This window comes from Sapajus apella, unplaced genomic scaffold (assembly GCF_009761245.1).
Source record: "Sapajus apella isolate SASKATOON/1434 unplaced genomic scaffold, GSC_monkey_1.0 scaffold99, whole genome shotgun sequence".
In the NCBI taxonomy this organism is placed as follows: domain Eukaryota; kingdom Metazoa; phylum Chordata; class Mammalia; order Primates; family Cebidae; genus Sapajus; species Sapajus apella.
Genome location: NW_022437039.1, coordinates 7,433,534 through 7,543,845, shown reverse-complemented (window position 1 = coordinate 7,543,845; position 110,312 = coordinate 7,433,534). Strand labels below are relative to the sequence as shown.

At 39.7% G+C, this 110,312-nt stretch overlaps 1 protein-coding gene across 1 annotated transcript; it reads right to left on the bottom strand.

Moving 5' to 3' along the window:
• Window positions 1-16,848: 16,848 nt before the first annotated feature.
• ATF7IP2 (activating transcription factor 7 interacting protein 2) lies at window positions 16,849-96,380 on the bottom strand. Its single transcript, XM_032258088.1, has 11 exons — window positions 96,186-96,380; window positions 46,995-47,836; window positions 45,031-45,155; window positions 41,241-41,375; window positions 39,704-39,802; window positions 34,346-34,488; window positions 25,676-25,749; window positions 24,324-24,379; window positions 23,952-24,018; window positions 19,584-19,669; window positions 16,849-18,714 (listed from the first exon to the last, which is right to left on the bottom strand). Exons 2-11 carry the CDS (start codon window positions 47,824-47,826, stop codon window positions 18,301-18,303), a joined length of 2,031 nt encoding a protein of 676 aa, XP_032113979.1. The 5' UTR covers window positions 47,827-47,836; window positions 96,186-96,380; the 3' UTR covers window positions 16,849-18,300.
• Between the last annotated feature and the right edge of the window lie 13,932 nt (window positions 96,381-110,312).

Here is a 110,312-nt window from a genome sequence, read left to right as displayed (position 1 = left end):
TTCTTTTGCATTTGCTGAGGAGTGATTTACTCCCAATTACGTGGTCAGTTTTAGAGTAGGTGCGATGTGGTGCTGAGAAGAATGTATATTCTGTGGATTTGGGGTGGAGAGTTCTGTAAATGTCTATTAGGTTTGCTTGGTCCAGGTCTGAGTTCAAGTCCTGGATATCCTTGTTAATTTTCTGTCTGGTTGATCTGTCTAATATTGACAATGGGGTGTTAAAGTCTCCCACTATTATTGTGTGGGAGTCTAAGTCTCTTTGTAAGTCATTAAGAACTTGCCTTATGTATCTGGGTGCTCCCGTATTGGGTGCGTATATATTTAGGATCGTTAGCTCTTCTTGTTGCATTGATCCTTTTACGATTATGTAATGTCCCTCTTTGTCTCTTATGATCTTTGATGCTTTAAAGTCTAATTTATCAGAGATGAGAATTGCAACTCCTGCTTTTTTTTGCTCTCCATTTGCTTGGTAAATCTTCCTCCATCCCTTTACTTTGAGCCTTTGTGTATCCTTGCATGTGAGATGGGTTTCCTGGATACAGCACACCGATGGGTTTTGTCTTTTTATCCAATTTGTCAGTCTGTGTCTTTTGATTGGGGCATTTAGCCCATTTACATTTAGGGTTAATATTGTTATGTGTGAATTTGATACTGCCATTTTGGTGCTAGCTGGCTGTTTTGCCCATTAGTTGATGCAGATTCTTGATTGTGTTGATGCTCTTTACCATTTGGCATGTTTTTGGAGTGGCTGGTACTGGTTGTTCCTTTATATGTGTAGAGCCTCTTTCAGGAGCTCTTGTAAAGCAGGCATGGTGGTGATGAAATCTCTGAGTACCTGCATGTTCACAAAGGATTTTATTTTTCCTTCACTTATGAAGCTTAGTTTGGCTGGATAGGAGATTCTGAGTTGAAAGTTCTTTTTTTTAAGGATGTTGAATATTGGCCCCCACTCTCTTCTGGCTTGTAGGGTTTCTGCTGAGAGATCTGCTGTGAGTCTGATGTGCTTCCCTTTGTGTGTAACCCGACCTCTCTTTCTGGCTGCCCTTAGTATTTTCTCCCTCATTTCAACCCTGGCGAATCTGATGATTATGTGCCTTCGGGTTGCTCTTCTTGAGGAATATCTTTGTGGTGTTCTCTGTATTTCCTGGACTTGAATATTGGCCTGCCTTGCTAGGTTGGGGAAGTTTTCCTGGATAATATCCTGAAGAGTATTTTCCAGCTTGGATTCATTCTCTTTGTCGCATTCAGGTACATCTATCAAACGTAGATTAGGTCTTTTCACATAGTCCCACATTTCTTGGAGACTTTGTTCATTCCTTTTTACCCTTTTTTCTCAATTCTTGCCTTCCCGTTTTATTTCATTGAGTTGATCTTCGACCTCTGGTATCCTTTCTTCTGCTTGGTCAATTCAGCTGTTGAAACTTGTGCATGCCTCACGAAGTTCTCGTGTTGCATTTTTCAGCTCCATCAATTCACTTATATTCCTTTCTATTTTGTCCATTCTCATTAGCATTTCGTCAAATCTTTTTTCAAGGTTCTTAGTTTCTTTGCATTGGGTTAGAACATGTTCTTTTAGTTCGCAGAAGTTTCTTACTACTCACCTTCTGAAGTCTGATTCTGTCATTTCATCACACTCGTTCTCCATGCAGCCTTGTTCCCTTGCTGGTGAGGAGTTGTGATCCCTTTTAGGAGGAGAGGTGTTCTGGTTTCGGGTGTTTTCATCCTTTTTGCACTGGTTTCTTCCCATCTTTAAGGATTTATCCACCTGTCGACTTTGTAGTTGCTCGCTTTCAGATTGGGTCTCAAATCTTTCAGATTGACGTTCTGTTTGTTGATGATGAGGTTATTTCTGTTTCTTTGTTTTCCTTCTGACAGTCTGGCCCCTCTGCTGTAGGTCTGCTGAGGTACACTCCAGGCCCTGCTTGCCTGGGGTTCACCTGCAGCAGCTGCTGAACAGCAAGGGTTGTTACCAGTTTTCTTCTTCTGCTATCTTTGTTCCGGAAGGATACCCGCCTAGTGTCAATCTGATCTCTCTTTTATGAGGTGTCTTTTTGGATATATAGGGGTCAGGGAGCTGCTTGAGGAGATGGTCTCTTCTTTATAGGAGCTCAAATGGTGAGCTGCGAGCTCTGTTGGTGTTCATTCAGAGCTGCTAGGCAGGTACTTTTAGGTCTGCTGCAGCAGAACTCATAAACTGCTTTTTGTTCCCAGGTGCTCTGTCCCAGGGATTTAGGGCTTTATTTATGAGTTTCCGTTATGCTGCCGCCTTCTTTTTTTTTTTTTTTCCTTCAGACCTGCCCAGCCCAGCAAGGAGGCAGCCTAGTCACTGTCGGCCTATAGCAGCTTTGCTGAGCTGCTGTGGGCTCCGCCCCGCTGCCGAGTGAACTTCCCTGCAGTCCTGTTTATATGGGTGTAGTTAGAACTGCTTTGGTGATGGTGGCTCGCCTCTGTTGGGGCGGAGTCTCTGCTGTGGTGGGTTGCCTTGGCAACGGCGGGCTGCCTCAGCAATGGCGGGTTGCCTTGGCAACGGCGGGCTGCCTCGGCAACGGCGGCCCTCCCCCCACAGAGCTGGACCGTCCCGGGTTCAGCTGCGCTTGCTGTGAAACTCTCAATCCAGAGTTTCTGGTTGCTGTTCTTTTGTGGGGGTGGGCCCAGCCGAGCCTGATCGCCTGGCTCCCTGCCTCAGAGCCTTTTTTAAGTTGGTGTTCCAGTCGCCTGTTGAAGAGGCGCCGGGGTCTGTTTGTTTTCCCCTGCGGCCACTCACTGCGCTGGCTTAAACAGCGGCACTGAGGTTTGTGGTGCTTTTTTTTTTTTTTTTTTTTTTTTTTGCCCTGGAATTTTCTGTCCTGGTTTTCTGCTCAGTCCCCTTTTTGAACCGGCGTATGGGTGACTTCCCGTGGCTGCAATCACCAGCCAAAAGGGCACCTGGACTGGTGTATTTTGCACAGAGAACCGCTGCTCCGGGGCACCGACAAAGCAGCTGCACAGGGCAAAGCAGCGGTGCCAGCCAGCACAGCCGCGCTGGCCGAAACAGCTGCGCTGGCGACCGTGGAGCTCCTCCACCTGGGAATTTCCTAGTCTGTGGGCGATAAAAATGCGGCGTCCACTCACCCTCTGCGCTTTCACTGGGAGCTGCAATCCTGAGCTGTTCCTAAACGGCCATCTTGGATCGTCCCCCTGTATTTGTAATTTTCTATTGGGAATATGTTCACATACTGTGATTTTTTTTAAAAAGAGGCTAAGCATGGTAGCTGACACCTGTAGTTCCATAATTTTAGGAGTCTGAGGAGGGTGGATTGCTTGAGCTCGGGAGTGCAAGACCATCATGGCCAACATGGTGAAACCCCATCTCTACAAAAAATAGAAAAATTAGCTGGGTATGGTGGTGCACACCTGTAATTCCAGCTACGTGGGGGGCTGAGGTGAAAGGCTTGCTTGGACTTGGGAAGTTAAAGCTACAGTGAGCTGAGATCGTACCACTGCACTCCAGCCAGGGCAACAGAGTAAGATACCCTATCTCAAAAATAAATAAATAAAAGATATATGTTAAAACGCATGTGCTGAATAAGGAGACCCCCACAAACAAGCTTTGTGTTAGCAATATCACTGTTTATTCACCCAGGTGCAGGCAGGCTGAGTCCAAAAAGTGAGTCAGTGAAGGGCGGTGGGATAGAAGTTGGTTTTATAGGTTTGGGGTGGGCAGTGGGAAGTTACAGAAGTTACAGTTTAGGGCAGTTTTTTTGCAAGCTGGGAAGGAGTCGTAGGTTTGCAAGCTGGGAGGGGTTGTAGGGTGTAGAGTCACGAGGCTGACCAAGGTCCATTACAAATTCCAATGGCCTTATCAATTGTGGGAATTAGGAACAATAGAGAATGTCTTAAAGTTAAGTAGGCACTACAGGGGTTGATTATTTCTTCCTCTTTTCATGGTCTCCCAGTTACTTTAGATTTTCCAGGAACTCATTTGGAGTGTCCCTGCAGGTCACAGAGGTTAACATGGGGTCTTCAGTCGGCCTAAAAGACCTTACATTCCTGTCTTTTTTATATTACTAATGTAAACGAAAAAGAAATGGAGAGTGGAGGACAGTGGAATATTAGAAAGTCTAGCACAGAGGGGTGATGGGGTGATGTTTCTCAGGGCTTCTTCAAGTGGGATTGGGGGTGGCGCAGAAACTTAAAATGGGAAAGAATTTAGACTGCTGGGAGATCTCAGGGCAAGGGGGGATATTGTGGGGTTGTTAGAAGGAGGATTTCTTGTATTGACTGATTGGTTATTGCTCGTATGCGATTTGTAGGAATTGAGAGATTAATTGGAAAACACAGGGTCCAAATAAGAAAGAAACATAAGTATCAGAGGACTAAGGATTGGAAGAAGCCATGACTCCCAATTAGTGTCTCGCCAGCCCAGCGAGGTCCAGAATAACCATTTGCCTTACTAGTGAGCTTTTGGGGTGTGTCTTTTAATTTACTAATGGCATCATATATGAGGCCGGACTGGTTGACATAAAAACAACATTCTTCATTTAGGAATAGGCAAAGACCTCCTTTTTCAGCAGTCAGTAAATCTAGGCCTCTGGTTTTGAAGGACAACTGCAGCTAGGGAATTTACCTGAGCTTGAAGAAGGGATAGTGATTGAGGTAATTCTTCAATGCTAGCAGAGAAATCATTAGGCTACAGAAGGTGACGATTGAAGTAGTAAGGCCTGCTAGGCTTGTGCCGAGTGCAGCAATAATTCCTAAATCCACAAGTAAGGGGGTCAATGGAATGACCTGCTTGTGTTGTGTCGGGACCATAAGGGGAAGAGGGAGGCTTTTGTTTCCATTGGCAAAGTGAATTTTGGGAGTAAGGAAAACTAGGGTACAAGTGCCTGTCCAGTTAGTAGGAAGGCAGATGTAAGAATAAGAACCACAGAAGAAACAAAGTCCTTGGCCTAGACAGAACTGGAAGTGTAAACTGAAAAGGTGAGAAAGTGTTCTGGGAGAGCTGGGGTCTTGTACCCAGATGCCAAGGGAACCAGCAAGCGCTGTGGCTATTAAAGGTTGTGGCGGGATTTGGTAGGGTAACTGTGTGGGGAGAGCTGTTGTCTTCACGGTGTATGAGAAAGCATTTGGTATTTATAAGTAACCACTGACTTTCACTAACAAGATGGGGTATGAGCAGAGAATAGGAGTGAGATTAAGAGTGAGTATAAAAGAAAAGAGCTTTATTGGGGTGGAAGACCTGGAGAGTTCCCTGACATTGAAGATGATCTATCCACTGTGAGAGAGAATTAAGGGTGGCAGGCTGAGGGTAAAACCAAGAAATATCAGCTGTAATTTCCTGGAGGAAAAGTGTCCACAGGCAACTTAAACAAAAGCAGAGCATGTAAAAGTAAATGAGCATAGTGAATTTGAGCACAGTTGGACAGAAAATACTACTTTCTGAGGTGTGGCTTAAGTAGTAGGGCAACTGCATTAAATAGTGGTGTTAGGAAAAAGATGCCTAATACAAGTAAAAGGCATGTTAGGTTTATATAGGGTCACTCTTCCACTATGAGGATATGGGTGAGTTTATGAGACGTGGGGGAGGGCGCTTGCGATTTCTAGGAGGAGGCAGAGAAGTCAGGCTGCTTGTCAGATGGAGACAGCTTTATCCTGGAATGATGGACCCACTGGGGAGGGTCTTGTAGATGGACAGCAGTTGGGGTGCTATCGACGATCAGGAAGGGTCCTGTCTACCAAGGTTGCAGAGACCGAGGGGTTAGACTTTCAACTAGGACTGAACTTCCGACTAGGGTGTTTGCATATGGCCAAGAGTCTGGAATGAGTAAGAGGAAATTAGCAGCCTGGTAGATTTCATGTCTGGCCTGTTGAAGGACTGGAAGATAGTCACCAAGAGGACTAGTGACTGGAATAAGGTGAGGCCCAAGCAAAAGGTGTGGCCATATAGGAGTTTAAAGAGGCTATGGGACCTTGTGGGTTCTTTATGAGGGGCTTAAGTCCTGAGTCTTCTGCAGTGGGTAACTCTGGCCTTGGCTGGGAGGAGAGCGGCCTTAAGAAAGGTTTTCTTTTTTTTTCTTTACTTTTTTTTTTTTTTAATTGCATTTTAGGTTTTGGGTTATATGTGAAGAACATGCAAGATTGTTGCATAGGTATACACATGGCAGTGTGATTTGCTGCATTCCTCCCCATCATCTATATCTGGCATTTCTCCCCATGCTATCTTTCCCCAACTCCTAACTCCCCACTGTCCCTCCCTCATTTCCCCCCAACAGACCCCACTGTGTGGTGCTCCCCTCCCTGTGTCCATGTGTTCTCATTGTTCAACACCCGCCTATGAGTGAGAACATGCGGTGTTTGATTTTCTGCTCTTGTGTCAGTTTGCTGAGAATGCTGGTTTCCAGGTTCATCCATGTCCCTACAAAGGACACGAACTCATCGTTTTTTATGGCTGCATAATATTCCATGGTGTATATGTGCCACATTTTCCCTGTCCAGTCTATCATCGATGGGCATTTGGGTTGATTCCAGGTCTTTGCTATTGTAAACAGTGGTGCAGTGAACATTCGTATGCATATGTCCTTATAGTAGAAAGATTTATAATCCTTTGGATGTATACCCACTAATGGGAATGCTGGGTCAAATGGAATTTCTATTTCTAGGTCCTTAAGGAATCACCACACTGTCTTCCACAATGGTTGAACTAATTTGCACTCCCACCAACAGTGTAAAAGTGTCCCTATTTCTCCACATCCTCTCCAGCATCTGTTGTCTCTAGATTTTTTAAAGATGGCCATTCGAATTGGCGTGAGATGGCATCTCAATGTAGTTTTGATTTGCATTTCTCTGATGACCAGTGATGATGAGCATTTTTTCATATGTTTGTTGGCCTTATATGTCTTCTTTTGTAAAGTGTCTGTTTATATCCTTCTCCCACTTTTGAATGGGCTTGTTAGTTTTTTTCTTGTAAATCTGTTTTAGTTCTTTGTAAATTCTGGATACCAGCCCTTTGTCAGATGGGTAGACTGCAAACATTTTTTCCCATTCTGTTGGTTGCCGATTCACTCTAATGACTGTTTCTTTTGCCATGAAGAAGCTGTGGAGTGTGATTAGGTCCCATTTGTCTATTTTGGCTTTTGTTGTCAATGCTTTTCGCGTTTTGTTCATGAAGTCCTTGCCTACGTCTATGGCCTGAATGGTTTTGCCTAGAGTTTCTTCTAGGGTTTTTATGGTGTTAGGTCTTATGTTTAAGTCTTTAATCCATCTGGAGTTAATTTTAGTGTAAGGTGTCAGGAAGGAATCCAGTTTCTGCTTTCTGCACATGGTTAGCCAGTTTTCCCAACACCATTTATTATTTATTACTCAGGGAATCCTTTCCCCATTGATTGTTTTTGTCAGGTTTGTCAAAGATTGGATGGTTGTAGATATGTTGTGTTGCCTCCAAGGCCTCTGTTCTATTCCATTGTTCTATATCTCTGTTTTGGTATCAGTACCATGCTGTTTTGATTACTGTAACCTTGTAGTATCGTTTGAAGTCCAGTAGTGTGATGCCTCCCGCTTTGTTTTTTTGCTTAGAATTGACTTGGTTATGCGGGCTCTCTTTTGGTTCCATATGAAGTTTAAGGTGTTTTTTTCCAGTTCTGTGAAGAAGGTCATTGGTGGCTTGATAGGGATAGTGTTGAATGTGTAAATTACTTTGGGCAGTATGGCCATTTTCACAATATTGATTCTTCCTAACCATGAACATGGAATGTTTCTCCATCTGTTTGTGTTCTCTCTTATTTCACAGAGCAGTGGCTTGCAGCTCTCCTTGAAGAGGTCCTTTACGCTCCTTGTTAGTTGTATTCCTAGGTATTTTATTCTCTTTGTAGTAGTTGTGAATGGCAGTGCATTCTTGATTTGGCTCTCTTTAAGTCTGTTATTGGTGTATAGGAATGCTTGTGATTTTTGCACATTGATTTTGTATCCGGAGATTTTGCTGAAGTTGCTTATCAGTTTCAGGAGATTTTGGGGTGAGACAATGGGTCTTCTAGATATACAATCATGTCATCTGCAAATAGAGACAATTTGACTTCCTCCTTTCCTATTTGAATACCGTTTATTTCTTTTTCTTGCCTGATTGCTCTGGATAGAAGTTCCAGTACTCTATTGAATTGGAGTGGTGAGAGAGGGCATCCTTGTCTAGTGCCAGATTTCAAAGGGAATGCTTCCAGTTTTTGCCCATTCAGTATGATATTGGCTGTTGGTTTGTCGTAAATAGCTTTTATTATTTTGAGATACGTTCCGTCAATACCTAGTTTATTGAGGGTTTTTAACATAAAGCGCTGTTTAATTTTGTCAAAGGCCTTCTCTGCATCAATTGAGATAATCATGTGGTTTTTTTCTTTGGTTCTGTTTGTGTGGTGAATTACATTTATAGACTTGCGTATGTTGAACCAGCCTTGCATCCCCGGGAAGAAGCCTACTTGATCATGGTGGATAAGCTTTTTGATGTGCTGTTGCAATCGGCTTGCAAATATTTTATTGAAGATTTTTGCATCTATGTTCATCATGGATATTGGCCTGAAGTATTCTTTTCTTGCTGAGTCTCTGCCAGGTTTTGGTATCAGGATGATGTTGGTCTTATAAAATGATTTGGGAAGGATTCCCTCTTTTTTTATTGTTTGGAAAAGTTTCAGAAGGAATGGTACCAGCTCCTCTTTGTATGTCTGGTAGAATTTGGCTGTGAACCCGTCTGGACCTAGGCTTTTTTTGGGTGGTAAGCTCTTAATTGCTGCCTCAACTTCAGACCTTGTTATTGGTCTAATCAGCGTTTCAGCTTCTTCCTGGTTTAGGCTTGGGAGGACGCAAATTTCCAGGAATTTATCCATTTCTTCCAGGTTTCCTAGTTTATGTGCATAGAGTTGTTTGTAATAATCTCTGATGATGGTTTGAATTTCTGTGGAATCTGTGGTAATATCCCCTTTATCGCTTTTTATTGCATCTGTTTGATTATTCTCTTTTCCTTTTCATTAATATGGCTAGTGGTCTATTTTGTTGATCTTTTCGAAAAACCAGCTCCTGGATTTATTGATTTTTTTGAAGGGTTTTTTTGTGTCTCTATCTCCTTCAGTTCTGCTCTGATCTTAGCTATATCTTGTCTTCTGCTAGGTTTTGAGTTTTTTTGATCTTGCTCCTCTAGCTCTTTCAATTTTGATGATAGGGTGTCAATTTTCAATCTCTCCTTGCTTCTCATGTGGGCACTTATTGCTATATATTTTCCTCTAGAGACTGCTTTACATGTGTCCCAGAGATTCTGGTATGTTGTGTCTTCATTGTTGGTTTCGAAGGACATCTTTATTTCTGCCTTCATTTCATTGTTTATCCAGTCAACATTCAGGGGCCAGTTGTTCAATTTCCATGAAGCTATGTGGTTCTGAGTTAGTTTCTGCATTCTGAGTTCTAACCTGATTGCACTGTGGTCTGAGAGACTGTTTGTTATGATTTGCATTGTTTTGCATTTGCTCAGGAGTGATTTGCTTCCAGTTACGTGGTCAATTTTAGAGTAGGTGTGATGTAGTGCTGAGAAGAATGTATATTCTGTGGATTTGGGGTGGAGAATTCTGTAAATGTCTATTAGGTTTGCTTGGTCCAGGTCTGAGTTCTAGTCCTGGATATCCTTGTTAATTTTCTGTCTTGTTGATCTGCCTAATATTGACAATGGGGTGTTAAAGTCTCCCATTATAATTGTGTGGGAGTCTAAGTCTCTTTGTAAGTCATTAAGAACTTGCCTTATGTATCTGGGTGCTCCTGTATTGGGTGCGTATATATTTAGAATTGTTAGCTCTTCTTGTTGCATTGATCCTTTTACCATTATGTAATGTCCTTCTTTGTCTCTTTTGATCTTTGTTGCTTTAAAATCTATTTTATCAGAGATGAGAATTGCAACTCCTGCTTTTTTTTTGCTCTCCGTTTGCTTGGTAAATCTTCCTCCATCCTTTTATTTGAGCCTTTGTGTATCCTTGCACGTGAGATGGGTTTCCTGGAAACAGCACACCGATGGGTTTTGGCTTTTTTATCCAATTTGCCAGTCTGTGTCTTTTGATTGGGGCATTTAATCAATTTACATTTAGGGTTAATATTGTTATGTGTGAGTTTGATACTGCCATTTTGGTGCTAGCTGGCTGTTTTGCCCATTAGTTGATGCAGATTCTTGATTGTGTTGATGCTCTTTACCATTTGGTATGTTTTTGGAGTGGCTGGTACTGGTTGTTCCTTTATATGTGTAGAGCCTCTTTCAGGAGTTCTTGTAAAGCAGGCCTGGTGGTGATGAAATCTCTTGAGTACTTGCTTGTTCGCAAAGGATTTAATTTTTCCTTCATTTATGAAGCTTAGTTTGGCTGGATATGAGATTCTGGGTTGAAGGTTCTTTTCTTTAAGGATGTTGAATATTGGCCCCCACTCTCTTCTGGCTTGTAGGGTTTCTGCTGAGAGATCTGCTGTGAGTCTGATGGGCTTCCCTTTGTGGGTAACCTGACCTTTCTCTCTGGCTGCCCTTAGCATTTTCTCCCTCATTTCAATCCTGGCGAATCTGATGATTATGTGCCTTGGGGTTGCCCTTCTTGAGGAATATCTTTGTGGTGTTCTCTGTATTTCCTAGACTTGAATATTGGCCTGTCTTGCTAGGTTGGGGAAGTTTTCCTGGATAATATCCTGAAGAGTATTTTCCAGCTTGGATTCATTCTCTTTGTCACATTCAGGTACACTTATCAAATGTAGATTAGGTCTTTTCACATAGTCCCACATTTCTTGGAGACTGTTCATTCCTTTTTACCCTTTTTTCTCAATTCTTGCCTTCTCGTTTTATTTCATTGAGTTGATCTTCGACCTCTGGTATCCTTTCTTTTGCTTGGTCAATTTGGCTGTTGAAACTTGTGCATGCTTCGTGAAGTTCTCATGTTGTGTTTTTCAGCTCCATCAATTCACTTATATTCCTCTCTATGTTGTCCATTCTCATTAGCATTTCATCAAATCTTTTTTCAAAGTTCTTGGTTTCTTTGCATTTGGTTAGAACATGTTCTTTAAGTTCACAGAAGTTTCTTACTACCCACCTTCTGAAGTCTGATTCTGTCATTTCATCACACTCGTTCTCCATCCAGCCTTCTTCCCTTGCTGGTGAGGAGTTGTGATCCCTTGTAGGAGGAGAGGTGTGCTGGTTTCTTCCCATCTTTGTGGGTTTATCCACCTGTTGTCTTTGTCGTTGCTGACTTTCAGATTCGGTCTCTGAGTGAACTTCCAGTTTATGGATGATGAAGTCATTTCTGTTTCTTAGTTTTCCTTCTAACAGTCTGGCCCCTCTGCTGTAGGACTGCTCAGGTCCACTCCAGGCCCTGCTTGCCTGGGGATCACCTGCAGCAGCTGCAGAAGAGTAAATGTTGCTACCAGTTTCTTCTTCTGCTATCTTTGTCCCAGAAGGATACCCGCCAAATGTCAGTCTGATCTCTCCTTTATGAGGTGACTCTTTGGACATACGGGGGTCAGGGAGCTGCTTGAGGAGACAGTCTGTCCTTTATTGGAGGTCAAGTGCTGAGCTGTGAGCTCTGTTGTTCTTTCAGAGTTGCTGGGCAGGTAGGTTTGCAGTTTAGGTCTGCTGCAGCAGAACTCATAAACTCCTTTTTTTTTTTCTTCCCCCCAGGTGCTCTGTCCCAGGGAGTTAGGGCTTTATTTATGAGTTTCCGTTGTGCTGCTGCCTTTTTTTTTCTGGGCTGCCTTGCCCAGTGAGGAGGCAGCCTAGTCACTATCTGCTTGCAGAGGCTTTGCTGAGCTGCTGTGGGCCCTGCCCAGCTGCTGTGTGAATTTCCCTGCAGTCCTGTTTATATGGGTGTAATTAGAACTGCCTTGGTAATGGTGGCCCGTCTTTATAATGGCAGACTCTCTATTTAAGGGCAGGTTGCCTTGGCAACAGCGGGCTGCCTCAGTGATGGTGGACTACCTCCGTTATGGTGGAGTGTCTCGGTAATGACGACGCCCCTCCCCCGCAATGCTGGACTGTCCCGGGTTCAGCTGTGCTTGATGTGAAACTCTCTCCCAGAGCGTTTTCAATTACTGTTTCTTTTTTTTTTTTTTTTTTTTTGGTGGGGGGGGGGGGCCCCCCCAACACGCTTATCTCCTGCCCCCCGGGTTGGGGTGTGGTTTTTTTTTTTTTTTTTTTTTTTCAGTTAAGCGGTCAACTCTCTCCCAGGTGTTCCAGTCACCTGTTGAAAAGGCGCTGGGATCTGTGTGATTTCCCGTGCGGTGACCCACTGCATCAGCTGAAACAGCGGCGCTGAGATTCGTGGTGGCTTTTTAGCCAGGAATCTCCTGGCCTGGCTCCCTGTTTCGGTTCCTTTTTGAATCAGATGAATTGGCAATCTGCCTTCCCGGGTCTCCAATCGCCAGCTAAAAGGGCACCCGAACCAGTGTATTTTGTACGGAGAACCCCTGTGCCAGGGCGCCAGCAAAGCAGCCGTGCTGGCCAAAACATCTGCGCTGGCCAAAACAGCCGCGCTGGTGACCAGTGGGGCTCCTCTGACTGGGAATCTCCTGGTCTGTGGGCAATAAAAATCCGTCTGGAAATGCAGCATCCACTCACCCTCTGCGCTTTCACTGGAAGCTGCAATCCTGAGCTGTTCCTAGTCAGCCATTTTGGGTCCTCTCCCAGAAGTTGGTTTTATAGGTTTAGGGTAGGTAGTGGAAAGTTACAGAAGTTACAGTTTAGGGTGTTGTTTTGCAAGCTGGGAGGGGGTCATAGGGTCTGGAGTCACAGGGTTGACCAAGGTTGGTTACAAACTCCAATGGCCTTATCAATTGATGCAGGGTGGGGGTGGGGAGGAACACTAGAAGAATAGAAGAATGGCTCAGGTTAATTAGGCTCTGAAGGCATTGATCATTCTTCCTCTTTTCTTGGTCTTCCTGTTACTTCAGACTTTCTAATTCTGGGAGGCCATCCAGAGGTGTATGTGTGGGTCATGGGGGTCGCCATGGCGTCCATGGCACCGTCAGTCAGTCTAAAAGACCTTATAAACACAAATTTGTAAACTTTCTTAAAACACTATTTTTTTTTTGCAATTTTTTTTTTTTTAATTCATCAGCTTTCAACAGTATTAGTGTATTTTATGTGTGGCCCAGGATGATGATTCTTCTTCCTATGTGGCTCAGGGAAGCCAAAAGGTTGGACATCCCTGGTTTAAAGCAAGCAGGCACAGGTCGGGCTGTGACTGAGAGGTGGTCACTGCAGCATATCTGCACAGTGCATGCAGGGTGTGGGGTTCACTGGAGCAAGTCAGGCAGGTTGTATCTAGCTATCCTATGGGGAGGTTGTCCCCAGGATAAGGGCAGACGTCTGGATGGATCACACTGAGGAACTGGAAGGAGGTGGAGAATTGGAAATTGGAACTAAGCCCTACTTCTGGTATGGGAAAGTAACTTGTATTCAAAATGGAACCATAGAAATGCAAATTAAAACCACAATGAGATTCCACCTTACTTCTGTAAGAATGACCATAATTAGAGTCGAAAAACAATGGATACTGGGATGGATGTGGTGAAAGGAACATTTTTATACTGCTGGTGGTAATGTAAATTAGCTAATCTTCTCTGTATCATTCCAATTTTAGTCTATGTGTTGCCAAAGCGAGCACTGTTATTACTTTTAAGTGGGAGGTAAGCTATGAGGATGCAAAAACATAGGGAATGATAGAATGGGGTTTGTGGAATCGGGGTAGGGTGAGATTGGGAGGTGAGTGAGGGATAAAAGACTACATACTGGGTACAGTGTACACTGCTTGGGTAGCAGGTCTAATAAAATCTTACAATTCACCACTAAAGAATTGATCCATGTAACCAAAAACTACCCGTACCCCAAAAACTATTGAAATAAAAAAAGCTAATGGAACCATAAAATTATAAGAATTTACCACACTCATTTATTCTTTACAATGGCACTGTATGTATCTATTAGGATTGTTAGTTTTTTTTTTTTTTAAATTTTCTGAGACAGAGTTTCACTCATTGCCCAGGTTGGAGTGCAATGGTGTGATCTCGGCTCACTGCAACCTCTGCCTCTACAAGGTGGGTTCAAGTGATTCTCTTACCTCAGCCTCCCAAGTAGCTGAGATTACAGGCATGCGCCACCATGCCTGGCTAATTTTTGTATTTTTTTTTTCAGCGGAGATGAGGTTTCGCCATGTTGGCCAGGCTGGTCTTGAACCCCTGACCTCAGGGTTATCTGCCCACCCCAGCCTCTCAAAGTACTGGGATTATAGGCATGAGCCCTCACACTTGGCCTAGTCTTACTTCTTAATAGAAGAAGAACCAGTTAATTATGGAAAAAGAGGGAGAAGGAGGGAGGAAAGAGGAGGTAAAAAGAGAAGGGCAGAGAAGGGAAGGAAACCATTATAAATGCAGGCAGCCAGTACTGCCTACATTTTCCAAGTAGAGAAAAAGAAGGCTCAGAGGCATAACACGTGTTGCCCAAATCAGTCAGTAAGTGTTGCAACTGACTTTCAGAGCCAAGGGTTTATTTGTAAAGTCCATATTCTAGCACACACCAGTGAATGAGATATGCTGCTTTCCAACATAGGTTGGGAAGCTACTGCCCTCCTCAACTCCTCAGTAAGGATGCTCTTCCTGTGTCCTGGGAGTCCCCATTGTCTCAGGGAGGGAGACATCGAGGCTACAGAACATCTAGATCTCTCATGGAGCTAGAATTGTTCCCATGCGAGAGCTGGTGGAGAAGACCACACAAACTGTTCCCTCTGTGTCTGTTGTGGAGCCTGGCGTCACCATTGGTCAGCCAGGAGGCAGGCTGTTGGGGAGGAAGGTTGGATGTGGATGGGAGCAAGTACAAACTGGAACTTGGGCTACCAATCCCACCTTGAAGCCATGGGAATGATGGGCTGTGGGGAAAAACATGCAGCAAGCAGCACCTGTATGTGCCCTGTACTTGGACAGGCTGGAGGTGGCTCTGGTGGCAGCTGCAGGTCCCTCAACTAGCAGATCAGCAACAGGGCACACCAGCTGCCTTGTTCTGATGTCCTGCACTGCCCTTGAGAACCTAAGATATGTGATGTCATTTCACTTCTGCTCTCCAAATCTCAGGCAATGTCTCATGATCAATGCTAACTTTGAACCAGCCAGGGAAGGAAATCCTGGGGAGGGAGTTCTAGCTTAGCTACAAGGACACAGTCCAGAGCCACTACACTTACCTTGTGTATACCTCTCAGTAAAGATTAGAAATGCCAGGTTTGCTTCCCCAATTCACCTTGCAGCTTGGATATATGCCCTAGGATAAGCCAATCAGATGCTGAGACTTTAATCTGGAGCCACAAGGCAGCAAAGACTGAATTCTCACTGTTCTTTCAGTCTGGTTCCCAAAGTCAGCAGAGCATGGTGTACACAGCATGAATCAGAACCATGGAGCTGGCTTTAAATCCTGGCTTAAATTATTCCCTGGGCCTCTGTGACCTTGTGCAAGTGTCCTAAGCTCTCTGGACCTGTCTCTCCATTTTTAAAATGGGCATAAAATGTCTAACATGTCATTATGTAGAATGTGAATTGCATAAACTGCATCAGGTTTGAAATGTCATTGGGTTGCTGCAAAGCATTTTTTTCCGAGTCTCTAGGATTCCTGATGATTCCATGGGACCTTCCATAGTCTTTTCTCAATGTATTCAATTTTCACCCATCACTGATTCCATTACTTGATGAAGGTATAAGGGCTTCCCAGTGAAGTATAGGAAGCATTTTGTGGGGTGGGTCAGGGTGTGGGTTCTCAGTACTGTCTGTGCTTCTAGCAGGACTTTCTTGTCTTTAGGCTGGCTGGCTCCTTCCTGGTGTCACTGATGTTTTAACACTTAAGGATCTGGCTGGGCACGGTGGCTCACACCTAATACCAGCACTTTGGAAGGCCAACGAGGGTGGATCATGAGGTCAGGAGATAGAAAGCATCCTGGCCAACATGGTGAAACCTCATCTCTACTGAAATAAAAAAAATTAGCCAGGGGTGGTGGTGGGTACCTGTAGTTCTAACTACTTGGGAGGCTGAGGCAGGAGAATTGCTTGAATCGGGGAGGTGGAGGTTGCAATGAGCCGAGATTGTGCTACTGCACTCCAGCCTGGGGCAACAGAGGGAGATTCCATGTCAAAAAACAAAACAACAAAAACCCAGTTGAGGATTTGCCTATAATCCAAGCATTCTGGGAGGCTTAGGCAGAAGGATCCCTTGGGCTCAAGAGTTTGAGACCAGGATGGGCAATACAGTGAGACTTCGTCAATACTAAAATTCAAAAAAATTAGCCATGCATGGTGGTGCACGCCTGCAGTCCCAGGTACTTGAGGGGCTAAGGTAGGAGGATCACTTGAGCCCAAGAAGTGGAGGCTGCAGGGACACTGATGATGGTGCCACTGCACTCCGGCCTGGGAAACAGACCCAATCTGAAAAACAAATGAACAAACCCAACAGTTGATCTTGCCCCTACCTCTCCAAAAGGCAAAACAGTAATGCTTTCTGAGGTACCACCTCTAAGATATTTGCTGTCATCCTTTCTCCCTCATCCTGTGATCATAAAGGCTGATTTGCTAGAGACTTGAGCATATATCATCCTTCCATATGGCACACTGGTTGCAGATGTAGGTTCACTTGGTGATGGGTATCGAAATGTGGTTTATGGGCTGTGTCTCTGGACTTCACAGTGAGTGAATGTTTAGACCATGGCAATCACAGGGTGAAATCCTCACCCAGGGTGAGTTCCTTGCTTTGAGCTGGAAATGGGAGCTCACAAGGTAGTTCCTTTCAGGAATGATAATCTGGCTCTTTCAAGTTGCAATTTTCTTAAAAATAAAGACACAGGAGACTGCAAAAAAATAATAGCTTTATTACTTAAGATGTAAGCATTTACAAAATGCCAGGGAAAACTATTCCCTATTTTGAGCCTCTGAGGCCTGAACTTTCACCATGTACCATGAAAAAATGCCTCTTTTAAACTTTCAAACATTTGGGATTATTTTTTATTCTTATCATCCCAGATATTTTTTAAAGTTTGCCCCACTGGGCCCTGACTTAACAAATCTCTATTCAGTTAATTAGGCTGCTGATACTAGTAACAGCTCCACTTCCGTCTCTTCTCAGGAAGAGGTGGGCACAAGACACATTGATCTGAGCTCCTTAGTATTGTGTTCTGAAGACTGAGGGCTGCCAGGAAATGATCAAAGGGTAGTGTCTAGGAAATCAGCAAACTAAAGGCTCATATATCTAAGGTGGAAAATCCATTCTCAACTGAAACAGCAGGTTGGATAATAGTTTCATAAGATAGGTTTTGTGTACACAGCACACAATGTTTAACAAATTTTATTACGTGTAAATCTACAAACAGATTTAGGGAAAACCTCCAGGTTATTTCCCCAAATAACTGACATAGTGCAAAACAAAACAAAACAAAACAAAAAAGAGGAGAGGCACAAATGAATAGCCCACTTGCAACTGTATAGAATGGGAAGCCATTTCTTTTCACTAAATCTTTTAATTTTTGGCTGGTCACAGTGGCTAATGCCTGTAATCCCAACGCTTTGGGAAGCCGAGGCGGGTGGATCACCTGAGGTCAGGAGTTCGAGACCAGCCTGGCCAACAAGGTGAAACCCCATCTCTACTAAAAATACAAAAATTAACCAGGCATGGTGGCAGATGCCTGTACCAGCTACTTGGGAGGCTATGACACAGGACAACTGCTTGAGCCTGGGAGGCGGAGACTGCAGTGAGCCGAGGTAACACCACTGTACTCCAGCCTGGGCAATGGAGTGAGACTCCATCTTAAAAAAAAAAAAAAAAAAAAAAAAATTTAGTAATTTATTTTTACAAACAACACTTTTAGTAATTTATTTTTATCTTGGTAGAGGTGCACCCCAGGGATGATCTGGCCCTCAGCCAAGAGTTGATTTTTCCTGTAGCTACGCTGACCACAGGAGATCACTAAAAGTGGATTATTAATGGAGGAAACAATGGCTGCTTGTGTCCTAGTTCTTCTGATAGAAGCAGCAGTTCCACAGTCGCCAAAGGTATTGTTCACAACACACCACAGCAACATAGGCCCATGACAGCATGTGTTTTATAACTTATCCACTGGAAGGACATATTTAATACAAATCAGCAATTCATCAAATTACTGGCCACTTAACAACATATAGAAAAGGACTGTCCCAGTAGAAAGGGTTCACAATCTGAGCTGGCCTTTTACAATGGCAAATACTGTTACAGTAACATTGTAAACAAACAAATATGAAAAAAAAAGTATCATAATTACTGAAGACCTTTTAGGTAAGATTTTCAGAAAACCCAGGGATAGATTTTATGTCACAGAATGGTCCGTATCGTCCAAAAATGTCTTTTGACTGGACAGTAAAATAATATTTGTTGGAAGCTAAAAACTGAGATAAAGTACAGGCCATTGGGAGTGGTAAAGCTTTAATTTCTCCAATCTTCTTCCAAATCAACTTATTATTAGGGTTCTCATGACACAGGAAGAGGTGGTAGCTTTCTACAGGAGCACACTTGGGATTGATTTTGGTTATATTCCAAGTCAGGGCAATGCCATTGGGTCTAAAAACCCGTTTCACTTTGAGCTCAGGCTTCTGGGGAGGAAGTGTGTCTCGGATTTTGTCTACTAATTCAGGTAGTGGTGGTGGTGGTTCTGGGAGAGGTGGCAGGTGTTCAAAGAACTCAGGAACCTAAAAATACCATTGTAAGAAATTTTAGATTTTAAAGTGGTCAACTGCAGTTGTACGAATATGTATTTCCCATTCTTCATTTATCAAAATAATAAAAGGATATTTCAATAATATGTGAGGCTGAATCCAGTCCCTTAACCATAACCCTGTATTGGATTTAAGATCTGTGCACTCTGGAATATCACTAATCCAGAATGGGTTAGGTTCTAGACATGTGGGATACATCTTCCATCTCATTTCCAAATTGTGTTCTAAAACACTGTACTAATTTACATAAAAAGTGTCAGTGTGGCTAGGCACAGTGGCTCATGCCTGTAATCTCAGCACTTTGGGAGGCCAAGGTGGGTGGATCACCTGAGGTTAGGAGTTCAAGACCAGTCTGATCAACATGGCGAAACCCAGTCTCTACTAAAAATAAAAAAATTAGTTGAGTGTGGTGGTATGTGTCTGTAATCCCAGCTACTCGGAAGCTGAGGCATGGGAATTGCTTGAACACAGGAGATGAAGGTTACAGTGAGCCTTGATCACACCACCATACTCTAGCCTGAGCCACAGAGCGAGATTTGGTCTCCAAAAAAAAAAAAAAAAAACCAGTGTCAGTGTCTGAGAATATCCTTTTCTTCCCATCCTCATCAACAATGGCTACTGCTTCTTTTCCAGTTAGTTCAATAAAAAAAAGTATTTGTTTTAATTTCTGAAGCTTCTGTAAAACTCAACTAATTTTAATTGCGTAAATAAGTAGATTCACAACAGCACATTAAACTGTTTTCTAAGCTGAAATGTGACCCAAATGTTCCTTCAAGAGTAAAACAGGTACTTCCCACTCAATTTGTAATAAATATCCCTTACAGAGCACTTGGTATCAGTACCTGGGCTGCATTTTGTGCCACTGGGATTGTTTCTTTTGAGCTTAAAACAGCTTTCACAGGTGACTCCAGGGCAGATAGTGGACTTTCTGTGAACGATACAAGGTTTAAGAAGTAAATTTTATCTACGGTAATCAATTCCATAGCCTTTAAGCATAGAGTTTACATCTTTGGTGGTAATTAAATGTGAATTAAAATTATAAAACTGTGAATTATGAAGATGCACTTAATTAAAAGTTCAAGATACAGAGGTACCAAATAACATTTTTAAGCTGACAAAAATTTCCCTCTTGAGGTAAACACTTTAGTCATTATGCAACTGGGAACTAGGTACATTTACACATGGGACAGAGATCTCTGATCGATGATTAGAGGCAAATTTTCTTGTTAGGCCAACAAAGATGTCCACAAACAAAGAGCCATTTATAATCTATACCCAAGTTGTAGGAACTCAAATGAAAAATGATGTAGACTGGGGAAAAGAACAGGGGAAGGAGGAGAAACAGAAAGGAAAACAAAACAGATAGTGAGAAGTAAGGAGACAAAATGGAAAAATGGGGGTGGGTGGCAGGAAAAGAAGGTACCCGTAGGTAAAAGAATGGATTGAAGACACCTGGGGATGCTGGGCCTAGTGGCTCACACCTGTCATCCCAGAACTTTGGGACACTGAGGACGGTAGATGACTTAAGGTCACAAGTTCCAGATCAGCCTGGGCAACACAGTGAAACCCCTCTCTACTAAAAATACAAAATTAGCTGGGCATGGTGGCACATGCTTTTCCTCCTAGCTACTGGGGAGGCTGAGATAGGAGAATTGCTTAAACCTTAGAGGTGGAGGTTGAAGTGAGCCAAGATCATGCCACTGCACTCCAGCCTGGTAACAGAAGACAGGAAAAATAAAACAAACAAACAAACAAAAAACCCAACAACAAATAACAGTATTTCCAGTTCTAAATCACTGAGGAATCGCCAGACTGTCTTCTACAATGGGTGAACTAATTTACATTCCCACAAATAGTGTAAACACATTCCTATTTCTCCACAACCTTGCCAGCATCTGTTGTTTTGACTTTTTAATAATCAACATTCGGACTGATGTGAGATGGTACCTCATCGTGGTTTTGATTTGCATTAATCTGATCATCAGTGATGGGGAGCTTTTTTCCTGTTTTGTTAGCTGCACGTACGTTTTCTTTTGAGAAATGTCTGTTCATGTCTTTTGTCCACTTTTTAATGAGGTTTTTTTTCTAATGGTGTTTTTTTTTTTCTTGTAAATTTGTTTAAGTTCCTTATAGATTCTAGATTTTAGACCTTGGTCTGATGAACAGATTACAAAAATTTCCACCCATTCTGTATGTTGTCTGTTTGCTCTGATGATAGTTTCTTTTGCAGTACAGAAGCTCTTTAATTAGATACCATTTGTCAATTTTTGCTTTGTTGCAATTGCTTTTGGTGATTTAATCACAAAATTGCAATCTGACCCAGCAGTCTCATTACTGGATATATACCCAAAGGAATATAAATCATTATATTATAAAGACGCATGTATATGTTCACTGTAGCACTATTCACAATAGCAAAGACATGGAATCAACCCAAAGGCCTACTGATAATAGACTAGATAATGAAAATGTGGTACATATACACCACGGAATAGTATGCAGTCATAAAAAGGAACAGGTGGGAGGCTGAGGTGGGCAGATCATGAGGTCAGGAGATTGAGACCATCTGGCCAACATGGTGAAACCCAGCCTCTGCTATAAAATACAAAAAAAAAAAAAAAAAAAAAAAAAAATTTGCCAGCCATGGTGGTATGCACCTGTAGTCTCAGCTACTGTGGAGGCTGCGGCAGGGGAATCACTTGAACCGGGTGGGGATGAGGAGGTTGCACCACTGCACTCCAGCCTGGCGACAGCAAGACTCCCTCTTTAAAAAAAAAAAAAAGAGCCAGATCCTGTGCTTTGCAGAGACATGGATGGAGCTGGAAGCCATTATCCTCAGCAAAGTAATGCAGGAACAGAAAACTAAACACTACATGTTTTCACTTATATGTGGGAGCTGAAGAATGAGAACACATGGAAACAGGGAGAGGAACAACACACACTAGGCCTGTTGGGGCAAGGCAGAGGGTGGAGAGAACATCAGGAAAAATAGCTAATGCATGCTACGCTTAATACCTAGATGATGGGTTGATTGTTGCAGCAAACCACCATGGCATACATTTACCTATGTAACAAACCTGCACGTGTACCCCAGAACATAAAGTTTAAAACAAAAAAAAATGAAGAGAGTAAATACAGAGATGGTTAAGAAAACAGGGTTTATACTGGAAAGTATGAAAGTTGGGTAGCTAAAAATTCCAGAATTAAGCAGTAAAAGCCCTTTTAAGTCTATTTATATCCTGTGATAACTATTTAATATATTTTATACATCATTTTTCTTTTGATAAGGATGAATGAGATTCTGCATTGTTTACAAAACCTTCCTAGAAGTAATGACTTTATTATTTTAATCTGAAGATCTATTCAGCTGTTCTGTACTTGTTTAATTAATAAGAGACAGATTTGTAAAATTACAATCCACAGGTTAAGAACTAAAACAAATAACCTGCTTTAAATTTTTAGCCAACAGTTGAATATTTAAAATATCCTAAACAACTATAATTTCTTATAAATAAGATTCCTTCTTCCAAGGCAGTAAGTCAACAGGCCCGTGGCAAATTAAAACAGGCTACAAAAGAAACTCAACTTTATGATAATAAGGACTTTCATTCTAACCCAATTTTAATGTTTATTTCCTTTTTAAAGTACATGTCTTATAATCAAAGTTGAGTCTTGTATCTCCAGTGTCAATGCTTTTCAATGGAGTGTTTAGATCATTTACATTTATTATCATTGTGGCTGGGTTTAAGTTGATCATTTTGCCTTTTGTTCTCTGACTCGTTTGTTCTTTGTCTGCTTTTTTTGGCTTCTTAAAGTGTAATTTTTAAAATATGAAATCTATCATCACTATAGCTTTACTTCTATTTAAAATAAAAAACTGTTGTTGTAGGCATTACCATATGTATATTTATCATAGTCTAGTTTCAAATAACATCATACCACTCAAGAGCCTTATAACAGCATACTTTCATTCCTGTGACTATCTTTTCCACTACTGTTTCCATCTTCTGACTTCTACATAAATTCTACAATATAGTTGTATTCCTTTGTGTAGATCTACTTTCCATCTGGTATCTTTTACTATCACTTGAAGAACTTCCTTTATTTCTGATAGTAAAGGTCTGCTGACAACAAATTTTGTTGATTTCAAAAATTTTAATTTTGCTTTATTTATATTATTTTTGTAGAGATGGGGTTTTGCTATGTTGCCTAAAATGGTCTCAAACTCATGGCCTCAAGCCATCCTCCTGCCCTGACCTCCAAAAGCTGCTTTCATTTTTGAAAGACTTATTTTCTAGATAAAGAATTATAGGTTGACAGGTATTTTCCCCCAGTCTTTTAATGAAATTACTCAATTGTCCTTTGGCTTGCATTCTAGCCTAGAAATCTGTGAATTCTTTGTTCTTTTATCTACATTGTATTTTCATCTTTCTCCTTATCACTGGATTTCAGGAACTTGACTATGACATGTCTTGGTATGACTTCTTTCGTGTTTATCCTACGTGGAGTTTGTTAAATATCTTGGATACGTGGGTTTATATTTTTCATTAAATTTGAATGAGACCTTATAACTGATCTCAGCCCCATGATTGTATTTTACTTTTCTCCTTAAATCTCTGAAAGATGAGACACTGTTGTCACTCTCTCTCTCTCCATTTTCATGTTATACTCCAGTTTATGCTTCGCTATGTGTCCTCTCAGCTGCTATACTAAAAGGTACATACCAAAGGAAGAAAAGAAATTTGTAAAAGTCCCAAATAAGCCAGATCTTTCAATGAGTTTATGAATAAACAAACTGTGGTGCATCCACACCACAGGCTACTCTTGGCAATAAAGAGGAACACACTACTGATACACAACAATGAGGATGACCCTCAGCATTAAGCTGAATGAAAGAAGTCAATCTCAGAAGGACACATATTACATTATCAAATTCATAGAACATAATTACAGTACAGAACAGTCTGGTGGTTGCCAGGGCCTGGGCAGAAACAAGGTGTTGAGTACAAAGGGGTAGCACGAAGGAGCCTTGTAGCAACAGAACAATTCTGTACTTTGACGGCAGTTACATGAATCTGCACATGTGCTAAAACCGTATAAATATATTCATACTAACATATTAAAACAAATTTCATAAGTAGGCCCAGTGCACTGTGAGTTGTTACCCTTCCATCCTTTTTAAAAAAGAAAGATCTAAAAAATCCTTTTACCTGTATTGTAGTTGGAGAGGCCTTCTTTTGTCAAATCAATTACAGAATCAGGTTTCTTCTGTACAGCCTAAAAAATTGTTAATAAAAAATAAAACTTCGCCTCAATAGCTGAAAATGTTTTTAAAAATTTAAAAATGAAATTTTAAATTACCATTTAGAAACCAGATGGAACACTCTCTAAGACTCTTGTGGTTTAACTCTACTATTAAAAAGCTCTTATAAAATAGTATCATTACAAAATATGCTTATCATTAGCTGTCTCCTTTTCAATGTTGGACCAAAACTAAATCATCCACCATGTAGCAAATACTAAAGTTCTTTGAACCAGTATATTTAAATGAACAATATTCAGAGTCAGTATTTATTACCTACCATAACTTCAGCATTGGGAGAACTGCTGGAATGTCCTGATGTAATATTTCTGATATCTGAAGGAAATTAGACATTTGACAAATTTATTAAACAATAGTTACGGTCTTTGTGAAAGATGAATGCTAAAACAAAATAGGGATACTCATCAGCTGTTAATTATATAATCATAAAAAGTAACTCAATTGACTTTACCTATTCCAAAGATTGAAAATGGAATTTTTTTTTCCATTTATTTATTTTATTGCATTTTAGGTTTTGGGGTACTTAAGAAAATGTAGTTTTGGGTCAAATAATTTTTTCTTTCTGTAACTTTACACCTATATTGGTAACTGTCTTATTTTTTGTAATCTACCTGGAAATTTGCATGAGAAAATACACTTGGAAATACACATACTTTAAATTCACGGTATCTTTAGACTAAAACTGCCTGACATGGCTTTGAAGCACTCTTCCTGGAACCAATAGGAAGCCTCAGATAAATGGTTAACACCCTTTGTAACTCTCTGATTCACAATCTTAACAGCCCAGACTGTGGAGATAATTAAGTAGGTTTAAGTGGAAGCAAAGCTTTAAAATTAAGATGCAAATTCTCTAATATAGTAAAAAATGAAATGAAAATGGGAAATTTTGGATGAGAAATTATGAGCCAAACAAGATGGGCATTTTTGAGAGAGAGAGAGGTTATCATTGGGCATTTTTGAGAGAGAGAGAGAGAGAGAGGTTATCATTGGAAATCTAAGGGTAATTTTTCTTTTTTTTTTTTTTTTTTTTTTGAGATGGAGTCTCGCTCTGTCGCCTGGGCTGGAGTGCAGCGGCATGATCTCAGCTCACTGCAACCTCGACTTCCTGGGCTGAAGCAATTCTCCTGCCTCAGCCTCCTGAGTAGCTGGGATGACAGGCATGCACCACCACACCTGGCTAATTTTTGTATTCTTGGTAGAGACAGGGTTTCACCAGGTTGGCCAGGCTGGTCTCAAACTCCTGACCTCGTGATCTGCCTGCCTTGGCCTCCCAAAGTGCTGGGATTACAGGCATGAGCCACCATGCCCAGACTGACTAGACAAATTTTAAAAATGAAGTAGACTATAAGATAGTATATAAAAAATAAAAAGACAAAAAACAAACTATCACTACCATCAATAAAAGGCCAGGTCAAACGATTAAAAATAATGTACATAAAAGTTAAGTAGTTTTACAACTTACAACGTCATTAAACATGTAAAAGAAACAAAAGGCCATAAACTGATAAAACACAAGGTTAAAAGGAAATATTAACCATGACATAAATTAAGCAAACATTAATTTAAGGCCTTCTAACTTGATAATATCATATTCTAATCAGCTTAAGATACCTGTTTGATTTGATGTAATTGGAGTTGTCAAATTAGGACTTTCCACAGAAATCAACATAACATCATCATTGTTACTAAAATGATAAAAAGAAATTAAAAACAAAAACTAAACATGCATTATCAGGCTTAAACATGCAATTAGTGGTTAGATGTCCTCTAACTTAACATTTTATAATGTTTTAATTGAACAATCGTGGGGGCAAATAAAAATGGTAAAACCAAATGCCCCCCCAAAAAAAACCTCCAGTTATTACCAATTCAGTTATATGACCGAAAGGTCATGAAAATCCAATAACAGACCCATAAAATGTAGTAGGGATCTATTCACAATGATTCAAAAAATATGTATAATGTACAATGGACATAAATGTGTAAAACATACAAATATCACTTGAGCATATAAATTGGCCTTCATAAAAATGAAACATCATGTAACTGAGAGAAATCTATTGAAAACCATAAAGACACCTGGGCTCTTATAGTTAGAAAACTCTAACAAAGAAAATTATTTTAAAAAGAACTGCTACCACTCTTTATTGTATCTCTCCAATAGCAATATTTACCACAAATGTTTTTAATTGAGGCAATGATGATAAATGATGCTGATTATGGTTACAGAATATTCTAAGCCATTTTGACCCTGAATTTTTTTGTTTTTACAAGTTCAACTTTTTTGTTTTTTTGAGACGGAGTTTCACTCTTGTTGTCCAGGTTGAAGTGCAATGGGGTGATCTCAGCTCACTGCAACCTCTACCTCCCAGGTTCGAGAGATTCTCCTGCCTCACCCTCTCAAGTAGCTGGGATTACAGGCATATGCCACCACGCCTGGCTAATGTTTGTATTTTTGGTAGAGATGGGGTTTTCACCATGTTGGTCAGGATGGTCTCGACCTCCTGATCTCAGGGCATCTGCCCGCCTCAGCCTCCTAAACTGCTGGGATGACAGGCATGAGCTACTGCGCCCAGCTCAATTATAGCATTTTCTTGTACACGTCTTATACTTTTACTATTTGTATTTAGGTCTATGATCCATTTGAGTTAATTTTTGTTTATGGTATGAAGTAAGAGCTGAGGTTCACTTTTCCCTCTATTCCAGCAACTTTTGTGGAAAAGACCGTCTTTTCCTGATAAGCTACCTTGGTACCTTTGTTGTAACCAATGAACTACGTGTGCATTCTCTAGTGTGTCAATTAGTCAACATGCCTATCCCTGTGCCAAACCACTGTCTTAATACTACAGCTTTATAGTTAAGTCTTGAACAAGGAGAGTGTAGTCTTCTAACTTTGTTCTTTCCCAACACTGTTTTCGTCTTCTAGGTATTTGCATTTTCACATACATATATACATATATTTAAATTTTTTAAAAAGAGACAGACTCTTGCTCTGTCTCCCAGGCTGGAGTGCAGTGGTACAAATCTATTTTGCTGCAGCCTGGACCTCCTGGAGTCAAAGGATCCTCTCGCCTCAGCCTCCTAAGTAGCTGGGATGACAGGCATGTGTCACCAGTACTAATTAAAAAAAAAAAAAAAATTAAAATGTTTATGTTGGCCAGGCTGTGATCCTCTTGCCCTAGCCTCCCAAGGTGCTGGGATTATAAATGTAAACCATCATGCCTGGCCTAACTTTTTAATCAGTTTGTTGCTTTCTACAAAAAGGGATGAGACACTGACTGATATGCAATTTGCAGTGAGGTAACGTCTTAACAGTGAATTTTCTGGTTCATGAAAGTTGCATACCTCACCACTTATTTAGGTCTCCTTAAATTCTTCAGTAATACTTTGCAGTTTTAGGTTAGGTGGTTTTGGTTTATCCCTAAATATATTATGTTCCCTGATGTTATTGTAAATGGCATTTATTTTAAATTTCAAATTCCAATTGTTTCTTGCTTATGTGCATATATAATTTCTAAACTATATATATTCACATATACAGGATGTAGTGTTTCTATATAGTGTGTGTTGTGTGTATACACTATATAGAAACACAAAAATATTTTCTATTTGCCATATTTACAATGTCTGTTACTCTGTATTACTTTGTACAGAATCAAATTTCGATCTAATACTATTTTCCTTCTGTCTGAAAAATCTCCTTTGAAATTTCTTGTAGTGTAGGTCTGTTGATGATATATTCTCTCACCCTTTTTTGGCTTAAAAGTCTGTTTTTCCCCTACAATTTTGAAACATATTTTCACTGGGTATAGAATTCCGCATGGACTTTTTTTTTTTTTTTAACCTTTCAATACTATTTCAATACTATCTATTCAATACTATCTTTCAATACTATCTATTATCTTAAAATTTTAGAGATGTCTTATAGTTTGCACAGGTTACAGCAAGAAGTCTGTTGCCATTCTTACATTTTGTTCTTTTCTACTTGATGTGTCATTTGTCTAGCTACTTTTTAAACTTTTTTCTTCATCGCTGACTTTGAGCAATCTGATGATGTGGTTTTCTATGCTTTTATGTTTCTTCTGCTTGGGACTTGCTAACTTTTTTCATTTATGGGTTTAGAATTTGTATCAACTATGGAAAATTTTCAGACATTGTATCTTCAAGCATTTGGTCAGCCCTTGCCTTGGTGATACTCCAATAATATGTGTATTAACTATTTATACTGTTCCATAGGTCTCTGATGCTCTGTTCATTGTTTTTTCAGTCTTTTTCTTCTCCATGCTTTAGACTCAACATTTTCCATACCTATTTCACTGATACTTAAAAAGAAATCAATAACTACACTGTTATTAATTCTGCACACTCTTTTTCACTTTAGATATAATCTTTTTCATTTCTACATACTCAATTTGGGTCTTCTGTATTTTCCATTTCTCTCACATTCAGGCTTTCCTCAACTGTTGTCATTATTTCTAACTAAGAAACAAAGACAAATATTTAAATCTAAATTTTATTAAGAATATTTGCTTTTTGGCTGGGCACCATGGTTCACGCCTATAATCCCAGCACTTTAGGAGGTGGGTGGATCACCTGAGGTCAGGAGTTTGAGACTGGCCAGGATAGCATGGTGAAACCCTGTCTCTACTAAAAATACAAAAAATTAGCCAGGCGTGGTGAGAGCTCTACTTGGGAGGCTGAGGCAGAATTGCTTGAACTCGTGAGGCAGAGGGTGCAGTGAGCCAAGACTGCACAACTGCACTCCAGCCTAGGTGACAGAGCAAGACTCCATCTCAAAAAAAAAACCAGAAAGAATATTTGATTTTTTTATCCACTTTGCCTTCTAGTAATTTCTTTTGTATATATTTTTGTCTTGTAGTAATGGCAGTCATAAATTGGATCAAAGACTGATAGCTCTATTTTTTGTTGCTAATCCGTAAGAAAATTTTAAGTACTTAGGAGGTAAGCATTAATATCTGGGACCCACCAAGGTAAAGAAGCCCTGGCAGACAGTCCAAGCTTTCAGATGGGATCCATGGTAGGCTATGTCTTAGGGGCCAGAGTGAACTAGAGGTAGAAGGAGCCTTACCAAAATTACCACAAGCAGAGGATTAACCTTGTTTTATGGCAAGATATCACTTAGCACCTCAACAATTTTTCAGACTATGAAGCATGCCAAAAAAGACTGGCAGAAAAACAACAGAAACAGGTGCAAAGGTGATCCAAATACTGGAGTTAAAACAAGGGCATTAAAATAACTATGATTAATAATTTAATAAATACAAAAGATGGAGAAAACAGTTAAAACAGATGGGGCCTTCATCAGAAAAGCAGAATCTATATAAAAAAGACAACAATGAAATTAAGTACAGTCAGTTCATATAAGACACCATTAGGGAAACAAGAAGACTTTGGGTCAGGAAAGATATTTACAATAAATGTATCTGGTAAAAACACTTGAAAAAACAAAGCAAAGGTCTTTATAAAAGACGATATCCAAAGCAAATTTGCTTAATTTTCATTATTAGAAGGAAATAGAAATTAAAACCACAATGTAATGCTAAACACCAGCATGGCTAAAAAGAAAGAGATACTACCAGGAGTTAACAAGGATATGCAGTAACAAGAATCTCATGTACTCATAGTGGGAGTATAACTTGGTACAACGTTTTTGGTAAACTGATTGGTGGTATCTATTAGACCTCAAGATATGCATACCTTATGACCTAGCAATTCCACTTCTAGGCATATGTCCAACAGAAGTGTACATATGTACATTCACCAAAAGACACGTAAAACAATGTTCACAGCAGCACCATTTATATTTTCCCTAATCTGCAAACAATCTAAATGCCCATGGACTAAACAGTCAATAAAGCTAAGACCAAGCATTGTCTATAAAACAGCAGAAGCAGGACTGCATATTAGACTTCAATGAGTAAAGAATCCCTATCATGATCTTAGTATGACTTCTAAAGGAACACTGAAAACAGTGTAATTTAAAAAGGTAATGGGGAATGGAAAGAAAGATTAATCCAAAAGATGGCTAAAACAGAGAGACAGAGATACAGATGAGGAAAAGGACCATAAAACAGGACAAATAGAAAACTGGTAGTAAGATTGTAAAGATGAACCTTACATATCATTAAGATTACACTAAGCATAAATAACTTTTCTGATTAAAAGGTTATTTCCAGATTATATTAAAATAGATATTTTCCATTAAGTAATTAATTACCATGCTAGTGCCCATGTAGCCACTATTTAGGTAAGTAAAATGTACATTATCAGCACTTCAGAAACCCCTATGCTTCTATTCTATATCATGAACTTCCTCCCCATACATAGAGTATGTGGTACTAATCTCCTTGTTTTACTCTTTAGATTTACTATCCAGCTTAGAATTCCTGAAGCATGCACTTTCCGGTTATTTTTGAATTTAATTTAAATGGAATCATACTTTGCGGGAATAACCCGTACTATTGCATGTGAATGCAGTTCCTTCATTTTAATTAATGTACAATATTCCACTTTATAGATTTACTGTAATTTCTTTTTCAACTATAGAGGGATATTTTTTCCTTCCAGTTTTTGGCTGTTATGAAAACTGCTGCTAATAAACATTCCCATACATACATTCTATTGTATATCTACATGCAACAGATACACGTCTAACTAGGGTATATATCAAGAGATGGGACTGCCAGGTCAAAGGATATTCAAATCTTTGTTATTTCCAGATAATGCCAATTTTCTTTGAGTACTATACCAATTTGTATACCCAACAACATAATATTAAATAAATACAATTTCCTTTATTGCAAAACCTCACTGAAACCCAGTAGTCAGATTTTTAAATGTATTTTTTCCTTACCTCATATGAAATATCTCATTGTGGTTTTAATTTGCATTTCCCTGATTACTAATGAAGATGAACACCTTTTCATATGTTTATTGGCCATTTTAAACTCCTCTTTTGTGAAGTGGATGCACAAGTCTTTTGCCCATTTTTCTTTTGTATTATCTGGCTTTTACTCATTAATTTGTTGAAGTTCTTTATATATATTCTAGGTACTAGTACTCTACAGGTTATATGTGCTGCGAGTCGATTATCTTCTCCACCTCAGATGGCCTGTCTTCTCACTATCTTTATAGTGCCTTTTGAGAAATAATGTGGTAAAATTACTCTTTCTTTTACGGCAAGGGCATTTATGTCCTAAGAAATCTTTCCCTATCCAAGTTCATGAAGACATTCTATATCCTAAAAGCTTTATGATTTCCTTGAGGTATTTTTAGTTCCTTAATCCACATGAGATTAGTTTTTTTGTACTGCTTGACATAGGGGTCCAATTTCCTATTTCTGCCAACATAAAGGGCAAACAAGATGACAGTGTTGACTAAAAGTCAATTATTTCCCAAATGACCTGCCAAACATCTCCATCACATATCACATGTACATATATACATGGGTTTCTGGACTCTTTGTGACACTCATCTATTTGTCTAGTACGTGCCAATCTCATATTATGCTATTACTGTAGCTCTGTAATACCCTCTCTCTGATGGTAAATTCCTTCCATTTTGATTCTTTAATTATAGAGTATCTGGACCTCTGATCTCATTGGATTTACATACACATTTCAGAATCACAGGTTAAGTTCCATAAAATTACACACTGAGATACTGACTGAAACTGTACTCTATAAAATTAACTTGAACGAAGTGAAAACTTTTTTTTTTTCCTCCCCATACATAGCGTATGCAGTGGTGTGATACCAGCTCATTGCAATCTCGGCCTCAGCCTCCTGAGTAGCTGGGTTTACAGGAGCCCGCCGCCACGCCTGGCTCATGTTTGTATTTTTAGTAGAGACAGGATTTCATCATCTTGGCCAGGCTAATCTTGAACTCCTGATCTTGTGATCTACCTGCCTTGGCCTCCCCAAGTGCTGGGATGACAGGCATGAGCCACCACGCCAGGCTGAAAACATTTTGCTAATACTTCTTTGTTCACACCATAAACATAGTATATCACTTTTCAATTAAGTTTTCTTTAATGTCTAACATTTTATATTTTCTTCAGCTACTGCCTGTCTTGTTACGTATTCCTAGGTACCGTGTATGTTTTGGTGCTTCTGTAATGGTGTTAAGGGCTTTTCAAAAATTTTATTTCCTAATTGTTTCTATCTTGTTTTCTAAACAGGAATACAACTGATTTCTTAGATATCTGAATTCAGCAATCTTACATAACTCATTAATTTTAATAATTAATCTTTAGGTTTCATTGGATTTCATATATACACAGCTAGGACATCCAGTATGTTATATAAAATGGTGACAGCGGGCATTTTTCTTCAAGGAACACTTCCAATGTTTCACCATCAGATTTGTATTAGGGTTTTCGTGGATAATTTTTGTCAGATTTAAAAAGTTACCTCTTACTCTGATTTTGCCAGGAATTTGTTTTAATCATAAATGGGTATTTTGTCAAGTTCTGCATCTATTTTGAGTTGTGAGCTGATAATGATCTTTCTCCAGGTAAATCACATTGGTTGTTTTTTTTTTTTTGAGACAAAAGTGTTGCTCTGTTGCTCAGGCTGGGGTGCAGTGGTGTGATCTCAGCTTGCTGCAACCTCCGCCTCCCTAATTCAAGTGATTCTCCTGCCTCAGTCTCCCAAGCAGCTGGGATTACAGGCATGAGACACTATGACCAGCTAACTTTGTATTTTTAGTAGAGATGGGGTTTCTCCATGTTGGTCAGGCTGGTCTTGAACTCTTGACCTCATGTGATCTGCCTGCCTCAGCCTGCCAAAGTGCTAGAATTACAGGCCTGGGCCACTAGGCCAAGCCAATTTTTGTATTTTTTTTTTTTTTAGTAGAGATGGGGTTTCATCATCAGGCTGGTCTCCAACTGCTGACCTCAAATGATCCACCCACCTCAGCTTCCCAAAGTGCTGGGATTACAGGCATGAGCCACCTCACGCAGCCACATTAGTTGATTTTTAATTGTTTAACCAAGTTTCCGGCACTCTTAAGTCAAAGTCAACTTTTGTAGACTATTAAATTTGGTAGGACGCCTGCATCTATTTTGTGATTTAAAGCAGGCTGTAAATTTCCATTTCTGTAAAATGTTATGGAGTCTCATAAAATGAAGTGAAGGACGTTCCCACTTTTTCTATTCTTTGGAAGAGTTTGCTTAAAGCTGGTGTTATTCTGGCTGAAATGTTTTATGAGACTCAGCATTAAAGCCATCGGAATCATGTTACACATTTGTTACACCTATTCGCACATTCACCAAGGGCTGAGAGTGCTGCCTCAAACAGTTTTATAAATTGCAGGGTTCTTCCTTCAGAATAGAACATGAGATAGATTTGTTCATATAAAAGATACAAACCACTGCTAAACTGGACATATTTGTCTATAAAGTGCTATTTTAATGGTGTCTTTTTCACTTAAATCACTAGTGCTTTTCCTTTTTTGTTATTTCATGAGTTTCAGCACATGTATCAATAAGGGGTCACTATAAAGTGTTACTGAAATGTGGCTTTTGCCTTCTTCAACTAAATGCCTCCTTCAGAGCAGCTTCCTGACTTAAAACTAAAATGTGGGCCACCATATTACAGAATCTCCTGAAGGGTCATAACTGCATGTTAAATCCCCCAAAACAAAAATCTACTGTCAATGGTTTACATCTGTACTGCTTCTCCTTGGTTCTCCTTTGTCTTAGAGCCCCTTCTGTATGCAGAGTTACTTGTGGGAAAGAGTGGTGTTCTTCAAACAATGGCCATCATTTAACCTACTTATTTTGATGATAAGTTTACTTCTTTTTAAAATCTCAAGTATAGGTTCAGGAGCAGTGGCTCTTGCCTGTAATCCCAGCACTCTGGGAGGCTAAGGCAGGCAGATTGCTTGACCCAGGAGTTCCAGACCAGCCTGGGCAATGTGGCAAAACCTGGCCCCTACAAAAAATAAGTCCAGCGTGGTGATGCATGCCTCTAGTCCCAGCTACTTGGGAGGCTGAGATGGAAGATCACTTGAGCCCAGGATGTCAAGGCTGCAGTGACCCGTGATTGTAACACTGTACTCCAGCCTGAGCAAACAAGGTTAGACCCTACCTCAAAAAACCCCAAAACTGAAGTATAATTTAATATATAAAAGTCAAACTATAGGATACTTTAAGAGAAAATGTTAATAATAATATTATAAAGCTCTAAAACTGTGATGAAGAAAAAAATCATTATTGTAGACTTAGATAAATTTATGCATTTTTGTAGCAATACCTACCTTTCAGAAACAGATTCATTCTGATCTGGTGACAAATTAATTTTTTTACTTTCTTTTTCTGAAGGGTTAGAAGGCTTATCATTCACAGAAGACCTTTCAACTGACTCCAGATTATCCAAAATGATAGTCTCCGAATTTGCAACCTATTAAATGGGTAAGAAAAAAGCAGTTGAGGGGAAGTTTACCAATTGTATCCTTCCACCAAATTATTATTTTCAAAGTATTCTTGCATACATAGGGCAAAACATAAGTTAAATCACATGTATTGTGAAGGCTGATGACTATGATTGTGATTTGCCTGCCAAAATGAATTTTTAAAAACTTCAGGCAGGTTGTGGTGGCTCACGCCTGTAATCCCAGCACTTGGGAGGCTGAGGTGAGAGGATCACCTACAGTTGGGAGTTCAAGACCAGCCTGATCAACATGGAGAAACACAGTCTCTACTAAAAATACAAAATTAGCCAGGCATGGTAGCACATGCCTGTAATCCCAGCTACCTGGTAGGCTGAGGCAGGAGAATTGCTTGAATCCGGGAGGTAGAGGTTGCGGTGAGCTGAGATCGCACCATTGCACTCCAGCCTGGACAACAAGAGCGAAACTCCGTCTCAAAAAAAAAAAAAAAAAAAAAAAAAAAAAAAAAAAAAACTTTGAAGGAACCAAATAGATGGTACACATTAACTTCCTAGCCTGGATGGCAAGAAAGAAAAATGTTTAGGTACTTTTAGACAACACTTGATTCCTATTAGACTAAGTTTTAGGAACTAATAAACCCTATACTTAACAATAAAATTTTAATAAAGACTAGAAATAGATTGCTAACTTGCTCTTCCAGTTGAGTTTATGTAAAACTTGGTGCTGAAACATTTTGTATTCTGTTTTGGTCAAGAACTTACAGCATTTTGTATATATATAAATATATAAGTATACATCTATAAATATATATCTGTAAATATATGTATCTATAAAAATATATAAATTCAAAAGCATCATGTGACTGCCCAACTTAGAAACTTTTCTAAGGGACAGCATGAACAGAAATGGCTTTATGTAAAGACAGAATTTGGAAATGTTATTATCTTAAGAGAACAGATTTTATACATAGAAAGAGGTTTAAGTAACATAAGAAAGTAGTAGCAAAAAATATTTGGTATCCTTTCAGTTCCAGGTCAAGGTGGCATAGGCTCTTGCCTGCTCGTCTCCTCTAATTACAACATTGTTAAGAATATAAGTATCATAAAGCTCTAAGACTGTTGGGTACCATCAGTAATGAGAATTCATTAGTATCTTATCTTCCTCACCCCACCACCAGCTTTGAACATCAATCCAGGCCAGGACCATCCATAATGTTTCTTTGTTAAACCAAACTACTTCTTCCCTACTGATTCCAAATAATAAACATGAAACTGGAAATAATTTGACCACTAATCCTAACTCTGAAAGATGTAAAGCAAAAGGCAGACTGGCTGAGGAATTCATGACTGAGTAGCAGCATCACAGTGAGTATCCTTAAGTTTTCTTTTTACTCTCCATATATCTGCATTGGAAGCTGGGCACCCATCTGTTGCCACAAACCTGTAGCAGCAGTGGCAAACTCCCCAGTTTCATACTTGCAGAATCGGGGGCCTAATTTACCACAGCAGCAGTATCAGCTGTGTCCTATTTGACATTTGGGGCAATGGCAGGCCCAATCTGCTGCAGTGTTGCAACCATAGGCCAACTTTTCCTAAATTTCCCACTCAACAGGACTGGGGCGTGAGGTGACACCTGCAGAGACTAAATGGGAGACCCAGTGGAACCAGAAGAATGAAGCTAAGCAGTATGGCACAGTAAGAGCTCTGACAAGTAAACTGTCACTGAAACCTCAGCTTACAAGAAGAGGTGAGGAGCTACACACTAAACCTAAACAGGGAAACTTCCTGCTGAAAGAGAGTTGTATGCTTAGTGTCTTCAAGGAGCCCTCGATGTGACTGAATACTGAGACATCTGATCCTTCCAAGGCACTAGGAAAATGGTATGCAGCCAAAAATCTTGACTTTCTCTCCAGGTCATGCTCTTCTGATAGTGAGCCTCCTGAGTCTTCTGCATTCTAGACAGGCTGAAAATTTCCTGAATCTTCAAGTCCTTTCTGCTAAACAGTTTCTTCTTCAATTTTCCTTTTTTCCCACTTGTACAAGAAGAAACAGGCTAAACCTATAACACTTTGCTTAGAAACCTCGTAAGCCCCTGTAATCCCAGCTACTACAGAGGCTAAGGCACAAAAATTGATTGAACCCAGGAGGCCGATGTTGCAGTGAGCCGAGATTGTGCCACTGCACTCCAGCCTGGACAACAGAGTGAGACTTTGACTCCAAAAATTAAATATAATAGGGCCTGGCACAGTGGCTCACACCTGTAATCCCAACACTTTGATGGCCGAGGCAGGGACACCACGAGCTCAAGAGTTCCAGACCAGCCTGGGCAATATGGTGAAACCTCATCTCTTCCAAAAATACACAAATTAGCCAGGCGTGGTGGCACATGCCTATAATCCCAGCTACTCAGAAGGCTAAGGTAGGAGAATTGCTTGAACCAGTGAGGTGGAGGTTGCAGTGAACCAAGATTATGACACTGCATTTCATCCTGGGCAACAGAGCAAGACTCCGTAACAAAAAAACAAACCAACCAAAAAACCACACACACACAAAGAAAGAACCCAATCTCATAAGCCAAAGAAAAATCCAAATTCATCGTTTGTAAGTTCTGCTTTCCATGTAACTTTAGGACATAATGCAACTAAACTTCCTGCCACTATGTAACACAAATCCCCTTTCCTCCTATTTCTAAGGACATGTTCCTCACTTCCTTTTAAGGCCTCACCAACAATGCTTTTAATGTCTGTATTTCTACCAAAAGTTTGTTTATGAAGATGTAGGTATGAAGTCCATGGTAGGTGTTCTCCACTGTGCTCATTTCCTTTTAACCCCCAAGGGCAGTCTTTAACTTCCAAATTTCTATTAAGAGTCTGTTCAAGGCAATCTAGGCTTTTTTTTTTTTTTTTTTTTTTTTTTTTGGTGGAATTTTTCGCTTTTTCGCCCCGGCTGGAGTGCAGTGGCATGATCTTGACTCACTGCAAACTTTGCCTCCTGGGTTCAAGTGATTCACCTGCCTCAGCCTCCCACGTAGCTGGGACTACAGGCACATGCCACCACGCCCAGGTGATTTCCATATTTTTAGGAAAGGTGGGGTTTCACCATTCGGCTAGGCTAGTCTTGAACTCCTGACCTCCAGTGATCTGCCCACCTTGGCCTCCCAAAGTGCTGGGATTACAGGCGTGAGCCACCATGCCCAGTCAATCCAGGCTTTTTAGAAAGCATGTTCCTTGAAATCCTTCCATTCTCCACCTATTACCCTAAAGTCACTTTCACATTTTTAGGTATTGGTTACATCAGTACCCCATACTTCCTGATATCAAATTATCTATTACCACAAACTGCATGGCTTAAAACAACACAAACTTATTTTATCACGGTTTTGGAAGACTAAAAGTTTGCTATCAGTTTCACTACGCTAAAATCAAGGAACTGGGCTTCCTTCTGGAGGCTGCCTGCACTTCTGGACTTGAGCCTCTTCCTCTGTCTTCGGTGTACCTCATTCCAGCGTCCCATCTCCTCTTTCTACTTTTAACCTTCTTGCTACTTTTTTCTTAGAATCCTTGTGATTAAAATGAGCCCACCCAGATAATCCAGGATTAACTCCCCATCATATCAGCGTACTTAATTTAATAATACCTACGAAGACCCTTTCCACCATGTAAGGTAACATTCACAAATTCTGGGAATAAGGTTATGGATATCTTTTAGGGACCATTTTTTTTCCATCTACCACAGCTGCAGAAGGTCTAAACATCACTATCAACCATCTTGGCATAACTAACTGAAATATGACATTTACAGAACATTACAACCAACATTCTGTACGTGGAACATTTATCCAGTGAAATCATATTGTGTTATCCTACCTTGTGTTGGCCTTACCAACTCATTCTTAATTGAAGAAGCCAGACAAACTCCATCTTAGCTTCTTCACTTGTAGTTATTTTCCCACCATTAAGATATAGCTATAGTGTGTGGCTGGGGCAGGATAACACCAGGCACATCCAGCAATGCATTTGCTGATAAGATACCAAGTCAAGCAGTACCAGCAGACCCTTTTGCTAAGTACTCAGAGCCCCATATCTATAAGTTGTAAGTCTTTGGGGACAGCTTAAGCTCCTGCACCTGGTACTGCTTATTTCTTATGTGCTAGTTTATCCTTTAACTTTCTGCTTGCGCTGCTTCTGTGAAAAAATTACTTTAGCTTGGCTCCCTCTCCCTTTTCAAACTAGGGTATAAGAAAACCACTCAACTCTTTCTTCAGGGCCGAGAGAATTTTGACCATTAGCCATCTCTCAGTCGCTGGTAATAAAGGATTTGTAACTCAAATCTCAAGAGTGTGGCGCATTCCTTTACTCACTTGGGTATAATAATATGCTTGCCTATAACCCCCATTAGAAATAAAGTATAGTGTACACTGTAGAACTCCAAACATTAAAAGGACAACTGAATTCAATAATTAGATAATATGGACAAATTCCTCACAAAGATAACTTATAAAACGGATACAAGATAAAAGGATGGCCCTATACCTACAAAAGAACTGGATTTTCAAATAAAAACCGTCGTACAAAGAAAGCTCCTGACCAGACGGGATGGCTCACGCCTGTAATCCCAACACTTTAGGAGGCAGAGGTGGGCAGATCACCTGAAGTGGGGGGCTCGAGACCAGCCTGACCAACATGGAAAAACCCTGTTCTCTACTAAAAATACAGAATTAGCCAGGCTTGCTGGCGAATGCCTATAATTCCAGCTACTTGGGAGACTGAGAAAGGAGAATCACTGGAACATGGGACACAGGGAGGTAGAGGTGTGGTACGCATCACTGCACTGCAGCCTGGGCAGTAAGGGTGAAATTCCATCTCAAAAAAAAAAAAGTCTCCTTGCTCAGTTTTCAGAATCTAAGTGGTGAGTATACAATTCTTCACTATGAAATTATTTCAACTTTGCTATATACATTTGATACTTTCCATGATGAAATGGGGTGGGGGAAGATAGTCTTGGCAATCACCAATTGTCTTTCTACTGCCTTTACTAAAGAAATACAAGCGGCATTTACTGCCTACGGGTATCTTCTCCATAGACAGATTTATGGAAACAGAAAATAAGTAAAAACTTACTTACCTTTACACCTTCTGTCCAACCTTGGAAATATATTCATTTCTTATACTCCAACCACTTATGTGAGTCAAACAGATTATTAAAATTTCTCTGTGTTTATACAAACCTTACAGGCTCCATTACTGGATAACATGTTTGGTTTCAAACAATTCCTTTGAGAGTATAATACTGTTTCAATACGTCTTTTAAGTTTTGCTATTTTTGCCTAGAAGAAAAAGAGAAAAAAGAATACTAAGCCATAGAACTACATATCATATTATACAGAGATGGAGGGAAAATTATTTGCCCAAGTTGTTTTGTAAGACTTAGGCATCTACCCAAATGAGAAATTGTGATATATATGCAAAAATCACATTTCATGCTTGTGTGTGTGTGTATATAAATATTTTTTTTAACTTTTTTTTTTTTTTTTTTTTTTTTTTAAGAGACGGGATCTCGCTATGTTGCCCAGACTGGAGTGCAGTGGCTATTCATAGGTACGATCCCACTACTGATCAGCATGGGAGTTTTGACCTGCTCGGTTTCTGACCTGGTCTGGTTCACCCCTCCTTAGGCAACCTGGTGGTCCCCCATTCCTAGGAGGTCACCATATTGATGCTGAACTTAGTGCGGACACCCTATTGGCATAGCGCACTACAGCCCGGAACTCCTGTGCTCAAGCGATCCTCCAGCCTCAGCCTCCTGAGTAGCTGGGACTACAGGCATGCGTCACTGCACCTGGCTATATATTTTCTTTTTGAGACAGAATTTTCTCGTTTCCCAGGCTGGAGTGCAATGGCACCATCTCGGCTCACCACAACCTCTGCCTCCCGAGTTCAAGCAATTCTCCTGCCTCAGCCTCCTGAGTAGCTGGGATTACAGGCACATGCCATGACACCCAGCTAATTTTGTATTTTTAGTAGAGACGGGGTTTTGCCACATTGGTAAGGCATGTTTCGAGCTCCTGACCTCAGGTGATCTGCCTGCCTTGGCCTCCCAAAGTGCTGGGATTACGGGGGTGAGCCATTGTGCCTGGCCTATGCTTGTATAATGTTAAAGTAGATAAAAATCTCAAGCTTCCGCCACGCATGGTTGAAAGCCTGAAACAGGTTGTACAAGTTCTAAGAAAGGATAATTTAGAAAGAAGTGAAGCTGCCTATATATTAAGCCTGTCAACTGACACACAATGCCTAAGCTATGAATATCTCTCAAAAGGCAATATTGCTAAGCTATAATAAATTACATTGTCTATGATATGTTCTTATGCCTAGTGGCCAGGAATCGGGTGTTTCTTCCATTGTTTTCCTTTGATAATATGAAAAATATCACCAAATTCTGCTTTTTAAAAGGATTGAAATGGGCCAGGTGTGGTGACTCATGCTTGTAATCCTAGCACTTTGGGAGGCTGAGGGTAGAGGATCGTTTGAGCTCAAAAGTTTTGAGGGCAGCCTGGGCAACATGGTGAAACCTCATTTCTACGAAAAATACAGAAATTAGCATGGAGGTGTGCACCTGCAGTCCCAGCTACTCTGGAGACTGAGGTGGGAGGACTGCTTGAGCTTGGGAGGCAGAGGTTGCAGTGAGCCACCATACTCCAGCCTAGCCAACAGAGCAAGAACACCTCCCATTCCCCCAAAAATGACTCAAATGAAATGAAAACTTACCAAGAGTCCGTCCGCTATTCCTTCATGTTTATTTCTGCACTCTGTCTTTCCAATGCGTTGGTTCAATTCTTCCAGTTTCTTATCAAATAGTTTGTAATTTAAACTATACATTTCCTGTTGAATCAAATGTCTGACCTAGAATTTTAAAATAAAAACCACAATACCCCCCGTTTCAAATTTAAAAGCAATTTTACTTTCTACTTTAAAAAAATAGCCTTGCTCTTTTCTGGATTTACTGTAACCAATTAAATATACTTTATTTATATTTGTGTGTTTAGGCAACTATACCAGTAAGTTGTATAAAACTTCAATATTAAACTTAAAACACACTCAATATTTACATATACTGGACATGTTAGAAATTAATGCTAACCTTAGTTTCTTACAGTTTCACTTGAATTCCATACTATACATTAGAGAAACAATTTAAAGACTATACGTCATTTATATTTTTTTAATGACCATAATTGCAAGTTAGTATTCCACAAAAAGGAACTCTACTTATCTGAAAACCAGAGCCTGATGAAAATGGGAGGTTGGGCCGGGCGTGGTAGCTCGCGCCTGTAATCCCAGCACTTTGGGAGGCTGAGGTGGGCGGATCACGAGGTAAAGAGATTGAGACCATCCTGGCCATGATGAAACCCCGCCTCTACTAAAAATACAAAAATTAGCCGGGTGTGGTGGCATGCGCCTGTAGTCCCAGCTACTCGGGAGGCTTGAACCCAGGAGGCGGAGGTTGCAGTGAGCCGAGATTGCGTGACTGCACTCCAGCCTGGTGACAGAGCAAGACTCTGTCCCCAAAAAAATAAAATGGTAGATTGGTCTGTAGCAGATATAGAACACAAGGGTGAGACTTGACATTGCCATTAATAAGCTCTCCGACCCTTGGGTCAGTCACTTTATTTCTGGGCTTCATTTTCCTTCTCCACAAATAAGTAGATTATATAATAAATGTTGAACAAGTGATACTCAAAGGATTTTTATAGAAGCATAAGGTAATATGCAAAAAAAGAGCTCCATAAAATAAAAAACACTGAATTTGTACGAAAGAAATAAATATGCAAGATAATCACCATTACTTCCATAATTTTTTTAGGCGGTGGCTTTCTCATTGTTAAAATTGAAATAATATCAGTCAGTTGGTTACCTTAGCTAGTTCGAGCATGGTGCTAAAATTGAAAGAAGCCGGCCGGGCTTTGGTGGCTCACGCCTGTAATCCCAGCACTTTGAGAGGCCAAGGCGGGTAGATCAGAAGGTTAGGAGTTCGAGACCAGCCTGACCAACACGGTGAAACCCCGTCTCTACTAAAAATACAAAAATTAGCCTGGCATGGTGGCACATTCCGGTAATCCCAGCTACTCAAGAGGCTGAGGCAGGAGAATCATTTCAACCTGGGAGGCTGAGGTTGCAGTGAGCGGAGATGGCACCAATGCACTCCAGCCAGGGCAACAGAACAAGACACTGTCTCAAAAAAGTAAAAAGTTGAATCTTGGAGAAACATATCTAAATGTTTTGAACATATGTGGAGACACTGTTTTGTACAGTGTTTCTCTAACACCAGGAATGACGAACAATCATATAGGATAGCTGTTAAAATCACAAATTCCTAGGCCACATCCTGGATCCACCAAACAATGTTTTGGAAAGGGGCCTGGAAAGTTGTATAGTTACAGTTACTACAAATAATTTTTATGAGGTATATCTGAGAAAGCAGTAGCCTAAAACAACTGTCTTCATCTATTAGTAAGCTCAAGAAACTACAATTTAAACAAGTATTCCTGGTGGTTCAGATAGACACAGGTCCTTAAATTTGATCATTTTGGACTAAGTACCCACCATGGGGTAACTCCTCTTGATTAGACTATATCCTTGATCTAATTTAATGGTAATGTTCCTCATACAGAAGACATAATAACTTCCATCAAATACCTCATAATTTTTTTTTTTTTTTTTTTAACCACTGGAAATGTGTCCATTAATAGGGAACCACCTTGAAGTCCTGGCTTCAAAGTGAAGATAGCAACCAAACTGGCCTGAAGTTTGGAGAAGGTACAAACTTATCTCCAATCTCTGACAACTTTCTAAGACAGTGGGTAGAATGAATAACTTAGACGGTAAAGGAAAAACCCTTTCTCTTCAGTAATTTAACTGGAACTAGGCCAAGATCCTTATGAAACTTCAAAAGGCTAAGAAACGATCACTCTAGGACTCTTTCAGTAGGGGAGAAAAATGTCAGAATGTGGGGGAGGGCTATCTCATTGAGATTCAAGCAAGGTAAATACACAGATATGCTTTAGAGAGATAACAGTCTGGACAAGAATTATAAGAAGTGAGGAAAAGCTAGCTATTTAGAGATGGTTATGTATACATTAGAACTTACTTCTGGCCGAGCACGGTGGCTCACACCTGTAATCCCAGCACTTTGAAAGGCCAAGGCAGGCAGATCACTTGAAGTCAGCAGTTCAAGACCAGCCTGGCCAACATGGTAAAACCTGTCTCAACTAAAAATACACACAAAAAATTAGCTGGGAGTGCTAGTGTACACCTGTAGTCCCAACTACTCAGGAGGTGGAAGTAGCAGTGAGCCTCGACTGTGCCACGAATTCCAGTCTGGGCAACAGAGTGAGACTCTGTCTCAAAAAAGCAAAAAGAACTACTCACTTTAGCTATTAATCACTGGACACAAGACCCAGCTGGAATCCCCAATCTTCTTCTTGAATAACATGGTCCTTAGGGCTAGATCCGTGCTTACCATACTTCCACTACCCTTTCTCTGCCAACAATAGAACACTTACTTATTTTTTATTGTGTCTCCTTTGGTCTTCTTAGAAGAAAAACAAAAGGTAGACAGGGGAAAACTGTTGACTCACCCTTTAACCTGGTTCTGCCTAAGTGTTTCTGAAAGATTTCCCTTTATTAGGTGAAGAATATACATTCATAGCACATATATCTATCTAACTGTAATGGTCTGTTTTAAAAAACGGCAGTAGTGTTTCTGTTTCTGAAACAGTTTGTAGGGTAGTTTAGACTGGGAAATTTTGGTCCATTACAGTTGAGAGACATTAATCTACTACGTCATGATTTACAGTAGTGGCATTCTACTGGTAGTGAAATAGAAAAACATGGTCATCAAAACCCATCCTGAATATGGCCATTTTACTACAACTGAAACACTACACTTCAACTAATAATTGATCAGACACATATTGACACTGCAGTACAATGAGATAAAATGAGGTTACAATGAAAGCAAGAAGACTATTTAATGATGCCATAAAGCAAAATGTCAGATAATGCACCATATCCATTTAAGTCTGGAAAACAGGGCAAGTAAACCTAAATGCAGCGGGACTTTCCAATGGACTTCCAGGTTGTTTGAGTCTTCTGGATTGTGGTGAGATCTACAAACAGATATAGCTGCAGATCTAAGAACTCCACGACTAGTATAAAAGAGATTGGATTGTTTAACAAAGCTCAGGGTCATCCAGTGTCTGACTCACCAACAAATATGAGTGTAGTATTGACTGAAAGCCCATTCTCTTTCTGCAACAGGTCTCTACCTACACACGATCCCTAGGTAACTGTGCATGAGATCATTTTCAAGAAAGCAGAGCTGTTTTGGTAGTGTATATAATTTCTCTCTCCCCAATCTGTGATAATTCAGCTTTCACATACCAGCTTTGGATCAAGTGAGAGTCCTCTGTACTATGTCACTGTGGAGATCAGGTAATTAATTTACCATGTTTTACTAATCAAAAGTAAAAGTTTTATTTAAGCCCCAATATCTTACCTGTTCCAGGAATGCTGTTTGCCTTTCCAAATCCACACAAATATTTTCATTAATTTGCTCTGAAGTTTTCATGCGTTTAACATTTTCTTTGTTTTCTGAAAACATCCTCTTCTTTTGATAATGGCCTTGAAGAGATGGAAAGATGATAAAGAAAGATATTTTAAAGAAGAAAATAGTTCACCATGGCAGCTCATGTCTGTAATTCCAGCACTCTGGAAGGCTACGGAGGGAGGATGGCTTGAGGCCAGGAGTTCAAGACCAGCCTGGGCAACATAGTGAAAATTCATCTCTATAAAAAATTTAAAATTAGCTGGGTATGGTGGGGTATCCCTGTAGTCCCAGCTACTTGGGAGGCTGAGGTGGGAGGATTGCTTGAGCCTGGGAGGCTGACATGGCAGTGAGCACCTCAACCACTGCACTCCAGCCTGGGTAACACAGTGAGACCCTGTTTCGAGGAGGAAAAAAAAGAGAAAGAAATAGAATTCTCTATTTAGGGACCCTCTGAGCAAATGGAAAAACTAAAATGTGTAAATGGCAGCATTTTTCATAAAATTCAATTGCATAAAAACATATCCACCAATTATTCCTTAAATGAGTAATCTGGATAACAACAGCAAAACTCCTTCTCAAAAAAAAAAAAAAAAAAAAAAGAGTTATCTTAGGTAGGGTTCTGGTCTCAGATACACTGTCCCTTCAATCTTACTTAATAATACACATATATCAACAAAAACTTAAAAATCATGGCATTTAATTCTGTTTATGGTTACTTAAGTGGTTCTACATTATTTTCTACACAGATAATCTTTTTTTTCTTTTTTCTTTTTTTGAGACAGAGTCTCGCTCTTGTCATCTAGGCTGGAGCGAAGTGGCGCAATCTCGGCCCATGGCTCACTGCAACCTCCGTCCCAGGGTTTCAAGCAATTCTCCTGTCTCAGCCTCCTGAGTAGCTGGGATTACAGGCACCCGCCACCATGCCTGGCTAATTTTTTTTGTATTTTTAGTAGAGATGGGGTTTTGCAATATTGGTCAGGCTGGTCCTCCACTACTGACCTCGGGTAATCCACCTGCCTTGGCCTCCCAAAGTGCTAAGATTACAGGCTTGAGTCACCATGCCTGGCTTCTTCTTTTTGTTTTTTTCAGAAGAGACAGGGTCTTAGATCTCTGGTCCAGGCTGGTCTTGATGGCTCAAGCGATCCTCCTGCCTTGGCCTCCCAAAGTGCTGTGATTGTAGCCATGAGCCACTGCACCCAGCCAGTCCTATTAGACGTATTTTAAATAGATGATAATGTTATTATTTTTAAGCAATTTTAAATTCATCTTGTTCAATGATCATTCTGTAGCCTAGACAAGAACACAAAATTTATCCTATGAAATCAGTTTGTTCTATTTCATCAATCAACGTATAAATGCCCTACTTCAAATGAAATTCACTTTTGCTATTTTAATGATGTTATAACCCAAGATCTTCATTTATTATTTGGGGTGCTTCTCTTTCTCTACACACACATATACACACATGTGTGCATATATTATCTATCATTTTATACTTGGCATGTGATTAACAGGTCAATTCTATAAAAAGAAATAGGGTTACCAACAATTTTTAAAACCCACTCTCATTCAACCAGCCTCCTTCTTAATCTAATAAATAAAACTTCAAACTTCAGAAGAAATGTATAAGAAACGAACCAAATAATTGCTATAAAACACCTTTTGATTTTCTGTACTCAAGGAAAAGTGATTGATTCCTTCTCTGCAATAATTAACTACCCCTTTAATATGGTGGATACCTCTCCCCCAACTCACCAAGAACATTTCAGTAACAAGATACTGTGAAATAAATTATTATTTACTTTTTCCCTGTCTATATATGCTCTACTTGTTTGTATATTTGAGACTTTAAAATACCTCAAAGAAAAGTGACTATTTTAATTTTTCAAAAAAGTGCGTAAATATATACTTACTGTTGTTATTAGTGTCAAGTGATGACTCCCATGTTGAATCTGCACTTTCACAATTTGAAATGCTGGAAGGACAGGTTCTGCTACACTCTTCAGTTTTCAAAATGTCATCAGCACATTTGTGAGAAGTGGCTGAATTCACCAAGTTAGGTGTTTTCTCAACAAGCACAAAGCCAGAGTCTTCTGAACATAAAATGTTGTCACTTTGCTTTTTATCATGTGATTCTGAATTGGAGTTTGTTTCTAAATGGAAAACTATCTGGTCAGTTCTCTTATCATCCACGGGAATGGTTACTGCAGTCTTTGGCATCTGAACAGTACCATTCAATACACTGCGTGGATAGCAAGTGGACTTTAGACTACAAATCCCTTCATGCTCAAAAAGGGATCCTGTAACATTTGTCTGATATTCAGAATGGTTTTCAGAAGTGTTCAGTGAATCTTTTGCCTCTTCTGTAAAGACTCTGATGGGAAAATCTGTTGTTTTACTTGGATTTTGGTCTGAACAAACAACTTGTGTCAACTTTGTTTCTGAATGAATGATTTCTTCTAATGGTTTTATGCAATTCTGAGAGAATACTTTACTTTCCTCTGATATTGAATTTTTATTGGAGTCCGGTGAGGATGTACCATTTTCAGAATGTCCACATTTGCCAGTTATGACACTAGGATTGAAACTCTGATTACCACTCAGAACATTACTTCCAACTGCTGCTGTTTTCAGTGCTTTGACATGCCTTGACTTATTCAGCATCTCTACTTGCTTCCGGCAACTTTGGGGCATTGTTTTTTTGGCTTTTAATATCTTCCGTTTACTTCTATCTGGACTTGCCATCTTTCATATCCTGGAATTTAACACATCATATTTAAATTCATTTCGCTAGTGAATAAAAGTTATTTACTACTGAATTAAAGTTATTTGCAATATTAAAATAACATTGATACTCTCTCTCTAGATTTAAACAATCATTTTACTGGAAATTATATCCATTTTCATGACACTGAAAACACAGAAATCATTTGTACTGTTTCTATAAATTTAAACTACGTAAATTCAAAATCTATATTGCTAGTATGCCTTTACTTGACGCTATGCCTGATAGTTTTATCTAGCCACTTCTTGTTATATCATCTCAGCACTATAACCATTCACTTTTTATTTATCCATCCAGGTAAGTCATGGTTTAAACAACCTAAATATTAAATTGCACTTATTCATAAAACAAAAAAAAAAAATGCTTTGTATAAAACATTCCATTTTCTATACATAGTAGCTTCTGTTTCAGTTTTCCTAATGTTCAAGTTTCTAAAATAAATGTGGCCAGGTGCAATGGCTCATGCCTCTAATTGCCTCTGGGAGGCAGAGATGGGAGGATCATTTGAGGTCAGGAATTCGAGACCAGCCTGGCCAACATGGTGAAACCCTGTCTCTATTAAAAATACAAAAATTAGCCAGGTGTGGCGGTGCATGCCTGTAATCCCAGGTTCCTGTGAGGCTGAGGCAGGTGAATTGCTGAACCCAGGAGGCAGGGGTTGCAATGAGCAGAGATTGCCCCTTGGAATCCAACCTAGGAGACAGAGCAAGACTCCACCTCAAAAATAAAACCAAAACCCAAAAAACAAAAACCTGATATGTACACTAAATAAATCCAGAAAAACAGCAGAACACTCTTCATTAATTAAGATCCTAACATGCCTATACAATTCTATTTTTCCTATAGGACTGTGTATTATTTGATTGTTTCTTCATGAATACAATTTTTGAATTATTTTCCAGAGAGAGTGAACAAATCAAATCTTTCCTCTGGCATGGTTTAATAATCTATTTGCTAAAACTGATAATCATGATGCATAAAACTGGCAGCTTTGCCTGAAGACACTGCTAGAGTTTTGTGTCCTACAAATAAAAACATTCTTATATTAGTTTAAAGGCAGAATTCAATAAGGTGTGGCACATGCCTGTAGTTCCTGCTACTCAGAGGGCTGAGGCAGGAGGTTCACTTGAGCCTAGGAATTGACACTGCTGTGATCTGTGATTGCAACACTGCACTCCAGATTGGGTGACAAAGAGAGACCCTGTCTCAAGAAAGAAGAAAAAAAGCAGATCCCTATCAAAAAGAAGAAAATAAATACATGGTGATTTTATAACTGAATGTGCCATTTTATTATTTCTAACAAGAGGAAAGTGCTGTTTTGACTGGAAATTCATGAAAACTAAATCCTATACTTAAAATTTTAAACATCAGATAATTGGGAATTTTTCCCTGATTACCTTCTGGTTTCAAAAATTTCAAACTCTGGCTTCTTTCTCTATACTCATGTATTCCAGGTGCCAAGCACCAGAGACCACATTCCCAACACATTCAGACTGATAGGCTGTAATTACCTACATCCAGAAATGATTTCCAATCACAAACACATCCCACTAAACCCATACAAATCCCCCAATAGCGAAATGCCTAAAACCACTCTACTGCCAGCTGACACAAAGAAGAAATCAAGGTGAAGAGAGACAGGAGTCTTAAATGACTATAATTAAAATAGCTTACTATTTTAAATCTGATGAAAATGTCCAACCATGTGAACATATTATTACTACTGTCCTCCTAAGGGCCTTTGGAAAAGGACCAAACTAGGAAAAAGCGCCGAAATTGAAGCTTTGGAGTAAAAAAAAATGCCTCTACATTTGACGAATACAAAAGACATGTTTATGTGTTAATTACAAAGTATAATAAAGTGAACATCTTGGAACCACCCACAACAAATAAGTAGAATACGATTAGTAACTTGTATTTACTTATGTTTCTCCAAACCACATGCACCTCTTCTCCATCCTGATATATCCTAAATTTAGTTTATAATTCTATTATTTTTTCTGATTTCATTATAAATATTATATGTAAACAAGTATACTGTTTAATTTTGTTGTTGAACAAACTAGCTAATACTTGTATTAGTTATGTATAAAATTCATCCGTGTGCCTGTGTGTAGCAGTAATTCATGTTCCTCTTTGTATTATAATAATTCATTGGGTAGATACACCAAAATTTGTTTATTATCTGATCATCTATGAAGGATCTTTGGGTCACTTCCAGTTCCCTTTCTTTTTTGGACACAGGGTCTCAGTGGTCTGTTACCTAGGCTGGAGTGCAGCATGGGTCATGGCAGCCTCAACCTCCCAGGCTCAAGCAATCCTCCCACTTCAGCCTCCTAAGAGGCTGGGATTACAGGCATATACCACCACACCTGGCTCATTTTTAATAAAAAATTTTTGTAAACACCAGGTCTTACTATGCTGCCCAGGTTAGTCTGAAACTCCTGGCCTCAAGTGATCCTCCTGTCTCGGCCTCCCAAAGTGCTGGGATTACATCTTCAGTTCTTGTTGATGTTCTGACACAACACTGCTATTTTGAACATTTCTGTCTCAATGTGCCTATGCGTAAGCATCTCCTGAGTGCCTCTCTGGATACTGATAGGTATCCATGTTCAACTTTCCAGGAAAGCCAAATTACTTTCTGAAATAGTTTTACCAGTTTGCACATATAGTCAGTGTGTAAGAGTTACCACTGAGCCACATCCTCTTGAACGCTTGGTATTGCCAGACGTGATTTTAGCCAATCTACTTGGATAAAGAATTAGATCTCATGTCTTAATTTGCCTTTCCCTAATTACTAGCATCTTTCCATATGTTTATTAGCTATGTTCACTTGTCTGTAAAAATTTCTGGTTATTTCCTGCTCATAACTTCTTAGGTTGTCTTTCCTCTTTCATTTTCAAGGCATACTTAACATATAAACCATATTCCGGCCAGGGGTGATGGCTCACACCTGTAATCCGAGCAGCTTGGGAGGCCGAGGTGGGTGATCGCCTGACGTCAGGAGTTCAAGACTATCCTGGCCAACATGGCCAAAATCCCATCTCTACTAAAACTATAAAAATTCGCTGGGCGTGGTGGCACATGCCTGTAATCCCAGCTACTCAGAAGGCGAAGCAAGAGAATCGCTTGAACCTGGGAGGTGAAGGTTGCAATGAGCCGAGATCATGCTACTGCATTCTAGCCTGGATGAAAAACAGAGACTCTGTCTTTAAAAAAAAAAAAAAAAAAAAAAAAGGTCCAGTGCAGTGGCTCATGCCTGTAATCTCAGCAGTTTGGGAGGCTAATGTAGGCGGATCACGAGGTCAGGAGTTCGAGACCAACCTGGCCAATATGGTGAAATTTCATCTCTACCAAACATACAAAAATTAGCCATGTGTGGTGGCACGCGCCTGTAGTCCCAGCTACTCGGGAGGCTGAGGCAGAAGAATCGCTTGAACCCAGAAGGCAGAGGTTACAGTGAGCTGAGATCTCTCCACTGCACTCTAGCCTGGGCAACAGAGTGAGATTCCATAAAAAACAAAACAAAACAAAACAAAAACACCATATTCCTTTGTCAGTGCTTTGTTATATGAGTTACAGGTGTCTTATTAGGCTCTAATATTAAATAGTCAAATTAAACAATTTTTTTTATTTTATGGTTAAAGTTTGATTTCTCTTCTTTGTGAAATCCTTCCCTACCTCACAATGTATGAAATAGTAAAGCCTTCTGGTGGTAAAGAAGCCTTTCACTGATGTAAGTTATTGAAGGACATCGTGCTATACCATGGCTGTGCAATTATTACAGTACATGGAAGTAATGTGGAGGGTCAGCTCAAAGTGAATTACTGTTAATGTTCATAAAAAACATGAACTAAATGGTCGTTAAAATTACACACTTCATAACTGGTTAAACTTACAGCACTGAGGAGAGGTATTTCACCCTGAAAACCACTGCATGAGAATGCTTAGGGGAGACAAGTAAAACTGCCAATAAAAGGTGCAAGTTAAATATTGTTAACTGCACAGTTTGCCTGTCATAGAACCCGTTCATTCAAGTTGAATCCTTGCTAAGAGAATAAAAAACAATGACCCAAACTAATCGGGGAACGCTACCATCAACAGAACTCCTCTCTTCAGCCAATTTGAATTCTTTGCTGTCATATAAGCCACAACTCACAGATCTTTGAGATGGTAATACTGTCCTATAACACATGCTGCAAAAGATAAATTATATTTTCTCTAGTTTTAAAGATCTGTCTTTTACAATTTAAGTCCTTAATCCATCTAGAATTTATTTTAGTATATGGAAAAGAGGAAAGGACCTATTTTCATTTTTCCCTCAGATACATAATTGCTTGGTGGTATCCTCACTGTTAATTTTGTTTTGAAATCATAAAACTATCTATCGTACTTTTAATCTGTTTTATAATGATATAAATCCTACTGAACATAATGTTGACCATCCTTACCTTTAACGTTTTATTTTTTGAGATGGAGTTTTGCTCTTGCTGCCCAGGCCGGAGTGCAATAGTGTGATCTTGGCAACCTCCACCTCCCGGGTTTATGCGATTCTCCTGCCTCAGCCTCCCAAGTAGCTGGGAGTACAGGTGCGTGCCACCATGCCCAGCTAATTTTGTATTTTTTAGTAGAGATGGGATTTCTCCATGTTGGTCAGGCTGGTCTTGAATTCTCGACCTCAGGTGATCCGCCTGCCTCGGCCTCTCAACGTGCTAAGATTAAAGGCGTGAGCCACCATGCCTGGCTTGCCTTTAACATTTTTATATCAATTTATGTTTCTTGTAATACTTAAAAATATTTTAAACCTAATGAATATGTCTTTCAACAAAAATTTAATTCATTTACATTAGTTATTCATGCCATATTAAAGCCTTAATTTACATTAGAGTATCTTCTGCCGTTTATGTATTGCTATTTTAGTTTTACTTATTATTTACATTATTATTTATTATTAAGGTGTCATTAATTTTTTTTTTTTTTGAGACGGAGTCTCACTCTGTCACCCAGGCTAGAGTACAGTGGTGCTATCTTGGCTCACTGCAACCTCCACCTCCCAGGTTCAAGCAATTCTCCTGCCTCAGCCTCCCAAGTAGCTGGGACTACAGGAACATGCTACCACCTCCAGCTAATTTTTGCATTTTTAGTAGAGATGCAGTTTCGTCTTGTTTGCCAGGCTGGTCTTGAACTCCTGACCTGTGATCCACTTGCCTTGGCCTCCTAAAGTGCTGAGGTTACAGATACGAGCCACAGCACATGGTTTAACTTTCTTTTTTTTAAAGATCTCAATCTGCTTCCCAATTGCATGGACTTGACTACCTTTCAAGGTTTCTGGCCAGGCACAGTGGCTCACACCTGTAATCCCAACACTTTGGGAGGCTGAGGTAGGCAAATTACTTGAGGTCTGGAGTTCAAGACCAGCCTGGCCAACATGGTGAAACCCTGTCTCCACTAAAAATACAGAAAAAACAAAACAAAACAAAACAAAAAAACTAGCCAGGCATGATGGTAAGCACGTGTAATCCCAGCTACTCAGGAGGGTGTGGCAGGAGAATCAGTTGAACTCAGGAGGTGGAAGTTACAGTGAACGGAGATTGCACCATTGCACTCCAGCCTGGGCAACAAGGAGGATATAAACATTCATGTAAAAGTTTTTATGTGGATGTACTGTTTTCATGTCTCTTTGCTCTATATACCTAGAAACAGAATTATTCAGTCATGTGGTAACTGTAGATTTAACCTTTTGAGGAACTACCAGGCAGTTTCCCAAAATGTCTGGAACAACTGACGTCCACAGCAGCAGTGGATGAGAGTTCCAATTTTAACACCTTTTCAGCAACACTTCTTATCTGTTTGTCTTAGTATACTCATCCTGTTGCAAGTGATGTGGTGCCTCATTGTCATTTTGACTTGCATTTACCTGATGGCTAATGATGTTGTCCATCTTTTCATGTGCTTCTTGGAAGCTTGTGTATCTTCTTTGGATAAATGACAATGCAGATTCTTTGAGAGGTTATAAACTATTATTTGCCTTTTTATTACTGGCCTGTAAGAATTCTTAATATAGTCTAGATTAAGTCCCTTATAATATTTACAAGCTTTCCCTTGCATTCTATGAATTGTCTTTTCTATTCCTTGATGGTATGCTTCAAAAACAGTTTAAAATTTTCATAAAGCATAATTTCTGAAGATTTAAAAACATATTTACCTGTGTTTTTAGCAAAGACATCACTGCCTAATCCAAGGTCCTAAGAATTTTAAAGTTTTGTAAGTGCTTATATTTAGGTTTTGGATCCATTTTCAGTTAAGTTTTGCATATGGTGAGAGATAAGGGTCTCTATGTATTCTTTTGATGTGGAAATCCAGTTCTTCCAGCATGATTTTAAAATGCCATTACTTCCCTTATTGATGTTTTTTTATGACACCCTCATAAAAAACAAATTGACTTTAAATGAGAAGGTATTATTTCTGGGTTCACAATTCTATTCCATTTGTGTGTAAGTCTGTACCACACCATCTTGATTACTGTCATTTGTGAGAGAAGTTTGGAATTCAGGATGTGTAAGTTCTTCAACTTTGTTCTTCTTGGTAAATACTGTTTTGGCTACTGTGGATCACCTGAATTTCCATATGAATTTTAGGATCAGATTCTCAATTTCTGTCTAGTATGAGTGTAGTGTTGTTCCCTGCTATTATTGTACAGCTGTCTATCTCTCTAGCTATAGTTATATTTAAGGAATTTGGGTAGCCCAGTGTTGAGTGCATGCATATTTAGGATTGTTATATCCTCTTGTTGAACTAATCCCTTTATTATTAATAATCATCATGTTTGTCTTTCTTTACTCCTTTTGATTTAAAGCTGATTGTATGTGAAATATGCATAGCTGCTCCTGCTCATTTTTGGTTTCCACTGCCCAGTGTATCTTTTTCCACCCTTTGACCTTCAGTCTAAATGTGTTTCCGGTAAGCAGCATACACTTGGTTGATGGGATTTAAAAATCTGTTCCATCGATCTCTCTTTTAAGTGAAGCATTTACTCTGCTCATGTTCAGTGTTAACATTGCTATGAGAGGTTTTGTTCCTGTCACATTGTTGATTATTACCTAGTTTTATAAATCTTTCCTTCTTTTTCTCTGTCTTTGTGGTATAGTGGAATTATATTGTGTTGCCATTTGATTCCTTTCTCTTCTGCCTTTATGTGATTATTTTATATGACCTCCGATTCTTATATTTCCATGAGGTTGTTTTTTTTTCTTTTTCAGTTATTTCCAGTTTTCCTTTAATTTATAACTTTGCTGGGTATACACTAGGTGTATAAAATTATGGGGTACATAGATACTTGGATACAGAAATGCAATGCTTAATATCACATCTTGGTAGATGGGGTATCCAGCTCCTCAAGCATTTATCCTTTGTATTACAAACAATCCAATTACAGTATTTTAGTTATTTTTGAATGTACAACTAAATTATTGATGACTATAGTCAGTCAGCTGTGCAACTGAATGCTAGGTTACTAGCTCTTATTCATTCTAACTCCTTTTTTTTTTTGAGACAGAGACTCACTCTGTCACTCACGCTGGAGTTCTGTGGCACAATTTTGGCTCACTGCAACTTCTGCCTACTGCATACATGTGATTCTGCTGCTTCAGCCTCCTGAGTAGCTGGGATTACAGGTGACCACCACCACCATTCCAGACTAACTTTTGCATTTTTTTGTAGAGAGGCAGTTTTGCCATGTTGGTCAAGCTGGTCTCAAACTCCTGGCCTCTGGTCATCTATCTGGCTGGCCTCCCAAAGTTCTGGTATTACAGGTGTGAGCCCCTGTGCTTGGCCCATTCTAACTACTTTTTATATCCATTAATCATTCCCATCTTCCTCCCCAACACCAAATACCTTTCCCAGCCTCTGGAAACCATCCTTCTACTCTTACCATATATTGAAATGTTTTAATTTTTACCAACCACAAATAAGTGAGAACTTAAGTGTGTCTTTCTGTGCCTGGCTTATTTCACTGAGGATAACGACCTCTAGGTCCATCCACGTTGTTGCAAATGACAGATCTCATTCTTTTTCATGGTTGAATAGTATTCTATTGTATATATGTACATTTTCTTTATCCATTCATCTGCTGATGAGCACTTAGGTTGTTTCCAAGTCCTGGCTATTGTGAAAAGTGCTGCAATAAACATGAAATTATAGATATCCTTTTGATATACTGATTTCCTTTCATTTGGGTATATATTCCGCAGCAGAATTGCTGGACTGCAGGGTAGCTCTATTTTTAGTTTTTTGTAAGGAACTTCCAACTGTTCACCCTACTAATTGTACAAATTTACATTCCCACCAACAATGTACAAGGATTCCCTTTTTTATACATCCTCATCAGCATTTCATATTACCTGACTTTTGAATAAAAGCTATTTTAAGTGAGGTGAGATGATATCTCACTGTAGCTCTGATTTGCATTTTGCTGATGATCAATGACATTAGGCAGCTTTTCACATGCCTGTTTTCCATTTGTATCTTTCCTTTTGAGAAATGTCTATTCAGGTATTACTGTTTTATAATTGCATGATCAGATTATTTCCTACAGAATTGTATGAGCTCCTTACATTCTGATTATTTATGCCATGTCAAACATGTAGTTTGCAAATATTTTCTCCCATTCTGTGCCTTGTCTCTTAGTAGATTGTTTCCTTCGCTGTGCAGAAGCTTTTTAACTTGAAGTGATCCAATCTGTCCATTTATCATTTGGCTACCAATGCTTATAAATATTTTTCTGCCCAGAACCATGTCCTAGAGAGTTTCCACAATGATTTCTTCCAGTAGTTACAGAGTTTGGGGATCTTAGATGTAAGTCTTTAATCTATTTTGACTTTTTATATACAGTGAGAGAGATCAAATTTCATTATTCGGTATGTGAATATCAGGTTTTCCCAGCACCATTTATTGAAGACTGTCTTCTTGCAAATGTTTGTTCTTGGCACCTTTGTCAAACATGAGTTCACCGACGACAGTTATATGGATTTGTTTCTGGGAAACCAATTCTATTCTACTGTTCTGCCTGTTTTTATGCTAGTATCATGCTGTTTTGGTTACTATAGCTCTGTAGTATTTAACTTGAAGTAAGGTAATGTGATTCCTCCAGTTTTGTTCTTTTTGTTCAGAACAGTGTTAGCTATTCTTGGTCTTCTGTGGTTGCATACTAATATTAGGATTGTTTTGTCTATTTCTGTGAAGAATGCCATTGATATTTTGATAGGGACTGTACTGAATATGCATACGGCTTTAAGTAGTATAAAGATTTTTTTGTGTCCTCTCCAAATTCTTTCATCAGTGCTTTTTTTTCTCTCTGAGACGGAGTCTTGCTGTGTCACCCAGGCTGGGGTCTAGAGTGCAGTGGCATGATCTTGGCTCAATGCAACCTCCGCCTTGCAGGTTCAAGCCATTCTTCTGCCTCAGCTTCCTGAGTAGCTGGGATTACAGGTGTAAACCACCACGCCCAGCTAATTTTTGTATTTTTAGTAGAGACAGGGTTTCACCATGTCTCAAACTCCTGCCCTCATGATCCACCCGCCTCGGCCTCTCAAACTGCTGAGATTACAGGCGTAAGCCATTGTGCCTGGCCTTCATCAGTGTTTTACAGTCCTCATTGTATCTTTCACTTCTTTGGTTAGCTAGTAGGTATTTAATCTTGAAGACAGATGACAATCACTACAGCTCGACTCTCAGAAAGCCAAATTCCTAGGAAAAGGGGGAGAGTACTACATCAAGGCAATACCCTGTGGGACAAAAGAATCTACAACAGCCTTGATGCCTAGATTTTTCCTCCGACGGAGCCTACCCAAAAGGGAAGGAACCAGAAAACCAACTCTGGTAATATGAAGAAACAAGGTTCCTTAACACGCCCTCCCCACCCACCGCCTCCAAAAAAAAAATCACACCAGCTCACCAGCAATTGATCCAAACCAAGAAATCCCTGATTTATCGGATAAAGAATTCAGATAGTCGTTATTAAGCTAATCAAGGAGACACCAGAGAAAGGCAAAGCCCAATTTAAGGAAATAAAAAAAAATCATTCAAAAAATAAGGGGAGAAATCTTCAGTGAAACAGGTATCATAAATAAAAAACAATCGGCCAGGCACGGTGGCTAACGACAATAATCTCAGCACTTTGGGAGGCCAAGGTGGGCGGATCACCTGAGGTCGAGAGTTCAAGAAATGAAGTGACCAACAAGGTCAGTTTCTCCAGCCTGACCAACAAGGAGAAACCCCGTCTCTACTAAAAATACAAAACTAGCTGGGTGTGGTGGCATATGCCTGTAATCCTAGCAACTCAAGAGGCTGAGGCAGGAGAATCACTTGAACCTGAGGGGCAGAGGTTGCAGTGAGCCGAGATTGTGCCATTACACTCCAGCCTGGGCAACAAGAGCAAAACTCCGTGTCTAAATAAATAAATAAAATAAAAAAACTTCAGGAAATAATGAACACATTTATACAAATGCAAAATACTCCAGAAAGTCTCAGCGATCAAATTGAACAAGAAGAAAACTTTAGAGCTTGAAGACAAGGTTTTCGATTTAACCCAATCCAACAAAGACAAAGAACAAAGCATAAGAAAATACGAACAAAGCCTCCAAGAAGTCTGGGATTATGTTAAACAACCAAACCTAAGAATGATCAGCATTCCTGAAGAAGAGAATGCCTAAAAGTTTAGAAAATGTCTATTTCGGGGAATAATCAAGGAAAACTTCTTGGACCTTGTTAAAGACCTACACATCTAACTAAATACAAGAAGCTCGAAGATCACTTGGGAAATTCATTGCAAAAAGGTCATCACCTATGCACATTGTCCTCATCTTATCTAAAGTTAAAACGAAGGAAAGAATCTTAGGAGCTGTAAGGAAAAACACCAGGTAATCTATAAAGGAAAAAATATCAGATAAACAGCAGATTTTTCATCAGAAACCCTACAAGCTAGATGGCATTGGGGCCCTATCTTCAGTCTGCTTAACACAATTATCAGTCAAGAGTTTTGTACCCAGTGAAACTAAGCTTCATAGGTTAAGAAAAGATACGGTCTTTTTCAGACAAACAAATGATGAGAGTATTCACTATGCCCAAGCTAGCTCTATAAGAACTGCTTTAAGGAGCTCTAAATCTTGAAACAAATCTTGGAAACACATCAAAACATAACTTTTTTAAAGCATAAACCTCACAGGACCTATAAAGCAAACATACAATAAACAAACAAAAAACCACGGTATAAAGGCAACAAATAGCATGATGAATGAAATAGTACCTCACAACTCAATACTTACTGTATCAGTCTGTTTTCATGGTACTGATAAAGGCATGCCTGAGACTGGGACGAAAAAGAGGTTTAACTGGACTTAACAGTTCCACCTGGCTGGGGAGGTCTCAGAACCGGTGGGAAGCAAAAAGATACTTATGACATGGCAGTGGCAGAAGAAAAATGAGGAAGAAGCAAAAGCAGAAACCCGTGATGAAACCATAAGATCTCATGAGACTTACTATTACGAGAATAGCATTAAAAAGACCAGCCCCCATGATTCAGGGACCTCCCTCTGGGTCCCTCCCACAATACATGTGAATTCTGGGAGACAAAATTCAAATTGAGATTCGGGTGGGAACACAGCCAAACCATATCACTAACATTAAATGCTCCACTTAAAATATACAGAATTGCACAATGGGTAAGAATTCACCAACCATCTGCTGCCTTGAAGAGACTCACCTAACATATAAGGACTCACTTAAGCCTATGGTAAAGGGGTGGAAAAAGACATTCTGTGCAAATGGACATCAAAAGTGAGCAAGAGTAGCTATTCTTCTATCAGATAAAGCAACAACACTTAAAAAAGACAAAGAAAGGGCAGGGCGCAGTGGCTCACGCCTGTAATCCCAGCACTTTGGGAGGCCGTGGCAGGAGGATCACGAGGGAAAGAGATCGAGACCATCCTGGCCAACACGGTGAAATGCTGTCTCTACTAAAAATACAAAAAAAATTAGCCAGGTATGGTGGCACGTGCCTGTGGTCCCAGCTACTCAGGAGGCTGAGGCAGAAGAACTGCTTGAACCCAGGAGGCGGAGGTTGCAGTGAGCCTAGATTGCGCCACTGCATTCCAGCCTGGTGACAGCGCAAGACTCCATCTCAAAGAAAAAAAAAAAAAAAAAAAAAAAGACAAAGAAGGACATTATATAATGATAAAAGGCGTTGTCCAACAGAAAAGTATCACAATCCTAAATATACTTGCACCTAACACTAGAGCTCTCAAATTGATAAAACAATTACTAAACTTAAGAAATGAGATAGCAACATAATAAAAGTCCGGGACTTCAATACTCCACTGACAGCACTCAGACAGGTCATTAAGAAAGAAAGTTAACAAAGAAACAATGGATTTAAAACTACACCCTGGAACAAATGAACTTAACATATATTTACAGGACATTCTACCCAACAACTGGAGAATATACATTCTATTCATTAGCACATGGAACTTTCTCCAAGACAGACTGTATGATAGGCCACAAAACAAGCCTCAATAAATCTAATAAAATTGAAATTATATCAAGTATGCTCTCAGACCACAGTGGAAAAAAACTGGAAATCAACTCCAAAAGGAACCTTCAAAAGCACTCAAATACATACAAATGAAATAACCTGCTCCTGAATTATTATTGGGTCAACAATGAAATCAAGATGGAAATTAGAAAATTCTTCAAACTGAATGACACAGAGATACAACCTATCAAAACCTCTGGGATATAGCAAAGGTGGTGCTAGGAGGAAAGTTCATAGCCCTAAATGCCTACATCAAAAAGTCTGACAGTACAATTTCAGGTCACACCTCAAGGAACCAGAGAAACAAGAACAAACCAAACTCAAACACAGAAGAAAGAAAACAACTAAGATCAGAGCAGAGCTAAATGAAACTGAAACCAAAAATATACAAAAGATAAATGAAACAAAAAGCTGGTTCTCTGAAAAGGTTAATAAAACTGATAGACCATTAGCAAGATTAACCAAGAAAAGAAGAGAGAAAAACCAAATAAGCTCAATTAGAAACAAAATGGGAGATATGACAACTGACACCACAGAAATAGAAAAAATCATTCAAGGCTAACTGAATGATTATCCTTGAATGCTATAAGGTTATACGCATACAGTTTATGCGTATAACCTAGAAAACCTAGAGGAGATGGATACACTCATGGAAAGATACAATCCTCCTAACTTAAATGAGGAAGAATTAGATACCCTGAAAGACCATTTAACATGCAGCAGATTGAAATGGTAATTAAAAAATTACCAACATAGGCCAGGCACAGTGGCTGACACCTGTAATCCCAGCACTTTGGGAGACCAAGGTGGGTGGATCACCAGAGGTCAGGAGTTCAAACCAGCCTGGCCAACATGGTGAAATCATATCTCTACTGAAAAAACAGAATTAGCCAAGCATGGTGGCGTGTGCCTGTAATCCCAGCTACTCTGGAGGCTGAGGCAGGAGAATTGCTTAGAACCTGGAAGGCAGAGGTTGCAGTGAGCTGAGATAGCACCCCTGCACTCTAGCCTGGGTGACGGAGCAAGACTCTGTCTCAAAAGAAAAAAAAAAAAATTTAACAACAGAAAAAGCTCAGGACCAGACAGATTCACAGCTCAATTCTACCATACATTCACAGAAGAACTGGTACCAATCCTGACTCTATTCCAAAAGAGAGAAAGGGGGAAGCCTCCCTAAACCATTCTTTGAAGCCAGTATCATCTTAATACCAAAACCAGGAAAGGACATAATCAAAAAAGAAAACTACAGACCAATATCCCTGATAAACATAGATGCAAAAATCCTCAACAAAATACTAGCTAACTGAATCCAACAATATATTAAAAAGATAATCCACCATGATCAAGTTGGTTTCATAACAGAAATGCAGGGATGGTTTCACATATGCAAGTCAATAAATGTGATACACCACATCAACAGAATTAAAAACAAAAATCATATGATCATCTCAATAAACACAGAAAAAAGACTAAGCAAAATCCAGCATTGCTTTATGATTAAAATGCTCAGTATAACTGGCGTACAAAGAACATACCTTAATGTAATAAAAGCCATCTATGATAAATCCACAGCCAACATAATACTGAATGGGGAAAAATTGAAAGCACTCCATCTGAGAACTGGAACAAGACAAGGATGCCCACTCTCACCACTTCTGTTTCTAGCCAGAGCAATCAGACAAGAGAAAAAAATAAAGGGCATCCAAATCAATAAAGAAGAAGTCAAATTGTCACTGTGTGCTCATGATGTGACTGTATACCTAGAAAAACCCTAAAGATTCCTCCTTTTGGAAGCTTTTTAGCTTCCAAAATAACAAAATAATTCAGCAAAGTTTCCAAATACAAAAGGTACACAAATCTGTAGCTCTCCTACACACCAGCAGCAACCAAGCTGAAAAACAAATCCAGAACTCAACACCTCTTACAATAGTTGGGAAAAACACACATACACACACACACACAAACTTAGGAATGTACCTGATCAAGAAGTCAAAACACCACTACAAGGAAGATCACAAAACACTGCTGTAAGAAATCATAGATGACACAAACGGAAACATATCCCATGCTTAGGAATGGGTAGAGTCAATAAATATTGTGAAAATGACTATACTGCCAAAAGCAATCTAAAAATTCAATGCAATCCCCACTAAAATACCACCATCTTGTTTCACAAAACTAGAAGATGATTCCTAAAATTCATATAGAACCAAAAAAAAAAAAAAAAAAAAAAAAAAAAGCCTGTATACCCAAAGCCAGACTAAGCAAAAAGAACAAATCACATTACCTGACTTCAAACTATACTATAAGACCATAGTCACCAAAACAGCATGGTGCTGGTATAAAAACAAGCACACAGACCAATGGAACAGAATAGAGAACCGAGAAATAAAATTAAATACTTAAAGCCAACTGAGCTTTGACAAAGCAAACAAAAACATAAAGTGGGGAAAGGGCACCCTACTCAACAAATAGTGTTGGAATCATTGGCAGGTCACATGTAGAAAAATGAAACGGGATCCTCATCTCTCACCTTAGACAAAAATCAACTCAAGATGGATCCAGGACTTAAAGCTAAGACCTAAAACTATAAAAATTCTAGAAGATAACATCAGAAAAACCCTTTTAGACATTGGTAGGAAAGGATTTCATAACCAAGAATCCAAAAACAAGTGCATCAAAAACAAAGATGATTAGGTGGAACTTAAACTAAAGAGCTTTTGCACAGAAAAAGGAATGGTCACCAGAATAAACAAGACAACCCACAGAGTGGGAGAAAATCTTTACAGCCTATACAGCCAACAAAGGACTAATATCTAGAATCTACAAGACACTCAAAACAAATTAGCAAGAAAAACAACAAAACAAAACAAAACAAAAAACAACCCATCAAAAAGTTGGCTAAAGATACGAACAGGCAATTCTCCAAAGAAGATATACAAATGGCTAACAAACATATGAAAAATTCTCAACATCACTAATGATCAGGGAAATACAAATCAAAACCACAATGTGATACCACCTTACTTTTTTAATAGCCATAATAAAAAGTCAAAAAATAATAGATGTTGACCTGGATGTGGGGAAATGTAACATTTCTATACTGCTGGTGGGAATGTAAACTAGTACAACCATCATGGAAAACAGTGTGGAGATTCCTTAAAAAACTTCCTTAAAGTAGAACTACCATTTGATCCAGCAATCCCACTATTGGCTATCTACCCAGAGGAAAAGAAGTCATTATACGAAAAAGATACATGTACAGCCATGTTTACAGCAGCATAATTCACAATTGCAGAAATATGGAACCAGCCCAAATGCCCATTAATTGAGTGGATAAAGACACTGTGGTGTATATATGATGGAATACTATTCAGCTATAAAAAGAAATGAATTAATGGTATTTGCAGCAACCTGGATGGAACTGAAGACTATTATTCTAATTAAAGTAACTGAAGAGTAGAAAATCAAACATTGCATGTTCTCACTCATAAGTGGGGGTTAAGCTATGAAGACGCAAAGGCGTAAGAACGATACAATGAAGACTGGGGACTCAGGGGAAAGGGATATGAGGGATAAAATATTACAAATTGAGTTGTGCATGGTGCTCGGGTGATGGGTGCACCAAAATCTCACAAATCACCACGAAAGAACTTACTCATGTAACCAAATACCACCCGTTACCAAATAACCTAAAGAAAACAAATAATCCATCAAAAGGTTGGCTAAGGACATGAACAGGCAATTCTCCAAAGAAGATATACAAATGGTCAACAAATATATGAAAAAATGCTCAATATCACTAATGATCAGGGAAAGGCAAATCAAAACCACAATGTCATACCACCTTACTTTTCTAAGAATGGCCATAATCACAAAGTTTGATTATTTTGATTTCTTTTTCTTATCATTCACTGTTGGCCTATAGAAACGTTACTGAATTTTGTATGGTGATTTTGTATACTGCAAGTTTACTCAATGTATCAGTGTTACTAGTTTGGTGGATTGTTTACGATTTTCCAAATATAAGATCATATCATCTGTAAATAAGGACAATTTGACTTCTTCCTTTCCAATTTGCATGCCCCTTATTTCTCATCTGATTCATCTAGCTAGGACTTCTAGTACCATGTTCAATAACAGTGGTAAAAATGGACATCCTTGTGTCCCAAATCTTAGACCAAAGGTTTGTAGCTTTTTTTTTTTTTTAATAGGTTTTCCCCATTCAGTATGATATTAACTGTGGTCTGTCATATATGGCTTTAATTATGTTGAGATAGTTCCTTTTATACCCAGTTTTTTCAGGGTTTTAATCATACAGGGATGTTGAATTTTATCAAATACATTTTCAGCATCAAATGAAATGATCATATTTTTGTCCTTCACTGTGTTGATGTAATGTGTCACACTGATAGCTAGCGTATGTTGAACCTAGGTGAAATACTACTTAGTCATGATTAATAATCTTTTTAATGCATTGTTAAATTCAGTTTTCTACTATTTTGCTAAGGAATTTTACATCAACACTCATCAGAGATACTGGCCTGTAGTGTTTTTTTTTTCTTTTTTAATGTGTCTTTGTCTGGTTTTGGTACTGCTTAATAGGGGCCTCATGGAATGAGTTTGGAAGTATTCCCTCCTCATCTATTTTTCGAAATCGTTTGAGTAGGATTGGTATTATTTCTTTAAATACTCAGTAGAAATCAGTAGTGAAGCAATTGGGGTTCAGGCTTTTCTTTACTGGATGATGTTTTATTATGGCTTTGATCTCATTACTTGTTACTGGTCTGTTCAGATTTTGGATTTCTTAATGGTTCAATCTTAGCAGGTTGTATATGCCCAGGAAAGTATCCATTTCCTCTAGATTTTCCAATTTATCAGTCTATAGTTGTTCATAGAAGCCACAAATGATGCTGTGAATTTCTGAGGTATTCTTTTTCATAGTCTACGTAAATATTGGCTTTATCTTTTAAAAAACTAACTTTTCATTTCATTGATATTTTGTTTCTTCTGCCATGATATTTATTCTTTTCTTCTACTACTTTTGTGTTTGGTTTGCTCTTGTTTTTCTAGTTAAGATGCATCATTAGGCTAATTATTTTAAGTTGGCTGGTCACAGTAGTTCAGGCCTGTAATTCCAGGACTCTGGGAGGCCAAGGCAAGTGGATAGCCTGAGCCCAGGAGTTCGAGGCCAGCCCAAGCAACATGGCAAAACTCCACCTCTACAAAATATTTTTAAAAATAGCCACAGGTGGTGGTGCGTGCCTGTGGTCCCAGTTACTGGGGAGGCTGAGATGGGAGGATTGCTTCATCCTGTGGAGGTCAAGGCTATGGTTAGCCATGATCACACCACTGCACTACAGCCTGAGTGACAGAGCAAAACATTGCATGAAACAAAAATTAATCGAAGCTTTTCTTCTTTTTTTTTTTTTTTCTGTTTTTAGACAGATTCTTGCTCTGTTGCCCAGGCCGGAGTGCAGTGGCATGATATTGGCCCTCTGCAACCTCCACGTCCTGGGTTCAAGCAATTCTCCTGCCTCAGCCTCCTGAGTAGCTGGACTACAGGTACATGCCACCACACCCAGCTATTTTTACAAGACACGTGGTTTTACCATGTGGGCCAGGCTGGTCACAAACTCCTGACGTAAAGTGATCTGCCCGCCTCAGCCTCCCAAAGTGCTAAGATTACAGGCATGAGCCACCATGCCCAGCCTTGAATATTTTAAAACTTGTTTGGTAAACTAACCTATGGTATATCCTTGAGAACAATCCTTGTACCAAGAAGAATGTGTATTTTGCAGCTGTTGTATGAAATGTACTGTAAGTATGTATTAGGTTCATTTGTTGTATAGTGCAGATTAAGTCTGATCATTCTTGATTTTCTGTTGATCTGTCCAATACTGAAATGGGAGTCTCCAGCTAAGATTGCATTGATGTCTATCTCTCTTTTTAGCTGGAATAATATTTGCTTTATATATCTGGGTACTCCAGCATATATAATTAAATTGTTATAGCCCATTGGTGAATTGATCCCGTCAGCATTATATAATCACCTTGTCTCTTCTGACAGTTTTTGTCTTGAAATCTTTTCTTTTTCCCTGATACAAGTGTAGCACTGTTACTCTTTTTTGCTTTCCACTGATATGACATATCTTTACCTGGGAACAAAAAGCCGTTTATGGGTTCTGCTGCAGCAGACCTAAACGTACCTGCCCAGCAGCTCTGAATGAACAATGGAGCTCACAGCTCAGCATTTGAGCTCCTATAAAGAACAGACTGTCTCCTCAAGCAGCTCCCTGACCCTGTATATCCAAAGAGCCACCTCATAAAGGAGAGATCACACTGACACTAGGCGGGACAAAGATAGCAGAAGAAGAAAACTGGTAGCAACCCTTACTGTTCTGCAGCTGCTGCAGGTGATCCCCAGGCAAGCAGGGCCTGGGGTGGACATCAGCAGACCTACAGCAGAGGGGCCAGACTGTTAGAAGGAAAACTAAGAAACAGAAATAACCTCATCATCAACAAACAGAACATCCACTGAGAGACCCAACCTGAAAGCCAGCAACTACAAAGACAACAGGTGGATAAATCCATAAACATGGGAAGAAACCAGTGCAAAAAGGATGAAAACACCGCAAACCAGAACACCTCTCCTCCTACAAGGGATCACAACTCCTCACCAGCAGAACAAGTGCGATGAAATGACAGAATCAGACTTCTGAAGGTGGGTAGTAAGAAACTTCTGCAAACTAAAAGAACATGTTCTAACCCAATGCAAAGAAACTAAGAACCTTGAAAAAAGATTTGACGAAATGCTCACGAGAACGGACAAAATAGAGAGGAATATAAGTGAATTGATGGAGCTGAAAAACACAACACGAGAACTTCGCGAAGCATGCACAAGTTTCAACAGACGAATTGACCAAGCAGAAGAAAGGATATCAGAGGTCGAAGATCAACTCAATGAAATAAAACGGGAAGGCAAGAATAGAGAAAAAAGGGTAAAAAGGAATGAACAAAGTCTCCAAGAAATGTGGGACTATGTGAAAAGACCTAATCTATGTTTGATAGATGTACCTGAATGCGACAAAGAGAATGAATCCAAGCTGGAAAATACTCTTCAGGATATTATCCAGGAAACCTTCCCCAACCTAGCAAGGCAGGCCAATATTCAAGTCCAGGAAATACAGAGAACACCACAAAGATATTCCTCAAGAAGAGCAACCCCAAGGCACATAATCGTCAGATTCACCAGGGTTGAAATGAAGGAGAAAATACTAAGGGCAGCCAGAGAGAAAGGTCGGGTTACACACAAAGGGGAGCACATCAGACTCACAGCAGATCTCTCAGCAGAAACCCTACAACCCAGAAGAGAGTGGGGGCCAATATTCAACATCCTTAAAGAAAAGAACTTTCAACTCAGAATCTCCTACCCAGCCAAACTAAGCTTCATAAATGAAGGAAAAATAAAGTCCTTTGTGAACATGCAAGTACTCAAGAGATTTCATCACCACCATGCCTGCTTTACAAGAGCTCCTGAAAGAGGCTCTACACATATAAAGGAACAACCAGTACCAGCCACTCCAAAAACATGCCAAATGGTAAAGAGCATCAACACAATGAAGAATCTGCATCAACTAATGGGCAAAACAGCCAGCTAGCACCAAAATGGCAGTATCAAATTCACACATAACAATATTAACCCTAAATGTAAATGGACTAAATGCCCCAATCAAAAGACACAGACTGGCAAATTGGATAAAAAGCCAAAACCCATCGGTGTGCTGTATCCAGGAAACCCATCTCACATGCAAGGATACACAAAGGCTCAAAGTAAAGGGATGGAGGAAGATTTACCAAGCAAATGGAGAGCAAAGAAAAGCAGGAGTTGCAATTCTCATCTCTGATAAATTAGACTTTAAAGCAACAAAGATCAAAAGAGACAAAGAAGGACATTACATACTGGTAAAAGGATCAATGCAACAAGAAGAGCTAACGATCCTAAATATATACGCACCCAATACGGGACCACCCAGATACATAAGGCAAGTTCTTAATGACTTACAAAGAGACTTAGACTACCACACAATAAGAGTGGGAGACTTTAACACCCCATTGTCAATATTAGACAGATCAACCAGACAGAAAATTAACAAGGATATCCAAGACTTGAACTCAGACCTGGACCAAGCAAACCTAATAGACATTTACAGAACTCTCCACCCCAATCCACAGAATATACATTCTTCTCAGCACCACATCGCACCTACTCTAAAATTGACCACGTAATTGGAAGTAAATCACTCCTCAGCAAATGCAAAAGAACGGAAATCATAACAAACAGTCTCTCAGACCACAGTGCAATCAAGCTAGAACTCAGAATTCAAAAACTAACCCAGAACCGCACAGCTTCATGGAAACTGAACAACTTGCTCTTGAATGTTGACTGGATAAACAATGAAATGAAGGCAGAGATAAAGATGTTCTTCGAAACCAACGAGAATGAAAACACAACATACCAGAATCTCTGGGACACATTTAAAGCAGTCTCTAGAGGAAAATATATAGCAATAAGTGCCCACATGAGAAGCAAGGAGAGATCAAAAATTGACACCCTATCGTCAAAATTGAAAGAGCTAGAGGAGCAAGATCAAAAAAACTCAAAACCTAGCAGAAGACAAGATATAGCTAAGATCAGAGCAGAACTGAAGGAGATAGAGACACAAAAAACTCTTCAAAAAAATCAATAAATCCAGGAGCTGGTTTTTTGAAAAGATCAACAAAATAGACCACTAGCCAGATTAATAAAAGGAAAAGAGAGAATAATCAAATTGATGCAATAAAAAACGATAAAGGGGATATCACCACAGATTCCACAGAAATTCAAATCATCATCAGAGATTATTACAAACAACTCTATGCACATAAACTAGTAAACCTGGAAGAAATGGATAAATTCCTGGACACTTGCCTCCTCCCAACCCTAAACCAGGAAGAAGCTGAAACCCTGAACAGACCCATAACAAGGTCTGAAGTTGAGACAGCAAATAAGAGCTTACCACCCAAAAAAAGCCCAGGTCCAGACAGGTTCACAGCCAAATTCTACTAGACATACAAAGAGGAGCTGGTACCATTCCTTCTGAAACTATTCCAAACAATACAAAAAGAGGGAATTCTTCCCAAATCATTTTATGAGGCCAACATCATACTGATACCAAAACCCGGCAGAGACTCAACAAGAAAAGAAAACTTCAGGCCAATATGCATGATGAACATAGACGCAAAAATCTTCAATAAAATACCGACAAGCCGATTGCAACAGCACGTCAAAAAGCTTATCCACCATGATCAAGTAGGCTTCATCCCAGAGATGCAAGGCTGGTTCAACATACGCAAATCTATAAACGTAATTCACCACATAAACAGAGCCAAAGACAAAAACCACATGATTATCTCAATTGAAGCAGAGAAGGCCTTTGACAAAATTCAACAGCCCTTTATGCTAAAAACCCTCAATATGCTAGGTATTGACGGAACGTACCTCAAAATAATAAAAGCTATTTACGACAAACCAACAGCCAATATCATACTGAATGGGCAAAAATTGGAAGCATTCCCCTTGAAATGTGGCACTAGACAAGGATGCCCTCTCTCACCACTCCTATTCAATATAGTACTGGAAGTTCTAGCCAGAGCAATCAGGCAAGAAAAAGAAATAAAGGGTATTCAAATAGGAAGGGAGGAAGTCAAATTGTCTCTATTTGCAGATGACATGATTGTATATCTAGATGACCCCATCGTCTCAGCCCAAAATCTCCTGAAACTGATAAGCAACTTCAGCAAAGTCTCCGGATACAAAATCAATGTGCAAAAATCACATGCATTCCTATACATCAATAACAGACTGAAAGAGAGCAAAATCAAGAATGAACTGCCATTCACAATTGCCACAAAGAGAATAAAATACCTAGGAATACAACTAACAAGGAACGTAAAGGACCTCTTCAAGGAGAACTACAAGCCACTGCTCAATGAAATCAGAGTGGACACAAACAGATGGAGAAACATTCCATGTTCATGGTTAGGAAGAATCAATATCGTGAAAATGGCCATACTGCCCAAAGTAATTTACACATTCAATGCTATCCCCATCAAGCTACCAATGTCCTTCTTCACAGAAGTGGAAAAAAACACCTTAAACTTCATATGGAACCAAAAGTAAGCCCGCATAGCCAAGTCAATTCTAAGCAAAAAGAACAAAGCGGGAGGCATCACACTACTGGACTTCAAACTATACTACAAGGCTACAGTAATCAAAACGGCATGTTACTGGTACCAAAACAGAGATATAGACCAATGGAACAGGACAGAGGTCTCAGAGGCAACACAACATATCTACAACCATCTGATCTTTGACAAATCAGACAAAAACAAGCAATGGGGAAAGGATTCCCTGTTTAATAAATGGTGTTGGGAAAACTGGCTAGCCATGTGCAGAAAGCAGAAGGTGGACCCGTTCCAGACACTTTACACTAAAATTAACTCCAGATGGATTAAAGACTTAAACATAAGACCTAACACCATAAAAACTCTAGAAGAAAATCTAGGCAAAACCATTCAGGACATAGGCGTAGTCAAGGACTTCATGACCAAAATGCCAAAAGCATTGACAACAAAAGCCAAAATAGACAAATGGGACCTAATTAAACTCCACAGCTTCTGCACGGCAAAAGAAACAGTCATTAGAGTGAATTGGAAACCAACAGAATGGAAAAAATTTTTTGCAGTTTACCCATCTGACAAAGGGCTGATGTCCAGAATTTACAAAGAACTAAAACAGATTTACAAGAAAAAAACTAACAAGACCATTCAAAAGTGGGCAAAGGATATGAACAGATACTTTACAAAAGAAGACATACAGGAGGCCAACAAACATATGAAAAAATGCTCACCATCACTGGTCATCAGAGAAATGCAAATCAAAACTACATTGAGATACCACCTCATGCCAGTTAGAATGGTGATCATTAAAAAATCTAGAGACAACAGATGCTGGAGAGGGTGTGGAGAAACAGGAACGCTTTTACAATGTTGGTGGGAGTGTAAATTAGTTCAACCATTGTGGAAGACAGTGTGGCGATTCCTCAAGGACCTAGAAATAGAAATTCCATTTGACCCAGCAATCCCATTACTGGGTATATATCCAAAGGATTATAAATCGTTCTACTATAAGGACACATGCACACGAATGTTCACTGCAGCACTGTTTACGATAGCAAAGACCTGGAACCAACCCAAACGCCCATCGATGACAGACTGGACAGGGAAAATGTAGCACATATACACCATGGAATATTATGCAGCCATGAAAAATGGTGAGTTTGTGTCCTTTGTAGGGACATGGATGAACCTGGAAACCATCATTCTTAGCAAACTGACAGAAGAGCAGAAGATCAAACACTGCATGTTCTCACTCATAGGTGGGTGTTGAACAATGAGAACACATGGACACAGGGAGGGGAGTGCTACACATGGGTTCTTTTGGGGGGAAATAGGGAAGGGACGGTAGGGGGTGGGGAGTTGGGGAGCGATAGCAAGGGCAGAGATGCCAGATGTAGGTGACGGGGAGGAAGGCAGCAAATCACACTGCCACGTGTGTACCTATGCAACAATCTTGCATGTTCTTCACATGTACCCCAAAACAATGTAAAAAAAAAAAAAAAAAAAAAGAAAATAAAGACAAGGTTTTCAGGAAAAAAAAATTATCTTTTCCAATGCTTTATTTTCAGTCTACGTGTATCTCCGTATCTTTATAGGTGCAGTGTTTTTCTTGCAGGCAACAGAAAATAGGGTCTTTTTTAAAAAATGCATTGAACTACTCAACAGCTTTTGACTGAGGAGTTTAGTCCGTTTACATTAAATGTTATTATGTATAACTAAAGAGTTTCTCCAGTCATTTTGTTATGTTTTCTGGTTGTTTTGTAATCTTGTCTTCCTTCTTTCCTTTCTTCCTGTCTTCCTTTTAGTGTAGGTGATCTTCACTGGTGGTATAATTTCTTTTCACTTTGTGTATCTGTTGTATGTTTTTCAATTTGAGCTTACCATAAGGCTTGTATATACTATCTTATAACCCATTATTCTCTCAAACTGATGAGAATTTAACACTGATTGCATAAACAAATAAGCAAAAATATAAACTCTACACTTTATTCCCCTGCTTTTAACTTTCTGTTGTTTCTATTTCTTTTTGTACTGTGTATATCTTGAAAAGCTGTTATTAATATTTTTGACACGTTCAAAGTAGTTTACATACCACAATTATAGTCTTATAATAGTCTGTGTTTTTCTTTTTGCTACTACAGGGATTTTTTTTTTTTTTTTTTTTTTTTTGGTGGACTCTTTCGCCCAGGCTGGAGTGCAGTCGTGCAATCTTGGCTTACTGCAACCTCCGTGTCCTGGGTTCAAGCGATTCTCCTGCCTCAGCCTCCTGGGCAGCTGAGATTACAAGCATGTGCCACCACACTTGGCTTTTTTTGTGTGTTTTTAGTAGAGATGGGGTTTCAACATGTTGGTCAGGATGGTCTCGAATTCTTGATCTCAAATGATCTGCCCACCTCAATTTCCCAAAGTAATGGGATTACAGGCATGAGCCACCACTCCTGGCCTGTACCTTCAGATCATTTCTTATTGCTCATTGATATCCTTTTCCATCTAACTGAAAATCTCCCTTTAGCATCCCTTTGGGACAAGTCTGATGTTGATGAAATTCCCCAGCTTTCGTTTGTCTGGTAATGTCTTCATTTCTCCCTCATGCTTGAAGAACTTTTTTGCTGAATATACTATTTATTCTAGGATAAAAGTAGGGTTTTTGTTTGTTTTCCCTTCAGCATTTTATAGATATCCTGGCACTCTCTCCTGCCTGTAAGGTTTCCACGAAAAAGTATGCTCCAGATGTACTGGAGCTCCATTGCATGTTGTTCCTTTCTTTTGCTGCTCTTAGGAGACTTTCTTTATCCTTGACCTTTCAGAGTGTGATTATTACATGTCTTAAGGTAGTCTTCTTTGAGGTAAATCTGGTGTCAATAACCCTGTTGTAGTTGAATGTTGATATCTTTCTCTACGTTGGGAAGTTCTGTGATATTATCTCTTTTCAAAAACTTTGTTCCCCTATTGCTTTCCTATCTCCTGTTAGATTACTCTTAAATTTGCCCTTTTGAGGTTCTTTTCTAGGGAATATAGGTGTGCTTCATTTTTTATTCTTTTTTATCTTCTCTGTGTATTTTCAAATAGCCTGTCTTCATGCTAATTCTTTCTTCTCTTTGATCAACTGTGCTATTAAAAGTATCTGATAACATCCTTCAGAGTGGCAATCACATTTGTCAGTTCCAGAATTTCTGCTTGATTTTTTAAAATTATTTCAATCTTTCTTAAATTTATCTGACAAAATTCAGAATTCCTTCCCTGTGTTATCTTCAATTTCTTTCAGTTTCCTCACAACAGTTATTTTAAAATCCTGTGTCTGAAAGGTCACATATCTCTGTTTCTTAGGATTGTTCCCTGGTACCTTATTAGGTTCGTATGTTGAGGTCATGTTTTCCTGGATGGTCCTGATATGTCATCACTGCCTGGGTATTGAAGAGTTGGGTATTTTTGTGTTGTCTTTGCAGTTTGGGCTTGTTGGTGCCTATATTTCTTCAGGAGAAATTCCAGATATTCAGAGGGACTTGGGAACCCAAGCCCAATACTGCTGTGGTTCTTGCAGACTCAGAGAGGTACTGCCTTTGTGGTCCTGGATAAGATGTGAAAAAATTCCCTGGATTACAAAGCACATTTTTGTTCTCATCCCTTACTTTCTCCCAAACAAATGGAGTCTCTCTCTCTCTCTCTCTGCTGAGCTACCTGAAGCCAGGAGTGGGGTGACACATGCACCCCTGTGGCCACTACCACTGGGACTGTGCTCGGTCACACCTAGATCCAGCACAGCACTGAGTCTTGCCCAAGGCCTTTTGTAACCACTACCTGGCTACTGCCTCAAGACTCTTAAGGCTCTACCATCAGCAGGTGGAGAAGCAAGCCAGGTTTGTATCACTCCCTTCAGAGTGGTGAGTTCTTCCAGGCCCTAGGTGGCTCTGGAGATGCTGTCTGAGAGCCAGTGATTAGAGTCAAAAACCTTAGAAATCTAGCTGGTGTTCTATTCTATTGCAGCTAAACCTCAACCCACAAAACAAAGTATTTCCTGCTCTTCTCTTCCCTTTCTACAGGCACAGGAGCCTCTCTTGGTGGCCACTGTCACCACTAGCAAATAGGAAGTTGTGCCAGCCTACCACCAATGGTCACTTAAAGTCCAAGGACTCTTCCATCAGCTTGTGGTGGATGCTGCGAGGCCTAGAACTCACTATTCAGTGCAGTGAGCTCTCCTTTGGCCCAGGGCAGGTACAGAAATGCTCTCCAAGGGCCTAGGTCTATACTCAGGGACCCTAAGAGCCCACCTGAAGTGCTACACTACTGTTGCAGAGCTGGTACCCAAGTCCCCATTGATTTTCCCTCTACTTTGCTAAAGCACAGAGTCTTTCACCATAGCCACCACACCTGGGAATGTGCTGCGTCTGCACCTCAAGACAGCACATCTCAGCAATTCACTAACAATCCAGGTAGATTTTTACGGTTTTGGGGTATCCCTGTTGGTTATTCAGTGTCCAGGAGCTCTCCATAGTCGGCAAGTGATGAATCCGGCCAGGACTCGGTCCTTCACTTCAAGGCAACAGGTCCTAGAAATGTAGTCTGAATGCTAGGGCCTCACGACTCTACCCAGTGCTCTATGCTAGCTGTTACCTAAGATGCAAAGAGTAAAGAGGACTCTGTCTTGCATCTTAGCCGTTGTCTTAGATCTAAGATACAAGATCTTTGCTCTCCTCATCTCAAGCAGAAGGGAGGAGTCACTTCTGTTGCTGTAAGCTGTGCTATCTGGTGTTGGGGAAAGGGTAACACACGTAGTCTGTTAATTGTACGTGTTGGTGTTGTCTCTATGTCATGTGCTGTACTAATCCACTGGCTCTAAGCCCAGCCTAGCATGAGGACTTGCAAGGAATCGCAGTACTTGTGTCCTAGACTGCCTTTCAAGTTTACCTAGGACCCCAGAGCCCTTCAGCTTGTGGTGGCATGTCTTGACAGAACTCAAGTTCCAACCACTGGGATGGGTGATTCCCTTCTGGCTAATGCTGGTTCAAATGCTCCCTTGTGGATAGTTGCGGGCTGAGCCCAACACCACTTTGCTCTCTGCTATGACAAGACAGCACTGAGTTCAATACCAAGTTCCCTAGTCACTGTGCTCTCCATCCCTCAAATGAACATTCTCTCTCCAGCAGCTGCTGCCAGGGGATGAGGCGGTGAGGGGGGTAGTGGCCACAATTCAAGGTTGTCCTTCTTAAGTTCTTCAGTGCCTCTTTCAGGGATATGAAATTAAAATCAGTCACTGTGATTGCTCGCCTGATTTTTGCTTCATATAACAAGTGTTCTTTTTTTGTAGTTAGTTGTTAAAATCTGGTGTTCCTGCAGCAGGATATAATAGGTGAAGGCTTCTGTTAGGTTTTGAAAGGAAGTCAAGGGTTAAAGACAGACAGAGAACTGGCAGCTCAACAACAACACAGGTTTACTGTCAGCACAAACCTACATAGCAGGGCCAGCTTAGTGCCACAGCCCCACTGCTGCTTACAAGCTGGGATAATTATAGGTCTGGGTGGGAGGGATTTAGGTGGTATGGTTTGCTGCCTGGGAGGATGTTGATAAAATTTTCCTGTGGTCAGGTGTTTTGGCCTTTTGTCTGGCAGGATGTGATAAGAATATTCCTTGGGCCTTTGTCCAGTAAAATGTGGTAAGAATGAGGCAGGATGTTTCTCATGACCCGAACCCCTGTGGAATGTTTCACTGCAAAATGGTGGAGGGCTTACAAAATGGTGTGGTTTGAACTAACAGCTTCCATTCAGCCACCTTGCTCTGCCCCTTCCAGGTATCCTCATGATAATATTGGCCCTTTCTTTTTTTTTCAGATGGAGTTTTGCTGTTGCCCAGGCTGGAGTACAATGGCGTGAACTTGGCTCACTGCAACCTCCAACTCCCAGGTTCAAGCAATTCTCCTGCCTTAGTCTCCTGAGCAGCTGGGATTATTGGCGCCCACCACCATACCCAGATAATTTTTCGTATTTTTTCAGTAGAAACGGGGTTTCACCATGTCAGCCAAGCTGGTCTCAACCTCTTGACCTCAGGCAATCCACCCGCCTCAACCTCCCAAAGTGCTGGGATTACAGGCGTGAGCCACCATGCTCAAATACTGAGCTTTCATTAAGATGTTTAGGATTCCTTTGAAGGTTTCTTGTAGGGAGGGTCTACTAGTGATAAATTCCCCCACCATTTGCTTCTATAAGAAAAACTTTATTTCTCCTTCATTTATGAAGCTTCATCTAGTTGGATACAAAATTCCTGGTTCACAGGTTTTTTTTCTTTCAGCACTTTGACAATTCCATCCCATCCCATTCTGACTTGTAAGGTTACATGTGGTTGGGCCCAGTGGTTCATGCCTGTAATATCAGCACCTTGAGAGGCCAAAGTGGGCAGATTACTTTAGTCCAGGGGTTCGAGACCAGCCTGGACAACATGGGGAAATCCTGTCACTACTAAAAATATAAAACAATTAGCTGGGCATGGTGGTGCATGCTTGTAGTCCCAGCTACTCTGGAGGTGGTGGCATGAGAAATGCTTGAACCTGGAGGTAGAGGTTGCACTGAGCCATGATTGTGCCACTCCACACTATCCTAGGCAACAGAGTGAGACTCTGTCTCAAAAAAGAAAAAAATGCTGGGCACAGCGGCCATGCCTGTAATCCCAGCACTTTGGGATGCCGACGCGAGTGGATTACTTGAGGTCAGGGTCAGGATTTCGAGACTAGCCTGGCCAACGAAATGAAATCCCATCTCTACTAAAAATTACCCAAGTATGGTGGTGCACATCTGTAATTCCAGCTACTCAGGAGGCTGAGGCAGAAGAATTGCTTGAACCCGAAAGGCGGAGGTTGCAGTGAGCAGAGATTGCCCTAGTGCACTCTAGCCTGGGTGACAGAGTGAGACTATCTCAAAAAGGAAAAACAAAAGATTACTGTTGACAAGTCCACTGTTTGTCGAATGAAGTTTCTTTTGTAGGTGATTAGATGCTTTTCTCTTGCTGGTTTTATAATTCTTTCCTTCACCTTAACTTAATGACTATATGGCATTAAACCCATGTTGCAACATATTTTCCTAAGACTCATTAGGCCTCCCATGGCTAGGATAACTAAATCTCTTGCTAGACTAGGGAAGTTTTCATTAATTATTTCCTAAAAAAGTTTCACTAAATATTTGCTTTTCCTTTGGAAATACTGTTAATTCATCAGATCTGCTGCTTTATGTAGTCTCGTATTTTTAAAAGGCCTTCTTCCTTCTTATATAGTCTTTATTTTTGTCAACTAGGTTAATTCAAGATTCTTCTGCATTATCTAATCTACATTTGAAGCTTTCAAATGCATTACAAAATTTCTTCAATGAATTTTTAATTGCCATAAACTTCTGTTTCATTTTATGAAAAGACACCTATTTCTTCTTCATGTCTAAACTGGCTTTCCAATTTATTTGTATTGGTTTTCACATTTCCCTTGTATTTCATTAAGTTTCTTTAAAAACAGTATTTTGAGCACTTTAGTATTTCATTTATTATTTTTGGTTAGGATCCACTGCTAAAGAATTCCTATGTTCCTTTGAGGGGGTGTTATAATACCTTACTTTTTTATGTTTCCTGTAATGTTATGCTTATTTCTGCACATCCAGAGACATATTTGCTTCTTGGTATCATTAAATGTACTTTTACTAGGACAGGAGTTTTTTCTTGAGGATGTGACTTTGCTTCTGGACAAATTCAGTGGCAAAAATTCTATTATTTCTTTGGTTCTAAAATAAAAAGCCTCAGGGTGGTGGTTTTTCAAATGCCAGTCACACTAGCAGTGTACCAGGCAGGTGAGCAGGTTCACAACCTCAGTAGCCAGCATGGTATGGACAATTCTGATAACATGAAGTCATAATAATTCACCTCACTCCTGAGCTTGATGCACTTGTGTTACATGTTGTAATGCGCGATGTGGGGTGATCTCTAGACCAGTAGGTGACATTAACAATTAAAAGCCAGCTGCAGTGGTAGCAGTAGGGTTTATACCCAACATCCGTTAACCTGGAAAATCACTCATCTCCCCACAAACATCATAAGATGGAAACAGAAAAATCAAATATTGGACTTATTTTGAGCTTTAAACCAAATGAACGTAACATTCATATTCATAGAACATTCTACCTGTAGAATATATATTTTTCTCATTAGCACATGGAACATTCTCCAAGTTAGATCATTAGACCACAAAACAAGACTCAACTTTTTTTTTTTTTTTTTTTTTTTTTTGGGGAAAGGGTCTCCCTGCATTGACTAGGCTGGTCTTGCACTCCTTAGATCAAGCAATTCTAATACCTCAGCCTCCCAAAATGCTAGGATTACAGGGGGATCCACTGTATCTGGCTATGAACAAATTTTTTTTTTAATTTATTTTATTGCATTTTAGGTATTGGGGTACATGTGAAGGACATGCAAGATTGTTGCATAGGTACACACGTGGCAGCATGATTTGGTTCAACCATTGTGGAAGACAGTGTGGCGATTCCTCAAGGACCTAGAAATAGAAATTCCATTCGGCCCAGCAATCCCATTACTGGGTATATATCCAAAGGATTATACATCGTTCTACTATAAGGACACGTGCACACAAATGTTCACTGCAGCACTGTTTACAATAGCAAAGACCTGGAACCAACCCAAATGCCCACTGATAATAGACTGGACAGGGAAAATGTGGCACATATACACCATGGAATATCATGCAGCCATCAAAAACGATGAGTTTGTGTCCTTTGTAGGGACATGGATGAACCTGGAAGCCATCATTCTCAGTGAACAAATTTTTAAAAAACCAAAATTGGGCCGACATAGTGGCGCAAGCCTGTAATCCCAGCACTTTGGGAGGCTTAGGTGGGATGATCACTTGAGCTCAGGAGTTTGACACCAGTCTGGCAACATGGCAAAGTTCTGTCTCTACAAAAAATACAAAAATCAGCCAGGCATGGTAGTACATGCCTGTAGTCCCAGCTACTTGGGAGACTGAAGTGGAAGAATCGCTTGAGCCCCGGAGTTTAAGACTGCAGCAGGCCAAAAATCGTGCCGCTGCACTCTAGCCTGAGTGACAGAGTAAGACCTTGTCTCAAAACAAAAATCAGTATCATATCAAGTATCTTCTCAGACCACAGCAGATTAAAAATAGAAATCAATGCCAAGAGAATCTTTAGAGCTATAAATATATATGAAAATTCAACATGCTTCGGAACTATCACCGAGTCACTGAAAAAAGTAATATGGGCTAGGTGTGATGGCTCACACCTGTAATATCAGCACTTTGGGAGGCTGAGGTGGGCAGATCACGAGGTAAGGAGTTCAAGACTAGCCTGGCCAACGTGGTAAAACCATGTCTCTACTAAAAATACAAAAATTAGCTGAATATGGTAGTGGGCGCCTATAATCCCAGCTATTCGGGAGGCTGAGACAGGAGAATGGTTTGAACCCAGGAGGTGGAGGCTACAGTGAGCCAAGATCGTGCCATTGCACTCCAGTCTGGCAACAGGAGCAAAACTTTCTCAAAAATAAAAATTAAATAAATAACCCAGAAAAGAAAAGAAATAGAGACCCCAAAGAAGTATCAATAAAACAAAAAAAAAGTTGGTTCTTTGAAAATTTAAACAAAACTGGTAAGCTACCAGCTACACCAACTAAGAAGAGGTAAGATCCAAATAAACAAAGTCAGAAATTAAGAAGGACACATTACAGCTGATACCACAGAAATACAAAACATCAACAGAGACTACTATGAACAACTATGTACTGACAAACTGGAAACCCTATGGAAAATGGATAAATTACTATAAACATACAATATCCCAAGCCTTAACCCGTAAGAAACAGAAATCCTGAATAGATAATTAGTGAGCCTGAATCAATAAAGACTCTGAACAACAAAAGAGCCCAGAATCACATGGATTCACAGTAGAATTCTACCATACATAGATGAACTAATACCAATACTCTTGAAACTATTCAAAAAAAGAGGAGGGCATTCTTCCTGAACACATTCTAAGAAGCTAGTATCACTTTGATATCAAAACCAAACAAGGACACAACAACAACAACAACAACAAAACTACAGACTAACATCCCTAATAGATGAAACAATCCTAAACAACATACTAGCAAACTGAATCCAACAGCACATAAAAAAGACAATAAACTGGCTGGGCACAGTGGCTCACGCCTCTAATCTCAACACTTTGGGAAGCTGAGGTGGGCAGATCACAAAGTCAGGAGTTTAAGACCAGCCTGGACAACATGGTAAAACCCCATCTCTACTAAAAATGCACAAACTAACTGGGCATGGTGGCAGATGCCTGTAACTCCAGCTACTCAGGAGGCTGAGGCAGATCACTTGAACATGGGAGGTTGACGCTGCAGTCAGCTGAGATTGCTCCACTGTACTCCAGCCTGGGCAACAAGAGCAAAACCCATGTCAAAAGAAAAAAAAAAAAGGTAACAATGTGGGAATTCACTCAGAGTGGTGGCAAAAATATTAAAGAAAGTTACTGAATATAGTCTTAAACCCTTTTGAAAGGCCTAGGTTTTTTTCTATAGTTCTTGGCTGAAGGCAGCCTAAATCCCCTTTACATTTAGTTAATAAATAAAGCAAATAGCTAGGGTATGTGGGGGAGTTTACCTAACTAACTGTTTACTCACATATTCTTAAAACTAACCTTTGAGCTGGATGGCCCTCTGGGGGAAGGTCAACCACGGATATTACCTACTAATGGTGTTTGCTTGTTTTGGGCACAGGAACCTGTGCTTTAATTTTCGACCTCTAGTGGTGTTGACTTCATGAAGCCTTTGTCAATCGCACTTTACTAAATAAATGTGAATCTTGACTGGCTAGAAGGGCTGGCAGTTGCAACTGTTTACAGCACTCTCCAGGGTGCCTGTAAGCCCCCCAGACCATCAGACAAACTGGTAAAGCATAATATCTGTGTGTCAGTATACTTTATTCACCTGTCGCTGAATCAGGGTCTGCAGGACAGACCCGCACAGGTAGTGACCCTGACAAAATAAACCATGATCAAGTAGCTTTTATATCAAGGATGGTTCTACACATGCAAATCAATAAATGTGATTTATCACAACTAAGAACAAAAACCGTATCATCATCTCAATACGTACACAAAAAGCATTTCATAAAATTTAGTAGCCCTTCATGATAAAACCCCCAATATACACTATGCATTGAAGGAACATAGCTAAGGCCAAGAGCAGTGGCTCATGCCCGTAATGCCAGCATGTTGGGAGGCTAAGGCAGGTGGATCACCTGAGGTCAGGAGTTCAAGGGCAGCCTGGCCACAACATGGCAAAACTCTGTCTCTACTGAAAATACAAAATTTAGTCAGGTATGGTGGCAGGTGCCTTAATCCCAGCTACTCAAGAAGCTGCGGCGTGAGAATTGCTCGAACCTGGGAGACAGAGGTTGCAGTGAGTGGAGATTGTGCCACTGCACTCCAATTTGGTGACAGAGTGAGACTCTGCCTCAAGAAAAAAAAAAGAAGGAACATAGCTATAAATAATAGCTGCCATAAGGCCATATACAACAATCCCATAGCCAAAATCATATTAAACCAAGAATTATTTGAAGTATCCCCTTTAAAAACTTGAACAAAACAAAGATGCCCACTTTCACAACTCCTATTCAACATACTATTATATATCCTGGCCATAGCAATCAGGCAAGAAAGAAAGAAAGGGGAAATAGGATGTCAAAGTATGTTTGCTGATGATATGCAGCTCATGCCTGTAATCCCAACACTTTGGGAGGCCAAGGCGAGTGGATCACAAGGTCAGAAGTTTGACACCATCCTAGCTAACATGGCGAAACCCGTTTCTACTAAAAATACAAAAAATTAGCTGGGCATGGTGACATGTGCCTGTAGTCCCAGCTACCTGGGAGGCTGACGCAGGAGAATCACTTGAACGTGGGAGGCGGAGGTTGCGGTGAACCGAGACTGCACCACTGCACTCCAGCCTGGGCAACAGAGCAAGACTCTGATTCAAAGAAAAAAATAACAAAAACAAAAATCTGTAGCATTTCTATACACCATTAACAATCAAACTGAGAGCCAAATCAAGAAGGCAACCCCATTTACCATAGCTACAAGATGTAAAATAAAATATTCACGAATATTTTTAACCAAGGAGGTCAAAGACCTCCTATGCAAGGAAAACTACAAAAAAATGACAAAAGAAATTCTAGTTGACACAAACGGAAAAATATCTCATGCTCATTGGTTAGGAGAGCTAATATTATTAATATGGCCATACTGCCCAAAGCGATCTACAAATTCAATGCATTCACTATTGAAACACCAATGTCATTCTTCACTGAATTACAAAAAACAATCTTGAAATTCACATGGAACCAAAAGAGAGCCCAAATAGCCAATGCAATCCTAAGTAAACACAATAAAGCTGAAGATATTGCATTTATCTGACTTCTAATAATACTATAATACAAAGCTGATTGTAATCAAAACAGCACAGTTATGTATAGAAACAGACATACAGATCAACTAAACAGAGAACCCAAAAATAAAGCCACATATCTACAGTCAAGTGATCTTTGACAAAGTTGACAAGAGCAAATGCTGCAGAAAAAAAACACTTTTTTAAATAAATTGTGCTGGGAAAACTGGATTGACATATGTTTAAGAATGAAACTAGATCCCTAACTCTCACCATATTAAAAAATCAATTCCTCTTAAATTTATGCAGAAAAGAAAAATTATCCATTTCTGCCAAGCCAGCTGCAATTTTCAAAAGGATTGTGCTGAATTTGTAATCAATTTAGGGAGTATTACTATCTTTCTTCATTTAAGATTGCAGTTATTATTTATGAATTACAACATTACCACTGTATAATTTCCCAAGTATACAGCATATTGTTACTGACTATAGCCAGGTTTTGCACAGTTTTTTTTTTTTTGAGATGGAACTTCCTCTTGTTGCCTAGGCGGGAGCGCAATGGCATGATCTGGGCTCACCGCAACCTCCACCTCCCAAGTTCAAGTGATTCTCCTGCCTTAGCCTCCCAAGTGGCTGGGATTACAGGCATGTGCCACCATGCCCAGATATTTTTGTATTTTTAGTAGAGACAGGGTGTCTCCATGTTGGTCAGGCTGGTCTCGAACTCCTGATCTCAAGTGACCTGTCCGCCTCGGCCTCCCAAAGTGCTGGGATTACACGTGTGAGCTGCTGTGCCCAGCCAGATCTCTTAAACACATTTTCCTAACTGAAATTCTGTATCCTTTGACCAATACCTATTCAACCCCCCTCACCTGTATAATTATCATTCTACCCCCTCCTTCAATGAGTCAAACTTCTTTAGATTCCAAAAATGAGTAAGATCATACAGTATCTGTCTGCGTCTAGATTATTTCAGTTAACACAATGTCCAGGTTTATCCATGTTCTTGCAAATGACAGGCAAAATAGTATTCCATTATGTACATATACCATATTTTCTTCATTCATTCCTTGATAAACATTCAGGTTGATTCTGTATCTGGAATAATGCTACAATAAACATGTGAGTGCAAGTAGCTCTTCAAAATAATGATTTACTATCCTTTAGATAAATATACATACAATAATAAGATTTCTGGATCATATAATTTTAATTTTTGAAACTTCCAAAAAAAGTTCCAAAAAATGATAATAGCTGTACTAACTCACGTTACCATGAACTGTGTGCAAAAGTTCCCTTTTCTCTACATCACTGCCAACATTTGTTATCTTTTATTTTTGGTGATATTTCATAGTGGTTTTAATTTATATTTCCACAAATATTAGTGATGTTTTGCACTTGAGCCATTTGCATGTCTTCTTTTGAAAAATGTCTCTTCTGGCCCTTTGTCCCCCCCCCAACCTTGTTTTTTTTTTTTTAAGATGAGGTCTCACTCTTTCACTCAGGTTGCAGTGCAGTGGCACGATCTCAGCTCACTGCAACTTCCACCTCCTTCAGGCTCATGCAATCCTCTCAACTCAGCCTCCTAAGTGGCTGAGACCACTGGCGTGCACCACCACACTGACTAATTTTCTGTAGAGATGGGGTTTTGCCATGTTACACAGGCTAGTCTCAAACTCCTAAGCTTAAGTGATCCACCCGCTTTGGCCTCCCAAAGTACTGGGATTGCACGCATGAGCCACAACACCCAGCCCATTTTCTTTTGAGACAGGGTCTGTCCGTGGCCCAGGCCGGAATGCAACCACACAATCATAACTCACTGTAACCTGAAACTCCTGAATTCATTTTTTAATTGGCTTGTTTTCTTGTTATTTAGTTGAGTTACTCATAGTTTTGGAAAAATTAACATTGCTAAAATGATTATACTACCCAGAGTACTTTACGGAGACAATGTAATCCCTGTAAAAATTCCAATGACACTTTTCATATAAATTGAAAATACAATTCTAAAATGGGTAATTTATGTGAAACCACAGAAAAGCCCAAATAGACAAGGCAATCTTAAACAAAATTAATAAAGCTGGGCAGGCTGGGCACAGCGAATCACAGCTATAATCTCAGCACTTTCGGGGCCAAGTTGAGTAGATCGCCTGAGGTCAGGAGCTCGAGACCAGACTGACCAACATGGAGAAACCCTGTCTCTACTAAAAATTCAAAATTAGCTGGGCATGGTGATGCATGCCTATAATTCCAGCTACTAGGAGGCTGGGGCAGGAGAATCATTTGAACCTGGGAGGCAGAGGATGCAGTGAGCCAAGATTGTGCCACCGCACTCCAGCCTGGGCAACAAGAGCAAAACTCCGTCTCAAAAAATAAAAATAAAATAAAAGCTGGAGGCATCACGCTAGACAATTTCAAAATGTACCACAAAGCTGCAGTGAATCAAACAGTACAGTACCGGGATTAAAAACAGACATATAACCAACGGAACAGAATAGGGAACCCAGAAATAAAATATACACTACATTAAATTGATTTTCAACCAAATGCCAAAACATACAACTTGGAAAGAACAGTTGCTTCAATAAATGGCGCTGGGCAAACAGAATATCTACATGCAGAAGAAACTAGGCAGTATCTCACACCACATATAAAAGTGAACTTTAAATGCATCACTACAAAGTTAAACGTAGGCTGGGTGTGGTGGCTCATGACCGTAATCCCAGCATTTTGGGAGATCAAAGCAGGACAACTGCTTGAGCCCAGGAGTTTGAGACCACCCTGGGCTATACAAAGAAACCTTGTCACTACAAAAATTTAAAAAAAAATTTTTTTAAATTAGGTATGGTGTCACGTGCCTCTTGTCCCAACTACTGCGACAAGCTGAAACAGGATTATCACTTGAGCCCAAGAGGTGGAGGCTGCAGTGAGGCAAGATTGAGCACTCTATCCCGTGTGACAGAGAGAGACACTGTCTCAATAAAAAAAACAGGCTGAGGCACAAAAACCACTTCAAACCAGGAGTCATAGGATGCAGTGAGCCGAGATCTTGCCCTGCATTCCAGCTGGGCCACAGAACAAGACTCCGTCACAAAAAAAAGAAAAAAGAAAGAAAGAAGGAAAGAAAGGGAAGAAAAGGAAGAAAAGAAAGGAAAGAAAAAAGAAAAGAAAAGAAAAGAAAAGGGAAAACAAACTTAAAAGTAAGACCCAAAATTGTAAAACTACCAGAAACATAGGAGAAAATCTCCATGACGTTGGTCCATACTATGACTTTTTTTTAAGATATGACCCCAACAGTATAGGGAACGAAGGCAAAAACAGACAACTGGAATTACATATGAAACTAAAAATCTTCTGTACAGGAAGGGAACTATCAACAGAATGAAGAGACAATGTATGAAATGGGAGAAAATATTTGCAAAGCATACATCTGATAAAGGGTTAATATGCAAAATACATGAGAGTCCTCTGGTTAGATGAACATGGAGTATCTTTTCATTTACTTAGATATCTAATTTCTTTCAATAACACTTTGCAGTTTTCAAAGTATATGTTTTGTACTTCTTTTTGATGCTGTTATATATGCTTTCCTCAATTTCAGTTTTGAATTCCTCTTTGCAAGTATATGGAAACAAAACAGATTTATGTGCACTGATCTTCCATACTTCAACATTGTTGAATTGGCTTTTATCTTTAATGGTTTGTGAATTTCTTAGAATGTTCTGCATATTTAAATCAGGTTATCTGTGTACTATATTTCCCTTCTTCCTTTCCAATTTCGATACTTTTTACTATTTGAAAAAAATATTTGGCTTTATTTTCCTAACTAGATCCTCCAGTACAATGTTGAATAGAAATGCTGAGAGGGGTCATCTTGTTCCTGAATTAGCAGGAAAACCTCTAATCCTTCACTATGATATTAGCTGTGGGTTTTTTACAGATGCATTTTATCAAGTTAAGAAAGTTTCCAACTTTCCCTACTTTGTTGAATGTTTTTATCATGAAGAGGCCTCGGATTTTATCAATGCTTTTCACTATCTCTTAAAAAAAATCATACAGCTTTGCTCTTTTTGATATGACATATAACATTAAAGATTCTTACAGGAGAATCTTTTGCATTCCTGAGATAAATCTCACTTGGTCATGGTGTAGAATCCTTTTATGTTAGTTTCAAACTACTAATATTTGGTTGAGGATTTTCACATCTATATGCACTAAAAAAAATCATTCTGCAATTTTCTTATAGTGTTGGGAGTCTGCTTTTGGTATCCAAATACTGCCCTCAGAGATTTGAGAAATGCTCCATCCTCTTCTATTTCTTCAAAGAATTGGTGAGGAATACACCTTTAAATGTTCAGCAGAATTTACCAGTAAAATCATTGATTTGGGGCTTTTCATTTTGTCCTAATTGCATTGTTTTGCTTGTTATATGTTCAGGTTTTCTTCTTCTTCAGTCAGTTCTGGTAGTTTTGTGCCTTTTTAGGAATTTGTTTCATCAATTAAACAGAGTATCATACAATTGGGATTATTCTATAGTAAACTACTGGAAGGTCAGCAGTAATGTCCCCTCATTCATTCCTAATTTTAGTAATTGAGTCTTCTTTTCTATCAAGGTAAGTTTAGTTGAATGTTTAATTGTGTTGATCATTTCAAAAAATGTCTTATGGTTTCCTTGATTTTCTATTTTTGTCTATTCTCTATTAATTTCCACACTATTTTTTTCCTACATTCTGCTGACTTTAGGCTTAGTTTGCTCTTCTATTTCCCCTTTCTTAAAAGGTCTAGGTTATTGATTTGAGGTCTTCTTTTTGAAGATAGCATTTATCACTATAAGTTTCCAAAGAATTGCTGTAATTGTACCCCCAAAACCTTTGGTATGTTTGTCTTCATTTTCATTCATCTCAAAGTATTTTCTAAGTAACCTCATGATTTCTTCTTTGACCCTTATTTAGGAGTGTTAATTTCAACATATTTGTGAAATTCTCATTTCTTTTTAGTATTGATTTCTGATTTTATTCACTGGTCAGATAATGTTCTTTCTCGTAACTTCGATCCTTTTAAATGTGTTGGTTTGCTTCACGACCTAGTGTGACTACTGAAGAATGTTCTATTACACTCGAAAATAAAGTCTATTCTGCTGTTGTTGAGTAGAATGTTCAAAGATGTCTCTTAAGTCTAACTGATTTACAGAGTTGCTCAATTCGTCTCATCTTACTGATTTCCTCAGTTTTCTATTATGACAGTGTCGTACTGAATGCTCCAATTATTGAATTATGCATTTCTTCCTTCAATTCTGTCAACAGTTGCTTAATATATTTTGGTGCTCTTATTAGATGCATGTATGTTTATGATTTGTATGCCTTCCTGAGGCACTGACCCTTTTGTCATCATAGAATGTCCCTCTTTATCTCCAGGAATATTGCGTCAGTACATTTGTCTGAAATCAGTATAGGCACGCTAGCTTTACTATGGTTGCTATATTTGCATGTTATATCTTCATCTATCCTTTTACTTTCAGCCTATTTGCATCTTTGAATCCAAAGTCTGTCTCCTGTAAACAGTCTATAGACCAAGGCTGTTTCTTCCTTCAGTCTGACAATCTCTGCCATTCCACTGGATTGTTTAATCCTTTTACAACTGATGTTACTTGGTTGTTTTTGTTTAGAAACAGGTCTCTCATCATGCACAGTGCTGAGATCAAAGTTCACTGCAGCCTTGAACTCCTGGGCTCAAGTGATCTTCCCACATCAGCCTACCAAGGAGCTGGGACTACAGGTATGCACCATCACACTCAGCTAATTCAAATTTTTTTTTGTAGAGACAAGGTTTTACTATGGTGCTGAAGCTCATCTCAAGCTCCTGGCCTCAAATGATCTTCAGCCTACCAAGGTGTGCTAGGATTACAGACATGAGCCACTGTACCTAGCCTTCATATTACTATTGATATAAAGATGCTGCATGAGTTGCAATAGTATTACATCCCAATAAACCTATCAGAAATTGAAAATATCCTAGGTCAAAGATGCAGTTAATACAGGTACAACTAACTTACCAAGCATCATAGCTAAGCCTAAGCCTACCTTAAACATGTTTAGAACATTCATATTAGCCTACAAGTGAGCAAAATAATTTAACCCAGAGTTGATTTTACACTGAAGTACTGAATTTCTTATATAATTTATTTATATGCTACAGAATGCCTATTACTTCCCACAGCACCATAAACTAAAAATCGTGTCAAATCATAATTTAGGGTCCACCTGTAGTTTGATTTCTGTTTGTCTTTTACTTTTTGGTTTATGTCTCGTGCCTTTTGTTCTATTCCTTTACTGCCATAGGTATGAGATTTTTCTAATGGTGTCTTTTTTTTTTTTTTTTTTGACAGGGTCTCACTCTGTTACCTAGCCTGGAGTGCACTGGTGCAATCTTGGCTCACTGCAACCTCCGCCTCCCAGGTTCAAGCATTACTCCTGCTAACCCTTCTGAGTAGCTGGGATTACAGGTGCCCATCACCATGCCCAGCTAATGTTTGTATTTTTAGTAGAGACGGGGTTTCACTATGTTGGCCAGGCTAGTCTCAAACTCCTGACCTCAAGTGATCCACCCTCCTTGGCCTCCCAAAGTGCTGGATTTACGGGTGTGAGCCATCACACCTGGTCTAATGCTGTCATTTCTAAAATTTAATTTTTATTTTCTTTTAGAGACAGAGACTCACTCTGTTGACAGGCTAAATTAGGCATGAACACAGCTTATCACAGCCTTGACCTCCTGGACTCAAACAAGACTCTCATTTGATCCTTCAAGTAGCAGGGACATCAGGGGTGCCCATCGTACCCAGTCAATTTTTTTTTTTTTTTTTTTTAAAGACAGGGTCTCACTATGTAGCCCAGGCTGGTCTTAAATTCTTGGGCTCAAGCAATCCTCCTGCCTTGGCCTCCCAAAGTGCTGAGATTAGACAATTTTATAGGCCTGTGTCTGGCCTATACATGGCTAACATGTTACAATTTTTATAACAATGTTAATGAGAAATGGGTCTACTTTTATCAGGTTTTGATATCAAACTTTTGCGGGCCTCATACAAACTACAAAGTCTTTCTAGTCTCTGAACAGTTTGTGTGTGAATGGTGTTATTTTTCCTTAAATATTAGAGTAATTCACCACTAATGCCATCTGGGCCTGGAGTTAACTTAGTGGTAAAAGTTTTCAATTAAAATTGATGTAAAACCAGCTGGGGGCAGTGGCTCACACCTGTAATCCCAGCACTCTGGGAAGCCAAGGCTCAAACAGCCCAGGACTTTGAAACCATCCTAGGCAACAGTGAGGCGTAATCTCCAGTTTAAAAAAAAAAAAAAAAAAAAAAGGGCTGGGCACAGTGACACATGCCTGTAATCCCAGCACTTTGAGAGACCAAGGCGGGTGAATCACCTGAGGTCAGGAGTTCAAGACCAGCCTGGCCAACACGGCAAAACCCCATCTCCACTAAAGTAAAGTACAAAAATTAGCCATGTATGGTAGCGGGTGCCTGTAATCTCAGCTACTTGGCATCATGAGGCAGGAGAATCACTTGAACCCTGGAGGAGGAGGGGGACGGAGGTTGCAGTAAAGTGAGATTGTACCACTGAATCTCCAGCCTGGGCAAGAGTGAAACTCTGTCTCAAAAAAAAAAAAGAAGAAGATACGGAAAATACATACAACCACCATGCGTTTTGTATCTTTTGGTGTCAATTTTACCTATTTTTCCATTTCAGCACAATTTCAAATTTATCAACACAAAGTTCTCATAGTATTCTCTATGAGAATACCTCTTTCTTCTTTTTTTAAAGACAGAGTCTTGCTCTGTTGCCCAGGCTAAAGGGCAGTGGCAGGATCTCAGCTCACTGCAACCTCTGCCTCCAGGATTCAGGCAATTCTCCCGCCTCAGCGTCTCCAGTAGCTGGGACTACAGGCATGTGCCACCATGCCTGACTAATTTTTGTATATTAGTAGAGATGAGGTTTCACCACATTGGCCAGGCTAGTCTTGAACCCCTGAGCTCAGGTGATCCTCCTGCCTTGGCCTCCCAAAGTGCTGGAATTACAGGCGTGAGCCACTGCACCCAGCCTCATTCTTGATATTAGTGATGTGTTTCTTTTTCTTGATCATTTTTATTAAACATGTATCAAGATTGTCAAAGTAAACAAAAATGACAAAAAAAGACTGTCAAAGTATTTTAAGTTTGCTAACTTGCTATTATACAGTGTTCCATTTCATAATTTTCTGCCATATTCTTTTTTTTTTCCTTTTAAAGAGATGAGGTCTCACTATATTGCCCGAGCTGGTCTTGAATTTTTGCGTTCCAACAATCCACCTTCCTTGGCCTCCCAAAATGCTTGAGCCACCATGCCCAGCCCATTTTCTTTTCTTTTTCTTTTTTTTTTTTTTTTTTTTTGAGACAGCGTCTCTCTGTAGCCCAGGCTAGAATGCAAAGGGTGTGATCATAGCTCACTGTAACCTCCAACTCTTGGGCTGAGCAATTCTCCCATCTCATTTTCCAGAGCAGCTAGGACTACCGGTCCATGCTACTGCACCCAGCTAATTTTTTTTCATAGTGATCGGGTCTCACTCTCTTGCCCAGGCTGGATTCAAATCCATGGGCTCAAGAAATCCTCCTGTCTTGGCCTCCCAAACCACTGGGATTACAAATGTGAGCTATCATGCCCTACCCTCCTCTTTCCACTTGCTTTGCATTTGCTTTGCTGTTCTTGTTCCAGCTTCAGGAAAAAACTCAGATATTTTTCAGTCTCTCTCTCCTTTTCTATTTCTAGAGTCTCACTCTGTCACTCAGCTGGAGTTCAGTGGCATGAACACAGCTCACCATAACCTCAAAAACCTAGGCTCAAGTTATCCTACTGCCTCAGCCTCCCAAGGAACTAGGACTACAAGTGTCTGCCTCCAAGCCTGGCTAATTTTATGAAACACTATTTTTTTGTAGAGACAGGGTCCTGTCATGTTACCTAGGTGGGTCTCAAACTCCTGATCTCAAGCTATCCTCTACCCTAGCATCACAAAGTGATGGGATTATAGGCATGAGCCAGTGCACCCAGGCTATTACCTTTTTTTTTCTAATTTCTCATTTAAAGCTGCAAATTTTCCTCTAAGCCCATCTTTAGATGAGCCTGCAAGTTTTGAAAAATTCTACCATATAATATTTATCCAATATTTTCTAAGATGTATTATAATTTCTTAACCTGCAGATTATTCAGAAATATGTTACTTTCCAAGCAGTAGCGTATTTCCCATATCTTTGTGGTTAAAAGTTAGCTTAGCCTTTTTTCCTTTTACAGTTTGAAGCTATGGTGCATGCTGATTTAGTTTTTTTTTTCGGCTTGAGTTTCTCCATTATAAAACATCTTTATCTCTACCAATGCTGTTCTCCAAGATAGTATCTTCATATATTATAAGCACTAAATGAAGAACAATTCTCATTAAATTAAAAAAAATCTAAATTTTTACTTAGTCTTTTTAAAAAGTAAAAATTAAGAAAAAAACCCATTTAATCTAAGCTTGTTCAAAGTCAGAGACTTCAGCCAATATTTGAACAGAGGGTCTAAGACTCAAGGAACTCTATCACAAACACAAAACAGGTAAGTTACTATAAAGTGACAGGACTGCTTTAACAGTTATATAGTGGCTAACAAAATGACAAAACTCGGGTCAGGTGACAGTTAATCTCATAAGTAATGCCAAGTGTGGTTCATAGATCAGCAGCATCTGCATCACCTGAATGCTAGAATTCTGACATGACTGTTTTCAGGTTTTATCAATAGTATAAAATGCTCATTACGAAATAAAGCAGTTGCTTGCAAGCACTCCTTAATATCTAGTGGCAATCACCTTAACAATGTTTTTAAAATCTCAGCATTTTAAAATATTTTCATACTATTTCTTGAGTTACAAATTTTAGCCATATACATTTCCTATAACTGCAGATGAAGATTTAGCTCATATATGTACTTTTTGGAAGTGGGGAGGAAACATTTTAATTGGATGGTAGGGGATGGTAACCATTGTACAGGGAGCACTCACAGCTCCAAGAGTTTCCCTCCAAGTTATAAAGAAGTTCTTGTAATTAGCTAGATTTCCTATAGCCAGGTCTTCTGCACATGGGAAGAAGGGGAGGAGGCGGAAAGTATTCTGGTCTGCCTTCCTGTCATTCATAGACCCAGTTCTGTAGCTCATCCATCTTTTCTGGCTCATCGCATTTTCAGTTAAATTTGGGTAAATATTCTCTATACAGCCAGATAGACTACCACAATTGCATTATCTTTTTTTCCCCACAGTATTTTGTCTTTAACTGGGGCTAACAACTGAACCTTCTTATAAACCTAACCTTTACTTTTGAAACTGACCAGAATTGTCATATATCAACCTTTCCCTAGTCTACTCTTTCAAGTTTAAAGATCACCTCTTCAAAAAAACACGTCAGAGAGAACTATTACTTCCTTATCTAAATTTCCCACTACAAATAATTTTTATATCCTCAGTGAGATGCCTTTTTTATAGTTTTAAGAAATGGTGTTTAATGAATATTTACTTAAAAAATGAAGCTCTGGAAAGCCACCCAAAGTTATTCTCTCCTTAATAAGAAGTACTGAAAAGCCTCCCAAAGTCACTGTCCCCTTAATAAAGAGTACTAAAAAGGCCTAGGCAACTTTTGCCATGGCTATCTGATAAGCTATTTCACATCAGCATATTGTACACACTAGGCCTCAGAGGTATACCAATGGAAATTACCACCACATTTAGTAGATACATATAGTTCCTCTAATTAATGGCTAACTTTAGGAAGACCTCTCTAAACATTTCATTACAGTCCTAAAAACTTAATCGGGAGTTCAAAAAAATCCAATATATTATCTCCCTTTCCTCCAAAAAGTCAGTTATTTCTCTGCAGATACTGGCGGACTCCAATCTGTCCCACCCAGATTGGTAAAAATGAAAAAGCTCTTCTAGTCTACTGCAATGCAGAATAAGTATCTAAATTATATAAGAATATGAGATAACCCAGCTACAGTGGCTCTGCCTATCATCCTAGCACTTTGGGAAGCCGAGCCGGGCGGATGAACTGAGGTCAGGAATTCAAGACCAGTCTGGCCAACATGGTGAAACCCTGTCTCTACTAAAAATACAAACATTAGTCAGGCACTTATAATACCAGCTACTCGGGAGGCTGAGGCAGGAGAATCGCTTGAACTCAGATGGTGGAGGTGGTAGTGAGCTGAGATCAGGCCACTTCACTCAAGCCTGAGTGAAAGAGCAAAACTCTGTCTCAAAATAAATAAATAAATAAAATAAATGAGATAGATAAGTCACCACAGTGTCTGTGGTGGGTAGGGGGAAAATAAAATAAGACTATGACATAGAATGAGAGAATAGGATTCTTGGTATTTTGTATTATCTCACTCAACAATGACAACTAATACTCTTGTGCACTTAAAGTTTTATTTATTAACTATCCAATATATTATTTAAACTTTGATTACATCAAATGAAATAGATCTGTGCACACTCACTATAAGAGTACTATGATATATGCACAAGCAAAGATGCAGGGATCATGCAACAGTTTCATACCAGATTTCAAGATATTAAGTAGCAAGGAAACACAATGGAACTGAGGGCTGAGGTGAAGTACAGGCATAAGGCAAGGGAAGCAGAACATTCAAGATGTACCTATGTACACCAGTTCTTAAAACATGCAAACCATTTCCAGTAAGGCACTGGCTCATTTATTTCTGTCGAAGCAGAAGTCAATCTTAGGATGTGGTCTGTACATATCTGCAGATAAGACTGAGAGTGAAGTAAATTTGATTAAGGTCGGAGTCAACATTTCTACAAACTTACTGCAGAATAAACAAGCTAAGAAGAAAGGCATACTTCACAAAAGCTGAATTCAGTGTTATTAGTCCTTCATTCAGGTGCTTCATTTTTGCATTTTCAATTGCTTGCCTGTGATATAACTTATCTTTATCTTGGTCTTCCCCATCTGTTTTGCAAATAGCTATGTCGTAGGTCACTTACTGGCTATAAGTAAATATGACAAAATCATAATAAAATAGTATTAAGTAGAAGTCTAGAATAACAATCTGAGTACGACATCATTGCCCTAATGCGGACTATTCGGTACAACTGTCTTCTACACATATTAAGCCATATACAAGTCTTCATAGCAGAAAAAGCCATTATGTCATAAAGCAAGCAACACGTGGTTAGAAACTTCATTTTCAACACAGGAACATGGAAAGGGAGAAGTCCGTTTCCTTAAGTGCGGCAGGGTTTTAACAGAAACAAAGCAAAAATAATTATTGCTTCTCTCTTAAACTTGCTGGCCAAACTTGGAGAAAGTTGGTTAGGGAGTGAGGATAAGACGGAATTCTCTTAAAATGATAAAAACGAACTTCTACCTTAAGGAAGTCCTCATCATTAAATCCTAGCATCCCTACACCGGTAAGCTCAACAGAGGTACGGGATTTCAGCATTTTACTCAGAATTTTGTTTTTTTTCCTGATGCTCCGGTCCCTACTTCGTAACAAATTTCAAGGCTGCCTGGCGGGATACAGTTGCAGGCTGGCACCTGGCTTCATTAGATGAGTAAAAAACTCGAGAACATTTGGCAATAGAACTCTAAAGTTAGAGGTGGAGACTTTCATCCGTTAACTTCTAAAAGCATACTGGACAAGAGCAAGCTTTTACTTATTCCTCAGGACAAAAACCACCGAGACCAATTTCCTCCACAGAGGAGTCCCGCCTCCCACCCCCAGTCCCGTCACGACCCGGGGCCGCACGCCACTCCCACTTCACCAGCGCCCTGCTCCGAAAACCGTGCACACGCGCCCACCCGCTTCTCCTGGGCCTCTTACCGGCCCGGTCAGACTGCCCCGCGGGCGCTTTTCAGTCAGCGTAGCCTCGTCGCAAATGCCTGGCCTGCCCTGAGCTCCGAGGCCTCCGGGGCCGGCCCTCAGGCGACCAGGGCCGCCACCCCGCCAACTGCCTCTCTTGCAGGACACTCGCCCGGCCCCAACGTACCTACAGCAGCGCCGCGCCAACCGCCACTAACTCCACAATCATCTCCAACCGCAGCCGCCGCTAACAATGGTGGTCCAGCCGGGACCTGCCGGAGTAGGTCTTCCTACGCCCACCCCCGACTGACTCTGGACCAATGGCAGCGCGAATGTGCGGCACTTCAGCCAATCAGGCACAGCTAGCTAAGTAGGCGGAGCGAAGAGCCGCGAGAGGAAATAGAAGTTGGCTGAGGGGCGCCTGAGGTTCACCTCCTTGAGCGCTTCTTCCCGTTAGCCACCGGGGCTTTCCCGCCATGCAGCAGATGCTGGCGCCTGAGCTGGGCCTTTCTTTTGATTGACAGCGTGAAGATTTAGACTTTCGAAACTTATTACCAATAAAACCTTATTTACAAAACAACACCTCACCCTGATTGGTAGTTCCGATTTGATTTTTTTAAATAGTGTTTGAAAATATTTATCTCATTTACTTTTTTTGATGACTCCTTAAATTTTGCAACTCAGGAGCATTGTAGTTCTTTTTTTGATACCAAGTTTTGCTCTTGTTGCCCAGGCTGGAGTGCAGTGCCATGTTCTCTGCTCACTGCAACCTCCCCCTCCTGGGCTCAAGTGATTCTCCTGCCTCAGCCTCCCAAGTAGCTGGGACTACACGTACCTGCCATCACACACAGCTAATATCCTTAGTAGACACGAGGTTTCTCTGTTGGCCAGTCTGGCCTTGAACTCCTGACCTCAGGTGATTCACCCGAGTTGGAATACCGAAGTGCTGGGATTACAGGCATCATCCACGAGGCCCAGACACACCATAGTCTTGAGTTCACTAAATTGTTCCAGGAAGCTGCCAGCCTCAGCGGCTTCAGATTTCATGAGGCCCCATGCCTCAGGTGTCTGCCCACTTGGATGCCATGAACTCACTCAACAGGTGGTCCTTGAGTGCCTGCTGTGTGGAAAGTGTAGGAAATATAACTGCGGATTATGTCGATAACACCCTCTTTTACCTTATTTTGAGACAGAGTTTCACTCTTGTTGCCCAGGCTGGAGTGCAATGGCAAGATCTCAGCTCACTGCAACCTCCACCTCCTGGGTTTAATCACTTCTCCTGCCTCAGTCTCCCTAGTAGCTGGGATTATACGAACGTGCAATCACACCCAGCTTTTTTCTTTTTTTTTTCTTTTTTCTTTTTTTAATTTTTAGTAAAGACAGAGTTTCTCCATGTTGGTCAAGCTGGTCTTGAACTCTTGACCTCAGGTGATCCACCTGCCTTGGCCTCCCAAAGTGCTGGGATTACAGGCATGAGTCACCACACTTGTCATGAGTGTAGAGCTGCCTGCCTTGTCACTTCCAGCTACAAGAAAAATGAATGCTTTTTAAATTCTGAGTGATGAGAGTTCAGTGGAATTTTCTAGAAGCCTCTGGAAAACTGACGTGATATTGCTACAGATTGAATACAGAAGCAGATATGAGAATCTAACTACCAACATGGGCAACCAAGCGAGACCCCCACTTCTCCACAAAAATAAAAATAAAAAGTTAGCTGCATGAGGTAATGTGTGCCTGTCCTAGCTACACGAGAGGCTGAGAGGATGGGAGGATCACTTAAGCTCAGGAATTAGGCGCTGCAGTGAGCTGTGATGGCACCACCGAACTCAAGTCTGGGTGATAGAGTAAGGTATTGTCAAGAGAGAGGGAAGAGAGAGAGAGAGAGAGAGAGACTTACTGTATTAGCAAAAATGTAAAACAATCCTAATCTGCACATTTTTGTTGTTCTGGAACATGATTTTGAAAATAATTATAGGGTTGCTAAGAGAGATGGTGTGGAAGGGAGTGGGAGGTAGTAAGTTGCAGTCAGATAAGGAATTTGGAATTAATTGAGTCAACAGTGAGTAACTAGCCTTCAGGAATGCTATGTCCATTTAAGGTACTAGGATATCTTGTATTTCATTTTAACAATAGTAATATAATAGAACAGGTGCACACCTGTAATCTTAGCATTTTTGGGAGGCTGAGATGGACACAAAGCTTGAGTCCAGGAGTTGGAGACCAGTCTGGGCAATGTAGTGAGACTCTATCTCTACAAAAAAAAAATTGTAATAATTGATATTTACTGGACATTATGTTAATAAAGTTTATTGCTGGCCAGACGTGGTGGCTCATGCCTGTAATCCCAGCACTTTGGGACACTGAGGCTGGTGGATCACCTGAGGTCAGGAGTTTGAGACTAGTCTGGACAACATGGCCAAATCCCACCTTTACTAAAAATACAAATATTAGCCGGACGTGGTGGTGCACACCTGTAATCCCAGCTGCTTGGGACGCTGAAGCAGGAGAATTGCTTGAACCTGTGAGGCAGAGGTTGCAGTGAGCTGACATGGCGCCACTGCACTGCCTGGGTGACAGAGCAAGACTCTGTCTCAAAAAAATAAAAAAGTTCACTACATATGTATCTTCCACTTCTTTTCTTTCTTTTTTTCTCCACTCCACAATGGAGGTAAATACTTAACATCTATTTCTACATTTGAAGTTGGACCTATATTCGAAGACTTGCTGAGTCACTTATCAGCCACACGGTCTTGGACAAGTCAGGTCACCTTTCAGAATCACAGTGATGTTATCTCTAAAATGGCGAACCCAGGACGTGGAGGTTGCCATGAGCTGGATCACGTCATTGCCCTCCAGCCTGGACAGCAAGAGTGAAATTCCCTCTCAAAAATAAATAAAATAAAATGTAATAGCCACAACAGCAACAATAAATGATGTATTGAGTTCTAAATTGTCTCAGGCACTTCAGTGAGAACCCACCCATGTTATTTAAATCAATTCACATAATGGGCTACATGAAGTACTAAGAAGTCTCTCAGTTTGCTGTTTGACTTTTTAAAATAAATAATGCTTAACATAATAATAACAGATGCAGTTTCTTGTATGTTTCCTGATTTATAGTAGACACTTGAAGTATAGTAATTATTATTATTATTATTATTATTATTATTTTTGAGACAGAGTCTCGCTGTGTTGCCCAGGTTGGAATGCAGTGGTACGATGTTGGCTTACCACAACCTCCGACTCCTGGGTTCGAGCCATTCTCCTGCCTCAGCCTCCTGAACAGCTGGGATTATAATTTTTGTATTTTTAGTAGACATGGAGTTTCACCATGTTGGTCAGGCTGGTCTCGAACTCCTGACCTGGTGATTCACCCACCTCAGCCTCCCAAAGTGCTGGGATTACAGGTGTGAGCCACCGTGCCTGGTCAGTAACTATTATTATTAAAATTAATACATCTGAGAATATAAATGGTCTTGAGCAAATTCTTTAGATTTTTGTGTCAGAATGCTTTCTTGTTAGTTTTCTTCCAATGAGGATTGTGGTGGGCAGATTTTGTACTCCCACGATCTTTGTCTCCTAGTGTGCCTCTTATGGTTGTAAGTTACCTTACATGGCAAAAGGGCTTTACAAATATGATTAAGGTTATAATCAGCTGACTTAAGATGGAGTACTTAGCCTGGATTTTCCTGGTAAGTACAATGTAATCATGTGAAGCCCTAAAGGCAAAAGACAAGTCACATAGATGCAGCAGAAAGACAATTCATAGATTTTCAAAGCACAGGCACAACTCAACCCATGGCTCCTGGCTTGAAGGATGAGAGGGACCACAGGTAAGCCTTGAGAATGAAAGTAGTTCTGCCAACAACCTGAATGAACCCAGAAGCAGATTATTCTGCACAGCCTTAGCTGGCTGACAGCCTATTGAGACCCTAAGCAGTGTTCCCAGCTGAGTCCACTGTGCTTTGTGGGTAGTGTTTTAAACCATTATGTTTGTGGTAACTTTTTATGGCAGCAATAGAAAACAAAAGCAAGCATTCATTCCACACCCTTCTCAGCATCCCCTAAGGCAAGGAACTATATTTCCCAGGTGCCGTTGCCTCCTGTGTTCTGCATTCACCTATGTTTTGGCCAATGGAATGCACTTCCTGAAATTTGGAAAGTGGCAGAGACACAGGTTATTGTGGGTTTTTTCCTTAGGCTTTGGCTCTCTTTCCCACCAGTCCCTGTCTCAGTCATTTAAGGCAGCTGTGATAACAGTAGTTTTCTGAACTTTTCTCCCCTTCGGGGCAGCCTGGACCATAGAGGCAGCAACACAAAAATGTGAGGCCAGGCATGGTGGGTCACACCTGTAATTCCAGCACTTTGGGAGGTAGGTGGATCATCTGAGGTCAGGAGTTTGAGAGCAGTCTGACCAATATAATGAAGCCCCATCTCTACTAAAAATATAAAAGTTAGCTGGGCATGGTGGGGGACACCTGTAATCCCAGCTACTCAGGAGGCAGAGGCAGGAGAATCGCTCGTACTTGGGAGGCAGAGGTTGCAGTGAGCTGAGATTGCGTGATTGCACTCCAGCCTGGGTGACAAGTGCAAAACTCCGTCTCAAAAAAAAAAAGAAGAAGAAGAAAAGAAAACCAATGTGACAGTAGCTCCTCTAGCCCTGACAAAGCTCATGAGCATCTAATTCTCAGTACTAAATTGCATTATGTTTGAGAAATCTGGAGTGGTATCCTTTTTCCATGACTGAACCCTAATTAATAGACTTCTCCATGCCTGAGTTTCCTGACCTATGAAATGAAATTACTAACAATACATAACACACAGTAAAAATGTAACCACTTAGTATTATTGTATGAATTAAATTACATTGACTCAAATTATGTAAAGTGCTCAATAGGTACTTAACAAACAGTAAGTATTCAATAAACATTTGTTACTATTTTATTTTCTAAAGGGCTATTTGTGTGATTACTAAATTGGCACTACAAAATGCTAATTTATTCTACCTTTTCTCCAACCTACCATGAACATTCCTAGCTTAAAAACAAACATATAGCAGCCTGAGCAACATAGAGAGACCCTGTCTCTACAGTTTTTTTGTTTTTTTTTTTTTAAATTAGCCAAGTGTGGTGGTGTGTGCCTATATTCCTAGCTACTCAGGACCCTGAAGTGGGAAAATTGCTTCAGTCAGGAGTTCCAGGCTGCAGTAAGATATGATTATTTCACTGCACTCCAGCCTGGGTGCCAGAGCAAGACCAAAAATAAAAAAGTAAAAAATAAAAAATAAAAAAAAAGAAGAAGAAGAAGAGGAAGAAAAGAGAAAGGGCTTGATACCGTGGCTCATACCTGTAATCCCAGCAGTTTGGGAGGCCAAAGCAGGTAGATCACGAGGTCAGGAGTTTGAGACCAGCCTGGCCAACATGATGAAACCCCGTCTCTACTAAAAAAACAAAAAATTAGCCAGGTGAAGTGGCAGGTACCTGTAATCTCAGTTTCTTGGGAGGCTGAGGCAGGAGAATTTATTGAATTGGTGAGGTGGTGGTTGCAGTGAGCCAAGACCGTGCGATTACACTCCAGCTTGCACAACAGAGCAAGACGCTGTCTCAAAAAGAAAAGAAAACAAAAAAGAAAAAGAAAACACACGTAAATGTGAGGACTAAACTCTGATTTTTAAAAATCTTGCCCAAATTCCTGTTTAAGAGACTTGGGGAGTCATGCCCTACAAACCATAAATTCTCATCAGATGGGTTTTATTTAACACTATATATCATGATTTACTTTCCAAACTGACAAGAAAGTCAAAATATTTAGTCCCAAAACATGTTTTTATGCTGTATTTTGAAATGGTCCTGCAAAGCTGTCCCTTGTGGAGGAAAATGTGCATCTGAAAATAATCTCTATTAACATATCTAGGTCTTTTTCTTCCAGGCCCTCCCTATACTGAAGAGATTAAGTAAAAGCTTAGCACCCTTTAAAGGTCTGAATAGGAAACGTGTCATCTGTTGTCTCTAGGACAGCCACCATAAGACTTCAAAAGAACCTTGATCTCCACAGTCTTTTATCTTAACCCGAACATTTCCTGATCTCAGCTTTTTTTTTTTTTTCCTTTTGAGACAGACTTTTACTCTTGTTGCCCAGGCTGGAGTGCATGATCTTGGCTCACCGCAACCTCCACCTTCCAGGTTCTAAGCAATCATTGTAGGCCAGTCCTTCCATTGACAACTATGTCTAATCATCTTTCAAATCACTTCACCTTTACCTACAGCATAATGCTTATTATATTGTGTTGTCTCTTTTCTCATTTGCCTCTTCTTACTATTTATGAACATTTTGAGACTAGTGGCCCATCTTTCAGGTAATATGTAAAACAATCTGGATAAAGCACTTTAAAGAGTACCTGCCTGTAGGATATAATAAATTCCTCTTCGAAAGTTTTAGCCTGTAAATTGTTAAGTACAGTGAATTCTGAGATCCTCTGCAAAGAACCAATGTATCCATTATGTTCAGCTCCTCTATTCTTTGTTCTCCATTTTAAAGTTTAACTTCCTGGTTCTCTTGCCCCCTTACCCCTAGTTTTAGTAAACCTCTTTCCTGCCAGCTCTAATCAGTAGTTCACATCTGTTCCACGGGTCACCTGCTTTGACTGGAGTCACTTTTAGTTTCCTGTTCCGTAACCACCCTTCCCGTCAAACTCCTCACACCGCCACTCTGACTCATACCACTGCTTCCTTTAAAATAGCCAATTGGAATTAGCTTAGGCTGTGAAGTCCAACCCTAGCAAATAGGGGAATAACACAGCAGTAGGGGCTTCTTGTGTCAAGGATAATAACCCCTTCCCCCTCCCATGTTTGGGTGTATACTTGCCATTGCTCCACCCATGAGACATACCCTTCCATAGAAGTAAAAATTGCCTTGCTGACAAAATTTATATTTGAGTGCAATTTCCTTTGTGGCACTGAAAATTTACATATAACAATTTGGTGGCCTGTACGGGAACCCATTCTCCCTGTGGGGGGTGGGAATGGCGGTCTTCAGTCCTGTCTCATGAGGAGGCACGTCCTGCTGCCTCATTGCGGTGGCCTCAGGGGTAAGATATTGAGACCCACCAGTTGTAATGAATAAACCCAGACTCTCAGCAATGCAGAAAGAAACTGGCTAGCAACCTGGGAAAAAGGATCCTCACATACTATGGCAACCAAGTAACTCTGTGCACAGACCAATATAAAAAAATTTTACAAAAGTGACAGAGTATTTTCTTGGTGGTCAGGACCAAGGAAAGAAAAGCTGTGGGGGTGGTAAAGTACTCCTTGGTTGGAACATACCAAGGCAAGAAAAAGCCACGGGGCGGTGAAGTATTCCTTGGTCAGGGTGCCTTGGGGGTTAAAAAGAGTTGAGAAATTTTCCATAAGGGAAATTGAGCCTTACCCTAAAAGACAAAAGATTTTCAATAAGGGGAAACTGAGTCTTACCCCAAAAGATCAGAAATTTCCAACAAGGGAAATTGAATCTCACCACAAAACCATCAAGATGGGATATATTCCAGGTAAGGTGAGAGGTAAAAACCATAAAGATAGCAACAATAACATTCCTCCTGATGGACCCCTAGGCCTAATATTAAAATATTAGAAAGATAATGAAAAGACAGAAAATAAAAAGAAACAACAAATAATAAAGTATTGTTGTTTTATCTGGACTCAAAACCCAATCCTCAAAACCTCAATTTTCAGGTCAAAAATTTGGGTCAAATGAGGATTGGATCTGTTAGCTTTTTATAGAGTATGTTAATAATAAGAGTCCCATCTTTCAGGAAGAACTGAATTATGCCTTGTGCTGGGCCTGCTAGGCAACAAAGAGTATGAGGGGAACCATCCCTCTGCTAAGAAACTCCTGTTATTCAGGTAGAAGTCAATGAAAACACTTATAAAGGTGGCTCTGGCATACAGAGATGGGGGCAAAGAGGGAGTCAGAGAGAAAGAGAGAAAAAGAGAAACGCAGACAGACAGAGAGAGAGAGAGAAAGAGAGAAAGAGACAGAGAGGCAAAATGGGAGTCAGAGAGAGAGAGAGAAAGAGAGCATCAAAGAGAGAGAGAAAGGCAGAGAGAGAGCAAGAGAGAGAGAGAGGCAAAGAGAGAGGAGAGTCAAAGGAAGAGAGAGAGCGAGGAAGACAAACACAGAAAACCAGAGGCAAAGGAAGAGAAAGAGAACAAAACAAATGTTTCAAATTAAAAATAGCTCACTTCAAAAGAGAATGTTTCAAATGGGAAAAAGAACAAAAGTCATATGTAAAAACGAATCAGCTAATATTAAATTTCTGTTAATTCTAGGGGTGGAAACAAACCTATTAGAGAGATATTTAATGCTAAAATTTGGCTTAGGCCTGTATATTAATCAGGGAAAATTCCTCCCCTCCCTAAACATGCTCACCACCACAGACAAGGAACATATCCATCCCCAAGTATGGAAAAAATCAAAAAAAGGGGAATCGAGGAAATTATAGTTTCCTTCAATTCAAGTTAAATTAAAAATCCCTGGGAAAACAATAAAAAGAAAATAATACCCTATTCCTTTAAAAGCGAAGGTAAATTCCAAACCTATAATTAATGATTAAAGGTCTTCTCTGTGACAGGTTTCTTGAATCCTATATGTCTCTCTATAACACTCCAGTACTGCCTGTAAAGAAGCCACGTGGGTCATACTGGTTAGTGCAAGACCTTAGAGATATTGATCAGATAGCCAAACAGGCTACCGTTTCTTAGCTGTACAACTGGCCTGCTTTACAGCTAGGTAAAACCTAGGATACATGGAGTTAAATGGTAGAATAAGCCAGGCCTTATTTGCACTTCTGTATAGGTCCAAGGCTCTACATCTAGCACATAATTAAAATCCCAAACTAATGAGGTTTTCAACAAAAAGTAAAGTTTACCTAAAGTTAATAGTGTAACATGTGTTACCCTAACTTCCAATCTTGTGGCCTTAGGCAGTCTAGTCCACAGACATAAAGAAGGATTGCTTTGGAAAAAAACGATTATCATCTTTGAAAATAAAAAAGGAGGGGGTGGGCATGGTGGGAGGCCAAGGTGAGCAACTTGTGAAGTCAAGAGATTGAGACCATCCTGGCCAACATGGTGAAACCCCATCTCTACTAAAAATACAAAAATTATCTGGGTGTGGTGGCGTGCACCTGTAGTCCCAGCTACTTGGGAGGCTGAGGCAGGAGAATCGCTTGGACTGGAAAGGCAGAAGTTGCAGTGAGCCAAGATCATGCCACTGCACTCCGGTCTGGGTGACAGAGTGAGACTCTGTCTTAAAAAAAAGGGAGGGTGAATTTATGTAAAAATAATCTTATGTGGCAAATTTTTGCCCTAAAGTGAATTAACTCATTGTTTAAAGAAAGGGATGTTTACCACAAGTCAGAAAGTTGAGGCATGTCAAAGATTGTGAAAGTCACGAAAAAATGTTATAAAAGAGGATTTATGCAAGAAATGTTGTATAATTTAAAAGTAATTAGCCCTTCTAAATGTAAAACTATTGAAGAAACAGTTTATGTGCAAGGTGTGTAAGAAAAGTAAATTATACTTTTAGTAAAAGGATTATAAGGAGGCATAAGAATATAGATTTTTAACCTACATTAAAAGGTTAAAAATTTGTTTTGAAGGTTTAAGCAAGTTTTGAAATGTTAATTGTAAACAAAATTCTGTGTGTAAACATATTGGATAAAGTTAAAGAAGTATTATCCAATTTTTCTGTAAACTGGACATTAAAAGCACAATGGGTTTTTTTTTTTATAAAGCACTAACCTGTTATTTAACAAAAATTATAAAGGGTTAAAAAGAGTCTATAAAAATATTACCTTATGGTCAGACATTAAAATTGGATAAATATGTCTATAAAGTTTTATTAAAATTGAGTCTAACATTAATAGCACACTAATATAAAGGTGAAATATAGCTTATCTAGTATAAAATCATACAGGAAGCATTATCAAATATAAAATGGTATTTGGATTTGTTGGTCTAAAAACTAATAAAAACAGGTGCTAAAGAGGACTCAGAAGGAAAATGGATATTGCCAGACTAGAAACAAATGTTATCCAAACCTCTTATGAGGAAAATCTTGTTCCAACTGCATCAAGGAACCCACTGGGGACCCCAGACCACGTGTGATGCAGTTCTCAGAGTTTACGGGTGTATAGGAATTTATATCCTGGCCAAACGAGTTACAGATAGTTGCTTAGTATGTAAGAAAACTAATAAACAAGCTATTAAAAGATTACCCCTTGGGGGAAGAAACCCAGGCTTAAGACCATTCCAAAACATCCAAGTTGATTACACAGAAATGCCTCCGATATGTCATCTAAAATATTTACTAGTGATAGTAGATCATCTCACTCACTGGGTCAAAGCTATCCCCTTTTCAAATGCAACAGCCAATAATGTAGTCAAGTCTCTAACTGAAAATATAGTACCCAGGTTTAGACTAATAGAAAATCTTGACTCAGACAATGGAACTCATTTCATCTCATACATCATTAAAAAACTATCCCAAACATTAGACATTAGATGAAAATATCATACTTTCTGGCACCCAACCTCATCAGGGAGAGAAGAAAGAATGAATCAGACGTTAAAGAACCACTTAACCAAATTGGTTCTGGAGGCTCAGTTACCATGGACTAAGTGCCTCCCTACTGCCCTGCTGAGAACCTGAACTGCCCCATGGAAAGATATTGGTCTTTCTTCTTATGAAATGCCCTACGGATTGCCTTATTTACACTCCACTGCTGACATTCCTATCTTAGAAACAAAAGGTCAATTTCTTAAAAATTATATACTTGGTCTTTTACTTTATCTTCTCTTAAAACTAAAGGTCTCTTAGCACAGGCAGCACCCCTGAAGTTCCCAGTGCATCAACATCAACCTGAGGATCACCTCCTCATCAAAAGCTAGAACTACGAAAAGCTCAAGCCAGCCTGGGAAAGACCTTACTTAGTCTTCCTAACTCCTGAACCTGTAGTCCAGAGAGCAGCGAGAGGATGGACCCATCACACCCGAGTCAAGAAGGCACTGCCCCCTCCAGAGTCATGGGCCATAGTCCCAGGGGGAAACCCTACCAAATTAAAGCTAAGAAAAGTTTAATCCTCCTTCATTTACTTTATTATTCCTTCTTTCCTTGTTCTACTGCTGGCTTCTAATCATTAACAGTACCAATGCAACCCAGTGCAATGCTCTATTCTTACCTCTATCTCTACTAATCATGAGCCTACTTTAGGTTACTTCTATATCATAGAAGCTAACTTGGCTGGCACAGACCTCATAGGGTCTTTAAAAATGCATTTTATTAATCCTTCATCCTCTTTGCCCCCTCCCCTCTCTTTTCCCTTTGTACATTCTTCTAATCAAATTGTCATCCCTTCCATACCCAATGATAGAAGCAAAGTAGATGTTGAAGAAGTAAATGATTTAAAACAAACTTTAGCAATAAAGAGAGGATATCAAGATGCAAATGCCTCATTAAAATGGATCAAATATTCTGTCCACATGTTAAACAAAAGTAAGTATGCTTGTGCACACAGCAGGCCAGAGGCCCAGATTGTCACCTTTCCACTAGGATGGTCCTCCAGTAGACTAGGCATGGGCTGTATGGTAGCTCTTTTTCAGGATTCCACAGCCTGGGGTAACAAGACATGCCAAGCTCTCTCTCTCTGCTATATCCCAAAGTTCAACACACTACAAGTCAGCCCCCGAGGGCCATCCAGCTTCTGTCTCCTGAAACTAAGTTCACTTCGTGCCTCTCATGACAAGGAGGAAACTTAGCATTCCTTGGACCCAAAGGGATTCAGTGAGCTTAAGACTTTTCAAGAACTTACCAATTAGTCAACCATTTTTCATTGTTGAGCAGATGTATGGTGATATTGTGGTGGACCTTTACTGGACACTCTGCCAAGCAACTGGAGCGGCACTTGTGCTCCAGTCCAATTGGCTACTCCTTTCCCCTGACATTTCATCAACCAGAGAGAGGAAAAACACAACATCATAAAGCAAGAGAAGCCCCTTATAGGTCTTTTGATTCTCATGTTTATTTAGATGCAGTTGGAGTCTCACAAGGAGTACCAGATAAATTTAAATCTCAAGATCAAATAGCTACAGAATTTGAGTCAATATTTTGGTAGGTGACAATCAATAAGGACATAGATTGGATAAATTGCATTTATTACAACCAACAGCGGTTTATTAACTACACTAGACATGCTGTTAAAGGAATAGCTGAACAATTAGGGACTACTAGCCAGATGGCTGGGGAAAGTAGAATAGCTTTAGACATGATATTAGCAGAAAGAGGAGGAGGTTGTGTCATAATTAAAACTCAATGTTGCACCTTCATCCCAAACAGTATCGACCCTGACGGAAGTATAACAAAGGCATTACAAAGTCTAACTGCTCTGTCTAATAAGTTATCCAAAAACTCAGGGATAAACCACACTTTCACAGGGTGGCTAGAAAAATGGTTCAGTAAATGGAAAGAAATCATAGCCTCAATTCTTACTTCTCTCACAACCATAGTAGGTGTACTCATTCTTGTCAGGCGTTGTGTTATACCATGCAACTATGGGCTGGTGCAAAGACTCATAGAAGCAGCACTCACTAATACCTCCCTTAATTCTCCACCTTATTCAGATAAGCTTTTTGTTTTAGAGGTTTAAGTTCAGCAGCAAAGCCATGATGTTAAAAAAGTTTGAGGAGGAAGTACTACGAAAATAAAAGGGGGGAAATTGTAGGCTATAATAAATTCCACTTCAAAGGTTTTAGCCTGTAAATTAAGTTCAATGAGTTCTGAGAGCCTCTCCAAAGAACTAATATATCAGTATGTTCAGCTCCTGTGTTCTTTGTTCTCCATTTTAAAGTTTAACTTCCTGGTACCCTTCACTACCTTACCCCTAGTTTTAGTAAACAACTTTCCCACTACTAATCAGTAGTTCACATCTGTTCTCCTGGTCACCTGCCTTGACCAGAGTCACCTTTAGTTACCTGTTTCGTAACTGTCCTTCCCACCAACCACTCACCCTGCCACTCTGACTCATACCCCTGCTTCCTTTAAAATAGCCAAAGGGAATTAGCTTAAACTGTGTGATCCAACCCTAGTTAATAGGGGAATGATACAACAGTAGGGGCTACCTGTGTCAGGGATAAGAACCCCTTCCACTCCCATGTTCAGGTGTGCGCTCATCATTGCTTCACCTGTGAGATGCGCCCTTCTATAGAAGTAAAAATTGCCTTGCTGAGAAAATTTATATTCGAGTGCTATTTCTTTTGTGGCACTGAAAATTTACATATGATATGCCCCATAGTAAGTACTTAATAAAACTTTACAACTACTATTACAAATATAATTATCACTACCCTCTCATTATCACTGTATTTCCTTGTTTCCATTATATGACTATATAATAGACACTCAATAAAAGAAGCTCATAAAATGAAAATGAATGCATTCATTCAGAATTAGCTTTTCAACATATCATTTATGACATCATTTTGACAAGCATACATCAAAATAGAACAATTGGAATTTAAGGAAAATTGCTGATTATAAATGTAACATTAGATTATAAAATAGAAATACTATTATGAATATATTTTTTAAAGTATGATTATTGTGATAGTTAAGTTTTATGTGATGACTTGGCAAGACTATGGTATCCAGTTGTTTGAAACATAAGTCTAGATATCATTGTGAAAATATTCTGTAGATGTGATTAACATCTATAATCAGTTGACTTTCAGTAAGTTACTTTCAATAATGTGGGTGAGCCTAATCCAATTAGTTTAAGATGTTAGGAGAAAAAACAGGCCTCCCAGAGAAGGAATTCTGTCACAAGGCTAACATAGAAATCCTGCCTCAGACCAGTAACAATGGCTCATACCTATAATCTCAATATATTGGGAGGCCAAGATAGGAGGACTGATTGAGGCCAGGAGTTTGAGACCAGCCTGGGCAATATACTGAGACCCCATCTCTACAAAAATAAAAAAATTATCTGGACATCAGGCTCACACCTGTAGTCCCAGCTACTTGGGAAGCTGAGGTGGGAGGATTCCTTGAGTCCAGGAAGTTGAAGCTGTAGTGAGCCCTGATAGCACAACTGTACTCCAGCCTGGGCACTAAAGCCAGACCCTGTCAAGAAAGAGAAAGAAAAAAAGAAAGAAAGAAAGAAAGAAAGAAAGAAAGAAAGAAAGAAAGAAAGAAAGAAAGAAAGAAAGAAAGAAAGAAAAGAAAGAAAAGAAAGAAAAGAAAGAAAAGAAAGAAAAGAAAGAAA

Excerpts from the sequence above, each read along its gene's own strand:
- ATF7IP2 (XM_032258088.1), bottom strand. The coding sequence starts at position 47,826 with ATGGCAAGTCCAGATAGAAGTAAACGGAAGATATTAAAAGCCAAAAAA. Across the intron at positions 39,803-41,240 it reads GAATAGCGGACGGACTCTTG|GCAAAAATAGCAAAACTTAA; the intron begins GTAAGTTTTCAT and ends TTTTTCTTCTAG. Across the intron at positions 25,750-34,345 it reads AATGAATCTGTTTCTGAAAG|TAACAATGATGATGTTATGT; the intron begins GTAGGTATTGCT and ends TTATCATTTTAG.